General features: G+C 33.8%; 10 protein-coding genes, 3 long non-coding RNA genes and 1 pseudogene across 19 annotated transcripts; 8 read left to right on the top strand and 6 right to left on the bottom strand.

Moving 5' to 3' along the window:
* Window positions 1-18,382: 18,382 nt before the first annotated feature.
* LOC123910937 lies at window positions 18,383-22,699 on the top strand (annotated as a pseudogene).
* LOC123910938 lies at window positions 19,044-21,400 on the top strand. Of its 3 annotated transcripts, none has more exons than XR_006810345.1 (4): window positions 19,058-19,438; window positions 19,655-20,625; window positions 20,751-20,827; window positions 20,910-21,400. It is a non-coding gene; the product is annotated as an uncharacterized LOC123910938 (long non-coding RNA). The 3 variants fall into 3 exon arrangements; XR_006810346.1 differs by having other exon boundaries at window positions 19,059-19,438; window positions 19,738-20,625; XR_006810344.1 differs by having other exon boundaries at window positions 19,044-20,625.
* Window positions 22,700-28,247: 5,548 nt separating the features above from the next.
* Window positions 28,248-30,870, bottom strand: LOC123910940. Its single transcript, XR_006810350.1, has 3 exons — window positions 30,499-30,870; window positions 30,250-30,398; window positions 28,248-28,409 (listed from the first exon to the last, which is right to left on the bottom strand). It is a non-coding gene; the product is annotated as an uncharacterized LOC123910940 (long non-coding RNA).
* Window positions 30,871-38,233: 7,363 nt separating this feature from the next.
* On the top strand, window positions 38,234-42,696 carry LOC123910941. Its single transcript, XM_045962230.1, has 10 exons — window positions 38,234-38,565; window positions 39,128-39,238; window positions 39,771-39,878; window positions 40,017-40,316; window positions 40,757-40,899; window positions 41,015-41,212; window positions 41,370-41,460; window positions 41,572-41,893; window positions 42,088-42,198; window positions 42,292-42,696. Exons 1-10 carry the CDS (start codon window positions 38,494-38,496, stop codon window positions 42,414-42,416), a joined length of 1,581 nt encoding a protein of 526 aa, XP_045818186.1. The 5' UTR covers window positions 38,234-38,493; the 3' UTR covers window positions 42,417-42,696.
* A 2,349-nt stretch (window positions 42,697-45,045) lies between these two features.
* On the top strand, window positions 45,046-49,288 carry LOC123910942. The gene is made up of 11 exons (XM_045962231.1): window positions 45,046-45,358; window positions 45,709-45,806; window positions 45,903-45,989; window positions 46,068-46,224; window positions 46,362-46,841; window positions 47,545-47,687; window positions 47,808-48,005; window positions 48,127-48,217; window positions 48,315-48,480; window positions 48,696-48,806; window positions 48,898-49,288. The coding sequence occupies exons 1-11, from the start codon at window positions 45,215-45,217 to the stop codon at window positions 49,026-49,028; spliced, it is 1,806 nt and encodes a 601-aa protein (XP_045818187.1). The 5' UTR covers window positions 45,046-45,214; the 3' UTR covers window positions 49,029-49,288.
* Window positions 49,289-50,049: 761 nt separating this feature from the next.
* Window positions 50,050-68,065, top strand: LOC123910943 (thylakoid membrane protein slr0575). Its single transcript, XM_045962232.1, has 9 exons — window positions 50,050-50,477; window positions 51,308-51,354; window positions 51,449-51,551; window positions 64,088-64,174; window positions 64,975-65,058; window positions 66,131-66,184; window positions 66,725-66,805; window positions 67,666-67,711; window positions 67,830-68,065. The coding sequence occupies exons 1-9, from the start codon at window positions 50,193-50,195 to the stop codon at window positions 67,898-67,900; spliced, it is 858 nt and encodes a 285-aa protein (XP_045818188.1). The 5' UTR covers window positions 50,050-50,192; the 3' UTR covers window positions 67,901-68,065.
* A 2,435-nt stretch (window positions 68,066-70,500) lies between these two features.
* On the bottom strand, window positions 70,501-75,871 carry LOC123910944. Its single transcript, XM_045962233.1, has 5 exons — window positions 75,577-75,871; window positions 75,435-75,479; window positions 74,279-74,575; window positions 73,522-73,688; window positions 70,501-70,913 (listed from the first exon to the last, which is right to left on the bottom strand). Exons 1-5 carry the CDS (start codon window positions 75,812-75,814, stop codon window positions 70,725-70,727), a joined length of 936 nt encoding a protein of 311 aa, XP_045818189.1. The 5' UTR covers window positions 75,815-75,871; the 3' UTR covers window positions 70,501-70,724.
* Window positions 75,872-82,047: 6,176 nt separating this feature from the next.
* LOC123910945 lies at window positions 82,048-87,880 on the bottom strand. 3 transcript variants are annotated; one of them, XM_045962234.1, is made up of 8 exons: window positions 86,823-87,880; window positions 85,021-85,317; window positions 84,041-84,166; window positions 83,747-83,827; window positions 83,436-83,495; window positions 83,278-83,352; window positions 83,070-83,125; window positions 82,048-82,496 (listed from the first exon to the last, which is right to left on the bottom strand). In XM_045962234.1, the coding sequence occupies exons 1-5, from the start codon at window positions 87,709-87,711 to the stop codon at window positions 83,467-83,469; spliced, it is 1,422 nt and encodes a 473-aa protein (XP_045818190.1). In that variant the 5' UTR covers window positions 87,712-87,880; the 3' UTR covers window positions 82,048-82,496; window positions 83,070-83,125; window positions 83,278-83,352; window positions 83,436-83,466. The 3 variants fall into 3 exon arrangements, with proteins under 3 accessions (XP_045818190.1, XP_045818191.1, XP_045818192.1); XM_045962235.1 differs by having other exon boundaries at window positions 84,041-84,142; window positions 86,823-87,869; XM_045962236.1 differs by lacking the exons at window positions 82,048-82,496; window positions 83,070-83,125; window positions 83,278-83,352; window positions 83,436-83,495 and having other exon boundaries at window positions 83,752-83,883; window positions 83,923-84,166; window positions 86,823-87,869.
* A 3,003-nt stretch (window positions 87,881-90,883) lies between these two features.
* On the top strand, window positions 90,884-91,874 carry LOC123910948 (kunitz-type trypsin inhibitor-like 2 protein). Its single transcript, XM_045962238.1, has one exon. The coding sequence runs from the start codon at window positions 90,932-90,934 to the stop codon at window positions 91,589-91,591; it is 660 nt and encodes a 219-aa protein (XP_045818194.1). The 5' UTR covers window positions 90,884-90,931; the 3' UTR covers window positions 91,592-91,874.
* A 99-nt stretch (window positions 91,875-91,973) lies between these two features.
* Window positions 91,974-96,093, bottom strand: LOC123910947. The gene is made up of 2 exons (XM_045962237.1): window positions 95,482-96,093; window positions 91,974-92,741 (listed from the first exon to the last, which is right to left on the bottom strand). Exons 1-2 carry the CDS (start codon window positions 95,754-95,756, stop codon window positions 92,159-92,161), a joined length of 858 nt encoding a protein of 285 aa, XP_045818193.1. The 5' UTR covers window positions 95,757-96,093; the 3' UTR covers window positions 91,974-92,158.
* A 2,955-nt stretch (window positions 96,094-99,048) lies between these two features.
* LOC123910949 lies at window positions 99,049-105,891 on the bottom strand. Its single transcript, XM_045962240.1, has 3 exons — window positions 105,693-105,891; window positions 100,944-101,052; window positions 99,049-99,630 (listed from the first exon to the last, which is right to left on the bottom strand). Exons 2-3 carry the CDS (start codon window positions 101,035-101,037, stop codon window positions 99,410-99,412), a joined length of 315 nt encoding a protein of 104 aa, XP_045818196.1. The 5' UTR covers window positions 101,038-101,052; window positions 105,693-105,891; the 3' UTR covers window positions 99,049-99,409.
* Window positions 105,892-117,514: 11,623 nt separating this feature from the next.
* LOC123909603 (histone acetyltransferase HAC1-like) lies at window positions 117,515-122,820 on the bottom strand. Its single transcript, XM_045960469.1, has 14 exons — window positions 122,636-122,820; window positions 122,452-122,536; window positions 122,102-122,324; window positions 120,912-121,949; window positions 120,490-120,821; window positions 120,153-120,419; window positions 119,787-120,068; window positions 119,504-119,632; window positions 119,189-119,389; window positions 118,944-119,089; window positions 118,540-118,843; window positions 118,092-118,231; window positions 117,905-117,962; window positions 117,515-117,804 (listed from the first exon to the last, which is right to left on the bottom strand). The coding sequence occupies exons 1-14, from the start codon at window positions 122,818-122,820 to the stop codon at window positions 117,610-117,612; spliced, it is 3,585 nt and encodes a 1,194-aa protein (XP_045816425.1). The 3' UTR covers window positions 117,515-117,609.
* A 2,187-nt stretch (window positions 122,821-125,007) lies between these two features.
* LOC123910950 lies at window positions 125,008-127,998 on the top strand. 3 transcript variants are annotated; one of them, XR_006810353.1, is made up of 3 exons: window positions 125,008-125,986; window positions 126,783-127,051; window positions 127,214-127,998. It is a non-coding gene; the product is annotated as an uncharacterized LOC123910950 (long non-coding RNA). The 3 variants fall into 3 exon arrangements; XR_006810352.1 differs by having other exon boundaries at window positions 126,707-127,998; XR_006810351.1 differs by having other exon boundaries at window positions 126,783-127,998.
* A 4,700-nt stretch (window positions 127,999-132,698) lies between these two features.
* On the top strand, window positions 132,699-137,695 carry LOC123909604 (histone acetyltransferase HAC12-like). The gene is made up of 13 exons (XM_045960470.1): window positions 132,699-132,883; window positions 132,983-133,067; window positions 133,182-133,404; window positions 133,557-134,303; window positions 134,394-134,725; window positions 134,796-135,062; window positions 135,147-135,563; window positions 135,678-135,878; window positions 135,985-136,130; window positions 136,229-136,532; window positions 136,842-136,981; window positions 137,112-137,169; window positions 137,270-137,695. The coding sequence occupies exons 1-13, from the start codon at window positions 132,699-132,701 to the stop codon at window positions 137,462-137,464; spliced, it is 3,300 nt and encodes a 1,099-aa protein (XP_045816426.1). The 3' UTR covers window positions 137,465-137,695.
* Window positions 137,696-144,179: the final 6,484 nt, after the last annotated feature.

Here is a 144,179-nt window from a genome sequence, read left to right on the forward strand (position 1 = left end):
GGCCTTTTAGTTCCTCGACTAACTGTCGAGGAGGTGTTGCATTAATTGCGCGTTTGTTAATGCTGCCTGTTTTTGCGGGCACGTTTATTCATGAAGTTTGCTCCAATTGCCCGTGGTTTTCGCGTGATCGCGGTGTCGAGGAGATAATTACGTTGGTGATAACGATGAGCCCCTCGAGAGACGCGTGGTTTGTTCGATGGGATGTGAAAAGACAGACGTTTCGTCTGATCTTGACACGTGTGTGTGCTAGTGAAAAGGCGCAATAATGACATTGGGAACACGCGTCTATTGCTTCGGTTTACGAGGAGGAGTGTAAGCCGTTGGATCCATCGCGTCTTTTCATCTTTAATCAGATGGAATCTTAGTCGTTTGATGCTTTCTGATCATAACCGTTGAATTTGGATCAACGGCGGAGATTTGGGGAGGCGCCTTTGTTCGTGATGGAGGTGCGGGAGACTGCGAGATCTATAAATAGGAGAAAAGGGTATCATTTGCAAAGTTTCAGTCTTTGCATCCTCTCTTCTCTACTGCGCTTCTGGTGCTCTACTCCCTTTCACGAATCAAAGTTCGTCAAGCCAAGGTTTTTGCCCTTTTCTCTCCAACTCAAAGTTCCAGCTTTCATTTGAACTCAAGGTACTTTCCTCAAGCATTCTTCTTTGGTTAGTGTTTAAATCGCCTGTTATTGTAGCTTTCTTTTGTATTTGGGTTTTAGGCTTGTACCCATTTTGGTTTTGGTTTGAACTCCATTTGTGTTGTTAGTAAAAACCCTTTTTAGAAAGGTTTTGGGTACAAATGTTTGATAGTGAACGCCATTTCTGCTGTGATTTTGGGCGTTTATTTTGGTCATCTGGGTTCTGTGAAGAGCGCATTTTCTGGAAATGATGAGAACATCATTAATAACTTGATAAGTTTCTGGGAATCTGCGAAAAATGTTGATGGACATTCATACGTTCCTGGGCAAAACTGATGAACATGAAGAACAATGTTCAAAAATTCTGGGTTTTGATGAGTTTAGTGTCGGGGAGGAGATGTTGTTTCCTCTCCCCGTTTGTAGCAAAAAGCTAGGTTAGTTGAACTTGTGTCGGGGACTTCTCCCCGTTTTCGCCTACGCGAATCTTTTAAGTGTCTTTGTGACTTGTATGAGAATGTCGGGGACCTTCTCCCCGTTTTGTCTTGGAGAACTTAGTAAAGAAAAGAGTTTCTGGAAGACTCTTTGTCGGGGACCTTGTCCCCGTTTCACCCTTGGGGATTGAAGACTTTGTGTCGGGGAGATTCTCCCCGTTTTCGCTTTCGCGAATGTTTTAACTGTCGGGGACCTTCTCCCCGTTATTTCGCTGGGAAATTTGTGGATAAATGAGTTTGTAAAAACTCTGTGTCGGGGAGCTTCTCCCCGTTTTCGATTTTAGATTTTATGCAAAACTAAGTTTACTTCTGAGCGTCGAGCAATATTGTTAGCTTGTGTCGGGGAACTTCTCCCCGTTTTTGGGCTTTCTCCTCGTTTCCTCTGTTTTGTCTTTGTTTGCCATTTTGATAAGGGCTTTTGGTCGGGGACAGCGTCCTCGCCCTATTTCACGCCCTTTCACTTGAATTGTGGTGAAAGGGTGGATTTGATATGACTGTCGAATTCACTTTATTTTCGCTGCTTTTCAGGTTTTCAAAATGTCAGATACAGAGGAAGTGACGGGGAGCCAAGCAATGTCAAAACACAAGCTGGTCGATACCATAACGGATCCAGAGCTGGCCTGGGTTGCGCCCGAGCCTCGGGGCATTGCTTCGACGATCACTGCCCAGGATCCCCGGCTTTTTACTATCGTCGAGGAGGCTGGTGCGGTCAACTGGGAGGTTCACGCACCCGCGGAAGGGGAGCGGATTTGTTCGTCGTACACTGGATGTAGCTTCACTATGTACGAGATGGCGTTCAAGGAGCTAGGATTTCGGCTGCCCTTCAACGATCTTGAAGCCGAGATTTTTGGCCGGCTAAAAGTGGCTCCTTCTCAGCTGCACCCGAATTCATTGACATTCATCCGGGCATACCAGATCCTATGTCGGTATCTGGAGGTAGAGGCTACCGTTGCCTTATTTTTCTATATCTTCCAAATCCAACGTCAGAGAGTCGGGGATCGGCAGGGTTGGGTTTCCTTGAAGCATCAGTCGAGCAAGATATTTAGGATGTTTGTTGAGTCTGCTCGAGGCTTCAAGGAGAGATATTATGTAGTGAGGGCGGTGACGGAGTTTGCCCAAGATTCCCTGCACATGGAGAGGCCTGTGTTCCTCGAGGATGGGACTCCTCAGTTGGACGAGGAGGGGGAGCAGGTAACGGAGTGGGTTCTCCGGTTTCCGTTATCGTGGTCGTCGGAGCATTTTGCAATGCGAACCGATGAATATCTGACTGCTGCCGAGGACCTGACCCCGGCGGAAATGGCAGGCTTTGAGAAGCTGAAGGTTTACGTGGATGGCTTTAAGCCTTGTAGGGTTATAACCAGTTTAGGAGATGCTGCATTAGATAAGCATGGTAAACCGAGGATCGAGCCTCGTTTTGTTAATACCAAATTGTTGCTGTCGTGCAAAACTGTTTCTGCCGAGGACACTTTGTTGGGTATCTGTTTTAATTCCTGCCCGTTTTTTACTTGTTTTATATTCGGCATTTGATGTTTTGAGTTTCTCCCCGTGTTTCTGACCGCGTTTCTGACTTTGCAGGTAGAATGGCGGATCTTGCTTCCGAGCTGATGAGGATAGCTGCTGAGCAAAAGGGGGAGAAGTCAAAGAAGAAGGCGAGGAGATCCAAGCCCAATATTCTGATTACCGAGCAGACTGCTTCGGGGAGCATCACCCAATCTTCACCGGCGGGGAGCTCGGCTGGGACCCCGGGAGGTCGTGCAAAGAGGCACCGGGAGGAACAGATGACGCCTATCGTCGACCTGTCGGAGGGGGACGGTGGCTTTGTCCTCCCCGCGTGTTTGAGCAACCGGAAATTTTTTGATACGAATCCCCTCCAGGTGCCTGCGTCGGAGAAGAATTACATTCTGGGTGTTTCTTCAACCGCCCGACAGAACCAGTTGAACGAGGATATTGCTGCTGTCATCCGGCTGGCGGAGACAGCCTTGGTATTAAATGAAGGGGGGCCAACTCTCGAGGCTGAGAAGCTGGCCGCTAAAAACAGGAAGCTGGAGGCTGAAATTGCTTTGTTGGAAAATGATCTGCTCGACCTTAGGAGCAAGCAGGAAAATTATTTCAAGAATATGGAGGAGGCCCGACTTACCGCTGAGCAGCTGGAGAAGACGAATAAGGTGCTCGAGGACCTGAAAGTCAGCAGTGCCGAGCAGAGGGGTAAGCTGATGGAAGAAGTGGCTATGTTGCAAGCCAAGTGTGCCCCTCTTGAGGATGAGAAGGAGGAAACTCTCAAGTTTGCAACTCGAGGAGACCTGGTGAAGGAAATCAAAAGGCAAGGGGGCTTGATGTTGGCGAGTATGGTGCACGGGTGGAAGAATGCGATCGCCCAACTCAAGGTTGTGAATGCCGAGCATGGCTTGATTACTGATGGCATTCACAAGCTCAAGCGGGTTGAGAATGGGCAGATCATCATCCCTGAAGAGTACAAGGAGATGGAGCTCGAGGAGGAAAAGTTGGATGAGGAGGAAGGTGATGGTGAAGACGAGGAGGATGAGGTTGAGGATGATGTTGTCGAGGAGGATAAGAATCCCGAGGAGGATAAGGAAGGTCACGATGAAAGCCATTAGGTCTCCTCGACAAATTAATTTTTCGGCCTGCGCGCCATTGTCTTGTGCTTTATTTGCTTTTCTGACAATTTATTTTTGGGGGCCTGCGTGCCCGGTTTTTGTAACATTTGAACAAATGGGTTTTTATGCCCGGTATTTATAACAATGATCGTTTTATTCATCCTGCTCGTCTATTTTATCTCCTCGTATGTATGTTTAAGTTATTGTTTTCGTTTTGCTAAGTTATGCCTGCGTGGAATATGCATGTCTTTATGCTTGCTCGTTTTTAACTTAACAACTTTTTGGTTTTGATATTCGTATGCTTGCGCGACATTGTTGTATGCCTGCTCGACAAAACCGTTTTTATATTTGTAAGTTTTTTGTTGCGAGCGCGTTTCGTCGAGGAGGTCGTCCTCGGATTTAACTTAGAAAGTTTAGGGAACTAACTAAGCGCCTAGAGTTGTTTTCTGAGGCTAATACGGACGCCAACACGTTGTTGTGCCCGCCCCCGCGGCTTGAACTTCCCATCGCGAGCTGGGCGTTAAGCCTTGGCACGAAGACGAGGAGCTTGTCTCAAAGGTCATCCTCGTCGGGGAGACGTTCTGCCCTTCCTGAGCCAGAGTATCTCCTTTTCAGTTATTGGATCGAGCACGTGTGCCCGCGTGCTTTCCGTTGTCGGGGTGTCGGGCTCGTTGCTAGAGGATCCGAGCAGCCTTTTAGAATTGTTTTTAGTTTGGCAATAACTTAGCTATAATATTGTTTTAATTTTTGGGCGTTCCAAGGTCGAGGAAGTTTCTTTCCTCGAAGGTCCTCGAGATAATACGCGCCATTTTCTGTTTTGTCAATGACGCGATATGGTCCTTCCCAGTTGGCCGCCAATTTACCATCCTGGGAGTCCTTAGCATTTCGTCTTAAGACGAGGCTGCCCACTTCAAATTCTCTTTTGATGACTTTGACGTCATGTCGGGCAGCTATTTTTTGTTTAAGGGTGGCTTCCCGAAGGGATGCCCCCGTCCGGATCTCTTCGACGAGATCAAGCTCTTCCCGGAGAGCTTCGTCATTCATTTCTTCTTCGAGCGGTTGCTCGGTTCGGCGAGATGGCTCGCCCACCTCCACGGGGATTACTGCTTCTGTTCCATATACCATTCTGAATGGAGTCTCCCCGGTTGTGGAGTGTGGTGTTGTGCGATAGGCCCAAAGGACGCTTTCGAGTTCCTCGACCCATTTCTTTTTGTTCTGGTCCAATCTTCGACGCAGGCCGCGCAGGATTACTCTGTTGGCGGCCTCGGCTTGCCCGTTAGTTTGGGGATGTTCCACGGAAGTGAAATGTTGCTTTGTCCCCAGAGCAGCGAGGAAGTCTTGGAATCCTTTGTCCGTGAATTGTGTCCCGTTGTCTGTGACGACGGCTTGTGGTATTCCAAATCGGCAGAGTACGTCGCGTTTGAAGAAACGGAGTATCCTGAACGACGTTATGTCGGAGAGGGGTTCTGCCTCTACCCACTTGGTGAAGTAGTCCACGGCGACTATTAAAAATTTATTTTGGTGGAGTCCCTTTGTGAAGGGGCCAAGTATGTCCATGCCCCACCAAGCGAAGGGCCATGGTGACGACAAAGACTTGAGTTCGTGGGGAGGAGCTAGGTGCATGTCCCCGTGTCGTTGACATTTGTCGCATTTTTTCGCATGGTCCTTTGCGTCTTGCTGCATGGTGGGCCAGTAGTATCCTGCTCGAAGAGCTTTCCTGGCCAGCGATCTTCCTCCCAGGTGCTGGGCGTTGATCCCCTCGTGTACCTCGCGCAGGATGTAGTCGACTGTTTCCTCGTCGATACATTTTAAGAGTGGGATTGAGAACCCTCGCCTGTATAACTTTCCGTCGAGGATGACGTATGCGCATGCTCGACGTCTAATTATGGCTGCTTCTTTCTGATTGTCGGGGAGGGTTCCATTTGCGAGGAAGTTATACACGGGGGTCATCCAGCAATTTTTGTCGCCAATGACATTTATGTCGAGGACGTTGGTTGTCTTCTCGATGCTTGGTCGAGGGAGTACTTCTTGAATGACGGATTTGTTTCCGCCTTTCTTTTTTGTGCTCGCCAGTTTGGACAGGATGTCTGCCCGTTTGTTGTGCTCGCGTGGAACGTGTTGCACTTCCACGGATTCGAACTTGGTGATTTTTTCCTTCACTAATGCTAGATATTCAGAGAGATTGTCATTTTTGGCTTGATATTCTCCCAATACTTGTGAGGCGACAAGTTGTGAATCTGTGAAAATTTTTACTTCTTTTGCCTCCATGTCCTCGGCCAACCGTAGCCCTGCTAGGAAGGCTTCGTATTCTGCTTGGTTATTTGATGTCGGGAAGGATAGTGCTAGGGATACTTCAATGATGATCCCATTTTCGTTTTCCAGGATAATTCCTGCTCCTGCTCCCGTGGAGCTTGACGCTCCGTCGACGAATATTGTCCATTTGTCTGCCTCGCTTGTCGAGGAGGCTGGACTCGTCATTTCGGCCACAAAGTCTGCTAGGACTTGTGATTTTAGTGCTTTCCTGCTTTCGTAACGAATGTCGAATTCGGAAAGCTCGAGGGACCATTTGAGCATCCTGCCCGCCATGTCTGGTCGACCAAGCAATGATTTGATGGGTTGGTCGGTTCGTACTATGATTGTGTGTGCTAGGAAGTAGTGGCGTAGTCTTCTTGCTGCGTTGATCAAGGCAAGGGCCACCTTCTCGATTTGTGTATATCTGAGTTCGGGCCCCTGAAGAGCCTTGCTTGTAAAGTACACTGGTTTTTGTCCTTCCGTTGTTTCACGGACAAGGGCTGCGCTGACGGCCTCAGATGCGACGGAGAGGTAGATGTATAACACTTCCTCGACATCCGGGCGCGAGAGGACTGGGGGTTCGGACAGGGCCTTCTTAAGGTGTTGGAGGGCCTGCTCGCACTCATCCGTCCATTCGAACACAGCTTCTTTCCTTAGTAATTTGAAAAGCGGTAATGCGTGTTGAGCAGATTTTGCTACGAAGCGAGACAATGAGGTCAGCATTCCGTTCAGGGTTTGTATGGATTTTTTGTTGCTCGGAGTTGGGAGCTCCGTAAAGGCACGACATTTGTCGGGGTTGGCTTCGATTCCTCGTTCTGTTAGGTAGAATCCGAGGAACTTTCCCGCTCGTACCCCGAAGGTGCACTTTTCTGGGTTGAATCGCATGTTGTGTTTTCTGGCCTGCTCGAAGACCTTACGTAGGTGGGCGGTATGGTCGATTTCCTCGTGGGATTTTACGATCATGTCGTCCATGTAGACTTCGAGCATGTCGCCTATTTCTGCCCGGAATACTTTGTTCATCATCCGCTGGTATGTAGCACCAGCGTTTTTTAGACCGAAGGGCATTACGTTGTAGTAATAGTTGCCCGACTCGGTCATGAAAGCTGTTTTTCCCCTGTCGGCCACAGCCATTGGGATTTGGTTGTATCCTGAATATGCATCCATAAAAGACAATAATTTAAAGCCAGAAGAATTATCGACTAATTTATCAATGCAAGGTAAAGGATAGGAATCTTTAGGGCAAGCCCTATTGAGATCGGTATAGTCAACACACATGCGCCATTTTCCATTAGATTTTTTAACTAGTACAACGTTTGACAACCAGGTAGTGTATCTGGCTTCAGAAATAAAATTTGCCTCTAGGAGGTCTTTTACAGCTTTTTCAGCAGCCTCCGCTTTTTCGGGAGACTGCCTACGCCTACGTTGCACTACAGCACTAGCAAGTGGGTCGACAGTGAGTTGATGACAAGCGATGTTTGGATCCAGCCCGGGCATGTCGGCAGCATGCCATGCGAACAAGTCAGCATTTTCTCTAAGGCAGGCTTTCAGCTGCTTCCTCGCCAACTCGGGGAGCCCTGTCCCAATCTTGACTCCTTTTTCTGGATCCTCGCCAAACTGGACTATCTCGAAGTCTCCATCTGGAATGGGGCGATAATGTTCTTTGCTCGCCTCGTCGTCCTCCTTCTCCTCCTTCCTCACCTTTTTCTCCTCCTTATGCTCTTTCTTGGAGGTGCGGCTGTCAAGATCAACAGAGCTCACACTTGGACCGGGCAGACTTGGTGGTGCTTCCGGGGATGGCTTTGTTGGTGTTTCCGAGGAAGGCTTCGGCTTCTTTGCTTCAGGAGCCTTGCCAATGAAATTGTTGCCTTTGGACGCTGCGTCAAAGCATCTTCTTGCAGCTTCAATGTCCCCGTGTAGAGTAGCAACCTGCCCCTTATGAGTGTAGTACTTCATCTTCAGGTGGGCAGTAGAAGGGACAGCAACCAGGTCTGCTATGGCCGTCCTGCCGATGATGCACTGGTAGAGGCAAGGGCAGTCCACGACCAAGAATTTCACCCTGATCGACTTAGCAGTCTCTTCGGAGCCAAAGGTGACGATCAGGTCGACATAACCCCAAGGCTTAGTAGTTGCTCCATTGAATCCTGTGAGGTCTGAGCCCATGTATGGGGTGAGGTGTGTTTCGTCCAGCTGTAATGTTCTGAACAAACTGGCGTACATGATGTCGCAGGAGCTCCCCGGATCGATGAGGACCCGACGAACGTCCATGTTGGCCATGTCTGCCCGGACGAGGAGGGGAATTTGGAAATTGGCTGTCCCACCGGGCAGCTCTTCTCGATAGAAGGCTAAAGGCATTGATCGCCCCTTCGCCTTGTCCAGTGTTGCGTTCATATTCGAGGACGTGTTGATGAGATCCTCGAATTTTCTTTTTATTGATCCGACGGTGTGCTTGTCCATGTGACCGCCGGATATGACGAGTGAGTCTGTGAAGTAGTCCCCCGTGCTGAGCGTAGGACTAGTATGGGTGTCCCCAAAACCGCTGGGGATAGCAAAGTCTTCTGGCCGGGAGACGCTCATGGCGATCTGCTTGGTGCTACTCTGCCCGGCTGGTGGGGGAACTACCTCCTCGACGGCGCGAGTCTCCGCGGCCTCTGGTCGAGGGTCATTGTTTCTCTTCACGAATTCTCGTAACTGTCCGTTTCTTATTAATATTTCGATAGCATCCTTCAGCTGGATGCAATCGTCGGTCCTGTGACCGTAACTCTTGTGGTATCTGCAATACCTATTCTTGTCTTGGCCGGGCTTCAGGGGAGTCGGCTTAGGCTGTTTTACATTCGCTCTGTTAAACTCAGAGATGTGAACTTCAGCAAATATTTCTCCCCGTGACTTGACGAGGGGGGTGTATGTGGCGAATGTGCTTGGAGGGCCACGAGATTCACGCCTGTCGCCCCTCCTTCTGTCTCTGCCCCTCTCGCCGCCCCGATCGCCGCCTCTATCATGTCCCCGGTCGCTTCCCCTGTCATCGTTCCTGTGGGTGGACTCGCGGGCAGGGTGGCTGCTTCCAGGTCGGGCAAGGCGAGCGACATCAGCTGCCTGGACCTCCTCGTAGTCGATGTACTTTTGAGCTTTTAGGAGGAGGTCGTCCCAGGTGGGTGGCTTTTCTATGCCCACAGCTTTGGCAAAATCGCTGCCCGGGCGAAGGCCCCTCTGCAGCAAGTATTTTTTCATGTCGTCGGTCGTTTCGACCTGCACAGCCTCTTTGTTGAATCTCTCGACGAAGTTGCGGAGAGTTTCGTTTTCAGCTTGGTATATGGCCTCCAAGGCATGCACAGTCTTTGGGTGCTTGCGGGAAGCAGTGAAGTGTCTGCAAAACTGTTCAGTAAGATCCCTCCATGAATGGATGGATTGAGGGGGCAGGCTTTGGTACCATGCCATTGCTCCCTTCCTCAGCGTGGTTGGGAACAGTCTGCACCTAATAGCGCCACTTATGTTCCTGAAATCCAGGTTCGCGTTGACATTGGCTATGTGATCGTCGGGGTCGGTCAAACCATCGTACGCGGGGAGCGTAGGAGGTCTCTCGAAACCCTTTGGGACGCGCTTCCTCAGAATGTCTGCGGTCAGGGGGCATCGGGGATCACCCTCGTCGCTCCCGTTGGGAGAATGGTCCTCGGAAGACCGGGGAGAATAGTCGCCGGGCATGGGCGTTGGACTGCGAGATTTGCGAGGACGGTAGCTGCCCGACGCGCCATGCTTGGTCATGTTCGCCAACCCTTGAGGTGAATGGCGGCGAGGGACTTCGTGCTTCCCTTTCTTGCCCGGGGAGAGTCTACCCTCGCGATGTGGAGGAGTACGATCCCTCTTCCGAGGAGTAACTTCGACCCTCTCTAAGTCGGGGCGTCGATGTTTGACGGCCGCCGGTCGAGGAGGGGAGGGAGTAGCTTGGTGTCTCCGCGGGGGAGAGTTAGTCTTTCTGCGACGCCGGCTTTTCTCCAGCGCGGCGATTCTTTCGCTCTGCTCGTCCAGTCGACGATTTTGAGCCTGCATGGCCTCCGTTGTTTGTTTGAGGGCAGCGATCAAGGCTGCGACCTCAGAGTTGGCCAAGACGGCGGGCTGTTCGGCGTTGTTTGCCGGAGCTTCTTGCTTGAATTGCGGGCGTTTGCCCATACGACGATCGGTTAGGTTCTCAACGTCTTCTTCATCGGAAGAGAGTGAGGTTTCCCGTCCGTCGCGGGAGTCGGTTTCTGGACCGCGTGGTACGGTGGTATTGTCACGCACCGGTGATAGCACGGTGTTATTCTGCGGCGGCGGAGAGGATGGAACGTTGAGCACGTTGTCGTCGCCGGCGTCGGTGTTGAGTGGCTGCGAAGAACTGGCCATGATGAAGTTTCTTGAGAGGTTTGGTTTTTTATCTTTGTTTCTTTGAGGAAAGGTTAAAGAATGGGGAAGAACTCAGTTCCCACAGACGGCGCCACTGATCGTACCTGATGATCAGAATAGATTGATGGCCGGTCCGTTGAGCGAGCGTCCACACCGAAGGGGGGGTTTACTGATCGTACCTGATGATCAGAATAGATTGATGGCCGGTCCGTTGAGCGAGCGTCCACACCGAAGGGGGGGTTTGTACCTGCAGGTGCTCCGATGCCTAAGTCAGCAAAGTGAACAGAGAGATACAAAAGAAGAGAGAGAAAGAAAGTGTAGAATGGTTCTGAATACCTGGCTCTCCTGTATAGGAGAGCTTATATAGTGCCCCCAGCGCTGGGCCAAAGGTTGGTCTATTGGGCCTGGATAACCGGCCCAATAGGTCCAACTGCCAGGATAGCCCCTGTATCGTAGGGGAAGGCAGTTATTTGCCTCTATCCTGGTTTGGAGTCGTTCCGCTATTGGCGGATAATGGATGACTCCGTGACGGATATGGTTGGTCAATGGAGCACGTGTTAAACGTGCTGCTTAGCTGTTAAGCTAAGGCTGAATGAGTCGTCGTGCACGGATAGCCGAGCACGTGATTAGCGTGGAGCTAATCTGTTATGTCGAGCAGGACACGTCATTGGCTGACGTGTCGGGGAAGTATCCCCTTATTGGGCCATGCCCCAAATGTCGGTCATAAGTGATTGGGTCAGCTCTTGGCCCAGTCCAGAACAAATACCAATTTTGTTTAAAGTAACAAAATTTATATTGCAATTTTTTCTACTAAGTGAGAAAAATTTCTTTAAAATCATGTGGTTGTTTTTCTTTAAAATCTATTTATTTTTCAGTCAAATGCAATATTTATTGTTTTCAACAATACTCTTAAATTTGGTCAAAAAAAAAAAAGACTTGATTATCTATTGCCTTTGATGGATACGTTGTTATAGCCAAAATATATACTTCATAGTAAATGGGATTACATGCATTCATAGGTGTTTTCTCGGATTTTCTCACATTATTTTTCATGTTTAATCAAGCTCTCAATATCAAGAAAGGAGAAGCCAAAACAGTATTCTTATGGTCTGTTTGGTCTAGCTTTTTTTGAGTTTATGTCAATAGCTTATGCAATATAAATTAAGTTTTATGTTATTTTATAAGTTCACACTAGTGAAAATTGTAATTTTATAAGCTATTTTATCATAAACTACCTTGACAAACTTATAATAATATATAAAAATTGCATAAGTTGTTTGCATAAGCTCTAAATAAGAGGAAAAAAAGTCGGGCCAAATGGATCCTTAGAATGAAGAGTTAAGCCTAACTCAATCCTACAAAATGAGATTGTAAAGTGAGGATTGTCTCTTATTTATAAATCCATGTTCAGACCAACTCACATCTGATGTGGAACTTCTTAACACACTGTCTCACGTCTAGCACTATTGGGCATGGTGCGTGGATATAAATGGCGGGTGGTCCGATAACAGGTGGCCCAACGAATCAATCCGAGCTTGAGACCTCTCACCCATCTCAAGAAGTTTCAAATCCCCGGGAGTCCTAGAGTTGTGACCCTTTGAGCTTGATCCCTTAAACCGTTGTTTGAAACTTTTCTTCAGATCCCGAGGGGTAGATGAATAGATTGTCGTAGCAGTTAATCCATACCGTGCAAATTTCGATGGTTGACTCTGGTCAGTTGAGCCTCTGTAGGACATATTAAGTATGTGCTTCCTAATAAGTGACGTCTTGTCTAAGAACACAACAATCTCACTGATATCGTCATGAAAAGTCCTCTTGCTCAGATTTTCAAGGCCCAACTTCCAGGAAACTCTGAGCTGGAGGACTTTTCATGACGATATAAGTGTGATTGTTGTGTTCTTAGACAAGACGTCACTTCTCATGAAGCGTGTACTTAATCTATCCTATAAAGGCTCAACTGACTAGAGTTAACCATCAGAAGTTGCACGTTCTAAATATACTACTATGACATTCCTTTCATTTACCGCTCTGGGTCTGAAGAATAGTTTCGAACAAAGGTTTAAGGGATCAACCTCAAAGGGTCAGAGCTCTAGGACTCCTAGGGTATACATCTTAAGATGGGTGAGAGCTCTAAAGCTCAGATTGAGCTGTTGGGCCACATGTTATCGGGTTTCCGTTATATTCACAAACCAAGCCCGATAGTGCTAGACGTGAGGGGACGTGTTAAGAAATTTCACAACGAATGTGAGTTGGTCTTGTTTTTCCTTTTTGATTGGCTGCATTTGCTAAAACAACATGAGTGGTACAAGTTGTTTTGTTGTTCTGGTGCAACATGTGGGACAAGATGTTCCAATATGTGTGATGCATCTGGCCCCATCTTCAGGCTATGGTTTATGTGTGATCAGGCGTGATTATTATTATCCGAGCGAGGTTTTTGGTATCTATTTCTCTGAGCGAGATTATTGGTTATTTCTAAAAGATTGGTTAGCAAGTTATTAGCTAGATTTGTTTGGAGAATTAGATATGATCAAATCTAATTATATGAAGATTCAAAAAACTCTTATCCTTTAGTGATTCTATATGAAGATTTATCCTCATATTTTTGTCTATGTGAAGATTTGGTAGACAAAAAAGCGTTTCTATATGAATATTTTTTTAGTAGACAGAAGCACATAGTTTTGATGATAAAAAAATTACATGTTTCTCTTTGATTCAAACCATAAATCATATTACCTGTTGATTTTGAAAACAATGCATATTATGACATTCGTTAACAATATACTTGTGTATGGATGTAGTCAAACACATCAGAGGCATCTAACCCAGATCTAATCAACCCCAAAACCACTGGCGCGGTGTAAGCAAATCTAAAACCTTAAAACCTGCATATCACAACAAAGCTAGAATCAAATAGAGAAACAAAGGATAAAAATGCCAACTACACACCAGAGAAGGATAATCTAGAAATATGGTGGAACAAACCGATAATGATTACATTGAGATCTAAACATCGTTAAACAGATATACTGATTGGAGGACGACTATATGGATCCACATGAACCAAAAGAGGAGACAAGAACCAAAAACACCATATGGCTTCCATGCCGATGGAAACAAACCCTTTCAGCTTTAAACCACAGCAGTTAGACTGGATTAGTTGAACAATGGTGTCGCCAACCGTGAGGGCTTGACACAACACCACAACCTAAGCTACATCATAGAAGGATGGTTTGGATTTAGGGTTAAGGAGGTTGAGAGAAGGTGGACAATGGCCGAAGGATAAAGAGTGGTGAAGGCTAATGTTAATAGAAAAGAGTGAGGTTTGGTTGTTGATGATGAAAAAGAGAGTGAGGTTTAATACGAATTTATATGAATTTCACCTAATAAAAGAGTGGATGTTAATAGAAAAATCATGTACCTATTTTTCTTTAAAGTCTATTTTTCTTTCAAAGTCAAATCCAATATTTATTGTTTTCAACGATACTCTTAAAAGTCAAATCCAATATTTATTGTTTTCAACAATACTCATAAATTTGGTATAAAAAAAAAATCTTAATTATCTTTTACAAATTGGTGCAATATATGTACCAAAATAAAAAAAGAAATTGGTGCAATAAAATATAATAAATAGTTCAAAGCATTAAAAATGATAACAATTTTGGTTAAAGTAACAAAATTTATTTTTAAAAAGTTATGTGTAAATGATATTAAGGAGTAATTTAAATTTTTTGTTTTTTTATCAAGTAATTTAGTGGCAAAAAATTTACTCTTAAAAGTAAATTTGTAAAAAATTTCAAATTCAAACTCATGTCTATTTATATTGCAATTTTCCTACAAAGTGAGTTATATTCACGATAATAAGAGTAGATTAAATAATGGGCTATAAAAAATTGAAATTATAAAATTATTGAGGGGCTTGTTGAAATTAATGGATTGAGAGAGATAAAATTATTAGTGATCGTTAATCCTATTGTCATCTAGCCTCGGGTGCTTGAGTTACCTTTTCCATGACTGCTAAACTATGTATTCCAGTTTCAGAGTTAGGGCTCTATTATGATGACACCTATTTCCTAATAACAATTCAGAAATACGTCTACTTACGAATATAAAAGCAAATCATGATATAAAATTAGAAATAATAGAATTAACCGCAAGTAATATAATCTTTTTCAAACTAAATTACATAAATCGAGTTCATCTACTCGACCTAACCTTAGAAGTTTAGCTACTCATAGGCATAATTAACATAACAAAAGAGTTAGAAAATTACACATAAAAAGTCACCTTGATAAATCGTTGGAAAAGCGATTCTATATGGTGGGAAGTTACCTCCCTTGAGAGCTCCTTACTATCCCTTTGTTGCACCTTCACTTGCTTGTAGGTTTGTGAGTTGAGAGGTATGAAATAGTGGTGGTGAATGGCTCTATTTAGCTTTTTCTTGGGCTTGGACCTTCTGCATTGTGGGATGATGGCTTCTATCGTAGTACGATGGAGACAAATTTTCTTCACACATTTCACTTTTTTTTCTTCAAAATAATAGTCTTCCATCGTGGACGATGCTCCTCATCGTGGTACGATATTTGAGCTGATTTTTCTCAATTTTTGCTCATTTTTGTATAATTTCTTCTACTCTTTCTTTTTGGTCAAGTAACTTCATTTCTAAGGTGTTTGACATGCTTTTGGTCTTGAAAACTACTAAAACTATTAAACCTAAAACATAATATAAATTAATGTCATCAGGTGGCATTTTGATGTATTTTTTATCATAGTTTAGCTGGAAGTTGCATAGAATTGAACATTGCTTGCAATTGAAGAAAACAACAGATTTTTGGGTTTCATGTCATCACGATATGTTTTATTTGTAACTTCAAATATTAAAGACTAAATTCTTAAACTAAAGATTAAATATTTAAATAATCAAACTAATGATATGTTTAAAAAAAAACATTTAGAATATAATATGTGAACTTTTGAGAAAAAACAGAGACTAAAATTGAAAACTAGAAATTTAGAGGAATTAAAATTTGAAAGAAAATAATACGTTAACTTATTATGCAAGAGTAATGTATTCTTGGATTTTAATTGTATATTTGGTCCTTTATTTTATTTTAGGTTTTAAGTTACTCTCTTATATTTATTTTGTTTAAATTTGGTCCTATAATGATGATTAAATAGGGATTAATTAATTCAAATTTTAGAAATTTTAAAAATTTTAGAAACTTGAGGGAACAACTTCAGAGATTAGTCTCCGCACTTGCGCGCGGAGATACCTTTGATATAAAAAATAATAATATAAAACTTGGAATATGATTAAAGCTACTAAGGATAAATCAATAACTTTCGTAGTAATTAATTTTATTATGTTAAACGTGGATATAAAATATTGAGATACGAGGTGGAAATAATAATAATAATAATAATAAATTAATAGTAATATAATTTGGCAAAAAATTTATTGGATTAATTATGATGAGATTATTTGTTAGAGATTTGTTTGTTTGTTTGTTTGTTTGATGAGGATAAAGAAAAATATATTATTGTTTGGGAGATCATGAGAGAAAATATAGGGATACGAATTACGTACCTTCTTGGAGATTTAGTTGAGAAATATAACATAAATTTAGTTAAATTTGTTTTTTTTTTTATAAAAAAAATATACTATGAAATTTTTTATAAATTTAGTCAATATACACTATTTTCTAGTCCCACACTCCCACCAGTGAAAATTTTTGGATCTGCCAGTGCTAGTATGTGTGCAAGATCCAGCCCCGTCTATAGGCTATGGTTAGAGCGTGATCAATGCGTGTGATTGTTATGATCCGCGCAAGAATTTTGGTAGTTGTTTCTCTGAGCGAGATTACTTCTAAAAGATTGGTTAGCAAGTTATTAGTAGATTTGTTTGGAAAATTAGATAAGATAAAATCTTATCCTTTAGTGGATTGGTTAGCAAATCACAGTATTAGCGAGATTTGTTTGGATAATTATATATGATCAAATTTAATTATACGATGATTTAAAATAAATCTTATCCTATCGTAAAAAAAAATAAATATATACAGTAAATAAATTATATCCTTTAGTGTAGGTAGTTTTAAAACAAATCAAAACAGAATCCTCTATTTTTGGACGTGATCAAATCTTAAGCCCATTGGAGAAAAGCCTAGAATTTGCATTGCTATTTAAGGAGTGCAAGACAAGTATTAATGCCTATATATATAGACAACATGAGTTTTCAGTTTGTGGAAAACAAAGATAGCAATTTTAGAGAGATAAAAAGAGTGAACTTTTAGGGTTAAAAGTTGAGTGATTTTGGGTCATCATGAAAAGTGGCTTCTTTTCTAAGAACCAACGTGAAAATTCATTCTGCTCAGATCTTCATGAGTCCTAGAGATGTGACACTTTGAGTTTCATCCTTATAAAACTGTTGTTTGAAACTTTTCTTAAGATCCCCGAGGGGTAAATGAATTGAATGTCGTAGTAGTTAATCCAGACCGTGCAAAGGATTAACTGCTACGACATTCCATTCATTTACCCTCGGGGTCTGAAGAATAGTTTCGAATAAAGGTTTAAAGGATCAAGCTCAAAGAGTTAGAGCTCTAGGAATTTTGAGGGTATACTTCTTGAGATGGGTGTGAGCTCTCAGGCTCAGATTGATGTGTTGGGTCACCTATTATCGGATTTCCGTTATGGGGCCACCCACACCATAAATTCTTTCTAATAAACTTTATACTTAATTTAACATATTAGTTGTTTAGTATACTCCCTCCGGTCCTTTTTTATAAGAAACATTTTTTAGGTTAATTGCATATTTGATGTATCTGGTGTATATTATAGACCATATACTAAATTAGTTATTTAATGAATCTAAAAAATCAATTTTCTTATAAAAAAGATCGGAAGTAGTATTATATAGAGATATACTGTCGGTGTAAAACTTTGTGCACTTGTCAAACTATTCTGATATGAACTAGGAATCAAGGTTTTAAATTGCGGACCGCATCACCTGATGCGGCCGCAATATTGCGGATGCGGTAGGCACTGCAACCGCATCGGACCGCAATTGCGGTGTGAACTAAAATCACACGTGATGCCGCAACGCAACCGCAACGCAACAGCATTTCACCGCAACACAACGGAGTTTTGACTGCAACGGTCGCAACGGTTCAATTCAATATTCCTTTTCGTAAAAATTCAGAGAATCTCACCTTTACTTTTTCCTTTATGTCCTTTCATTTTAGAGTTTTTATCTTCTTATGTCTCGATGACTTAAAAATGAATTAAAATTTATATAGAATTATAAGTAAAAGATATATAAGGAATTACAATAATTATAGTATTTTTTCTGTGTTTGTGCGGATAAAAAATTATTTCACGTCGCAACGGCCGCAATTGCATCGCAGTGTCCGCATTAGCTGCAATCGCAATACCTGCAACCGCAACCGCATCCACGACCGCAACCGCAATTTAAAACCTTGCTAGGAATTATCAAGGAACATGAAATGCTCAATAAATGCGGCCAAAATTCATGGCAGTGTCCGATGGGTTGGGGATTTCCGCCACAGATTCTAGCCAAAAACCACTATTCATTGAGCATTTCTTCCATCAATCCATAATCACCGTAAGATCCATCATCTTCCTTGATAATTCTGAGTTCTGATCAGAACATAAATATTTTCAATGATTAGATGGTGTAATTATTTTTTTCATTGGCGATGTATACCAATTAAATCATTATAAATGACTATTTTTGAGCTTTCTATGTTGTTGTCTTTGGTGCAGTGTATATTGACATCGGAGTGTTTCTATTTGAAATTGCAAGTCTTATAAGGAATGATAACTTAGAGCTGTTTTCACTTACACAGCTATATGGCGCAAAGATAAATGATTTGATCATGATTTGATCATGGACTCATGGTTGGAGAATGGTGGAGGTTTAAAACATTGAGAATTGGGACTGTGTTTCCATTCCACATATATATAGTGCACTGTAAACATGACACTAGCCATCATCTCGGACAAAAATGAACATACTCGGTTACTGTCAATTAGTTTTACACTGATCTCCAATGAAAATCCATCATTTTGCAGTTATTTTTAACTTGCGGTTATATCATGATTCTCATCGGATGTCGGTGTAAAACTAGTTTACACCGACAATGCATCATGTGTATACTCTTAATGGGAAATCTAGAAACTCTTTTTGATACTAAAGTGATTAACTTTTTAGCAAATTTTTTATATGCAGCTTGCAGGAATATTTCACATTGCTCTAAGTTGTTGGGGGCCCTTGTATCATTTGGGCCTCAAGTTTGCAAAGGTTATGGTTCATTTACATTTTTCTTGATGACTTGATATACATATTGGGTGGAGTCACTAGTACAAATATGACATATTACACAAGTAGTTTACATCTGACAAGCATATGTCAGATGTAAAATATTATATGGAGTAGTCTTTTCATCTGGTTTCAATATCCACAGATGTGAAAAATATATAGACGAAACATTTTACATCTGGCCACAATATCCCCAGATGCAAAACTAAACGCGGTGGCAATCCTGTAATTATGGTAAAAATTGTCTAAAATAATTTCACATATGACCATAATATCCCCGGATGTAAAAAGACTTCAAGTGATTTTTTTTGTTTGAATGGAAATTATTAAGTGTGGAAGGAGTAAAAAAAAAAAAACATAATATCTTCTCTCTCTCAGATGCACGCACGCGAAACAACCTAACTTCGGATTCACTCGATCTATCGCTCCCTCTCTCAATCACGATCTCACTATACCTCTCACTCGATCAGTTTCGTTCTCTCTCACCCTAGATTCACGATCGAACTCGACATCTCTCTCTCACACTCGTTCTCTCTCGAACCCTAGCCTCCAATCCGTTTCACTGAATCACAAATTCCAATTCCTAATTGAAGAATCAAGGCTTACTGAACCCAAATCGAAGCTTAGTGGAACGAATCAAAGCTCTCTCAGCTCGTTACAGAGTCATAATTCCACCGCCTCTTCTCTCGATCTAAAACTGGTGAGTTTTAACGATGAAGGGTTTTTAGGTTTTAGCATATGTTTATCTTTCATTTTAATCTTTGATCTTTGATTTTGATGACTAAGGGTTTAATCCTGTGTAATTTTCTGTAATCTCTTCTACTTTTGCTTTTAGTGTTGTGAAATTCATTGTTTTTTGCTTCTGACCGCCTCTGGTTCCCTTTACATAGATGTTCAATATTTGTGTATCTTGTAGCCACTAACCATTACATAGATGTTTGGGTGGGGAACCAATCTCTGGCGGTACGCTTCCCTCGGTTGTTTTCTATTTCGATTCAGCAACAATGTAAAGTAAGTGATATGGGGATGATGGATGGTGACGGCTGGAAGTGGAATCTGTTATGGAGGAGGAATTTCTTCTGGGAGGAACCTTTTTATCAGTAGTTGTTAGCAGTAATTGATGGTTTTCAGCCTACAGCACAAGATGATGGTTGGAGTTGGAGGCCTGATCCTGCGTCGGGGTTTACGGCGAAGTCTGCGTATCAGAATCTTATCTTGCTGCATCGCTCTGAAACTGAGATGGATCATCTTCGGAACTTTGTCTTCAGTAATATATGGAAAAGCGACGCGCCGTCAAAAGTTGTAGCTTTTTCGTGGCAATTGATGCTTAATAGAATTCCAACAAAGGCGAATTTGACGTTGAGAGGGATTGGTAATGATATGGTCTGCTCCTTCTATAATGTGACTGCTGAAAATACACTTCATATGTTCCTTCACTGTGGAACTTCGGCGAAAATCTGGTATGAGCTTGTGCAATGGATTGGCCAGGAGTTGCTGCTTCCACCGAGTTTTAGCCTCTCCTTCTCTATGATGGTAGGGTGTGGGACTGGTAAGAAAGGTAAAAAGGGGCTTATGTTAATTTGGCACGCGTATATTTGGAGATGTTCCTTCTTTATATTTATTTACTATTGATTATACTTAATCTGTTAACATAAGATATATTGAAAGAAAGTGATCAGTTCAGGCACACTTTTTTCTCACTATTAAGCTATATATGCTTCTCTGTATGACTATCTTGTGTTTCAAAGGGACTTGTTGATATGCGGATCTCTGAATGTAACTTATATTGTTCAATTGTCATTTTCTGACTCAAGCAGTGCTACTCTTGAAGTTTGTAGATCATGGACAATGGCTGAATTATTTACTACGTTAACAACTATCACATGGGTAAAAAACTACATAACCTTAAAGTCTATATATTTACACATTGTTATTTCCTGATGTTTGTTTCCTGTTCTATTTTACTTGAAGATACTGCTTCTGATGTTTTTCTAATGTTATTATTGTTGCAGATTATTAGGCTAACATAGTCATCAAACTAAAATGTTCCTAGAAATCAAAGAAAAGTTTAAAGAAGCTGATAAAAATGGTATTGTTATAATAATATTAAAGTTTTGTTTAGTTTTTTTGTTCATTTTTTTCCCTAGTATAAACTATTTGTGTACTTGTAGATCTTGAAGGCATGTTAAATATGAAGATTCAAGATTTGGATACTGTAGAGGAACTTAGAATCAAAAGAGCGGACAAACATGGAATTGTTAATTATGAAGATTTAGAGATTGCTATTGCATCCGAAAACGTTGTTCAAGTCTGTGGCATGAAGATTTAGAGATTGCTATTGCATCCGAAAACGTTGTTCAAGTCTGTGGCTTTGTCAACATCACCTTGGTAATCATAGTTTTGATAGTTGATTTACACTTGATGTATGTGTTAACTGTACTCTAGGCTATGTTAATTACTTAAGTTGATTAGGATGTATTCTAGCTAGCTAAAACCATTTTAATTACTTAAGTTTTAGTCATGTTTTAGTCATTTTAATTACTTAGCATGATATCTCTCTTTTATTCACCAGGTTCTTTAGGAAGTGTATTGTGATTTTGTTAGTTTTATGTGTGTAATTACTTATTGATTAATCAAAAGCATGATATCTCTCTTTTATTCATCAGGTTTGTGATTTTGTAAAACTAAAAAGGATCATGTTCTTGATTTTTAATTTAGGTCAGTTCTTGATTATTGTATGTTGTGATTTGTGAAGTTATGTTTTGGATGCTGGTATGTGGGTTGGATTTAAAAAAAAAACGTAGGATTTTAAAAAACAAAAATGCAGGATTTTAAATTTTTTTTTTTTAAAAAAAAGTGACGATTTTACATCTGTGGAAAGCTTGGCCATACGAAACAGAGGTAAAAAGTGTTGATTTTACATCTGGCGTAAGTCAGATGTAAAACGCATAAACTTACTACTTCTTGTACGTCTACATCTGACAGGCTTCAGATGTAAAATGGGTTTTTGGCCAGATGTAAAAAGTGTTTTCTGTACTAGTGAGTTTCTGGCAACTTGGCAAGTTTTTTACATACACCAGATCCAACTGTTGGCGGGACCGTAAGTATCAATCGTCAACTCATACGTAAAATCACACTGTTACGCACATTAATTGATCTTCGCCACCGTTTTGAGATCGGCTGGCTCATAGTCAACATTCACCAAATCATCTCTAAATGATATTTACAATTAATTTGAGATCAGACGACCAAAATCAATAACCGTATTACGTAGACAGTTACTGCGTGGAATCCAAATTTTGCAATGTCTAACATGAACTTACCAAATTCAAAATAGAGATGTTATTGCAAATGATGATTTTGACAATCTATTCAAGAAGGCAATGATTATTACAGCTCTTGGTTTCATATTATGCAATCTTGGCCCAATTGATGAGTGGTATATGTATGGCATTTAGATTGTTGTTGTAAAAGTTATTAACATTTCAAAATGTTCATCAAGTTGTAATTAGAAATCTTTATATGGTGACCAACTCATTTGTAGGTCACCCTCGGGCACAGCTTTTACAGGAATGGCATACTGCTTTCTAATTAGTCCAACTCTTGAGTTGGATGATACATCACCGGGGACTCAAACTTGTTAGAAATTACGGTTCTTCTTTCAAATCACTAATTATATTCGCCATATTCATCGTTGTTTTAAGTTCATTACTTTTGTTTATGGATCTCCTCTCAATGCCTTAGCATCTTTTGATGAAGGAGCATGAGAGAATTTCATATTTATCACTAAGATTAGACTTTTATTTCTTCTATATATCTTTGTCAAGTTATTGTAGGGTTACAAAGATATATGATTGTATAAGCTTAATCCTTTGGCCATAAAGAACTATAATATTTGTAACAAATTATTATGAATTAGTAGTTTTCTACATATGATTCCTAAATACAATTCAACATGAAACTTTCTCTTATTTTATTTGAAGCATTGTATTGCAGAAACTTGTACTTTGGTATCCCTTGTCAAGTACAGTAGTAGAAACACTTCAACTCTTTTCCCTCCAACATTCAAATCATATGCACCAATAGAACTAATCTTCCACACCAATGTCGAAACGAGTACATTTGAAACAAAATTTGCAATTTATGTTTTATCAACAAACCTTTCGGACTTATTAGGAGAATCGGCTAAATTGAGATTAATTAATTCTTGCATTTATATTTATAGTATTATAGAAATCTCTTTAAAAGAAAAATGAATTTTTTTAACAAAAGATTGATAAAATATGAATTTTTATACACTAATCTATTTTAAATAAAAATTTGAGTATTTGATTACAAAATAAATTTCACATTTTAAAAACATCTATAAATTATCAAACAAATCCAAATAGAAGGGTGTTTATAACCCCCACAAACTGGAAAGCAGTTAAATAATTGTGTTGTCCAAAAATGGGGTTAGAAACCCCCGGAAAGCTGGTACAAAAAACGAAACTCCCGCAAAACTGGAAGAAGACAAAGGGTCTGTTTGGTAAAAATAAGCTATAAGCTAGCTGATAGCTGAAAAGCTAGCTTATAGCTGATCGCTGAAAAGCTAGCTTATTGAAATTAAAGTGTTTGGTAAATTAGCTTTTAAAGTGGTTATTAAATATAAAATTACATAATTGATAGTGGGTAGTTTATTTTTTAGAGTGGGTAGTTATTAAATTAAAGGGTAAAAATGGAATAAAGTGTAAAAAGCTATAAGCTATAAGCTCAAATGCTACTTGAAATAGCATCTGAAAAAAAGCTATAAGCTAGTACAAAAAGCTTGTTACCAAACACCTCTAATTTTTTGAAACAAGCTTATAAGCTCATATAATAAGCTATAAGCTAGCTTATTTGTGTTACCAAACAGAGCCAAACTACACATACTATTTAGCGAGGGTTTAAAACCGCCGCTAGTGTGTATGTATATGAGAAAGAAAAACAAAAAACATGAGAGTATTCTCTCTGTAAAAATATATTTTCTTCCCAATAACTCCATAAAAATATATTTCAAGAGGATCAAATTTGGATCTCAATTGCTACATCACACCACTAGGGTCATCATGAAAAGCCCTCAAACGTCCTAGAGTTGTCACCCTTTGAGCTTATCCCTTAAACCGTTGTTTGCAACTTTTCTTCAGATGCCGAGGGATAAATGAATAGAATGTTGTAGCAGTTAATCCAGACGACATTCCATTCATTTAGCCATCGGGTCTGAAGAAGAACAGTTTCAAACAACGGTTAAAAGGATCAAGCTCAAAGGGTCAGAGCTTTAGGACTCCTGAGGGTCACCTGTTATCGGGTTTTCGTTATTGGGTCATCCACCATTTATATCCACGCACCAAGCCAATACCGCTAGGCGTGAAGGGATGTGCTAAAAAATTCCCTACGCTTGTGTTATGTGTAGCCTAAATTTCTTTGTGTTGTAAGTTTGCCGAGATAATGAAACATTCTATCGATATGATTTATTCTTTAATGTTGAAGTACATTAATTGTATGCATGTTTGTCTAGTATTTGAAAGATGCTTAATCGTAATGTATTCTCTGGATGAGTATTTAATTTGTTATATTAAGTTTTGTGTCTTACATATATTTGAAAGATGCTTAATCGTAATGTATTCTCTAGATGAGTATTTAATTGTGGGATAGGCACCCCAATTCCTTATTTTGAGTTTAGAGTGAATCGTAGCAGCATTGAAGAGATTGAAGAACAAAATTACTTGGTTTGGCCATCAAATGTAGCGAGGTTTGTTATCTTTTTAGAGATTTTAGATTTAAATATATTTTAGTTTTTATATTTAAAATAAAATAATATTAAGATAAGATTTATTTTTCAGTTTAGAATATTTAGGATTTAGTTATAATTTATAGGATTAGTTTGTTATTTAAAATATATGATTTGTTTTATGTAGTTCTATATATAGAGTCATATAATTATGAATAATATATGAGAAAGAAAAACAAGATTCTCCATGTAAAAATATATTTTCTTCTCCATAACTCCATAAAAATATATTTCAAGAGGATCAAATTTGGATATTTGTTGTAAATTGCCTTGAAAACGTGAAGAAAAAATAACACTAGTCTGCTGTTTTTTTCGCCCCGGGCGAAAAACCTGTGCCCGGGCGAAATTTGAAGCAGGAAAAAGGGAGCTCTCTGTCGGGCGAAATCACACCAATATCAATCGCTACATCACACAACTAGGGTCATCATGAAAAGCTCTCAATAGTCCTAGAGTTGTGACCCTTTGAGTTTGATCCCTTAACCCGTTGTTTGCAACTTTTCTTCAGATCCCGAGCGGTAAATGAATAGAATGTCACAGCGGTTAATCGGACCGTGCAAATTCCGATGGTTGATTTTGGTCAGTTGAGCCTCTATAGGACGTGCTTCCGGAAAAGTGACGTCTTGTATAAGAACACAAAAATCACACTTATGTCGTCGTGAAAAGTCATCATGCTCAGATTTTCATGTCTCGAAGCCGCAATCTATATTAGGACTTTTCACGATAACATAAGTATGATTTTTGTGTTCTTAAACAAGACGCCACATCTCAAGAAGCACGGTTTGGATTAACTGCTACGACATTCCGTTTATTTAACTCTCGAGGTCTGAAGAACAGTTTCAAACAATAGTTAAAAGGATCAAGCTCAAAGGGTTAGAGCTTTAGGACTCCTGAGGGTTATCGGGTTTTCGTTATCGGGTCACCCACCATTTATATGCACGCATCAAGCCCAATACTGCTAGGTGTTAAGGTGTGTGTTATAAAATTCCACATCGGATATGAGTAACATATTACGCTTGTGTAGCCTAAATTTCTATGTGTTGTAAGTTTGCCGAGATAATGAACCTTTCTAACGATGTGATTATTCTTTAATGTTGAGTACGTACATTGTATGCATGCTTGTCTAGTATTTGAAAGATGTTTAATCGTAATGTATTTTCGAGATGAGTATTTAATTTGTTGTATTAAGTTTTACGGAGTAAATTGTCAAATACCTCCTGAAATTTTAAAATTCGTCAAATACCCTTGAAATTTGGAAATAGGTACCCCTGAAATTTTAAAAAATCAATTAAATTGCCTTCTGTCGTGGACTCTGGGCCTCTGACTAGTAGTGCTAGGGGGCAATTTAATTTACTTTTTAAAATTTCACAGAATTATTTACCTATTTCCAAATTTCAGGGAGGTATTTAAGGGTATTTGACATTTTACTCAAGTTTTGTTTTATGTCTATGTCTTACATATGAAGTGAAATACATGTGTGACATGATATTAAGATTCTTTTAAAGTTGTTGTTGTGTCATTTTAGATCGTGAGCCTCTACAGTAATTTGAATTGTTGGATAGGCACCCCAGTTCCTTATTTTGAGTTTAGAGTGAATCACAACTTAAATATTTGGTTTGGCCATCAAATGTAGTGAGACTTTGTTGAGAATAATGCATAAATATTTTTTTTTTTTGCTGATTTTAGATATAAATATATTTTAGTTTTTATATTTAAAATAAAATAATATTAGGATTTCAAGATATTTCAGTTTAGTATATTTAGGATTTGTTTAGAATTTATAGCAAGTTATTAACTATATTTGTTTGGAAATTAGATAAGGTCAAATCTAATTATATGAAAATTTTGTATATATATATATATATTGTTTTGTTTCTTTCTCTCCTTTCTTGTTTGTTTTGTATCATTTTGCAAATGGCAAAACCTGTCACTGTCACCATATATTGTATTTAAATTTTCTATCATTGTTGAGTTATTTTCTCTTTTTTGTTTCATCTTGTTTTTAATTTTTTTTTAATTTTTTGGATTTGTGTTTTGTGGAGAGTTATTAAACATATGATTAAATTTTTAAATCATAGTTGTAGCAAACGGTTGTGTCATTATTTTTTATGTTGCAAAACAATTGCTGTTTTTTTTTTTTTTTTTTGAAAAAACTAAAATGAAATATATTACCACAACAGCCTCCCCAGCACAAAATGTACCAAGAGAGACTACAAAAATGTACAAATAGTCATAGAAACAAAAACAAAAATCAAAACAATTGCTGTTTAATATGGCTTATATATAGTTTAAATTGTAATGGTTGAAAGGAATTCGGATCCTCGGTAGCAAATAACCTACTGCCATATCTGCTCCACAATTTAAGCCGTTGATCAAAGTTTATGGCATAAGTTGCAATTTTCAATAGCGCATATGATTATTTCTTCGAAACAATAATAGCACATATGATTTTTTATTTTTATTTTTACACAAGCGCATATGATTTTTTTTTTATTGTTCTCGGGTTATTTTATAAAAATAAATATACTATTCACTTTGGTTGTGGTTTGCATAATCACGTCACATGGAATTATATTGTATCTAATTACTTTTTCAATATATTGAATAATATTTTTTCTAAAACTCGATATCCGGTTCTAGGACTGACTAATTTGAGATGATCAATTTCACTGTCCACTTGCGGGGTTCCATTTAAAATCAGAGTTTTTTTTCCTCTATATGGACTAGCCTACCGAAATTGGAACCAGAGAGAATCAAACCTGAGACTTTGAGATGAGCGTACTCCAAGGACCCAAAATCATGTTTGTTCTCTTGAAAACAAATCATATTTTTTCTTATAAATAAATAAATTAATTTGTATGGATTATGATATGATTTTAGTTTATAAGTACATGTTATAGTAGCTAGAAAATCCACCATAAAGGTGAATATGTGAAGTGTCTGCAGTTTAAACTTCGACTCCTGCACATATAGTGTAACGTCTCTGTCAACTGAATTAAGCTCATGGGAACCAATACACATTAAAGTTCTCTTCGGCAATATCAAAATTTGAGTTTATGACTTATAGTTTATAAACTCATTTTAAAAAAAAATTATACTAGGTAACTTTTTTTTATCACGAGTATATAGCTTATTTTATTAGTTCATTTATAAACTTAAAAAAATTGCTAATATTAGAGGTTGGAGAAAATACTTTATAATCTAAGGGTCTGTTTGGTAAAAATAAGCTATAAGCTAGCTGATAGCTGAAAAGCTAGCTTATAGCTGATAGCTGAAAAGCTAGCTTATTGAAATTAAAGTGTTTGGTAAAATTAGCTTTTAAAGTGGTTATTAAATATAAAATTACATAATTGATAGTGGGTAGTTTATTTTTTAGAGTGGGTAGTTATTAAATTAAAGGGTAAAAATGGAATAAAGTGTAAAAAGCTATAAGCTATAAGCTCAAATGCTACTTGAAATAGCATCTGAAAAAAAGCTATAAGCTAGTACAAAAAGCTTGTTACCAAACACCTCTAATTTTTTGAAACAAGCTTATAAGCTCATATAATAAGCTATAAGCTAGCTTATTTGTGTTACCAAACAGAGCCTAAATTTATTTGTTATAAGTTAGCTTATTAGTTGTTCGTTATTTTTTTTTTCGTAAAATAAAATCTAAATATTGAGAAGTGTATGAGTTTAAATATGTACTATTTTACGGTAGAGTTTAAATATGTACTTAAACTTAAACATAACAAATGTTTGTAAAACCTTTTATCAATTTATTTTTTTAGTTTAAAAAAAAAAAGCAGAGATAGCAGCCCAATCCAACGGTTCTTCTCTTGCAGCAGCGTTAGCAGCAGAAAGAGTTGCAGCTGAGAATCCAATCCTGGTTGAAACATAAAAAATAAAATAAAAAAATAAAAGAACAAAACAAAAAACTTGATATCCAGATCATAGTTGTGTACCTATTTTTAAAATAATTTTTATTTTGGCTAAAGATCTTATGATTCCTGATATTCTCTTTTAAGAAAAAAAAAGTTGATGGGTTTTTTGTTTGTTACAAAATCAAATAAGTCTGTTTTTTGTTTTCACCATCTGCTTAATTTGAATCGGGGGTCAGTTCTAACATCAAGTGGTTTCAGCCCCCTTCCTAAATAAGCCTTTGATGGATACGTTATTATAGCCAAGATATATACTTCTGTTTGACAGTAAATGGGATTACATGCATTCATAGGTGTTTTCTCGGATTTTCTCACATTATTTTCCATGTTTAATCAGGCTCTCAATATCAAGAAAGGAGAAGCCAAAACAGTATTCTTAGAATGAAGAGTTAAGCCTAACTCAATCCTACAAAATGAAATTGTAAAGTGAGGATTGTCTCTTATTGATAAATTCATGTTCAGACCAACTCACATCTGATGTGAACTTCTTAACACACTGTCTCACGTCTAGCACTATTGGGCTTGGTGCGTGGATATAAATGATGGGTGGCCCGATAACAGGTGGCCCAACGGATCAATCCGAGCTTGAGACCTCTCACCCATCTCAAGAAGTCTCAAATCCTCGGGAGTCCTAGAGTTGTGACCCTTTGAGCTTGATCCCTTAAACCGTTGTTGGAAACTTTTCTTCAGAAACCCTACGGGTAGATGAATAGAATGTCGTAGCAGTTAATCCAGACCGTGCAAATTCTGATGGTTGACTTTGGTCAGTTGAGCCTCTGTAGGACATATTAAGTATGCGTTATCTGATAAGTGACGTCTTATCTAAGAACACAACAATCTCACTTATATCGTCATGGAAAGTCCTCTTGCTCAGATTTTCAAGGCCCAACTCCCAGGAAACTCTGAGCTGGAGGACTTTTCATGACAATATAAGTGTGAGTGTTGTGTTCTTAGACAAGACGTCGCTTCTCATGAAGCGCGTACTTAATCTATCCTATAAAGGCTCAACTGACCAGAGTTAACCATCGGAAGTTGCACGGTCTGAATTAACTGCTACGACATTCCTTTCATTTACCCCTCGGGGTCTGAAAAATAGTTTCGAACAAAGGTTTAAGGGATCAACCTCAAAGGGTCAGAGCTCTAGGACTCATAGGGTATACTTCTTAAGATGGGTGAGAGCTCTAAAGCCAGATTGAGCTGTTGGGCCACATGTTATCGAGTTTCCGTTATATTCACACACCAAGCCCGATAGTGCTAGACATGACGGGATGTGTTAAAAAATTTCACAACGAATGTGAGTTGGTCTTGTTTTTCCTTTTTGATTGGCTGAATTTGCTAAAACAACATGAGTGGTACAAGTTGTTTTGTTGTTCTGGTGCAACATGTGGGACAAGATTGATCTAATATGTGTGATGCATCTGGCCCCGTCTTTAGGCTATGGTTTATGCATGATCAGGCGTGATTATTATTATCCGAGCGAGATTTTTGGTATCTATTTCTCTTAGCGAGATTATTGGTTATTTCTAAAAAATTGGTTAGCAAGTTATTAGCTAGATTTGTTTGGAGAATTAGATATGATCAAATCTAATTATATGAAGATTCAAAAAAAATCTTATCCTTTAGTGATTCTATATGAAGATTTATCCTCATATTTTTGTCTATATGAAGATTTGGTAGACAAAAAAGCGCTTCTATATGAATATTTTTTTAGTAGACAGAAGCACGTAGTTATGATGATAAAAAAATTACATGTTTCTCTTTGATTCAAACCATAAATCATATTACCTGTTGATTTTGCAAACAATGCATATTATGACATTCGTTAACAATATACTTGTGTATGGATGTAGTCAAACACATCAGAGGCATCTAACCCAGATCTAACCAACCCCAAAACCACTGGCGCAGTGTAAGCAAATCTAAAACCTTAAAACCTGCATATCACAACAAATCTAGAATCAAATAGAGAAACAAAGGATAAAATTGCCAACCACACACCAGAGAAGGATAATCTAGAAATATGGTGGAACAAACCGATAATGATCACATTGAGATCTGAACATCGTTAAACAGATCAACTGATGGGAGGACGGCTATATGGATCCACATGAACCAAAAGAGGAGACACGAACCAAAAACACCATATGGCTTCCATGCCGATGGAAACAAACCCTTTCAGCTTTAAACCACAGCAGTTAGACTGGATTAGTTGAACAATGGTGTCGCCAACCGTGAGGGCTTGACACAACACCACAACCTAAGCTACATCATAGAAGGATGGTTTGGATTTAGGGTTAAGGAGGTTGAGAGAAGGTGGACAATGGCCGAAGGATAAAGAGTGGTGAAGGCTAATGTTAATAGAAAAGAGTGAGGTTTGGTTGTTGATGATGAAAAAGAGTGAGCTTTAATACGAATTTATATCAATTTCACCTAATAAAAGAGTGGATGTTAATAGAAAAATCATGTACCTGTTTTTCTTTAAAGTCTATTTTTCTTTCAAAGTCAAATCCAATATTTATTGTTTTCAACAATACTCTTAAAAGTCAAACCAATATTTATTGTTTTCAACAATACTCTTAAATTTGGTAAAAAAAAAAAAAAAAAAAACTCTTAATTATCTTTTACAAATTGGAATTTGGTGCAATATATGTACCAAAAAAAAAAAAGAAATTGGTGCAATAAAATATAATAAATAGTTCAAAGCATTAAAAATGATAACAATTTTGGTTAGAGTGTAACAAAATTTATTTTTAAAAAGTTATGTGTAAATGATATTAAGGAGTAATTTAAATTTTTTGTTTTTTTATCAAGTAATCTAGTGGCAAAAAATTTACTCTTAAAGTAAATTTGTAAAAAATTTCAAATTCAAACTCATGTCTATTTATATTGCAATTTTCCTACAAAGTGAGTTATATTCACAGAAATAAGAGTAGATTAAATAATGGGCTATAAAAATTGAAATTATAAAATTATTGAGGGGCTTGTTGAAATTAATGGATCGGGAGAGATAAAAGTAAATTTATCATATTTTTAATGCTTGGAGATAAAAATGTAGGGTCCGTTTGGATTTAACTTATTTTTTAGTTTATGAAAATAGCTTATACAAATAAATAGACTTTTGTGCTAATTCATAAGTTTTTATTGACAAAATGTGTAACTTTATAGGTTGTTTTATCATAAAATACTTGGAAAAGTTTATAATAATATATAAAAATTTATTTATTTGCATATGTTGTTTCACATAAGCTTAAAAATAAGTCAATTCAAACGGATACATATAGCATGTGTTGGTGATTACTCATAAATATTTTAGAAAAAAAAAGGACAATATATCTTTGCCAAAAAAATAAGACAATATATATTGTTTTTATATTAAGATATAATAAATAATTCTTTAGGTTTAATATAATATTATTTTAACGATGTTATTATTTTTTTTTTGAAGGATTTAACGATGTTATTATTATTACGAGCATTTAACAGTTTGCATTTATGTCTTATTTAATTATTTTTTTAAACTAATTTCTCTTGTCTTATACTCCCTCCGGTTATATATATATATATATAAAAGAAAAGTTTTGCTTTTTAGATTAATTGTAAAATGAATGTATCTAGACTATAATATAGTTTCAATACATTTATTTTACGATGAACCTAAAAAGTCAAACTTTTCTTATATATGAGACCGGAGAAAGTATATTATAAAAAAGTCAAATGTATTCGTTCGAAATCTGAACTAAATACATTTTACTGTTTCTTTACTTATATTTGAAGGAACTATATAAAAGAAACCATGGATTCGGATCGTTGTTTTAGAAATTCTATAAACTGGTTCAAGGATTCTTTATACAAAAATCGGACTTTCACATCTATTTTGCTACATTGAAAAAACAAATGGTTCAAGGATTCTTTATATAAAAATATGTTAAAATTTGTTTTTTTTTATTCGACATTTAAGTTTGTTATTATTATAATGATGAAATTTTATTTATATTGAAAAATATGTGAAACTATTATGTATTTTTTTTGTAAAACTTATTAAATGAATAAATTTGATTATAATTTTATAATTTTTAGAAATATATGTTATAATTTTTATGTAAAACTTATTAATTTGAATAAATTTGACACATATTTATCCAATTTTTATGTATAAGTTATTGACGATGGTTCTGCAAGTGTACAGAATCGCTACCAAGTAATAAAGTAGTAAGTTATCGTCTCCACATGGATTGTGCCAAGGTTATTAGTTCGATTTATGAATTAACGCTCTTAACAATAAATTGAAATAAAAGACTTTGCATTCACTTTGTTTGTTTGAGATGGTTTTGAACCGTTGAAAATAAATAGCAATTAAAGTGAAGAGTAATTGAGAGTAAAGGTTTGAGTTTCCTCCCCTAGTTCTGCTTGGTAACTGGCGCTATATCTGCTTACTATTGACATATTATCTGAAGATTAATTTCTATTAAAGTAAGCTTAGTTTAGCTATATTCTATTGTAATCTGTTTAGGGTGAATCAATCAAACTAGGCTTAGCCTTTGTTATTTCTTGTCCTTACCTTAACGAGTTCAGCCTTTTAATGTGCATCCTTACCTTTAGAGGTTCCTAATTTATCAAGTTCTCTAGTCTGACTGGTTCCCTAATATCAGTACAAAATTTAACTATGTGTGATTCTTAATCTCTAACCTCACCGCAGATACTGAATTTAATGGTCTCGTGTAAGTGAGTTATAGTATCCCTTTGTTTCCGAAGTCTTAGATGTGTCACGATATCCACTTCGACCCTAGTTACTAACAGACTATGCGTACGTTCATATATGCTAGTGTATAAAACGATAAATACAAATACTGACAAATAATAAATGAATAACAATTTGTATAAAGACTTGGAAATAACCATATTACATGTTCTTAAGCATTCCTAGGGGAGTTCATCTACTTGACATAACCCTGATGGGGTTTAGCTACTAAACACCATAACAAAACAATAAGGAAAAGAAAACATAAAGATTACCCTTATGCCCTTGGAGCACCTGAGCCTCCTCCTTGCTTCCTACTTAGAGTTCTCCTAACTCTCTTGTGAATATTGAATTGTTCTCAATATTTCTGAATGAATAATAGTGGAGGAGAAAGACTCTATTTATAGTTTTTCAGCTGGATTTTGGGCTTTTCTGCGCACCCATCGTGGCCACAATGGCGTGTATTGTCGCCTCATCGTTGCCACGATCGATCATATCGTGGTGCGATGGAAGATTTCTTGCGTGCTTTTCAAGTCTTCATCGTGCCACGATGGCAAGCCATCGTAGTACGATGGGAAAGATTTTCTTCAATTTTTCTTCCAATTAAACGCCTTTCATCGCCCCTCGCCGGATCTCATCGTGGGTACGATGGATTGCGCTGTTTATTACATTTTTGCCCTTTTTGATGTTTTTTCCACTTTTCTTGTTCCTGGGCCAAGTATCTTCTCTTTTTCAGGTATTTGCTTGCTTCTGGGCTTCAATTTCTATTAAAACTATATACTATTTTACTAATAAAATTACCATCTAATTGACTGTCATCAGTTACAAATAATAGTCCCTTATGTATTTTTTAATAAAAAAAAATCTAAATTTGATTAAGAACATTTAATAATAATTAACTTTATTATTATTATTATTATTATTATTATTATTATTATTATTATTATTATTATTCGTTAGTACTGTAGTAAACTTCATAGCTTATTTTATGAAAAATATTATTTATGATTCTATTTTTATATACCTATTTTTTATGCATATTTATCTTATTTTTTCTATAAATTTTTATATTGACTAAACTTTCTATAATTATTTTTTGTTCTAAGTTTTATGCATATATAGATTCACATATAATTTTTTTTATTGTATTCATCTTATTATTTCTATATTTTTTTATTAACTAAAATTTCTATAATTTTTTATTGTTTTTGTTTTGTTCCTATTTTTCTGTATAGATTCATATATGACATTTTTTGTATTCATCTTATTCTTTCCTTTATTTTCAAGTAGCGGCCATACAGGGCGCGTTTTGCACATGTCTGTGTCTATTATGTAAATTTATGTTAAAAAAAAAATGTCTTATGATATGGTTAGTTTGTTAATAAAAGATTTTTGCTACTTAAAAAATAAAATAAAAACATGTCTTATGTTATGGTAAGTTTGTTAATAAATTTTTTTACTACTAAACAAAGTTCGCATGCGCCTATTTTTTCACAGATATTCTCACTCTTCTAAAAATATCAGGAAGGACATCCCAAAACAAAGTTATGCCTGTATTTGAAGCTTGGAATCTACAATTCAAAGAAATACTTGTTATACCTAAGATATGTTAGGATGTTATGAGACACGAGCCTGAGTAGCTGATGGTGGCTCTGCAAGTGCACAAAATCACAACCAAGTAATAAAGTGATAAGTTATCGTTCTCCACAAGGATTGTGCCAAAATTACTAGTTTCGCTTAGGAACTTATAAAGTAAAGTTGTTTTGCATTCACTTTGTTTGTTTGAGAGAGTTTTGCATAAAAGTAAATAACAAGAAAGTAAAGAGCAATAATAAAAGGCGTGTGTCTGACCACACGGGGTGTGCGATTAAGTGTTTCGAATCCCTCTCATACTCCTTCTTGGTAAGTGGCATTATACTATACCTTATTATCAGCTATAAGCTACCAGATTAAGTTTCAGTAAAGTAAGCCTAGTATTACTAACTTACCTCTATTGCAAACTGTTTAGGTCGAACCAATTAAGCTAGTCTAGGTTTAGCCTTCATTATTTCATATCATTATCTTTAACGGGTTCAGCCTCGAAGGGGCGTCCCTACCTTTAGAAGTTCAGAATTTAACAAGTTCTCTAAGTCAGCTCGGTTTCCTAACATCAGTGCATAATTTAACTACTTGTTAATCTTAATCCTGCCCCCGTATACCGTTAGATACTGAATTTAATGGTCTCACATATCGGTAAGATGAAATGTCTCTTTAGTCTGGCTTATTAAGCTGTTGTCACGGGATCAGTTAATTTCACTCTAGGTTCATTCAATTAATGTAATCAATACTAAAGAATGAAGAATTCAAGCTAAGACAAATATAGAAAATAATGTAATAACAATTGAGCATAAACTTTATCGAACCAGGGTTACATATCTCAAGCATTAATAAGGGAGTTCATCTACTCGACCTAACCTAGGAAAAATAACTTACAAAAGACAATAAAGAAAAGAACTTTATTGGCATTGGAGTTCCTTGGCCCTCCTTGCCTCCTCCTTAGAGTTCTCATAACTCTCCTGAGTATCACTATTGTTGAGTGATTTATGAATGAATAATAGTGAATGAAGAGAGCTCTATTTATAGTTTTTTAGTTGGGTTTTGGGCTTTTCTGCCACCCATGTTACTCATCGTGGCCACGATGGCTTGTAATTTTGCCTCATCGTGGCCACGATGGAAGATTTACTTCAGATTTTCTGTTTTTCTTCAACCGTCTTTATCGTGCCACGATGATATGTCATCGTGGTACGATGGAAAAGATTTGTTGCAAATTTTCTTCGATTTAAACCGCATTCTCATCGCGCCACGCTGGATCTCATCGTAGGTACGATGTCTTGTGTTGTTTATTACGTTTTTTTCCCATTTTTTATGTTTTTTTCCATTTTTTTTGCTTCTGGGCCAAGTAACTTCACTTTTTTCAGGTATTTACTTTTTTTAGGCTTCAATTACTATTAAAACTACCCTAAATTACTACTAAAAACATCATATAATTGACAGTCATCAGTAGCATACGATAATACTAGGTTTAATGAGTTAAATGATCCCTTAAAAATATTTTAGGCTTCATTAGCATTAATATTGTGTGACACGGTCAAAAGTAACGTATTCGGTGTATTTTTCAGAACACTTGATTTGAATTCTCTTATGTTAAAATGCAGTATGAAGGAGTTATGTAAAAAACCCCACAGCAGGTTGAAAATTATTAGGTGTGCTACAACTTTTTTTATGACTAAAAATATACAAGTGAGTTTAATTATGATATAAAACCTCTGACATATCCACTCAAGGGGTGTTTGAAGTTCAGTTTGGATTGGTTTTAATTTTTAAAGAAAAAATTCTTCCGATTCAAAGATAGAATCACTAGCAGTTCCTTTCGGTTTTGAATGTTTACTTAAAAAAAAAAAATTCATCCGATCCAATTTTATGCTGTTTAATTTGGTTCGAATTTTGAATATCCAAAATAAAACTAATTCCAACTCCAATGAAACTTTTGATAAATGTGGACACTTTAATAACAACCTACTCTACACATCATTTTCGGATGCATCCAATCACCTTTACATTTTACAATGCAACATTTGATAAATACGCAAACCTTAATTACCAACTAGGTAAATTTTAATATGGACTACTTCATCAAGTGGTCCATGGTGGACCAGTCATGAATAACATTATAATGAATATGAATTTTATAAAATTCACCGTTTGATTGAAAGTTTAAATAATATAGATCATCCATAGAAAAATTTAGAAAAATTGAAAATCATTTGATATGTTATTGAGACACATCAAGATTAATAGTTTATTAAATAACAGAAATCTTGATGGGTCTCAATAACATATCAAATGATTTTCAAAAAATTTTAAAAAATTTCTGGATGATTTATACGATATAAAATTAATCCAACAGTGAATTTCGTAAAATTCATATTCGGTAGATCACTTGTCCACAGTGGACCACTTGTGAAGGTGATCTGTCATAGCATTAGCCAGACAAACTATTCACATCTTTAATACTTTCTCCGGTCACTATTATACTCCCTCCGTCCCAAAATATAAGAACTAGTTGACCATTGCACGCACACCGATGCATAACTTGGATTACGAATATCTTTAATTGTGCATTAGTAAAAATTATAGAAATTTGATATTTTGAAAATATTCGTCGAAACAAATCATACAAGATCTTATATGATCATATTTACATTTATATACTTTTAGAAAAATACGGTCAAAATAAGACATATGAATAGTGCATTTAGTCGAATGAGGTCTTATAAAATGGGAAGGTGGGAGTAAGAAAAAGAATAATTTTTTAGATTCATTAAAAAACTGATGTATCTGACCTATATTATGGACCAGATACATTAACTTTTCAATGAACCTAAAAAAGTGACTTTTTGCTTATAATAGTGATCGAACGGAGTACATTTCTAAACTTCTATATTTATTAATTGTCCATTTAATTTCCCAATAAAACTTTTAATATATTAAAGCAAAATTTGATAAACGCAAAGACTTTAATAGTACAACTATAAAAAATATGAAAATATTCATTTTATTTTTGAATATAAAAAATATCATTCTCTATCTCTCCGGTGCAGTTTTGTTTTGTTCTGTACTATTTTGTTCTGTCTTATACTATTCTATCAAGTATCTGCTGTTTTGCGAATCAAACGCACACTTAAGGTGAATAAATGAAGTGCCCGGATTTGAACCTCAACCGCTACATATATAAAGTGATGTCCCAACCAAATGAGTTAAACTCAAATGGACATATTGAGTAACTATATTATATGTATTTGACATATAATATAGTCTAGATACATTAGACACTCAATGTACCTAAAAAGTGAATTTTCTCAATAAAATAAAAATAATATTTATTATAACTAATATTAAGAAATTAATAATTATTAGATAATTATAAAATTAAATTTCCGATCTATAGTGGTAATATATTAAATTTTAAGCTCAGACTGAAAAACTATTCTTATAAAAAAAAAAAAAACTATTCTTACCGTTTCTTTGTTGGTCAAACAACTTTCCATTTCTAATTTCTAATTAACAACTTTCCATAAATAAATTACCAAATTAACGAATTTAAAAATTCAGCATAAAAGGAGGGAAAACAAAAACCCAAACCCATTTCGATTCATTCATCTTCACTCTTTCAGAGCAAATTCTGTAACTTTTCACTCAAACCAAACCAAAAACTGGATCTCAATTCATCTTCACTCAAACCAAACCCAACAATGGATCTTAATTCATCTCCATCACAGCTCAATCAGAGCAACGTTGATGCCAATGACAATTCTTGTCACCAGGTTCATTTCTTAGCTTCTATGCTTTTTCAATTTTAATTTTGAAATTTTCAATCTTAGGGTTTCTGATTATAACATATTATATATTCAATTAGCCAAATTTTTGTAATTCTTATTATTGATATTGACATGTTAGTTTCATGTCTGGTGTCTGTGTTTTTGTTGATGCTTTGTGGTTATAGATTGTGGAGTAATTTCTAAACCCTAAGTTAATGTAAAAAATTGAATTTGATGGGTTGTAGGGTGATGATGTATGAAAGGTTTACTTTTTGTATGTATTTGTTGTTTTCTGGTGTTTTTGAGATGTGATGATTTTTGGAGAGTACAATTTGAAAATGGATTATATGAACATGGATATGACTTGTTATGGGACATTGGGAATTATATGAAAATGAGAACTTTGTTGATTGGCGGTAGGATGATGATGATGATGTTTTGGGGTTTATTTTGACTAGCTAGATACCGTGTATGACTTTGATTTACAGTTTTAATAATGTACATTTTGATGCTAATGCGCTTTTTTTGCTTGATACCCATTTCGATTAATTCATCTTTACTCTCTCAGAACGAATCGGCTGAATTTTCACTCAAACCAAACCAAACAATGGATCTCAATTCATCTCCATCACAGCTCAATCTGAGCAGTTTTGATGCCAATGACAATTCTTGTCACCAGGTTCATTTCTTAGCTTCTATGCTTCTTCAATTTTGATTTTCTGTTGATTTGATTCAAATTTCAACCCTTAGGGTTTCTCATCATAACATATTATATATTCAATTATGCAAATTTTTCTTGTTCTAATTACTAATATTGACATGTTAGTTTCGTGTCTGGTGTCTGTGTTTGTGTTGATGCTTTGTAGATTTAGATTGAAAAATCCGTTCGTAGGGTGACGATGTATGAAGGTTTAGTCTTTGTATGTGTTTATTGTTTTCGGGTGTTTTTGCTATGTTTTATTTTTTATATTCTGAGATGCGATGATTTCTGGCGAGAGCACAATTTGAAAATGGATTATATGAGCATGGATATGACTTCTTATGGGACACTGGGAATTATATGAAAAATGTGAACTTTGTTGATGGGTTGTAGGATGATGATGTTTTGAGGTTTATTTACTAGCTAGAAATTGTGTATGACTTTGATTTAAGTTTTAATAATATTCATTTTAATGCTAACACATTTGTTTGCTTGATTTTCTACATTGAAGTTCCGGGAGAAGACAATGGATGGTCATGAACCTACTGATTTGCTGGTTCATACAGTCGAGGCCTCTGCTGTGCCAGAATTGCTCAGAAAGAAGACTACGTTGAAAAGGGTGTGTTGATTCAATCTCAATTTTTATGTATCTGAAACATAATTTATCTTTGTGTTTGATGGTTAACGCTTAACAAGGTTCCTCTTTATGGTTGGTTTTCTTTTTTTTTTTTTACAATGGTTTTTATATTTGTTACAGGCGGTTGTACTAGGTCTATTCAAAGAGTACCCTATGAAGGGAAAATCGTTAGGTCGACCTAAGGCTTTAAAGATTGGACATGAGAAAGCTAAAACAGAATTCCAAGGCACTGTTGTTATCGTTGGTGGTACTGGTGACAATGATGGTGACGAATCTCAAATTGTGCGTGCAGAAAAAATTGTCGAAGAAATTCCTTTGCCCACTGGCATCGAGATGAAAAAGATATTAGAATTTGAATTTCCACCAGAAGATATTGGAAATGTGTTGCAGTTTTTAGAGTTCTACAGAGTGTTCGGAAAGGTATGTTTTTATTATGAATTATGAATTTAATTTTTTGTTCTGAATTCTGATGTTTAATGTCCTCTTAAATCTTTGTTTGATTAATTGCAGTTTACTGCTGCAATCTAGTAGTCCGTAAACTGAATATTTCCATTGTTGCAAATTCTTTTAAAGCTATTTATGGTCAATTTCTTTCAATCAGCAAGTAATCTTTGTTTTCTTTTTGGTTTTATTGAGGTCTAACTTAACTTCTTGATATTGAAGTCTAAGATCAAATCAATTATAATCATGATATAAAATGAGACTACTTACCATTATATTAATATCATGCAATCTAAAATCAATTCATAGATTGACTTTGCAAATAGTCATTTAATTATTTTTTTCCTTTAAATTGAATTAAATTCTCTAGACAAAATGGTGCTATTATAGCTGAGATAATTTTGTTTTACACTTAACAGGCTCTTGACTTCAAGAAAGGAGAAGCAGGATTGATTTTGAGATCATTGACACGCATGCAAAATATGCGATACGTACATAATACTCTGGCGATTGAGTTCCAAGTTGGACTATTGTCTCTAATAGTATCTGACTCAGATATGCAGTGAGTTTATCCCATTTGTCTTTTCATTTATTTATTTCATTTTTTAAGGGTAGGAGGGATTTATTTTGCATAGTATATTGTGAATAAACTTTGTTATTTTTGGACTTTGGTATAGGCCTGCATCCATAACTGCCAGCAATGGCAAAAGCTCATGGTTGAATGTTATTAAGAATATAATTGCTGAGTCTGATTGTGCACTGAAGGATTTTCCGTTGGATTGGCTCAATAGAGGCATCAGCGGCTATTATGATTTGGACTTGTCTCAAAAACTCGTCCTTCTGAATTTCATATGTGATGAAGCTCTGGGAACAAAGTAAGTATTTCAAGGTTAAACAGAATATTGTTGTGAGAAACTTTCCTGTTACTTCATTGTTTGCTTATCTTTATTTCTTTTTTGTTCTTCCCTTGTCTTTTTAATAATAGTCTTTATCTTGTTTTAAGTAGCCGGGTACTTGCTTTTATATGTTCAGGACGCTAAGGACATACATTGATTCTCAAAATGCAACATTTACTGAAGAAAAGAAAGCAGCAAAATCGAAGGTTGCTGATGCTAAGGGAAAGGTAAGATGATACAAGTTGATTTGCTTTCTGTTTCTGGATGTGTTACAGGCAGCAAACAAACTGACACACATTCATATTCTTGTGTTTATTTATTTATTTATTTATTTATAGGAAAGAAATCTAAAGTTAAAGCTGCTAAATGAAACAGCGAAAGCTGTTATGTCAACTGAGTTGCAAGATGAGAAGGGAAAAGCTGTTATATCAACTGAGGTGCAAGATGAGATGGCCGAAGATATTATGTCAACTGAGGCGCAAGATGAGATGGCCGAAGCTGTTATGTCAACTGAGGTGCAAGATGAGATGGCAGACACTGTTATGACAACTGAGGCTAGCCTTCCAAATTCAGATCATGAAACTCTTCTTGCAAACTTAAAAAGTGATGCAGATAAAGCTCATACTGATTTGCTTGAGGCAAAGGGAGCAATTCGTAAATGTAAGTTGTACTGTTTGAGTTTTTCATATGCTCTAATTTTAAGTCAACTTCATGCATAGGTTTCTTCAATCTGATAGTAATATTTAGGTGGTTTGTGTAATTGAAAAGAGTACCTAAGTTGTAAACAAGTATAAAATAGTACTAGAAAATGAAAAAAAAGCTTTGATGTTGATTTTCTTCTTATAACATTGTAGGGAAGAAATGTTGTGATGCTGTGAGAGTCGAGCCTGAGTACATGGATACCAGTGGCAGGGCATTCTGGAAATTAGGATGCTGTAACGATGAATATTCCTTCTTGTTACAAGGTAATTTTCAAAACAAATTAGCTTAATTTTTTTAATGATACCATAAAAGGCTTCGGCTCTTGCAAGTTTACTAATATATATAGCAAAATACAGATGTCAAGAGAGAAGATGGAGATTCTGTTGAAGCTGATGAAAAATGGTTCTTTTTTGGAGCTGAACAGAAGGATGAGGTTAATAAGTATATTGCCTCGAAGAGAAAGTTTGGTTACCAAAGCTGACTTCAGTATAACTATTTCACAGCCTGGTTAGAAAATACATGGTATACTGTTTAACAGCTTGACTACAACATACATGCCAGTCTGCTAGGGGTCCTTCCAATTTTTTGGTGATAGTGACAAGGGTCCATAGGATTCAATGTAATTAGTTACAATTTGTAGCTAGTTTATTTTCTTGTACTGTAATTCTGGATGCATATTGACCAAATATTTTGAGGTATAGTGTTTTTCAATCAATATTTATTGCTACTAGATCTATTAAAGGATGATTCCATTTTGGCTATATCCAAAATATGATTTTTAGTCCTTGATCTTTTACATATTCATCTTTGATAAGCTTGTTGTTAGTGCTGTGTGTTGGAATTCTGCATATTTGATGAGAATGATGGTATCCCTAAGTTAGAGTATGTATGTTACTAGAATACCCTCTTATGGATGTTTTTGTTGAACAATGAACCTAAGTTAGGCCCCTTTTAAGTGCAGGAAAACAGAAAATGCACACTCCTAGGTTCGAAGCCAATGTGCCAATTGGTGCAGTAATGGGCAAAAACATTGCTGGCTTCGAAGCTCAAGACCCTGGCATCGATGTCAGTCTGTGCTACCAAATTTTTACTATTTTGATGAAAATAAAATGTTTTAGTGATTGATCATAGTCCCCATGGTTCCAAGTCACTTACTATGCAATATTTTCTAATGATGTTTAATAATCTTATCGTAGTTTTAAGATTGATGAATGGGCTATATGGGATTCATTAGTTTCCTAGTAGATCATGTATAGTTATAACTTATAATAGCTGGATTATTCAAGTATACCTGATAATCATAAGATATTCAGGATTACTAGAAGCCTGTGTTTGCATCTAGGACTAGGCTTTGTTTGGAGAGTGAAACCTTTGTTCATACTTTCCGTGACTGTAAACGTGCTATTGTTATTTGGATGGAAATTGCTACTTGCTAGAGTGAATATCCATAACTCTCTCTGGACCTTTGATGTTCATGCTTTGTTGATAAAAAAAATAACAAATAGGGGTTCTAGTGTTGGTTATAGTTGGACTGTGACTTTTATGGGCGTTCTCAATGAGCTATGGAGGACTAGGAATGAGTTGGTGTTCACATGTAAGTTAAATATGGTAGGAACTGTGATCCAAAGAGAAAAAAAATATTGCAGAGGCTTCTGTTGACATTATTAATAGCAATGCATTATACACCTTTTGATTGAAATCAAATGATGCAAAATTAACACTATAAAATGCATTGATGTAATTCAATGGTTGAGAGTGAATAATGACCGTAGGGAATCCATATCCGAGAAATAGGCTAAAACTAATTGTGACGGTTTGGTGCTGGAGCATGTATAAGGTCTGTGTCTGGTGCATGTTTGTTAGACTTGATTGAGAGAAGTCACTAACATTTGATAACTTTCAGTTTCATTTGATCACCGTACATGTTTGATAAAAAGTAGAAAGAAAAAATAATTAAATAATGTGTATTTTTTAAATAATTAAATGATATATTTATTAAATAAATTATATGTATTTTTATGTGAATGTGACGAAATAAAAAGTTTAAATGTTAGTGACCCTTAAGTATTTTTCTGATTGAGATGTAAGGCTATTGTGTTTGTTTGGTGTTTAGTTTTTTTTTTCCTGTGTTATACGGTCCGTTTGATCCGTAAAATATAAGTACTGGAGAGGACAGTATATGACAGAACAACACATGACAAAGTTTAAAGTATTGAACAAATAGTATATATCTTTATCTTTGCACCTAATTTAGAAATTCGAGAAAAATGAAGGTCCACACTTATCAAAATAAAATTCATCGTCAAAGTCGGATTAATTTCAAATAAGTTGAGATAGATACAAATTAAGTTAGTGATGTCAACGGGGCAGAGATTGAGCGTATGTTACTTTATCACTCCTTGCCTTACCATCTAAAATGTTCCCCATTCTCATTCCCCGTTTCGGGGAGTATTCTTCCTCCATCTTCATCCCCGCGGATCTCCATAGTTCCCGAAGAGATCCATCAACCTTAAAAAATAAATCAAATTTCTATTATTTTCAATCAAATTAGTTGTAAAAAAAAAAAAACTAGTAAAATGTAATTATAAAACAAATACAAATATTAAAATATTAACATCATATGTATACTCATATTGTGTAACAACATAATAGAAAATAATTTATAAAATACTTAAATGTACATTTATAAATGTTATTTTAATAAAATTTTTGAGGACGAAGGACAAAACATCTTCCCCATTCTCAAACCTCTTTCGGGGGGAACTTTCCTCCATCTCAATCCCCACAGAAAAAAAATTCTTCATTCTCCCAAATTAGACAATCCCCACAGAAATCCTCATTTACATATGAAATTGATATTCCTAAAGTTGTCACCCTCACCCCTATTAAAAATTAAAATTTCCAATTCATTTCACTTTAAAAAAAAAACAACTTTTCATTTTAAAATCATAAAATTGAAATCTCCAACTTTTCATTTTTGTTTCACATAGAAAACAAATCCCTTCTAAATTTAGCGCCACAAATCTCCAAATCAAAAATTTCAAATGAAATACTGTAGTTCCCTTCCCGCTATCCGACCATAGAAAGAGGGAAATCAAATTTAAGCACTTAACATTTCATTATTAATCTCTCTCTCTCTCTCTCTCTCTCTCTCTCTCTCTCTCTCTCTCTCTCTCTCTCTCTCTCTTCATTTTCAATCTAAGACCCATTTCGTCAATTTCCCAAAATCTCTTTCTCTTTCAATTTTCTTACCATCATTGTTCCTTTTTGGTACCAACAATGGAACTCGATTCATCTTCACTACAACTCAATCAGAGCAAGGTTGATTCCAATGGAAACCAAGTGAGTCGTAACAATGCACGCGGAATTCGTGTTATTGGAAACAGAATCTATGATTCTCAAAATGGCAAAACTTGTCACCAGGTTGATTTTGAACCTTCTATTTTAGTACTTCGTAATTTTTCCCTTTTGATTTTTCTTGTTTTCTGATTTTTTTTGTTATAATTTATTTTATATTCTGAGATGTGATGACTTCTGATAATTTGACATGGACATATGACTTATAATGGAACCTTAGGAATTATATGAAAAAAGAGAACTTTCTTGATGGTTTGTAGGATTATGAAGTTATAGGGTTTAATTTGACTGCCTAGAAAATGTGTATTTCTTTGATTTCCAGTTTTAATAAAGTTAATTTTGATGCTCTTAATTTATCAAAAAAAAAGTTAATTTTGATGCTAAGACATTTGTTTGCTTGCTTTTCAATATTGAAGTGCCGGCAAAAAACAAGGGATTTTTCTGCAGGATGTAAGAATCCAAGAGATGGGAAGCCTTGTCTCATTAGGTTCTGCCACAAATGCCTCTTGAATAGGTTTGGTTCACCTTTTTTAATTACAGAATTATTCTATTTTATTAAGAGTACAGAGGTAGATTAATTTATTGTGTGATTTTTGTGTGTTGAATTTAGATATGGGGAAAAGGCGGAGGAGGTAGATCTATTGAATGATTGGAATTGTCCAAAGTGCAAAGGCATTTGCAACTGTAGTATATGCATGTAAGTTGTGGTTTGAAAATGTGTTTTGATTTTTGTACCATTTTGTGTGTTAGTTCTGAAAGAAGAGTGACCTTGTAGGAAAAAAAGGGGTCAACAACCTACTGGTTTACTAGTTCGTTGTGCCAAGGCATCCGGTTATAACTCTGTGTCAGAAATGCTTAGCAAGAAGGCTTCTGAAGATTTGCAATCGAACAATGCTGCAGTTTTGCCTATTAAGGAAGCTACTTCGGAAATGGTGTGTTGATTGATTTTCTCCCTATTTTTCTGTAGTTGACACATAAGTTAACTTGTGTTGATGGTTAATAAGTTTCTTTCTCATTTTCATTGTAGTTTTTATGGTTGATGTTCATATTTGTTATATATATACTTCAGGAGCTTGTAGTGGATCTATCAGGGGAACCAGGGAAGGAAAACTCATTAGGTGGAAAAAAAGGTTTAAAAGTTGAAAATGAGAAAACCAAGAAAATGAAGCGGGAAAAGCTAAAGGACATGTCTAATTATAACAGTGTTGATGATGCTTGTCAAAACAAGAAATTGAAAATGTCTAAACTTTGTAATGGAGCTTCAGACGGTGAAGTGAAAAGAAATGCAAAGGCTGAAATGGAAACAAAAGTAGAGGAGAATCATGGCATGATTCGTGGTCAAATGGATGGTCCTGTTGCGATGGATGATGGTGACAATGCTACTGCCAAGTCTCAGACAAATGGTATAATTTTGCATGCTCAAAAAATTAAGGAAGAGACTCCTTTGCCTCCTGGCATTGAGATGACAAAAATATTAGATATTGAGTTTGCACCAGAAGATGTTGGGAATGCGTTGCAGTTTTTAGAATTCTGCAGAGTGTTTGGAAAGGTATGCCTTAGAATTGGTATTTTGTACAGATGTTTAATTTTCTTTTAAATCTTTGATTAATTATAATTTACTGTTGCATCTAGTACAAACTGAATATTTTGATTTTTGCAAATTCTTTTAATGATATTGATGGTCATAATAAACCATAGCTTGTTGGTTCAGTCAGCAAGTAAATTTTGGTTTATTTTAGGGTTCGTTTGGTTTAGTTTCTGTCCAACTTAACTTATCGATATTGGAGTCTAAGATCAAATTAATAATAATCATGATATTATATTGGACTTGATAGAACCAACTAGTATATTATTAATGAAAATGGAAAAGAATCCCCTTTCATTACAAACAATGGCAGGGTCTGCCTACCTCACAATACAAAAAGCCCCTATTCTTCTCAAATTATAAGATGACCACCTCTCTATTTGTAGGCAGCATGCCTTATTTGGCCTAACTATCTCTTAACACACCCACTAACTAACCCTAAACTAACAAGTAACAACTTAACTAACTACAATAACAGACCTATTGTCCCTTGCCATTTTATTAATTTCATGTAATCTAAAAATCAATTCTTCGATTAACTTTACAATGTCATTATTGATTTATTCCTTTAAATTGAATTGAATTCTCTAGAAATAACGTTGTTACATTTCTTCCTTTCAAAATTGCTTTATCAAGTTTTCTCACATTTGTTTCCATGTATAACCAGGCTCTTGATATCAAGAAAGGAGAAGCTGGAGCTATTTTAAGAGCATTGATACGTAAGCAAAATTTACGACGCGGACAAAATACTTTAGTGGTTGAGTTCCAAATCAAGTTGTTGACTTTGATACTATCTGAATCAGAAACTGAGTGAGTCTGTTTATCCCATTTGACTTTTTATTTATTATTTCATTTTTGAAGGGCGAGAGGGGTTTATTTTGTATAGTATGGCTAGAATGAATATTTTTATTTTGGATCACTTTGGTGTAGGTCTTCATCCTTAGCTGAGGGCAATGGAAAAAATTCATGGTTGAAAGTTTTGGAGGATTTAATTACTGAATCTGATCTTGAACTAAAAGAGTTTGCATTGGATTGGCTTAATAGAGGCATTAGTGGATATAATGAGTTGGACATATCTAAAAAGCTTATCCTTCTGAATTTTATCTGTGAGGAAGCTCTCTGCACAATGTAAGCTTTTCAAGTTTAAACAGGAAATTATTATTAGAACTCTCCTGTTACTCTGTGTTCTCAATAATAAATAGACTTCATCTTGTTTAAAGTTGTTGGGTACTTGCTTTTATATGCTCAGGAAGCTAAGGAGTTATATTGATGACCAAAATGCAAAAATTGCTGAAGAAATGAAAGCAGCAAAATCTAAGGTTGCTGAAGCTAAGGAAAAGGTGAGATGTTAGAATGTGCTTTCGTTTTTGTTTCTAAAATGGTGCAATTGCAAACTGTTGCATGTTGTTCATATTTTTGTGTACATGTTATCTACAGGAAAGAAGTCTTAAGCTACAGCTGCAAGATGAGATGGCAAAAGCTGTTATATCGAATGGGAATAATCTCTCAATCTCAGAATACGATGCTCTTGTTTCAAAAATTAAAAGTGAAGCAGCTAAAGCTCATACCGAGTTGCTTGAGGCAAAGGGCATAATTCCTAAAGGTATGTTGTGATGTTACGAGTTTTTCATATGCTCATACTTTAAATCAACTTCATGCATAAATGTCGTCAATCTGATTGTGATATTTAGGTGGCAGTGTGTAATTGAAAAAAGTACCTAATTAGAGAAATATGTGAATATGGTTACTCTTTGTTTTGTAAAAGTTCAATGTTCTGCAATTGCAATGGTTGACCTTGATTTTCTTTTAACATTGTAGGGAACCAATGTTGTGATGCAGTGAGAATTGAGCCTGAATACTTGGATAACAGTGGTAAGACGTTCTGGAAATTAAGATGCTGTAATGATGAATATGCTTTCTTGTTACAAGGTAATTTCCAAAATGAATTAGCTGAACTTTTATGAATAATACCATTGAAATTCAGGCTATAGCATGTTTACTAATACATATCACTATACAGATATGAAGATCCATGAAGATGCTGTTAAAGTCAATGAAAAATGGTTTGTTTATGCAGCTGAGCAGAAAGATGAGGTCAATAAGTACATTTCCTCTAGGAGAGATTGCTTACCAAAGCTTACTTCAGTGTAATTGTTTGAGAGTAGTTACCAAATTACATGCCAGCTTGCTTGGGATATTTGACTGTAAAATGTAATTTAGGATCCTTCTAGTTTTTTGGTAACAGAAACAAAAGTCCTTAGGTTTGAATGTAGCTAGTTACTTTAACATCCCAGATGATGTCTGTCTCTTGCATGATGATTCTATTTTGTTTAAAATATATTTTTAGTCCTTGGGTTTTTACAAATATATTTCAAATAATAATGATGCAGATTGACCAAATATTGGAGGTATAATGTTTTTCAATCAATATTTGTTGCTACTAATTGTTTATTATATAAAGTCATGTTTTCATTAGATGATGTATGTCTCTTGTACAATGATTCCATTTTGGCTAAAATATAATTTTAGCCCTTGATCTGTTATGAAACTTTATTAGATGATGTATGTCGCCCTACATTTCTGAAATTGGAAAGAAGAATGCATGATATTTTATCTCTCTTTGATGGCTTGAATTATATTTGGTTGGGTTTAAACATATATAATTTAGGCTTCTGCTGTTATAAGGATTTTTAAACCGTTGAATATGACTTATTAGGTGAAGATTGGGGGCTGCAAACTCAACGGAAACCTTTCATCACACGATTCTTTCGCACGATTCTTTCGTGAAGCGCTTTCTCATGTTCCCTCTCCTTTAAGTCGAGTGACTTTGTACCTCCCCTAACCAATAAAAAGCTACTGATGATAAGTAATTTGAGAAATAGTTCATTCTCGTAAAAAAACCAATTTTGATTCAAAGAAATAAATTGAAATAGACTTAATAGTTTATTTGAGAAATAGTTCATTCTCATAAAAAAAAAAATTCCCGCTATAGACTTATGATTAATCTCATAACATGCTCACATTAACCCAAAAAATAATTTATCTTTATTTTATCCAAAGAAATTAATAAAATAGAACTTAATTAGTTTAAAATGTATTTCTTGCTTTTCTTTTGACCAAAAATGTATTTATTGCTTTAAATAAAAAATAAAAAAAAACAGATAGATAATAATCTGAAAGATAAAGAATGATGACACGTAACAGAAAATTTGGCGGTTGAGAAGCAACGACCAAAATTTCACACAACTCACTCCTCTTCTATGTTTCTGTGACTCTCCTTTTCTTCTTGTCGGAAAAAACAAACAAACGGTTACGATGCCAGGTGTTGCCACCGTCTACTCCGGTCACCGGTTTCACTGTCTTCCTCTTCTATCTCATTCAACTCGTCCTCAACTCACTAATTCAACTCGTTCTTCACTCGTTTCTGTTCATCCTCATTCCATTTCTTGTTTTCACACAAAGCTTTTCTTCAAATCCAATAGGTTTAGTGTTACTCTAACAAAAGCTGCTGATTCTTCAACCACCACAACTTCACAATCTTCTGATGTTCCTAAAGATGGTCTTACACTTATTCCTGATGATGAAATCTCCATTACTAAGGTATGCTTCCTCAGTTCCTTTTTACTGTCATTTTTTTAAGAATTTTTTTCTTGTCTATTTAGGCTTTGTTTGGCAATATATAGCTGATTGTTGATAAGCTAGTTTATGACAGATGGGTTTATAGCGAATATCTAGCTTATAATTTATAGCAGATTGACTAGTTGATTGAATTTGTAATATTTGGTAAAATTTACGGTTGAACTAGCTTATAAATATGAAATGATATATAAAAGATATGTTTAATTTGAATGCAACACGCCAACAATTGATTGGTTCAAGTGTTAAGTGACTTGGACCATCTAAGCAAGTGGTCACGGGTGTGGTCACTGTTGGGCAGTGAGGGGGGAGCCTTACTGGGTTGGATCAACACATTAGGCATTGAGCAACACAAATAATCTTGACACCGCACTTTCACCCAAAATGTTAAGGCTCCCAACTCTTCCAACCAATGTGAAACTTAATTCACGCTTGATAGATCTCAACAATCACGGGTTTGATCTCTGACTCTTAGGATGGAAAAAACTCGGTTGAGAATGGAGAACTCGACTTGTATGTCATGTTGAAACTTCATATAAACAATTCCTTTTTTTTTTATGCAACATTAAGTTATTGTTTGTTTGGTCAATATTAGTCTTACATTTGTTGTAGATAGACAAATAAATCCAATAAGATACTCCTCCTTCCCAAAATGACTGATCCAGTTGACCAATTCACACAAATTAAGAAAAGTCTAGAAATGGAAGAGAAAGAAGAGCAATTTTACTGAACTCGGTCTATGATTTGGTCAAACTCTTACCACTAAACTAACACCTCATGGACAATTATTGCAGATTTCATTTGGTGTGATTGGACTAAGTCTTGGAGTCTCACTCTTGTCGTGAGTATTGTTTTCTTTTCCACATTCTTCATTGATATACAACTATGGGTTTTCACCGTTTTTTTTTCTTCCTTTATTTGTTTCAAATATGCAGCTATGGTTTTGGAGCATACTTCAATATTCTTCCTGGATCTGAATGGTCAGCTATAATGTTAACATATGGTTTCCCTCTTGCTATCATTGGCATGGCACTCAAGGTGAAGAATTTTATTTTATTGTGAATAAAATTATAAGATGGAGTTTGTGATAAAAACCAATTAAGCACCGACACAGACACTTATGATAATTTGTGAAAATAGAAGTGATTGAATGTAAATACACGTGTTAGTGTCATACGAGTGTTTGACACCGACATAAGTCGTACATTCGGACACACCTTCAATCTAAAGTGTTGGTGTTATGTAGGTAACAACATTGTGCAGTGTACAATATAATCATGCACTCTTTTTATGTAGCACCGATACTTCAGATTGAAGACGTGTCGGTGCCAGACACTAACACGACACTGGCACATGTAATTACATTTGATTACTTCCATTTTCTCAAATTAGTACAAGCGTCGATGTGTTAGTGCTGGATCCGGTGTGAATATCTGTGTAGTGCTTCATAGTGTCGCGGCGCGAAAAATATCCTCGAGCATGAACACTCGAGAAGAAACAGAGTCGCCACCGAATTTTATTTATCCCAAAGAGGGGAAAGGAAAATATCGAGAAAACCTTGAGGGGTGAGAAAAAGGGTTCGGGAGTTGGTTATGCGAGGGGAAGGTATTAGCACCCCTCACATCCGTTGTACTCAACGGGAACCTTTTAGAGGGAAATTGTTTGTTTGCTTTAATGTGTTTTTTAATGTTTGCTTGATTACTCGTTTCTTGCTTCATCAATAGAAAAAGTTTGTTTTTATTATTATTTATGTTATTATATATGCGGGGAAAAAGGTTTTGTTTTTTATTATTGTGCCCGACAAGATGTTGAATCCTGCTCCTACGTATTCCCAGCTGCAATGGAAAAATCAGGGTTTCGTAGTTCATGGTAAAAAATGTTTGTGGGTTGGTTGCTTTTAGACGTATGACGTCTAAGTCGCATTCTCGTAGTTAAACTCTGCTTGTATGCTCGCACAATGGAGGCTTAAGCGTTGTTTGTATTACGAAGAATGTCGCATTCTTATATTTAAACGCTGCTTGTATGCTCGCACGGTGGAGGCTTTAGCGTTGTTTGTGTTACGGAGAATGGACGAAAACGTCACCCGTTTTGTGAAAAGGGTTTTACTTTTACTGCGCGCGAGGGCAGTGAAAAAGGTTTGAGTGTGTTGAGTTGATTTTATGAGTTTTTGTGAAAATGTTTGAGAATGAGGATGGTCCGAGACGCGAGTCATACGTCAGGGCCTCGGAACCATCCGGGTAGAGAAAGTCATACGTCAGTCCCTTCCTTTTTCATCCTTTTAATCTTAAGTCGTTTTAGTTTGATTTAACGAAATCAAAAGAAAAGATTAAGAGATGTTTTTTACGTGCTTTAAGGTTGGAGAATGAGAATGGTCCGAGACACGAGTCATACGTCAGGGTCTCGGAACCATTCGGGTAGAGAAAGTCATACGTCAGTCCCTTCCTTTTTCATTCTATTTTATTGAGTGCTTTCAAATTCGAGCAAGATAAAAGAGAAACGAAACAAGCAAACAAAGTATAGACAATATATACAGTAACTGAAGCTTTTGCTAATCTTATCGACTTTGCTTAATCGTATTCATTTCAAAGGAGAAAGGTTGAATTTTGGGGTTTTTAAAGTAATGAAATGTTTTTGAAAAATAATCAAATAAAATTCTCATCAAAATAAAGCAACCAAAATAAACAAATAACCTAAGAAGGTCTCTTATGTTAGTGCAAAAATTTGACTCAAAAGCTTAAATAAACATCTGTTCAAATAAGCACTTTTTCTACAAAACAACTTAAATAATCACTTACTTAAAAAAAGTGTTCTCATTAATCAAATAATTATCTACTAACTCAAAAATATTTTCAAAAGAAAAAGTACTTATTTAAATAAGCCCTTATGTGAATAAGCACTTATTTAAATAAGCACTTAAGTGAATAAGCACTTAAAAATAAACAAATAAACTGGGGGCGCAAACTGGGTCTGGGGGTGAAGCAATAGCAATCTGCAACACCAAAGCCCAGCCCAGTTCGTCCAAAAAAATGGCAAACAGAACAAAAATGAACATGGTGCAGCGCGAGGAAATAGGTGCACGGTAGGCTTCCTGGATCTGGGCCCTTTGATTTGATCAAATGGCTTGGATTTTAAAAAAATCCTCTAACAGATCTCGGCCTTACAATAGATCCAACAGTTGTGTTTTAAAAACGGAGGGAGCCAATGACGCGTCGCCACGTCATCGTCTTCAACCTCCCCTCCTTCAACCTTATGAAGAACACGATGAAGGAAGCCATTGAAGCTTCGTCGAAGCTCTCGGCTCCAACAACAACATCATCAATTCTTCGTCAAAATTTACGAAATAAAATCCGGTTTCACTCGATTTTCCTCACTGATCATGAATATAAACTCAGAATTTACAAAAGATGCAAGGATTTTAAGAAAACAAATCAAACTTTAAATCCCCCAAAAAATGAAAACTCGTATTTGAACAAATTAAGCAAAACAAATGGTTGGAAAAGCTTCAGTAGGTGTTCATGAGTAAAAAAAACGTTTAGAAACTAACTTGTTTTGAAGCTTGCTTAGATGAGTTAGAACTCACTCTTTTCTTTGCAATTTTGGAGTTTGAGTAAGCTTCTCTCAACGGTTTTCCTTCGTTTTTTCGATGGTTATTATCTACTGAAAGTGTTTGGATGCTTTTGGGTGAAGAAAAGTGAAGGTTAGAGGGTGTTTGAGTCAATTTCGGATTTTGGAAAAGTGATGAAGAAAAATGAGATTTTGATTTTTTCTCTTCTCTCTGTTTCTCTGTGTCCTCTTTTGCTCTGAACTCTGCTCTCAATTTATAGACCAAAGTGATAATCTTTGTCCATTGGATTAATTGAGTTTGAATTGATTAAAGTGAGGTTTTGGAAGAAAATTTGGTTTTGCAAATTCAAAGATGGAATGAAATGATTTGCCCTTTTGTTTGGAGTATTAGATGGTGAAGACTTAAAGCTTGTTTTGGAAAAAGTTGAAAGTAGAAATCCAGAAAACCAGGGGAGGGAGGCGCAGCACTGTTGCTGTTGCTGCTTTTCTTTTTTTTCTTTTTTTTATATTTTATTAATTAACAAAATTAATAATAATACTAATATAATATAATAATAATAATAATAATAATAATAAAAGAAATTGTAAAAAGAGGGTAGGACAAAATTAGGGTATGACAGCTGCCCCTATTTAATTACCTTGGACCCATAAGTATGAATGATCTTTGTCTTCATAATCTTGAGGTGCAAGGTAATTAAATACAAATGCCCTAATTTTGCTCCACGGAGAAAAATGAATTTGATGATGATAAAGAATGAGATCCACTTCCCTGGAAAAGTCGGATACTCAAGGTAGAGATGATTCTGATTTTATTCAGCCGCCCACACTGAAGGTCAATCCCTTGATCCGTGATTCGATCTTATTCAGTCGCCCACACTGAAGGTCAATCCTTGGTTTGATCTCATTCAGCCGCCCACGCTGAAGGTCAATCTTTGAAAGTGATTTTATCCAGCCGCCCACACTGAAGGTTCATCTTCTTTTGATCTTATTCAGCCGCCCACACTGAAGGTCGATCCTCTTTTGATTTTATTCAGCCGCTCACACTGAAGGTCAATATTCTATTTTGATTTTATCCAGCCGCCCACACTGAAGGTCCATCCACTTTTGATCTTATTCAGCCGCCCACACTGAAGGTCAATCTCTTTTTGATTTTATTCAGCCGCCCACACTGAAGGTCAATCACCTTTTGATCTTATTCAGCCGCCCACACTGAAGGTCAATCCTCTTTTGATCTTATCCAGCCGCCCACACTGAAGGTCGATCCATTTTTGAATTTGTTCGCCACTTCACTTTGTAAGTTCCGAAACTTAACACTTGTTCTCCACTTTGCTTCGAAAGCTTTGAAATACTGGATACTCCGCTTCGAGAGCTTTGCAAATAAGGTGATCTTGAGATCCCACCGGGGATAAGATAATCTTGTTCAGCCACTTTTGCTGAAGGTTGATCCTTACTGATGAGGTGATGCTCTTCTAGGAGATTCTACTGGGGATGTCCTTTTAAGATATCTTGTCTGAGGATTCTTCGAAAGACTTGCTGGGGAGAAAGCTGGACATCTTTCAATTCAGATTTGCTGGGGAAAAGGTGACTCCACCTTGCTCGTGGTTGAAGACTGAAGGTTGTACTCTGCGGGGAGAAACCTTTGAATTTGTTGCATGCATATCTTGGATGATGCAATGATTGTTTATGCATGTTTTAATGCCTAAAGATGCAAAGCTATTGCAAATGAATTTGTTGATTCATAATATGCATGATATGTCTTTGTTTGTTGGGCACATTGTTGGTGCATGTAATGAAATGCATGAAGTGGAATGCATGACTAGTGCATGTGATGATCATTGGGACGAGTAGAAATTGGATTTTTTTACGAACGGGTGCTAATGACAATTGGGCTTAAATGTGGCCAATGGTGATTAGGCTGCAAAGTGGGTGCTAATGACAATTGGGCTTAAACAGGTGCCAATGGTGATTAGGCTGCGAAGTGGGTGCTAATGACAATTGGGCTTAAACAGGTGCCAATGGTGATTAAGCTGCGGAGTGGGTGCTAATGACAATTGGGCTTAAACTTTGCCAATGGTAATTAGGCTGTGAATTTGGTGCTAATGACAATTGGGCTTAAACATTGCCAATGGTGATTAGGCTGCGGAGTAGGTGCTAATGACAATTGGGCTTAAACATTGCCAACAGTGATTAGGCTGCGGGTGGTGCCAAACGAGGTTGGGCTTTTAAGGGTACCAATAATGATTGGATTTTGAGTTGGTGCCAATAACGATTGAACTTTTGATTGGGTACCAATAACAATTGGACTTTTGCTGGGTACCAATAACAATTGGATTTTGGGTGTGCCAATGACGATTGGACTTTTGAGTGGGTGCCAATAACAATTGGGCTTTTGCTGGGTACCAATAACAATTGGATTTTGGGTGTGCCAATGACGATTGGACTTTTGAGTGGGTGCCAATAACGATTGGGCTTTTGCTGGGTACCAATAACAATTGGATTTTTTGGGTGTGCCAATGACGATTGGACTTTTGAGTGGGTGCCAATAACAATTGGGCTTTTGCTGGGTACCAATAACAATTGGATTTTGGGTGTGCCAATGACGATTGGACTTTTGAGTGGGTGCCAATAACGATTGGGCTTTTGCTGGGTACCAATAACAATTGGATTTTTGGGGGTGCCAATGATGATTGGACTTTTGAGTGGGTGCCAATAACGATTGGGCTTTTGTGGGTACCAATAACAATTGGATTTTTAAGGTGCCAATAACGATTGGACTTTGCTTAAGGATATTTGATTTGCTGTCTAGTCTCGAGGTTATTGAGTTTGTGGTATGGGGCATACCAAATGAATGAAATGACATGATTAATGCGCGATGTTGATTTTTCTAGAATGAAATAACATGATCAATGCATGATGATGATTGATGTGATGATTTGCATGTTATGGGTGAGGATTGGCTTAGAACCGGTGAATGTTCAAGGCTTTTTGTGGAAAGGTGGCCTGATGTTGTGTTAACATAATCCCGACGCCCATTCTGGACTCAACAGTTGCGGATGTATGCTAGATTTTGCTTGGCCGCCTTGAAGGTATGAAGAGGAGTTGCCCCTGTGTAACTTGTCTTGCCCCAGTCAAATGGGTCTTGAAGTGATTAGCCAACTTATTGATATTGGTGCCCCTTTTCTAGGAGGTATGTTCTTTGATCAAACTGGCGTTTTGGAGGTGCAACCCTGATTGCCCCATTCTTGAAATGTTTTGGCCGGACCAACGAGATCTTCAGGTGCCCCTAGTCATAAGGGTTCGTTCTTGGTTGGCAGGATCCCAAGGTAATTTGCCCCTAATTAGGAACATCTTGAACCAGTTCGTTAGGTCTTGAACACCTGGGTTTTGATGCAGCTTCCATGATATGGTCTTGAGCATTTTTCCCGTACTGAATGACCCTTCTAGGGAATGTCCCTCTTGGTTAATTGAAGTTCCGATATAGTTGCCCCAGATTGGACCGAACTTCTTGCTGATCACTTGGTGACTGCTCATAGTTGAAACTTCCTTTTTGTTAAGTGCTGATTTGCAGATAAACCTGTTTATTCAAAATTGTAATTCTAATGCAATGTTCATGCTAGTTTTGAAATCAATATTGAGATGAAATTGATGTGTAGTGGATGAATATTGCGAAAGAGGGTGTGAAAATATGATATCAACACTGATGATTTACAAAAGATCTTGGGAGTCAGGTTAACGCAACCTTGCAACCGCATGCTTTCGAAATAAACCTTACTTCAATTAGGTCTTTTGAGGGTTGTAACATGGCCTGGTTCACGGTTTTTGAATAAAAGGATATAAGGCTCAAAATTTAATTTTAACCCAACCCATTCTCCATGATGTTCTTCGGTCCTACGTTCAATTAACTCAACTCATGCACTCAAGTTCCAAGAGATTTTGGAAACGCGATGGTGAGGATATGATGGCTCATAGGTCAATGATGCTTTTTGACTTGCAGTCACTTACTTTTTTTGGTCACATGATTTTGTTTTCATTGGTGATGCACTCTTTCAGTTCTCTTTTTTGTTCATAATCCCTAATTTTTGCCTGGACTATTCTCTGAGTTTTTAGTCCACCGGGATACCCTAACTTTTGCCTAAGTCATTTTGAGTTTTGACTTAGCGGGCTTTCTTTTCTTTTTCTTTTTATTTGGATACTGTGACTGCCTCGACAATGGTTGAGGAAAACAAATTCTCTTTTTGACTCTCTTTTATTTCCTTGACGTCATGTGATGTGTTCAAGGAAGAAAATGTGATTGATCCTCGAATGAGATGTTCTTCTCTTGAAACTCGAACGCATGGTCGAATCAACTGAACACTACCCTGCCCCGGGTTAAAAATGCGGGTTTTTTTTCGAATAGAAAGAAACACCAACTTCTAGGCTCAACAAGGGTGACTACGGATTATCTTCCTTATTTCTCCGGTGTTTGGGGATTTGAAACAATGCCTTACATCATCAGCAAAGTTTTATCCGAAAGCATACTATAGCAATTTTGGTTATTTCGTTTTTCGTCATCCTCCCTCCAATCTTTATTCAAACAGATTTGATAATGAAAGAAATGAAATGAGTGAAATATATAATTATTGCTTTTGTGGAGAAGAAGAGAAAAGTGAATGAACATGAAAAGATTAATTCAAAACATGCATTATTATTCCATTATGATTACTATTGCGAATAAACAAGTTTAAACACAAATCAAACTCTTGCAAATAGGAAAATTACAAAAATGAAAACAGCATAATGATAATCAATCCTTGAGGTTGATTCCTTTTTGACCGGTTGGCAACCTTTAAACCTTTAGACGGCCTCTAGCAGCAGACTATCTTTCACATTTGGCTTGCCATCCTTGAAAGTCAAGACCTTCCCGTCGATGAGCTCTTGTACTAGATGTTTGAATGCTATGCAGTTATCAATGGAATGACCTTCAGCACCCATATGAAACTCACATTTAGCTTTATCATCATACCAAGCCGGAAGCGGTGGTGTCATGGGTTTTAGAGCCCTGGGAATTACCATTCCATTGTGCACTAGATATGGAAGAAGTTGACCATATGACATAGGAATCAGATCAAAGACCTTTCTTTTGGGAGTGGCAGCATTGGTTTCCTCCTCCTTCATTTTGGTGAAACTGTTTGCAGGATCTTTTGAGGTATATTGATTGCCTACAGCGGCTTGAATCTTACCACTCTTGATTCCCATTTCAATCCTCTCACCTATCTTCACCATATCAGAAAAACCAGATGAAACACTGCCAACCATCTTTTCAAAATACGCCCCTTGTAGAGTGTTAGTGAATATGTCCACTAGTTCGGCTTCTAAGAGTGGGGGATGTACTTGTGCAGCCAACTCTCTCCAACGTTGAGCATAAACCCTGAATGACTCGCCCTCCTCTTGAGACATGTTTTGTAACTGAGTACGATCCGGAGCCATGTCAATGTTGTATTGGTACTGCTTAATGAAAGCATTTGCCAAATCACTCCATGACTGGATACGACTCCCCTCCAATTGCACGTACCAATTGAGTGATGCCCCAGTGAGGCTATCTTGGAAGCAATGCATCATGAGTTTGTCATCTTTAGCAAAGGAGGCCATCTTCCGACTATACATAATCAAATGATTCTTTGGACAGCTAAGACCTTTATACTTCTCAAAATCAGGGACCTTAAACTTTGGCGGAAGCACCAAGTCTGGAACTAGGCACATATTGGCAAGGTCTAAGGGATCAGCTCCTTCCATCATACTTAAACGGTCTTCAATAGCCTTGAATTTCTGACGAGCTTCCTCCAGCTGAGGAACATTAGAATTAACCTTGGGCACATCATCGAATAACCCTGGACTCTGATAAGCATTTCTGGGATCATCCAGATTCTCTTGTTGTGAAACAAAACCTTGTTGGACCAGAGGGACCCTAGTCCGGGTATTCTGAGGAGACTGTTGAACTTCAACCTGATTCTGTGGAGTATACCCAACGGGCAAACCAAAAGTTGGCCAAACTGTGTTTACTGCTGAAGTTCCTCCTTGGGGTGCGGGAACCGCGGTTTCAACCACAACTGGCTGCGCTGGTTTGTTCAGATTAATCAACAACTCAAGAGCCTTGTCCAATTTTTCAGTCAATTATGCTACCTCGCCCTTCAAAGCATCGTGCTGGTCTTGCCAATTCTCCATGACTAGTCTTGAGACGTTTCTTGTCAAATACCGGCGTCGGGAATATGACTGGTTATATGAACAAATGGAATGAGATGCAATTTATGAATGAAAATGCATGCGAAATTTTTAATTCCTTTTTTAGTCATTTTGGTTTAAGTGAACCGTAGACACATAGTTATCATAAATGTTTCGGGATATAAGAAAAATTCAAACTTTTACTTCCCATGATTTAAAAACCTTATGCTTATGTAACTAGTGTCTATTTAGTTCCTTGAAAGCCAAAATGTACATGCATGATTACTGTTATGGATGCAAGGATGCAAATAGTATGTCATGCAGCAGATCAAGCGAACCGTAACAGATTAGGTGTAAATTTTGAAGGCCAACGGTTCAGAGTTACCTGCAACCCATCCCAATCTCACATGTTTGTTCTAGGTTTGACACCGTTCCTAAATTCATAGGTAAATCTTTAGGAGATGATGTTCGTGTTGCAACGGCTCATAACAAACATCTACTAAAGATAAACCTCCTCTAGGTGAAGTTGGTACATCAACCGGGAAGGTCAACATAACGCAACCATCGACTCGGTTCTTAAACAGAGGTTCAAGGTCATAGGTTTTTAAAAAGGTCCCCAAGGTCACGGATCCATCCAGGGAACGTTTCGGTCCTCGAGTCATACGTCAGGCGAACCGATATCCCTAAGACGAATCTACCCCAAGTGGGAGTATCATGCCAACCCTCGAGTCATACGTCAGGCGAGCTAGCAATCAACCCCCGATGTGTCTTAAGTTTTCCTCAAGTCCGGGTATAGGACTTTTCACTCAGTAACCAAGTAACCGGCCCAAGTGGGCAAAAGGAAAAAGAAAGGAGATGAAGCAGAAGAGACAGATATAGCAGATAATATCCAAGCAAATATGCAATATAATATTAAAAGCAATAAAGCAAAAATGTAAATAACATACATTAAAGCAAACAAGCGAAAACCCCCTAAATTAGGCTTAACTCTCAAAAGGTTTTATTCCCCAGCAGAGTCGCCAGCTGTCGCGGCGCGAAAAATATCCTCGAGCATGAACACTCGAGAAGAAACAGAGTCGCCACCGAATTTTATTTATCCCAAAGAGGGGAAAGGAAAATATCGAGAAAACCTTGAGGGGTGAGAAAAAGGGTTCGGGAGTTGGTTATGCGAGGGGAAGGTATTAGCACCCCTCACATCCGTTGTACTCAACGGGAACCTTTTAGAGGGAAATTGTTTGTTTGCTTTAATGTGTTTTTTAATGTTTGCTTGATTACTCGTTTCTTGCTTCATCAATAGAAAAAGTTTGTTTTTATTATTATTTATGTTATTATATATGCGGGGAAAAAAGTTTTGTTTTTTATTATTGTGCCCGACAAGATGTTGAATCCTGCTCCTACGTATTCCCAGCTGCAATGGAAAAATCAGGGTTTCGTAGTTCATGGTAAAAAATGTTTGTGGGTTGGTTGCTTTTAGACGTATGACGTCTAAGTCGCATTCTCGTAGTTAAACTCTGCTTGTATGCTCGCACAATGGAGGCTTAAGCGTTGTTTGTATTACGAAGAATGTCGCATTCTTATATTTAAACGCTGCTTGTATGCTCGCACGGTGGAGGCTTTAGCGTTGTTTGTGTTACGGAGAATGGACGAAAACGTCACCCGTTTTGTGAAAAGGGTTTTACTTTTACTGCGCGCGAGGGCAGTGAAAAAGGTTTGAGTGTGTTGAGTTGATTTTATGAGTTTTTGTGAAAATGTTTGAGAATGAGGATGGTCCGAGACGCGAGTCATACGTCAGGGCCTCGGAACCATCCGGGTAGAGAAAGTCATACGTCAGTCCCTTCCTTTTTCATCCTTTTAATCTTAAGTCGTTTTAGTTTGATTTAACGAAATCAAAAGAAAAGATTAAGAGATGTTTTTTACGTGCTTTAAGGTTGGAGAATGAGAATGGTCCGAGACACGAGTCATACGTCAGGGTCTCGGAACCATTCGGGTAGAGAAAGTCATACGTCAGTCCCTTCCTTTTTCATTCTATTTTATTGAGTGCTTTCAAATTCGAGCAAGATAAAAGAGAAACGAAACAAGCAAACAAAGTATAGACAATATATACAGTAACTGAAGCTTTTGCTAATCTTATCGACTTTGCTTAATCGTATTCATTTCAAAGGAGAAAGGTTGAATTTTGGGGTTTTTAAAGTAATGAAATGTTTTTGAAAAATAATCAAATAAAATTCTCATCAAAATAAAGCAACCAAAATAAACAAATAACCTAAGAAGGTCTCTTATGTTAGTGCAAAAATTTGACTCAAAAGCTTAAATAAACATCTGTTCAAATAAGCACTTTTTCTACAAAACAACTTAAATAATCACTTACTTAAAAAAAGTGTTCTCATTAATCAAATAATTATCTACTAACTCAAAAATATTTTCAAAAGAAAAAGTACTTATTTAAATAAGCCCTTATGTGAATAAGCACTTATTTAAATAAGCACTTAAGTGAATAAGCACTTAAAAATAAACAAATAAACTGGGGGCGCAAACTGGGTCTGGGGGTGAAGCAATAGCAATCTGCAACACCAAAGCCCAGCCCAGTTCGTCCAAAAAAATGGCAAACAGAACAAAAATGAACATGGTGCAGCGCGAGGAAATAGGTGCACGGTAGGCTTCCTGGATCTGGGCCCTTTGATTTGATCAAATGGCTTGGATTTTAAAAAAATCCTCTAACAGATCTCGGCCTTACAATAGATCCAACAGTTGTGTTTTAAAAACGGAGGGAGCCAATGACGCGTCGCCACGTCATCGTCTTCAACCTCCCCTCCTTCAACCTTATGAAGAACACGATGAAGGAAGCCATTGAAGCTTCGTCGAAGCTCTCGGCTCCAACAACAACATCATCAATTCTTCGTCAAAATTTACGAAATAAAATCCGGTTTCACTCGATTTTCCTCACTGATCATGAATATAAACTCAGAATTTACAAAAGATGCAAGGATTTTAAGAAAACAAATCAAACTTTAAATCCCCCAAAAAATGAAAACTCGTATTTGAACAAATTAAGCAAAACAAATGGTTGGAAAAGCTTCAGTAGGTGTTCATGAGTAAAAAAAACGTTTAGAAACTAACTTGTTTTGAAGCTTGCTTAGATGAGTTAGAACTCACTCTTTTCTTTGCAATTTTGGAGTTTGAGTAAGCTTCTCTCAACGGTTTTCCTTCGTTTTTTCGATGGTTATTATCTACTGAAAGTGTTTGGATGCTTTTGGGTGAAGAAAAGTGAAGGTTAGAGGGTGTTTGAGTCAATTTCGGATTTTGGAAAAGTGATGAAGAAAAATGAGATTTTGATTTTTTCTCTTCTCTCTGTTTCTCTGTGTCCTCTTTTGCTCTGAACTCTGCTCTCAATTTATAGACCAAAGTGATAATCTTTGTCCATTGGATTAATTGAGTTTGAATTGATTAAAGTGAGGTTTTGGAAGAAAATTTGGTTTTGCAAATTCAAAGATGGAATGAAATGATTTGCCCTTTTGTTTGGAGTATTAGATGGTGAAGACTTAAAGCTTGTTTTGGAAAAAGTTGAAAGTAGAAATCCAGAAAACCAGGGGAGGGAGGCGCAGCACTGTTGCTGTTGCTGCTTTTCTTTTTTTTCTTTTTTTTATATTTTATTAATTAACAAAATTAATAATAATACTAATATAATATAATAATAATAATAATAATAATAATAATAAAAGAAATTGTAAAAAGAGGGTAGGACAAAATTAGGGTATGACACATAGCTCTTTAGTATTCTTGATATTGTTTTTATTGAATCGTCTTTTTTTCAGTATGCAGAACTCAAGCCCGTGCCATGCCTCACATATTCAGATGCTTACAAATTGCAGGAAAAATGTGCAACTGATATTCTTAAACAGGTAATATCATCATAGGCTCATTCTTCTTGCCACATAGTGTTATTTTAAATGTTTCTCGTGACGGAATTCTCTTCTTTTCCACTTCTAGTAATTGGAAATATTCTCTATTTTTATGTCTCTAATTAAATGTTGTTTCCATTATTTTCTTTGCCAGTAGTGACTTGTTAAAGGGTTAACCTTGATATTGTCCACCCAACCTATTATTAACCAAATAAGTCGAATATGCCTAACATTTCCCTTTTGATCCATTTATTGAAGAGCATTCAAGATTAGGTAATTGAAGAAAGTAAATATGTAATGTCTAGGTTTGTTTGTTTTTTCAGGTAACCTGGTCTTTTTCTTTCAATGTAAATTCTGTTCAATAGGTCTATTGAGTATTGGCAGACACATAATATCAGATGTACAAAATGTTGATTAGTTTTAGGTCAGGGGATTTACGCAGATCCAATTCGTTTATTAATTGTGGCTGTTAGGTAGTGCCTTTATATCAAAACCTTGTAAGTAGATTCAAATTTTAGTAGCATCATGAGTCATGTATAAGAGAAAGTAGCTCATTTGAGAAAATACTCACTTTTATGCATTAAAGATTAAATCCCTCCATGTTTCTCAAAAGCTATAAATTTATTTTTAATTATGTTGTCACACTCTTTTCTTGGTATGTTATATTAAATATTAAAGAGAAGATGTACCAAAAAAAAAAATATTAAAGAGAAGAATCGCATGATGATTTTTTATGTTTATTAACAATAGATTCAATCTTTTCTCTAATCACTTTAAGTTGCTCTTTTGTGCTTTTATAGGTGAAGAGTGATGTTACCAGATATCGCTACGGAGATGAACAACATCTAGAGGAGGCATTGAAACGGATTTTCCAGTATGGTCTAGTAAGTTATTTGAATTATTGAATTATCTTTTAGGAAACTTATTATTTTTTGTGAATTATCAATTTCTCCATTTTAATATTTTGCTGTCAAGGAAGCTCAAAAACTTGGAACTTAATATACAAGTAACAAGTAAAAATTGGTTCTCTTTTTCTTTCATGCGTTTCAAATGAACCTGAAGACGCCCTAGGTTCATTTTAAACCTATTTACAAGCCTCCACCGAATAGCTTATGGCCCTATTTGGATAAACAACTTACTTAAGCACTTATAGCATAAACACTTATAAGTGCTTATGTATAATCTATTTTTATAAGAAAAGATAAAACAAAATCATTGTTTTCATATAAGCTATAATTTGTTTTCATTAGCTATCCTGGATAGCTTATGTCATAAGTTGTTTACATAAGCTCTTTTAAAGGTCTCAAAAGCGTATATGTTAGTGGATAAACTCAAATAAGTCAATCCAAACAGACCGTTGTGATGAATTGGTTCTCAACAAGAGCACGCGTCTTGCTTAGTACTTCCTCTCCACTCAATTATAAGCAAAAGTACCTACTTTCGCACTATTAAGTATGATAGTTAAGTGCGTTTAATTTTGTTGACTTCATATAAAAAAAGATAATATGTTTAGTAGTATACCCCTAATTATTATAGTCATCTACTCACAGTACTAAGAAATTAATGTAAGGGTATTTTCGGAATAGTAACATTAAATATGCATAGAACAGCTAAATTTTGCATATATTTCCAACAAATTTAAGAACGTCTTTTTTTTGCTAATAATTGAGTCCAGAGTATAACTTTCTGATATCTTTATCCGGCTGCATTAGCTAGAAACGAAGTTGCACTAATCGTTAGTTGGTCCAGTGGTGATTGGCGCTGGACTTGGTAGGGAGGACCACAGTTCGATTCCCCGCAACTGCGATCATGCCATAACTGACCCCCCCAGACTAGATTCAGCGGTCCAGTGGGCCGGATACTGCTGGTGAAAAAAAAAGAAGAAGAAAGAAACGAAGTTGTTTCTATATGCCATTGTTGCAATTCTGAAACATCATTTTATCTATTATGTTTCAGGGAGCAGGGATCCCTAGAAGAAGTGCACCTATTCTACAAATGATTCGTGAAGAGGTATGCTTGTTAATTTGCATTATTTCATTAATCAGTAACATAGTCCCTTTTGAGTTTTTTCGCATGATTTGCTAGATTACTTGGAAATACCCACCTCAACCATCTGAGTTACATTTTTTTTCGAAAGAATCATTTGATTAAGCACAAGCACCGAAGTTGTCTTTCTACTTTTACAGTCACAAGACATTTGTACTCGAAAGTCACATCGGAACCTGACCAATCTGAATCAAGTTAGGTGTACCCTTTTAAGAAGGGAAAAATTATTACTGTGTCTAACTGCGTGACATTATTACTGCAACGAATCAAGATCATTTCTATTAATATTCATTATGCGACATTCTATCCATTTGAGATGCTACTTTGTATATTAGTATATGATAATTCTTGGGCGTTTGCCCTCTCATGTACTAAAAAAAAAGTATATGATAATTCTTAAATGTCATGGGTTCGATTCTTGTTGAGGTATTTTTTGCTTATTCAAAAAAAAAGTATATGGTAATTCTCTTGCCGATTTTGTCTCATAATATGCCTATGTCTTAGGTCACACAAGATGGGAAATACTCTTTGGTCTTGGTTTTTGAGGCTAAGGCTCTGAAGTTGTCTGATTTTGAACAAAGACAGGTATTCAACTTCGGTTCTTGAATATATTTTTTATCTCGTAGATCTTGTATTCATTTTTTCTGACATGTTAATGAGTATAATAAGATTCTAAATTTCATTTTATTATTCTTGTATTCATTTTATAGTCGAGGTATTTCAAAATGACTTGAACAGATCTACAAAACTAGGTCAAGGTGCAAAGTAATATGACTGATATTTTAACTGCAAAATTGCACAAAACAATTCTCCAGAGATCAAATATGTTCTTCTAATAGGATAAAGTCTGTTAGTTTTACGGTTAAGATTAAGAATGCTCCAAAATGTACTTTTGCCAAAAGAAATAACTTTTTTCTCTGAAAAAAGTGCATCGTGATATATTATTTTCAGTTTTTTTTTTTTCTTTCTTTAAAGTTAAACTTAAACTAAACAAACTTAGCATGCATTTCATTGAGCAGTGTGAAATTATTGCTGCCGTGAAATTTGGAGTTCTTCCATTGTGATATTTAGAAGCTACAATGTGAGGCTTGTAGTCATCGTGATTTTCCACCGTAATTTTGGTGTCTTACAAACACACTTAAGTGGTGGGAATCCTATTCTTTATAGACGGACAAAGTTTTATAGCATGTTTGGTTGTGCAGTTTAGTATTGTGTTCTCGAGTCCCGAGGCAAAGTGAACGCCGAAGCTTTCTTTTTATAGCTTTGAGGGCTACTTCTAGAATTTGATCCATTCAATTCTTTTTTTTTTGTTTACAATGAGCTGGGGATCGAACCCAGGACTTATAACGTATTACCCAAACCTCTCACCACTAGATCAAACCTAGTGGCTTTGATCAATTCAATTCTTATACCAACTATTTCTCAACTTTTATTTTGTATTACAGGCTAAATTTACATCATTCTTTGGGCCTGGAATTACCGCAGAAGTTGGTGAGTAAAAATTTTAAATAACTATGCTTATATAATGAGTTTCGTATTCTTGAGAATTAAAAGGAAAAAAATGTGTATGAAATGAATGAATGCATTATGACATAAGATTGTGCTGCAGGTAAGGGCGAAAAAGATTTATACGAGGTTCGACTTATCTCGAATACAGACCCGAATGCAACGTCTTCATGAAGTTATTGACCATTTTATCCTCCTATTCCATGTTGCTTGACTTAGTTACTCACAGGACTTAGGTCCTATGAAATATGTATAAAATTCAAAGGTATAGATTATTTCGTCATGTATTAAATTTTGACACAGATTTAAAGAAATAGAAAAAAACATTTGAATTGAAAAGGAAGAGCATGGCAAAGTTGGATCGCATTAATTAATTTGTTTTACATTATTTAAGTTGTTAAAATCCTATTTCATTACCGAGCAACGACTGGTCAATTCTCAATGTTATGCAGCTATCCGGAGTACGTAGAAATCCACAGTCATTCCGTAAGTACCTCCGCACGAGACTACCCATGAAACTATTACCCAAACTTCTTGAGCATCTGGATTTGTCAAAATATCCGCATAAACTTTATCTTCTTTGTAGATACTACACACCAGAGTTGTTAAAATCTCGTTTTAAATTGTAAAATATATGGATTTTACGTTTTTCGGTATGATTTTTGTGTTAAATCGGAACTAAAAGCATTTTGAGTAAAACCGAAAGTCAAAATGAGCTAGGAAAATCATTTAAACTCCCAATAAAATCATTTAAACTCATAAGGATTTTGACGATGCAACTCCCAATAAAATCAGTAAAATTATTTAAACTCGAATATGTTTACCTAACGATTCAAAAACTTAATTTTTTTTAGTCAATTTAAAAGTTCAATTTTTATCATATTTATAATAAATACAATATCATATTATATCTAAAGAGAGACTTAATTTTTTTATAATAGTATAGGTTAATAATTATAGAAGTAACAATTAGTTACACTTGTGATAATTGATTATCCGGTCTATATTATTATAGACCAAGTACATTAATTATTCAATGATCCTAAAAATATTTTTTTTTTTCTTATTATAAAATGGGATGGAGGAACGGGGGCGGTACATTAAGAGTTAGATAGATTTCCTCGTGTATTCTCAATAATGTCTCATATTTTTATGCATGTGTGTAAAAAAAACAATAAAAAACAATACAAAAAGAATAGATGAAAACAAGTGAGAAACAAAACAAGTTTTTGATAAAATAATATAGCAAAATTTTATGCGACTATCTAAATATAATAATTTTTTTTGGTAGTTACACAAAAAAGTGTCTGACCTAACAATTTGACATTTTTATGCTAGTTGAGCTAAGATTTATGGACATTTAAATATAATAAATTATTTGATAAATAATAGATACATAAATATTGTAAAAAAAAAATAATATAATAGGGGTTTCGTAAAAATAAAATAAAACATTAGAGGTTAAAATATATAATCACTTAGCATTTCAATCATATATACTATTGAATCTCACATGACATATTCATGATTCAAAGAGTCATATTTAATACGTAAAAAAATAAGAGATATTATTTCTTTACAAAATATATTAAGGGCATATAGTTGTTGAGTTATTTGTTTGTTATTGAAATGCATGCTTTTAGTCATATTTAACCAATGAGAATGAGAGAAGATCAATTAAGTGTGAATTATCTAATATTTAAATTTTATTTTTAATTTAAAATAATAATATATTAATGTTGTCATATTTTCTTATTAATATACATAACACTTAAAATTTTAAATTAAAAATTGATATATTTAAATTGAATAAGCTAAAATATATGTTTATTTTAATATGAGGTAAGCTCTACGAATTTACGAGTTAAAACATTTCTTTTCCACTTAACCAATTGACGTAAAAACTAGATTCTGATGAGTTTGCTGCACACTCGAACTTCCCAATTCCATTCCACCAGGCCTTTGATTTTTGTTGACCAGACTCAATCCCATAAAACTATCATGCTCGTACATTGTCACACTCGGGCCACTACTTGAGAATCAACCTGAAGATCCACTTTCAAATAATTTTGAAATTGAATTAAAAACAAATCTTCTAAACTCCTCATAATTCCACCACAAAAGCTTCACAGGATCCAAATTTATTTTGAAAAAACCACAAATCCAGTGCCGCTCACATCCTTGAGTAAGCCACCACACCCGGCCGCTCCACCATTATTCTTGGAAGTCCCATTCGTATGCGAATCCATCCATGGAGAGGACAGAGGAGGCCACCATCTAACATTGAGCCAATCCTTCTTGTTGGGGCTAAGAACATTAAGAATATAGGAGTTTATTTATAATGATTAAGATATGAAAAAATTACTCCAAGTGTATAAGCGAGGAATTCTGAATCCGACCTCTGCATATATAAGTAGGGAATTCATAGGTCGGGTAAAAGAAATCATGCAATTCCTTATTTCTCCAAAGAAGAGCGGTAAGAGTGGCGCAAAGGGGATCCCAATTTTTGTTATAATTTTGAAAAAGAAAAAAAATTGAAGGGAAAAATATTTATTAATCATTTTTTAGAGAATTTGAACCAAGTACCTTAAGTTACAAAACTAAACTTTTACCATATTGAATTAGCATCTCGAATATAATTTTTGTCGTGATTTAAAATCATGGCAAATTTAATCAAGTAGCATGGTATTCCTAATGTTAAATTAATCACCACATTATAATATTTTTTGTTAAATTGCTTATAAATATTTTCAATAGATAAAGAAAAGGGGAAATAGAACATATAACATCACTGATTATTGAATTGCATAGCAGGAACATAAAAATGTACTACAGATATATGTACAATTATACTCTACACACACTTGCAATCGTTCTAAACTTTTCTTTTTCAAATAATAAATAATTAATGCACTTCAAAATTTCTAAAGAGAGTATGAGAAGAAAGAGATTCCATTCTCTCTCAGCATCCTATATTATTTTTTTAGCCTCTTATTATTTAACAAACATTAAATTTAATAGGAAATATGCTATTATTCCTTCTTTGGATTTCTCTTTCTTTGCTCTTTTTCTTCCTTATCCATGAAAAGCAACCACTTTTCCTGCAAATTTGTTCATCTTTCTTCTTATATTCATGCATCACTGTTTCTTCTCTTGTCTCCCATGTGTCTTTGTCCTTCATTTCCACCTGCACATGTATTAATTTGTACCTTACATCAATGATTGTCAATTAGGGTTCCCATTATTTCGAAATGGGTCATCTTGACATCCACTCATATTGAGCTCATATCCAATTAATTAATTATAAATAGAAATCTAATAACCATTTTAACTTTATTTGATCAATTAATCAATTAATGCTACTAATTGATAAATAGCTAATATAAGGGGGAACTTCAAGTGAGAGGAGAGTTTTATGGTGAGAGATGAGAGGAATAAACAATGACCATCGGATCAAATTGTACGGTGGAGATTAAAAGTTCCACATAAAATTAACCGCACAAAAATAATACGCTAATATCTTGAAATATTATTGCAACGGGTATGGCTATCCCAATCCATGTCAATTTAAGACACAATTCAACTCCATATCTCTGATTAAAAATGACTCAAAAACTATAAAGCTATGGATTTTAATAAAGTAAAATCAATGATGATGGGTTTTCATTTTCAAAGCCAAAGAAAAAAGAAACAGTTTCCCGCAGTTCACACTGCAGAGGGAATATACAAGAGTACTTAAATCTTAGCCGTGTATTATCATCCAATGAATGTTAATCATCCCTCTCATCTCTCATTATAAGACATGCTCTCACTTGAAGTGACTCATTATTTTTATTTTTATTGAATGCGAATTTATATATGTTAAGTGACTCATTATCAAACAACCCAGTATAATCTTACCAAAAAAAAAAACTATCTAGTATAACCGATCATTGGTTAGTCTAATGTTGATTGACGTTGGAATTGATAGGAAGTGTTAGAAACAATTCAATTTTCTGCAGTTACTTGCTTTGCAAGTTAGTTGTTAGTTTGATAGTTAGAACAGTTTGTTGTAACTACATTTTGATTGTCTTGTTAGTTACTAACTACTGAGTTAGTTGGTAGTTAGTTTGTTAGATAGATTTACTTGTTAGTCAAGTAAATGGTCAATTTGTAAACTCTTTAAATTGTACCTTAAGCATCAATAAAAATCAATGAAACTATTCTCTCCCTCTCACACTTTCTTCCACTCTAACAGGGAGAATCACGGTTTGATCCCCGCAACTACGATCAGGAGAGGCTGAAACCATTTGATGTCAAAATAGACTGGATATTGGTGGTGAAAAAAAAACAACTACCTAGTATAATATATTGATTTAACATTATTATTAGGTTTCTCGTATTAATTCACACATTCATAATATTGATAATCGTTTGATTGTGATCTAATACTTTATATTCAAATTAGATATTTTTAAATTATAGAATTAAAATTCACATTTATCATACATTAAACAATATATAAGGGAATCCAAATTCGCGTTTAAATTCACTTATTTTTGAATTTATGTGAAACATTTTATGGAAATAAATAAGTTTTTATGTAATATATTATAAGTTTTTCGAGATAGTCTATGAGAAAATAGTTCATAAAAATACAATTTCTTTTTAGTGAAAACTTTTAAATCAAAATAAAACCATTTATTTACATAAACTATTTTCATAAGCTAAAAAATAAGTCAAATTCGACCGGACCAACTCATCTTTCATCACACAAGAGAAGAGAACACTTGTGAAAGAGATGTGTGGTGTGGGTAGGTGTACGTGTAGACAGAAAACAACTTGGGGAAAGTACGGATATGGAGGGACCAAAACTTGAGTGGCATATAGCTAGGCACATGAAATTAATGAAACAAGATATCATATCTAGTACTTCCTTTACCCCTCATTTTTTACAAATATATTATATATGGAGTTTATGTGGTTACTAATACTAGATTTGATTCTCTATTCTTGGCCTAGGATTTTGTTCCTCTTTTTGATTGTGTTTCTTTCCTTGATCCATTGGTCAAGTAATTAAAGGTTTGGTAATTCGGTTTAAATTAAGGTTAAAGAAATTGAAAGACCCAAGTTCAAACTACAGTTAAAAAAATAGTCAAACAATTTAAACGAATCAAGTCGAAGTTCAAATTACGGTGAGAAAAAAAAAGGTTCAAAACTGTTACAATTTAAAAAAATTGATTCGATGAAACAAAATAAGGTTAGACATATCCCTGAAAATCAGAGGGTTTATACCAAAATAAAATAAAATTAAGGTTAGACATGGGATAAATTTGCATTTCAAACTTTAAAAGTTTTCCCTATCTGTAGAAAGTTCAAACATTTGATTTAACAATAAAATCTAACTTTTCTTTTACTATCATCTAATTTAATCATTAGGGTAGGAGATATTAAGTATGATTAAGTACCACATTTCAATTGTGGCATTTTTTTATGTGTTAGCAAGTATTTTTCTCATGAATACCATTAATTCCTTTAAAACACAATATAAGTTTTTTTTTTTTTTCTGTAGACAAGTGGCAAACACCACTAAAACTCACACACACAATTGTAAGATTTAGGTTCGAACTCTGATGAAAATGTTCAACCTAACAAGTTGTGCTAGAATGTATGGACAATACAATATAAGTTGATTTCATAGATTTAAGTACCAAAGGAAAAATATATCTAAAGCTAGTTATTAAGGTTTTGGAATACATTAGATTCTTACCAACAATTATTTGAGAAATGAAGAGAAAGAAAATTCTACTACTTACCTCTTCTTCAGATTTAGTTTTATTGTCATATGAATTTGTTGAGTCTTCATTTGTTGACATCTCAATGATGGATGGAGTTAAGGTAGTGCTTGGATTGCTTGAACTAAGACAATGAAGCATACTACTTTGAGTATATGCATCTCTTGTCATTTCCTCATTTTCCTTTTCTACATAATGTCAAGAAAAATTATCATCAAATGACTACTTACACTTTATTTGGATAAACAATATAAATAAGTGCTTGTAGCATAAGCGCTTATCATATAAAGGCTTATGCAAGTTTAGTTATCATATAAACTATACTATACGTTTTTTTTTTTGAATGGCTATAAGTTACTTAAGTTGTTTTCATAAATTATCAATTGACATAAACATTTGCGAGATTGTTTGTAAGCGTTATGGCACAACTATGACATGTCCAAAAGTTATAACTTGTTTTCATAACTATTCTTCTGGCATAAACATATTTTTAATCAGTTGTGAGAGTTTATATATGCAAACGACTTATGACATGTCCATAAGCTATAAGTCTTTTCTCTTTTCCATAAATTATCTTAAAGAAGTTAAGAAAATAAGCTCGAAAAAAAAAACTTATGGACATGTCATAAGCTTTTTCTATTAGTACTTATAAGTAGTCTCGCAAATGCTTATGTCAATAAACAGGTTAAAAAGTTCAAATAAGCTAATTCAAGTATTTAAACAATGTCATGATACATAGAAGCTAGAAAGAACAAAAGCCAATTAAGTGATTATGAACCTGGACTAAGAAAGTGAAGAGCAACATCTTCTTTTGTGAAACTATAAGTTGAAGCCATTGCCTTTTTTTGAATTTGTCTTGATGAAAAAACTAGTGGAGCAGACATAGTGATTCTATTTGTTGTTGAGTTTTGAAATAATCTTCCACTAAGTGTTTTTGCAGATAAACATTCCATTGGTACTTCCCCTGAAAGAGGATTGCATATATATTTTTCTGCTTCATTCCATTTTGAATTCAAAGCAAATCCATCTGGTGATAAACACTCCCAACTTTTATACACTGATCTTGCTTGCAATGCTACATACAATACACCACCATTCAATTAATATAAAAAAAAATAAAATTTAGTTTATATTATTAAGGATTTAATTCATATACACTATCATCATAAAACAAATTATACTCTTAATCAATCATAGTGAGCATGTTCGAATTTGAAGTGAGCTCAACGGAATCCTAGTGAGCCACACATAAGTGTTGGGAAGTTTGAGGGAGCTCAGGAGAAACATCAGGCTAAATGGTTCAGGACCACAAGAGAAGGATACGCTGCATCTCGACCCAAAATATTAAGGCATTGGGTTAATGAGTCACTTCTCTTATAAATCCATCATTCTTTCATTCATAGTCAATGTGAGACTTAGCCACTCACACTTGAAACCCGACAATCTCATATCCTAAAGTTGATCTAATACTAGGATCCTCTCCCGCTCCCCCCACCAAGCCGAACCACAGCTCTGATGCCACTTGTTGGAGAGTTTGGGGAAACACGGGAGAAACATCGGGTCAAATGCTCTCTAGGACCACAAGAGATGGAGACGTCACATCTCCACCCAAAACCTTAAGACATTAGGTTAATGAGTCACCTCTCTTATAAACCAAGAGTAAGTCCACTTGCAAAAACTATGCTTTGGAGTTTCAACAAAATCACAGTGGCTCACTATGATGTTGCCATCATGGTTTATCAAGTTCATCGTAATTCCAATCATACACTAAAAAAATCACAGGGTCACAGTGATTCTGCCAAACTCACCACTCATCCAAACGTGCACAGTTTGGTTCTATATAAAGTTATGATATGATTTACGGTGTATCAAAATTAAACTTGGAGTTATAATAAAACCTTATGCTAATCATCAAGATGGTTCATTTTTAGTACCTTTAAGAGCAGTAGTGAAAGAATAAGTTGAAGGGTCAATTTCATCTGCAAAAAACATGACAGAGTTTTTGAGTAAAACTTGATATGTTGAGAAACAAAAATAAGAACTTGTTGAATTGAAATGAAAAGAAAATGAATGTACCTTTTAATGTGTAACCAGGAGAAGAAGCAGTGCTAGAAATGGTTATGTTTGATCTAAAAGATTTAGTGTCTTCTCTAAAGCTTCTTATAATTGATGCTGAATATCTTCTTGATTTTGTGTTCTCTCTACTTATGATTCTACTTTTCATTCCCCATTCTGTTAAGTTGAAATCTAAATCTTCTTGTTTCATTGAATTATAAGGAGGAGATGATGGTTGCATTTCCAATGTGGATGCCATGTGTTTCACAACTGTACCTAAAGCTCAAGGTTTATATACTTAATTTTTACAAGTGGCTCTATATATACACAACATGACCAAAACAGAGACTTGAATTGAGAGATTTTTTTTTTTGAAGTAAATTAATATCCAAGCTGTACTTGAAATTATAGGAAAATATAGTCCACTAAATTATCAATATTTTATTGTAATTTTTTTCCCCTTATATATATATATATATATATATATATATATATATATATATATATTATGAGCACTTGAGTTGCGAGAGGATTAGGTCTATAAAAGGTGTCAACTTAGTTGAGATGCTTTTTAGGCTCTTTAATATTATTATGCTCTTAGTTCACCTAAAAAAAATTATCAATATTTTAAAATGATTTATGCAATTGTGAAATATTAATCAAATCCGATCTTTTAATTTCAATTTTGTCCTTGATATTAACAACTTAATGGTGGATGGCCCGATCAAAAACCTGATAGAAGGTGACTCATCGAATCGCAGAGAAGACTCATACATCTTAGAGTTGAGAGTTTAACCTAATTCAACCTACAAAATCAGCTTATAAGGTCAAAATTGTCTCTATTTTATAAACATATATTTAGATCATCTCACAACTGATATGAGACTTCTTAAAAAAAAACGGGCATCTCTTCCCTAGATAATCCAAATTCCTATATTTCAAGTCTATCTTCAATTTTTGTCTTCTTTTGGTTTTCTCATTAAATAATTTATAGTACAGCACTAGTAACTTTTTTATTCTTTGACCTATTGGTTGAGGTGAGGTTCTAGTTTATTATTGGCACAAAATTTTGATTCTGTTCTTAGCTGAAGAAAAACAAAACATACATTTGTCTACATTTTCCATCAACTACAAATCTTCAATTACTTATGTAGTACATAAATTTTATTTCTGACATCATATTTTTACAATTCTTCATTTGGCACATTTTTTTTAGCACATGAATTTAAGTCATTGTCAATTTTTTTACTTTCTGGACCTCTTTGTTTGCTAATTATATTCCTACTGTTGTAGGATTTTGTTTGTGGTGAAAGCAATTGTGTTCATGCATGTGATTGAAGCTGACACTTACTATTTATGAATCATGATTGTGAAATGTAATATATGTTTGTTTTTTAATCATTATTTGTGTTATGAATAATTAATGTACTAAGCATATGAAATTTCTTACTAAATGAACAAAATGAAAATTTGTAGTTATGTTGATGGAGCCTTATTTTTAGAAAGTGGCACTCTTATAAATTAAAGAAAAAAGAAATAGGAAAGGATATAGTACCTAAATCAATCATTTCTTTTTGCCCAACAATGTTTCACTTTTATCCTAACAATAATTTGTACTACAATGATCACAACCACTTGAAGACTAAAATAAATAAATAAAGATTATATCTCTAGGACTGTTAAAAGATGAATTCTTCGATACACATATTATATGAATATGTACTGGTATATTTGCTGAAGTGAATTGTACATTTCCTACAACTAAATGGCAATAAAAGATTCATAATTTTTTTTCTTCAAATTATAAACAAAAAATAATCCACACATACTAAGGACAACAAAATATAATAATTTGAAATACGACTTTGTGTTTTCCTTGAAATAAGTTTTATAAAAGATATAAAAATAATTTTAATTGGTTATTAGTTATAAGAAAGAGAAGTGAAAGACAACGAATTAAATGTAATTTGCATTTAATTTTATAAGAAACATTAAAAATGTTAAAAGTTGGTATTTTTGGCTTTAATTTAGAACAACAAAAATTGGTTTATTTTTTATATTTGAAATCACGGGAAGGTTAATATAGTGCAATTTTTTTGTCAAGTAGTCTAGCTGAAATACAATATATAGTGTATAGTGTATATGCCCCCTTTTTTAATGATGATGTACGTAATATGACAAGAGAAAACACATAATTGTTGATGTACATCACGATAAATTATCAAATAATTAGTGGTCATGATTTTGTTATGGAATACAAAAAAAAAATGAAAATTTGAAAAGCATCATTCTTATATTCACCTTAAACCTTCTAATGTATTAAGTCGCCCCGGTTGCTCTCGAGGTGAGACACTCGACTATGGAGTCGATAAGAGTGTCATCAAAGTAAGCAAGTTACATAGATCGTGAACTTTAAAAAATAGGAGACGATTATTAGAAACAAAGGAGGTTTGTTGTGAATAGGTGGTGCAAGACATCTTAAAAATGATGGTAGTAGCGGCGTTGTTGGAAATGACATCATTACAACAATAATCGATCTTTTTTTCTTTGTTTCTAATATAAAAAAAATTATTGGCGATAATTTTATTCAAAGCGTATCAAATACAAATAGAAATACCTCATTTAACTTATGTTAGGTTTCAAGTGTGAGACCGAGTGGTTAAGTTTTATATCGATTATGAATAAGAAGAATGTTAGATTATAAGATAGGTGATTCATTAGCCCAATACCTTAAGATTTTGAATTAAAATATAATATCTTCCTTTCTTGTAATCCTGAAATATTTAACTCGATATTTCTCTCAAGCTCCTCCTAACTCCTCAACATGTTAAACTCAACCATTGATATAACTTCCAAGAAAACCACATCATAATATTGTAACATAGTAAAAGCTCAAAGTGGGGTGAACCCATGTAGCTTATTACTGTTATCCACGTTGGATTTGATAATGTGATAGCAAAGTAGTATGAGTAAACATTGTTGAGTTGCTTTCATTATGGGCTGTGAAGTCATTGAAAGTGTATATGTCACTTGTCACACACAAGAGCATATAGTGGTGGAGAATGATTGTCTCTGTAGTTGTGCATATGCATGTCACATGCTTGTAGCAATCAAAGAATTCAAATTTCCTACCATCACATAATCCTCATTCAGTATTCGAGACATCGATAATCGTTTGATTTTCATCAAACCGGCTAAAAATAATGATTAATTTTGACTTTGATTTAGAATCTAAAGTACATAATTTAAATCTAAAATATTCAATTTTAATCAAACGATCATTGATATATTTATTTTAATCGTGCGGATGCGGTAAATCTTGACTTTATGAGAGTTGGGATGTGGATTGTCTGTTGTAATATGACCACATAGTTTGCTACAGTTTTCAATATCAGTCATTAACTATAAATTAGTCAGTCCAAATTAAATATACAATTAAATGATCTTATTCATTAATTCAGATTGGACGATTTAGATATAACTGCGTGACAGCAAATCTATTTTTGGAGAGGGGGTCAGCAATTAAGCTAAAATTGATGGGATAAGGGGTCCTGACATTATGGAAGTGATGGGGTCCCAAACTATGGACCTCTTTCATAGTCTCAACTTTGTCTGATGTGTATGCTAAGTAGGTATCAAGGGAGGTTCTCTTAGTTGGCAGTTCATATTCCTGCATTTATAGGAGATATCTTTCATCCCCACTTATGGCTTCAAGTTAATTGTCTTTTCCTTTCACATGTCCAAACGCATGTTATGAATCTATAGGATAATATAATAGGAGTGCTTAGTAATTAATTAAACTAAAGATTAAATATATTTTTGTCCTTATAAATATTTCAAATTTTAGTTTTGGTCCCTATAAAATGTTTTAGCAAGTCTAGGTCCCAAAAATATTTCCTGTCACGGTTTATGGTCTTTATGTTTTAGTCAACTCATGTATAGCATTTGAATTTTTTTTCTATGCCATTTTTAGTACATTATTGAAATCTCTCGTACAAATGTTTAAATTTTTTCTATAACATTTTAAATTTTTTACGCTAAAAAATTTATATATAATTCATCTTATGTTAAAAAATTATAAATTTTTATGAGAGAGATTCTTATAATATTATAAACATTAATACAAAAAAACCATTAAAAATTTGAAAGTACACATTTGATTAAAAGTAGGGATAAAAAATTGCTAAAACTTTTTATAAGGAAAATACTAAATATTACGCATCCACGAATTGCAAGAAAAACACTTCAACAACCCCATGTTTTCCGTTAAAAGGAAAATTTATATTTTTTAAAATTGATAAATTTGTTCATCATGTGATTCTTTCTCGTACTAAATAGTATATCCTTTTTTATAATGACTAGAAATAAAATTCAAGATATTTATAGAGATAAAAAAAACTTATTTCACCCAAAGTTGTATAATTTGATCGAATCTACTTAATTACGGTATGACTTGGATGAATTAGTTTGTTGTTTCTTTTTGTTCTTTGAAGATGTGATAATTATAATTAGAATTTTACACATATAACTATAAGATTTGAAGTTTGAATTCAAATAAAATTGTCAAGCCTAACCATACCAACATTTGCCAGATGAATTAGCCTTGTTTTTTTTGGATATAATTAGCCTTGTTTTTATCAGAAAGTTGAGTTAGGCCCTTGTGACAATTGAATTGGTTTTTATATAAGCTCATAAATGTAAAAAATAAAAAATAATGCAAAAGAATAATTTATTTATTTATTTGAATTTGATTAAATTTGAACACTTACACAAATATTTTCATAACTTTTTATCCAAAAATATAAATAAAATCTTATTATAAAAATATATAAATAAAAGATTCTGTTAACCATCACCAATTATTGAGCAATCCTTTGAGAATAATATCTACAAGCACGTGATCAGTCATTATCATTGGTTTATCATTTCTCTTCCTTTTTTTTTTGTTGAAATATCATTCCTTTCTCTATCCTTCAAAACTATTATCCATATTATATAACTGGATAATTGTTTTTTTTTTTCCTCACTCACCAAATCTCAAGAGGAACAAGAAATCTTGGCCTAAATTATGTTATCAAGCTTAGAGAACAAACTAAGATGTAAATAAATTCTAAGTACACATTATTCAATAGTGATCAAATTTGAATATCAGTCGAATTTGTTCTTTCAAGTTTATTTACCATTTGAGAGATAGGTGTGTTTGAAACGAGCAAACAATAAAAATGGGAGTGAAATATTACAATAGATAGCAGAAATGTTTCATTTGTAAACCATAGAATTAGTCCTACGAAATACTCTCTTCGTAATAAAATATAGGTTAAATTGCACTTTTGGCCCCCTAAGTTTCAGAAACTTGCAATTTTGGCCCCTTATGTTTCAAAATAGCACTTCTAGCCCCTTAAGTTTCAGAAAGTTGCGATTTTGTCCCCCTATGTTTCAAAATAGCAATTTTGGCCCCCTAAGTTTCAGTAGTTGCGATTTTGGCCACCTATGTTTCAAAATAGCACTTTTGACCACTTATCTTTACCCCTTTTGCAAAAGGTCAATTTTGATCGAGTCAAAGTTGATGTGGCAAGTCACTTAAGTGACTCAGCTGCCACGTCAGCATTTTTTTGTCATCTTATAATTAAAAAAACTAAAAGAATAAAAAAATAAAAGGAAGAAGTCACGTGCTTTAAATTTATTTTTTCACTAACACACATATAATCTCAAATCCTAAAGAATTAACCTAATCCTTCGTGACGTTTATTCAAAAGGATTTCTCACTATACGTAAAAAAAAAAACCTAATCCCAAATCCAAAAAATAGGAAACAATGGAAATTGGAAACCCTTCGTGCTTTTTATTATGTCATTTTGATTATATTATTTTGATTATGTAATGACTTCTTATATGTAATGACTTGATTTGTTATGTCATTTTGATTTAGAAAAGTGTCTTGAACTTCTATTTTGAATGTAATTTCTTATATGTAATAAGTTTGACTTGTTATCTCATTTTAATTATGTTATTTTGCCTTGCAGTTTATGCTTAACAGGTTTATATATTATTATGCCACATCAATTTTGACTTGGTCAAAATTAACTTTTGCAAAAAGGGTAAAGATAGGGGTCAAAAGTGCTATTTTGAAACATAGGGGGTGTCAAAATTGCAACTTTCTGAAACTTAAGGGGCCAAAAATGCTATTTTAAAACATAAGGGGTCAAAATCACAACTTTTTGAAATTTAGGGGGCCAAAAGTGCTATTTTGAAACATAAGGGGCCAAAATTGCAAGTTTCTAAAACTTAGGGGGCCAAAAGTGCAATTTAGCCTAAAATATAAGCAAAATTCACTTTTTTAAGTTCATTGCATAATTAATATATCTAGTCACAGAGGAAGTAGTAATTGTCATTGTCACTAGGCTAGCCCTACAAGGGAAATGGAAAAATACTAGGGAATACTTAATCATCCTATGCAGCAAAACTAATAGAAATGGTCAAATGGGAAAATGCATTAGGCATTAAAATAACCATAATTTCATCATAATTGAATAAACAATAAAATTATCTTGGTTGTTAATTTGATTATTTATTACATCAACTATAAAATAAACCTTTTTATTAAAAAAAAAAAAAACTATAAATAAACCTCTAACACCACAAAACATCTTTCAAAATAGAACCAAACAAGCTAGAATGAATGAGAAAATTGCAATCAAATAAATATTATTCCAACAAGCAGAGCAGCAAAAATTGCCAAGATCATGCCTTCATATCATCAACCCTGCTCAGTTCTTTGGCAAGAAAAACAAGATTCTCGGCCAACCTCCAGAAGAGGATGAACAGCTTGATGGATTCATGTAATCTTACAGTTTGCTGTGACGGGTTTTGCAGGATAGGTGGCTTTGAGCTTTTGAACTCGACTGCACGGATAATTAACCAGTTCCATGAACCGATAGTAATCTAAAACAACAATAAGAAAAAGTATTAGTTAGATTCATTACATATAAGAAAAACTAAAACATTTCATGAACTAGAGTTGTAATATATGAAGATAACTGCGACATTTCATGAACTAGAGTTGTAACATATGAAGATAACTGCAACATTTCATGAACTAGAGTTGTAAAATTAGCTAATTTTATTTTCAAATAAAAGAAAAATCTGTCAAAATATCAGCATTGAACAATACCATCACAATAGGTGAGACAAATAATTAACTGGTTTACTTTTTGAGTGATGAATATGTGTTCTGTTGAGGTCACATTATCTTATGGCGATTGCGCATCTCCCCCCTTATACAAGTATGCATTAGAACCTATAAATATATCCTAGATCGCAAGTCCCAACAGTCACATAATGAAGCTTTTTTCGGTAAAATGCCACATTTTAGGGGGTTGAATGAGCAATCGCCTTAAATTATTGATGACTTAGTTCACAATCAAGAACTTATAAATATATCCTAGATCGCAAGTCGGAACAGTCACATAATACATGAAACAGGTGAAAATCATGCAATCGGAAAAATTTACATACCTTTCAAGATCTCCGGTATCTTGAGGAAGCACTGTATGGTAAGGCAACCAGAGGACCTAACTCAAGAAATAAGAATATACCAGCCATGTTATTCCCATAATTTATGACAGGGAACAAAATTATAGAAAAGTAATACTTAGATCATCTAATGCAACATTTCACTGTTTTGAAAAACAATCTATTTTAATATAATTACTTAAGTACTTACTATGAAAGATAGAATGTATCCTGGAACCACATAAGTATGGATTAGAACGTCAAGGGAGCCAAGATGATCGATATCCTACAAAGAGAGCTTCCATCAAAACTTTGTAGAGAAGTAAAAGATACAGATCAGCGAGGTCACAGAATGAGACAAATGCTTACCAGATGAAAAGGATGAGAAATTGAAGCAACTTCAGGAAATTGCATATGCATATAAGCTTCCTGTTGAGCAAGGAATATTTTATATGGTTGGTAAGCAAAAGATAAAAATATTTTAAATTGCTGATATTACATCAGATGCGTAATGAAAATTCTTTTAAGACTTTACTGTGACATGTCGGTTATTTTATTTTGTCCTTTTCTTTTTCTATTTTGACATGGTTGCCAGAGGAAGGTAGTGAAAGAAAATATGTAAGTTCCTTGCATTCAGAATTGAACATAAAGTCACACATGGAAAGAAGAGTGAATATTACCTTGTCCATGAATCAGAATGGAATTTGAAGATATAGGAATGATATCTTGGATCTTCTCACTCGAGAAAAGAACTTGAGTAACTGAAACAGTGAGGAATTACTTAGGTTATGAAGATAGTCGAGAAAAGAGACAAACTCTAAATTAGCATTTTGGCAACAATTTATTTCTTTGTAAATTGGGATGGATTAGACACAACATCATTCTACTCAGATGCCATGTGTGATACTTCTGGAATTAGCCGATCAGGGTTGAATGAATAATTTAACTAATAATGTAAACAGAAATTTGTAAACCTGGGAAACGCATAAGCTTTTCATCACCGTCATTTCCATCTGCTTCATTTAAACCGTTTTCCATGTCCGTTGTAGTCAACATGTGCACAGAATGGCATCCATCTGATAACCAGATAGTCTGAGATGCTGCAGGATAATAAGAAAATTTTACATACATTAACAAAACAAACCAAGTACTGTGGTCTTGTGCAAGGACATATACTAAATGGGGTTCTGTTAACCAGGACATTGGGCTCAAATGGTTAATGAGCTCCCCCTGGGACGAATTGTCGAGGAGAACCCGAGTTCGATTCCAGGTGGGAACGATTCTTGGCCAGGCTATACTTACCTCACGGCCGAACTCTGTATTACAGAGGCCCCTTCCCTTGGGAACCAGAGAGTTAATACCAAAAAAATCGGGGTTCTGTTCATTATTTTCTTTTACATACGTTATACTTGAATGACCATCATTATATTTGAACTGACATACTTGTGCTTCAATTAGTATCAACCGCAGCAAGTTAAATACAACTTCAAGTTTGCATTTGGTTCAGTAGTATGAAACTATTGCAAAATTCTTATTTCTTAGAGTAACTTTATTACAGCAGATTAGCATCAATCATGAACCCTTCTCCATTCCTGATCTATCTAATTCTTAAAATATCTTAATACAAGAACCGGGGATAAAAAACAAAGACTGAATTGAACTCTAGATCATTTAGTCATAGACGCTTCAATACCACATCATAAACCAACTTTCCCAAAAACTTAAGTTGCAAGATGAAAGCACACAAATGGTTATATATTTCTAACAAACACAAACATGAGGTAAATGACTATTGCCATACTATAACTGATGAAATTGTTTTAGCGGAATGTTTCAACCCCAACAAACATTGATGCATGTTTTGTCAGTTTTACCCCTTAATCTTTCACGAAGAAAGCATACACGATCTAAATTTCAAAAAAATATAAAATAAGACAAAGAAAGTGAGACTTACTTGTAGATATATCGGGATGAACAGCCAGACATTGAACATTCATAACACGAGGCAGTTGCCTCACATTGCCGGTGATATCTATTCCAAAGCCAGAATTGTGCAGGCATAGCAAATGTAAATCCCCATGGGAATCCAAGATCAGGAACATCTTCTGGGAAAGCGCCTGAATGGAAATAGCCTTTACAGACCTGGATACCTTTGACGTGGATTTTGTTTCAATCTCATTCCCTTTCAATGCCAAAAAACACGCACCTCCATCTTTGTTGTCATTTTTAGATTTAACATTTGTCTGCTTCGCTGAGAGTAAAATTACATAAATTAGTTCATATATTGAGCAATATAGGAAACAGCCAACGATTATGCATAGAATCAAACAAGAGATTCAAACAAAGGACGCCCCCTTTTAATGAACTCATATCCATAAAACAGTTAGCAGAAATCACATATAAATTTGTAACTGATCATTTTTGGCCAGTGTATGATCTTTGACTACAGCTACTGAGACCAAAGAGTAGGCCGGAACACACCATGCATTAATACATTCGGGCAAGCATCCCTGCATACAGATATGAAGTCACAACTTCATAGATCGACACTTCCTATCCCAAAGGCCATAATTCTCTCTCAAATGATAAAGATACTCTCCCTCTGGACCTCTTCTCTTACTTATAGACAAAAGATCTAACTATTTAGCCAACTAACTCTCTAAATAACAGTTACTAACAGAACTTAACAAATCAATGAATAAACCCAAGAAAATAAATTAGACTGATAAAATTCTAAATTCAAATGGAAAAATAGCCGAGGTCAAAATCCATACTTCAACAGAAGCAAGCAACGTGTAACCTATGTAACATGCTAATCATCAGACTCTAATAAGGTAAAATCCAAAATAAATAAACTACTGTATTATATCATATCGAGTCTTTGGTAAACAATCCTGATTGTTTTCTACCCATGAAGATTTGAATAAACATATTCCTAGCTCAAAGGATGCAACTCCACAAGTTGTCCTAGCTTTCCAATAATTTTAAAAGTTTCTACATTCTTCGGCATCCCTAACCCATCGAGGCATTATGAGACTTAAGTCTAATTACTATAGACACTAAGAACAGCACCGATTAAAAATATAATTAGAGGAAAATAAATTACAAACCCAGTAAATTGCAGTTTTGTTAAATAGCTGCTACAGTGACGCTATATCGCTATAGCGTATCGGAATTTAGACAAACCGTTATTGTTTCACGATATGCTATATAGTATAAAATGTTGTCAAATAGAGGCTATAGTGGCGCTATAGTACTATTGCATAGCGGAATTCTAACAATCCACTAATTTTCGCTATCTGCGATTGACAACATTGAAATTGCACTGGTAATGTCATCAATAATCACAACCATTATCAAAAGTTGATCAGCATCAAAACCAATAGCCAATGCAATAAAATCACCATTGACTTTTCTCCATTGTTATTGATCATAATTCAGCGAAGGACTTGTGCTACCAAAATGAAAAATTATACAGAGTGACAGACATCATTATATCAAAACCAACAAAAACATCATTTTCTTTTCAGTTTCACTATTGTTATTGAACAAAAACCCACCAAGGACTTTATCCCCTAAAATAAAATAAAAAACCCATTATCAATACCTATGACTATTATTCATATCAAAAGACGAACAGACCAGATTCAATACCGATGAAAGCAGCATTTACTTTTCTCACATTGTTCTACTAACATCAAGACTTGCTTACAAGTTACAACAAAACATGTACCAAAAAGTTAAATAAGTACCTACCAGCAACTCCATGTTTTTCAATCTTCCCCTCCAATCCACCATTGCAGGTTGCATCCAAAACACCATTACCACCGCGGCTTTTGCATCCACGATCACCTCCAGACCTCCCATGATGATCACCATTAGACAATTGCTTCAAACTCGATTTTGAATTCGAATGCCCAACTCTCCTAACAACCATTTTTCCTTTCACCAACCTCCTCAATCCAAAAACCCTAACCCCATTCTCCTCTCCAAGAATCAAAAACCCAAAAGAAATACTCAAAGACCAAACCGGTCTCGAACACCGAATAACAGCACACTTCATCAAACTCAAACCACCACCACTACCACCATCATCACCCTCTGTCATCTTAACAGCAAAAACCCAAACTTTCAAACTCGAAACCGAATAAACCGCGAAATAATTAACCGACCCAACAACCTTAACAGAAACCCCATGTTTCACATTCATCAAAACCCCTAATTCAGGTTCAAATCTCACAAACCCACTTCGTGAACCACATGAAATACGATTAACCCTAGAAAAAACATTGCTTTTTCCATTAAGATGATAAAATCGGAGAAGAATTTGAGAACCAGCTTTATGGGGTCCACAAACAATGAAAACAACAGAATTATCAGAATTAGGGTTTGTTGAAATTGGGGATTTTTGGAGAATAAGAAAAGTGGAAGAAGAAGTGGGTTTTGGAATTAGGGTTTGTGGAAATTGAAGATTTGAGGAAAGAGGTGAAAAAGAAGGGTAGAGAGAGATTGAAGAGTTGGAGTGAGTGATTGCAAGAGAGAGAGAAGAAGGTTCAAAGAGAATGGAAGATGATGTTGAAGAATGTGAAGAAGAAAGAGAAGATGGGTTTGGAAGGGTTAACTTAGAAGCTTCTAGAAGAACCATTAGAGAGGAAATTGCAGAGAAAGAGTTTGATTAGAAGAAGAAGAAGAAGAAGAATGTGGTGAAAAGAAAAAGAGTTGATTTTTATTTTGGTGGAACAAGGAACAAAGTCACCACATAGGTTCGTTTGTCTTAGGTTGGAACTTAGGTTGATTTTCGTTTTCATTAATGTAAACTGTTTTTATTTTTTTCTTTTCTTTTATACGTTTGGTTTCTTCTCTTTATCTAAGATAAATTTCGGATTTCTTTTTTTCTTGGGAATTTTGGATTATTTTTTGTACGATAAATTTTTAAACATTATGGATTTACGGACAAAAAAATTGAATTTTATGGATAAATCCTCTAATCTCCAAACTATTAATCTCTCTTTAATTTCTGTGTCAAAAAATCTCTCTTTAATTTTAGTTTTAAAATTATAAAAATATGTGTTGTATGTTATGTTGAGTTTGTTAATAAAAGATTTTTGTTACTACAAAAAAAGTAAGAGTATTGTTAGTATTTTGAAAAGTCTACACCAAAACTCGTGTATGCACTTTATATATAGTATAAATGAAAAAATCCTTAAAAAAAATAAAAGAAAAAGAGAGGTTGGTAGAGAAAGTTAAGGCCAATTATGGAATAATAAAAAGGGCAATTATGGAATAATAAAAAAGTCATAGACGAAGTTAAGGGAAATTAAGAAATAATGAAAAATTCTTCACAAACTCAAGTATCCTTTATATATAGAGTTTAATTGTTGTGCACCGTCTGTGTAAAGATTTTTTACACATATATCTAATTATGTTTTGCCACATCATTTAATGAATGTGACACATCATGTGTTTTTAAATATCATACATGATGTGTCAGTATATTATTAAACGCATGTGTAAAATAACTTTACACTGACGATGCATATTAATTAAATTCTTTAGATATTGTTATAGAATAGATATATTAAATAGTATATAAATTATTAATAATTCATCAATTTGATCATTGAACTATTATTATTCTTTTTTTTTTCTAACAAGCAAAAAAGAAATATATTACTATTTACAGGGAGTCATAACTAGCACAAGGTTTTTATGTTATTCTCTTATTTGTTAATTTTTCCTATATAGGGGAAATTTGATCTTAATACAATTTTTATTTATATTTTTTTTTTAAGAATTTATTTTTGGGTCATGCTAACCAGTGCCCCCGGGGCACTAGTTAAGGATACCAAAAGAAGTAATTTTTGCATTGAAAAGAACATTTTTTATACTCCTACTTATAAAAAGTAAATTACACAATTTCCAATACATTCATACCTTATTTAACTCCTTAACCAGTGCCCCAGGGGCACTAGTTAGCATTTTCCTTTATTTTTAATACAAAAGTTTGTGGTTAACATCTAAACCTTTCAATCTCAATCAGACGATCACAAATGATCACTTGTGTGATTGCATGATATGGGTTTGAGTTTTTTTTTATTGTTAAAAAAAAATTCAAAACAACGGTTCCATAGGCGTAGCTGAGTTGGTTGCTTGCTAGTTACTACTAAAAATATATTGTTGAAGGGGTTTGGGTTTAAACTTTAAACCATATTCTTCGTGGAATGTGAAACTATAGCCAATAAATTTTTTGTTTTACAAAACCATAAACTTTATTCATTCATATATTAAAATAACAACAATAAAAATATATAGAACGAATCATAACCGGGTAGACGAGTCATGAGTTTGAGAAAACAGTTATGAACGGATCCTAATGATCAGATTCCGTTTCGTAAAAAAAATCATCAACGATAGCTGAAACCGACCGATGTGTGTGTCCACCGTGTATTTTCATCCTGTGATTATGTGTTGCTGGTATGGAGTTTGTCAAGAGAAAAGAATTGATCTATTTTTATTTTTTTTTGGACAATGAAAACATGGCTTTTAGTATATTTTTTTTATATAAAACAATAATATTATTTTTCACTTGAATTAGTGACATGGACCATTGAACCATTATTGATCTAGAATCATATGAATGGTTGAGATTCGTGGCTTTTGTGTTTTTCTTTCAAGACTAGAAAATTTGTCTTTTCTATTAGTTTCTAAAATAATCATTTATTAAATTAAACAACTTATATCACTACATCACTACTTTTGTAAATGCTTTTTTTTTTTAATTTAATAAATGATTATTCTAAAAACTAATAGAAAATAAATACAAAAGCCATGAATCTCAGTCCTCCATATGATTCTAGATCCAACAATGGTTCATATATTTGTTTCGGTGATCCAAGTGAAAAGAAATACTAATATTTATTTTCATTTGGATTAGTGACGTGGACATTGAATCATCATTGGATCTAGAATCATATGAATTATTGAGATTTATGGATTTTGTGTTTTTCTTTCAAGACTAGAAAATTTGTCTTTTCTATTAGTAGTTTCTAAAATAATCATTTATTAAATTAAACAACTCATATCACTACGTCACTACTTTTGTATCTGCTTCTTTTTTTAATTTAATAAATGATTATTCTAGAAACTAATAGAAAAGAAATACAAAAGCCATGAATATCAGTCATCCATTTGATTCTAGATCCAACGATGGTTCATATGTCTGTGTCGATGATCCAAATGAACATGAATACTAATATTCTTTTTCACATGGATCAGTAACGTGGACATATGAACCATCATTGAATGGTTGAGATTCATTGCTTTTGTGTTTTTCTTTCAAGACTAAAAAGTTTATCTTTTCTATCAGTTTCGAAAATAATAATTTATTAAATTAAATAACTCATATCAATACATCACTACTTTTTGGTTTTCACCACTAGTTTAATCTGGTTTGGGGGTCAGTTCCGACATCAAGTAATTCCAGCCCTCTCACAATTACATCACTATTTTTGTATCTTCTTCTTTATTATTTTAATAAATGATTATTCTAGAAACTAATAAAAAAAAATACAATATGATGCATCATATGATTCTAGATCCAAATGTGGTTCATATGTCTGTGTCAATGATCCAAATGAACAGGAATACTAATGTTTTATAAAAAAAAAAAAAAAAAACCAAAAGTCATGTTTTTCAATTCATTGTTAAAAAATAAATTTAAACTATATAATATCCCCCCTAAAAAATTTATAAAATTAAACTCTTCACTTATTTCCTACTATATATATATTAAGCCACCACAACACATAAACAAACTCAAACAAACAACATCCTTACTCATCTATATACTCATTAAAAAAAAACATATGAAGACTGTTTTTTTATCACTCACCCTTACCTTCCTCCTATTTGGTTTCACCACCGGTTTTTCCTTAACTTTCTCAAATGATGAGCAAGTATTGGACACAAACGGTAACCCTATTATCTTAGGTGGCGAATATTACATTTTTCCGGCAACTGTAGACCACCACAAAGGTGGACTAAGACTCGCAAAAACCGGCGATTCAAAATGTCCCGATACTATCTTACAAAATGTTAATATCACAGGTTTACCGGTGAAATTCACCATACCAAACATAAGCAATGGTATAATCTTGATAGGTACCAAATTTGATATTGAGTTCACTAAGAAGCCTAATTGTGTTAAATCATCAAAATGGCTAATAGTATATGATTATGAAGATGATCAGCTTATTTTTTATTTTGGTATTGGTGATCCTGAAAGCAAACCTGAAACATCAATTCCTGGCATATTTTATATTGAGAAATATGAAAATGCTTATAAGATTGTATTTTGTAATGATGATTTAGGGGGACTTAATTGTAAAGATGTTACGAGGAAGGATTTTAAAGATGGTGAATCACGTTTGGTTGTGTCGCCTGAGCATCTACAGGACCCTTATCCAGTTGTGTTTGTCGATGCTCCTTCTTTTGAATCTGGTATTGCTATGGATGTGAAGTTTTGAGTGTTAGTTTACAACTTGGGGTAAATATTGTTCATTTAGTGTGTTCATTTCTTAACATCAATGTTAATAGGTTGGATACTTTCACCGAGTTTGAACCGAGGTCTAGCAGTTGTGCGTAAGTTTCAGCAATATTTGTTACTTTGTCTACAAATCAAAATAAATAAATAATTGCAACTGCTTTGTTGGTGTTGATCTTGTATTCCATTTTATTTGTTGGTGTTGATCTGTAACTATATTTTATCCTTTCTTACGATATAAATATAATTAAAGGGTAATGTAAAATATGAATTGAATTAATTATATACACAAGTGCAGAGAAACTATATAGTTTAGAGTTAGAAGGATCATATCAACAAAGTGCTCAAGCGATAGGCCCAAAAAATAATTTTAGCAAAACAAAATTCAGACTAGAAAAGAGAAAGCTTACATTTTGTAGCCAATATACTATCAAGGTTGAAATAAATTAGCTGTCAAAAAAAAAAAAGGTTGAATACATTATTATTTTTTCATAATAAGCATTAAACACAGCAAAAACAACAAAATTGTTTCAACGTGAAATCTTCCTGGTTATAAAAAAAATGGGATTGTCAAATTAGCAGCTCGTTCTTTGCTCTGAGCAATTTCTTTTAAACTGGTCCAAGATTTTTTTCTTCTTTTGCTCGATTTGCTCTGAGTATTTGCTACTTCTACTTTTGCAGACATGCTTGGAGTTTCAAATGCGTTCTTGGATGTAGAACTACTTCTACTTCTCTTCTTTCCTTCTAACAATGTTGGTGTGCTTGTACTTGGTGTAGTATCTGGACCAACCATACGGGTGACGTTCTTAACTACATCTTCTGGACCAACCGAATGAATTTCACCAGCTTCGTCTTTGCTTACAATGTGTTTTTCTAATTTTGAAGATTCGCATACAATTGGTTTTGTAGCAGGTGTTGATTCTAAGGAAGGCTTATCTTTTATCGGGCATATCTTTTTTAAATGTCCCTTAGGAGTACCTCTCTTGAGATTTTGATGTGAACAGAAATGGCATTTGTACACTACATTGTTTTGGGCGATGCTTCCATACTTCTTGTTCCTATGCTTGGCCTTTGATCTATTCTTCTCAATTCGTACAGTTGAATTAAAACCAGGATGAAGAATAGTTTCACACCTGCAGAAAGATCAAAGAACGATAAACATATTTCATGAATCTTACGAAATTTGCAAGTATGAAATAATTATAGAGAACCAAAAACTATCATATGATAAAAATATACAAACAAATCAACAAATGTTAGTAACAGAATTAAAAACATTTTTAAGCTATTAGAATTGTCAGTGTATTTCCGAATTGCGAATTGAATCTTACTACGAATCATAACATACATGATCCATAAAAACCTAATAAAGCTAATAAAGTCTACTGATAAATCAAGTCAACAACAATCTAAGCATTCTCCCACTAGGTTCCTACAGCCTACATGAACTACTGTGTCATAATGTCCTGTGTAATAAATCAAATCTACTGATAGACATTTTAATCAAAACCTTTGTGAAGGGTTTGATCTATAACGTTTTTGGTATTTATCTAACTCTTATCTATTGGACTATTTCCCATTCAGATGTACCCTCCTAACCAATGCTTCTACAACTGCAATGCACAAACCAACTAAAACCACTAACCATCTTTTCTAAAAGCAAAGGTACCCACTAATGATTTCATTTTTAATTCTTTCAAACAGAGTAATCCTTTCATGAGTATGAGTAGTACACTATGCAGCACGAACACAGGCATTGACACTGACGTCGACATCGATAATAATTTGAAAAAATTGACATAATTCAATGTAACCCTAAGGGTCGGTGTCGAGCCGGACACCGACGCGTGTCTGTCACCGGAACACGCCTAATCTGAGGAGTGTCCGTGCTTCATAGGTAGTACACAAGGTCAAACTGCTATTATTGTCATCACTTGTCCGCCACAGTAACAACAAAGCTTCACTAGTCCTAGTTCTACATTAGAACGAGTCACGGTGACCTAGTACACTTGATCCATAAAAATAAATATATATGATATTTTTGAGTAAAAATAAGTGATATACACAAAAACATAAGTTAATATATCATATACAAACGTGAAAATAAAAAATAACAAAAGAAAAGTGTATGACTACACAAAGTTCATAGGCAAATTCTGATACATCAGAATGAATTGTTATTCACGTCTAAAATAGTTACACAAAGAGAGAGAGCCATATTTTATTTTGTTTTGAAAACGGAAAAATTAACTAAAATCTTGAAACTGATCACAAGACGTTCCCGGATCAGCGAAAGAAATTACACTCCTGCATTAACAGGTATAAATAGGATACTGACAGTGACAACAGAACAGATCAACACCAAAAACAAACCCCTACCAACACAAACAATTACAAACCTCTCTAGAAAGCATGCCTCCTACTCGCTAAAACAACAATCATCACCACTCTATATTGGCCTTATCTAACCGCCAGAACAAAAAACTTCAGAGCCATGCAAGAAGTACCACACACAAGAATCAAGTCTTTCCCAAAAATACACAAAAGAACCTCATAACTAGATCCTGTCATAAATAGCAGTACCATGAAAAATAACCTGCCACTAGTCCTTCAACAACTCCATCATACTTGGAGCAAGAAGTGTAGGCCCCTCTAGTGCACACAACTTGAATGTATCATAAGATATGGATAACCATCGAGCTATCACAAACATACTCTTCGATTCTACCGAAACAAGTTAACAAATGATTCAACAATACATGTATCAAGATTCGTATCAACTGGTTCAATTTTGTTTCAAATCGACATAAAACTCGGCATGTATCTTAAGCTACCTATAACCATGGAGCTGTCTCACATACATGATGCATGCCATTTGATTGATTCCACCATATTAAATTGTTAAAAAAAGAATCAACAATATACCACATAAATGCTAATTCTAACACTTCAAAACATATGGCAAGTAAGCGAAACAAATATATAACACCAACACTTCGAGTAGAAAACGCGTGTTCAGTGCACCATACAACACGAACACATGTTACATTTCAATTACTTTTTTTTTTGGAATACAAGAGGGCCGAAGCCCAGGAAAGCAAGAACTACCGCACAACCAGACGCGGAGTTGAGTGACCAACAAGGTCTGCTAAGAAAACTGAACTAATCTGAGCAGGACAATGCTCGTATAAAATCAAAGTAATACCACCATCACATGCCATGCTAGCTAATGCATCAGCACAAGCATTAATTCTCTGTAAAAAACACCAACCTACTGCTCTTCCACCATGTTGAGCTTGTAAATTAGAGACGACCCCCAAGGAATCAACGTGAAGCTCAACCTGACGGAAACCACGAGCCCTTGCTATTTGTAACGCTTCCAACACTCCCCAAAGCTCCACTACATAAGCACTGCAAACTCCTACACCTTTGGTAAAACCACAAATCCAAGATCCATCCTCTCCTCTGATCATTCCTCCACACCCGGCCACTTCGTCACCTTTCGAAGCACCATCCGTATTAATTCTAACCCATCCCGGCTCCGGAGGCAACCAACGAACATTAGTCACAACTCTCTCTACCAAATTCACAGTTGATTGCACACTAGAATGCATTTGATAGAGTTGAGTTCTCCTATGAATTTCTATCCAAGGATGTAACGGCATGATAAAACTTTCATCATGAATTAATTTATTCCTCCAAGTCCACAGTGTTCTATCTAGTGTGTCTAAGTGTTCTATCTAGTATGTCTATGTCACTACTCACTACTACTAACTAATCAAACTTAATAATAAAATTGAAACACACACAAGTATAACTAAGCATAGAGAAACCAAAAAAAAAAAAAAAAAACTGAAACTTAAAAAGACAAACCTTTGGCAAGTGATTAAAGAAGGATCCGGCGGTACACCGGCGGCCTCCGAAACGGTGGCCAAATGCTGACCATAGAAAGCACTCAAAGACGGTATGTGAGGTTCAGTTGTGGCCCAAACCGCAAGCTTTTTCAAATGATCAATTCTCAAATGTGATTTTGTGTTAACAATTGGTTTGGTTTTCAATTTTCCGGTTGCTTCTTCTCTCAAAGTAATCGGATTTTGAAATTTTGATTCCGAGTTTGGATGTTTTTTCGCTCCTCCTTTCTTCCCCATGGATACAGAAATTAGTCGATCCTTTGAATTGGTTCGATTTTCAATTTGAGAGAATGTGGAGAAGTTGAAATATTGTTGGTAGAGATGAAAACTGCCGTGAGTATCGGCTGTTGGACGGTGTGAGGTCGAGATACGGCGATGGAGTGACCGGAGTTTTGGGATGTTGAAGAAGGCGACAACACGGCGAGATGTTGGAGATGGATGATAACGCAAAAACCCTTTGTTTTTGGTTAAAACCTTTCTTTCTTTTTTTTTTTTTTGTGAAAACTCTTACTGATGGGTGGCTATAGAGCCCATTTATATCATTGAGAATTACTTTTTCCCATCTACTGGTTTCAGAGGCACCCTACCAAATTACGTCCGCTACTTAAATAGCGGATTCTACGTAAGAGGGTGTTTATTTTCTCAAAAATCTCATTTTTATAACATCCGCTAATTAAGTAGAGATGTTATAAAAATGAAATTTTTTCATGTTAGGAGGTGTTTTGTTGCTCGAATGGGTAAATTTTTTTTTTTTTTTTGTGTCCGCTAGTTAAGTAGAGAAAGAGTAAAATGGAAAAATTAATTCTCTATATCATTAATATTTGGACAGTAAAAAAAAGGAGTTACTTTTGCCGCCCTACCATTTTTCTCAAATATTGTCCGCTACTTAGGTAGTGGACAACATTTTTTCCTAAAATTTTTCATTTTATAACATCCGTCTATTTAAGTAGCGGATGACTAAACATAGGGCGTGAGAAACACCGACAAAAGTAACTCCCGAAAAAAAATACTATTGAGAGCTATCTTTCGATAAAATTTAGGCTTAATTAGTCTATTGGTCCCTTAAAGACATTTTAGGTTTCACAATGGTCCCTTAAAGAAAAAAATATCCGGATTGGTCCCTTAAAGAAAAAAGGCCCGGATTGGTCCTTAAAGACATATATGTTTGCCATATTGGTCCCTTCCGTTAAATTTTAACTCAAAATATAACAAAAAAATTCCAATAGTTAAAATTTTAAAAATTAATAGACTAACTAAGCCTAAAATTTATAGTAACATAATTTTAAAAACTAGAACATCGACCCGTACTGCACGGGTCTGATTAGTCGTAAGATATATAATGATTAAATAAGATGCGATAATTTTGATAATGTAAGATATATGAAAAAAGTTGAGTAACATTAAACGATAGTTCAACAATAATTTTGGATAAATATTCATACAAAGAAAATTATGTTATATTACGGAAGACTTCCTTATAGACCACATTCGAATTCTTAGTCGTATCTTCACTGTTATCATCGATGATCAATATTTTTAATCCTTTTCAAGAAGTAACTCTTGAAATTGCAACATACAACTGACCATGTGAAAACACCGGCGACGAAAGATATATCCCAACATGCTTTAAAGATTGTCTCTGACTCTTATTAATAGTCATCGCAAAAGAAATCATTATAAGAAATTGTCTCTGTTGAAATTTAAAAGGAATTCTCACGTCAGATGATCAATATTAATTAGTGACATGACTATGGTTGTGTTTTGTTGTATTGCAAAAAAAAATTGATTTAGCAGAATTGAGTTTGATAATAACTTTCCAAATTTCACATGATAATATTATTCTCTAAATTTATGATCCGGTAGAAAAAAAATCATTGATCGGGAAAGACATAAAAATATTTCGTGGTGAATAATATAATCAACAATAATTTTGATATGATATACTTTTAAAATTGATGGTGCTTATCAATTATTGCAGATAATTTTAATCACAATTGGTATGCTTGCCATAGTGGTTGGAAATATTGCCTTGCATTGAAGGGTTGCGGGTTTGAATCCTAATCAAGACAAAATTGTATTATTTTTTAATAAAAATTGCAAGATAAAATGGAGGGAAAACAGGAAAAACAAATTAGGGTTTAGAGTTTGCTTGTGTATACAAGCTTATAATATAAAAGATTAATAGACTAACTAAGCCTAAAATTTATAGTACCATAGAACATTTCCAAGTAGATGGTGGGGATATGGAGAAAATTCTGATCAATTTGGAGGAGAGGTGGGAGGACGAAGAGCAACCTACTAATATTTGAAAGCTACTAGTTGTACCCTAGTTTTCTTAAAATTCACACCCACTTGAATTATAAATCCAACGTCTGAATCGGACTAAATTTATCCTTATCCTTATAGTAGTTCTGAATAGGGGTAGTTTTTAAGAATCCTAGAAGGTAGAAAAAGAAGCTTCCTATATCTAACCAGACCTAGAAGGCTAGAACCAATTATGGAGAAATAGTTGTATAAATAACTCAAGTAATAATCACAAATAACACTCTTTTTTTCATTTTTTTTTTGAAATTCACAATAACACTCTCTTTGTAACATTCTATTTTGTCGATTTCACTGTCCTTTTAAAAATGAATTCCACATAAAGAGGACCAACTAAATTTCACTCAATAAGGAAAATAGCCTTGGAAATAATTTTATTGTAAATGCCATTTTGACTCAAAAAACGTGAATGTTGTTAATACTTTTTATATTTGTATTGTGTTAGTTAATTGACTATGTAATCGTATTGCAACAATGAGAAATTGTGCTTCGAAACATTTTCTCCTGCCACTGGAGATCTAAATGTGCTCGCTTTCACGACAAACACTCGTACTGAGTAGTTAGAAAATTCTGAAATCAAACAAATCAAAAGGTTGGTGAAGTAGATGTATCGTGCGCACAGGAGAAAAATCAAAAATTTCATCCCGAATTCAAGCATTTCGTCCAACTTTTTTGAGCATGTAGAGTCTCCTCTTTCTAACTTATTTATTACAAGCTTATGTCACACATTAGTTAGCATCTAGGTCTTGTAAACTTTGATACCCCCAATTGCAATACTGTCAGTTTTGTGTTTTTAAACTTCTTATTGCTTGTTTGGATGTGTTTCCTTAATGTTTGTCACGTCTCAATGCTTTGTGGCCGTGGCTTTCTAAGCTACAAATGCAATAGTTTCTGCAATTTAGTGCCTTTCTTGCGCCGTTCAACAAAAATAAGAGAAACACAGTGTGATTGTGAAATGAATCAATGAAGAAACACATTAGCATACCTACACACTTCAATGAAGAAAACTAAACACATTGTCAAATGAATCTAGGGTTTTTTTTTTTTTTTGAAATTCCATTTTAGTTTCTCAATTAAAATAAAACCAATTCATTTTTCTAATTATACAAAGTTAACTAACAAAATTTTCCAATGTCACAACCTGTACTAAAAAATATAATCTTAACGCCCATATCAATTATCGAAGAGAGTAATATTTAGGCGATACTTATCGAAGAGAGAAACCATATGTTACTATGTTAGAGTCACTAATTGATGACATAAATCATACATACCTATTGTTCTTCGGTCTCCACTATTCTTTCGAAACCATTCATATATAATTTTTTCCAAGAAAAACTAAAGAAAAATATTCTGAACTAAAAGTAACTAGAATATATATAAATAAAATGATACAAAACTAACATATTGTTAACATAAGTCGTGCACAAAATGGATCATGTGCAAACTTCATAACAGAAGAATGATCAGCACACAATTCCGGACCTTTAACCTTCATCCCCGCTCTCCCCTCTCCTTCTGGAGATGAACAACTCACGAGCACCACAAAGAAATCTAAGAACACCAACCTACTGTTGTTTCTTGAGAGGCTGTGACGATTGTTGAGCATCTCCAGTAGACTGGTTTATACTAGCTTTGGCCTCAGCAAGAAATCTGGGATCAGGCTCGTGTTTATCTGCTGGTTCTCTCATTGCCAAATATATGTAAAATGCAATGACGATGTTAACAGATATGACAGCTAGAAAGCCGCTCACTAGGGTCATAGAGTAAGGGGACAAGTTGGATACTCCTGTAACAGAAAAGGAAAACGTTAAGGAAGTTTCAAAATGTCCATCCGTTTGTATTCTGAGAATGATGAATGAGATCCGTTATACCCAGGCAGACAAAAGAAGCCCGCAATAAACAAGACAAAGAGGAACTCAAAACTTGGAGATCATTTAGATGTCATTCCAGAAAGAAAAGAGAACATAGATTAAAAGGATCAATAATTTGCCTAAAGACTTGAGCATCATTTTGAACCACCGACTTAAAGCAGTGATTGCAAAAGCACAGATAAAGTGACAAACTACTATTTTAAAATGTGTGTAATGATTGTTTTATAAAAAAAATAATGTTTGTAATGACTGCAATAAATTTCTTTGGCGCCTTAATATTTGAGGTCAGACATTAATGGCATATCCAGGTTCATATTCATTGTCATCTGTCATGTGAAAATAACAGCAAACACGTGAAAAAATTAAAGAAACATCAATTATCTTATTTGGCATATGACAAAAACAACAAAAGTTTCGGGTTAAAATGGGGTGTGAATGGCATACTAGGTCAACTAAATACTACATGTAAGGATGCGTGAAAAGTGAAAACAAATCCATTGTTTCTTGAGTGATTCTATGTCAATAAATCAGAAAGGAAAATTACACAAAAAAGAGATCAGCACCAATCAAACGAGCATAGCAACAACCATTACCAAATAATTAATTGACACATAATGCTAAAAATCAACTCCAATGTGCAAAATCAACTACATATTAGAAATTTAGTCCAAAAAAAAAACCGTTAGAAATTACTTCTTGAGACCACGGGTAAGGGATTTGTGTGATTGGTGTAATTTCATTGTATATTGTAATGATCGAATGACAAACTATAGCATGATTAACTCCATCAGAAGTACTAGTAAATTACCTTCCTTTCTAATAGTTTATACAATATACATATCGGGGCCAAACATCCATTTCCTAGAGGCATGATACATATGTATTCAGGTCAATTTTTTACGATGGTTTGAAAAAACATTCTAAGTTAGTCAGCGTTAACGAAATAATAACTTTTTCACCAGTTGTCAATACCAATGTTCCCATTCGGTTTTGGTAATTTTAATAGTAAGATATCATCTCTTCAGCAAGGAAACAGAAAAACAATCAACGCTTGATACAGTATAAGACATTTTGACGCATATCTTTCCGCTTAAAGGAGCTTCACTAGGTCTTGTCTTCCGATCAAGTTAGCAGCGAGAAAATATCAAGCACACAAATAAGAGTACAAGTCAACACCCACTTCAGGAAACACAAACCCACAGAAAGCATAGGTATTTCAGCATCTTACCAGGAAGCAAATTATTGTTGAAAGCATATAATATTGCAATAGGAATTGCCCACATGAACAGTGACGCAACAAAAAACTTATGAACTACTCTCATCTTTACCTCCAAACCCTGAAAATAAATATAAAAAGATAAACGATTAAATAAATAATACAGAAACAGTAAAAATACACAAAAAGTAGTTTAAATTTACAATTATAACCAGATTAATTATGAGAGTAGCATTCTTAGCCTACATCAGTCCTATTATATAATGTTTTTACAAAGTTGTTATGTCACGACCCAATCTCAGATCATGACCGGCGCACAGGCTAACCCCAACTCATCATATAATCCAGCCCGTGCAAGCCTAATACACTAGCTGTAACCTATACACCTTTCTAAAATACTGAGCTATTGAAATTTAGAAGTGTCTCAAACTTTCATGACATCCCAAAATGAAAATTTAATTATCAAAAACTATATATAAACTATATTCTTCTTTGTACCACTCAAGAAATTAACAACTCTTATTCTTACCATTGCATCCTGCTAAAATCACAAACAATGACCACCATTCAAGATAGAGAGACCTACCACGGAATATAATATTAAGCCTTACTACTCTTAAAATTGCATTAAGGATCAAATAATATGTCTGTCTTCTAATAACAACCTGTTGAAAACTAATACCAAGGCTGTCTTCTAAATAATAACAACTTGCAAAAATCCAGCAACTTACTAATAACAAATAGTTCATTACTTCTAGCATTTTCCAGCCAATACATAACAGCCCCAATATTCATTCTAATATTTTCTAACTCAAGAAATTACAATTACAAGTTCTAGAGTTCTAATCCATAAATAGAGATGAATAAAATTCTAGGCTCTAACATCTTGTGATTAGAGTATTTATGTTACAAACTATGGTTCTAACAGAAAATGAGTATTCAAATCCCTAAATTCTTTACATGAATTTCAACACTCCCATCATTCAACATAAAGTTATTCTAGGGTTCTAACTCTACCAAAACAACCTAGTAAGAACTCACCTTTTTTTACATTTAATCCAACAAAAGCATCACTTCAAGCTATGAGGAAGGAAAACGAGATGAAATGGCAGTGGTAATAAATTTCGGTGCGGCAAAGGCGATTTCCGGTGCGGTGGTCGTCGGAGGAAGGTACTCCAATGATTAAATAAGTTTAGGGGTTTTGTTGAGGAGGAAGAGAAGAGTTTAATGGTGCTAATTTCATTGCTAAAGGATGCCAAAACTTTGTTTAGAGATGGCCGGAAGTTGGTTTGGCGGTGGGGTGCATTTGGGAAGATGAAAGAGGTTGGAACTTGGAAGCTATATCTTTCTTAGTTTTTAGAAAGTAGTCATGAAGTGAAAGTTGTGTGGGTGTGTGGTGGATTTAAATGGAACATCCACATGACCATAAAAACAATTCATATGATAAAAAAAAGTGTGGCCCACATGTTATATGTGTATGGAGTAACAAAATAAGGGTATAAATATCAGGGTGTTACATTACTACCCCTCTTATAAAACATTTGTCCTCGAAATTCTGCACTACTTTACAACCTGACCTTCCGCTGCGTACTCTAATCAACTAATACCTATAGTCATTTTAAGCTTTAACATCTTTCTCCCTAATCTCTACACAATATAGAGCACCCTTCCTCTGGAATCTCCATACACACTTTCATAGCTTAAACAACCAATTTCAATTTAAACAACTTCAATGACTAATTCACAATTTTACATAAATATCACTTAGTTAATAATCATATAACATCCTTTTTGTCAAGCAATTCTTGTAAACATTGATTCTTTATAAATGATTTCTCCTTCTAGTAGTTAACTCAATTTGTTTCCACAATCAAACTTGACTAAGTGATAACTTGTAACCTTAAAATAAACTTAAGTAATATCCTATAAAAAAAATATATATCAAATTTCCTTGTGCTCCTGTTGTATACAACACCATGTTTTCATAACCTAAACCCTTAATTAAAAACAATACCTCTACATAACCTACACAAACCAACCTCAAATGATCTAGTTATATAGTAGATGAGCCTCAGTAAATCCTAAAATTGTCAAAGAACCTCAAAACCATGAAAAGCAAATTACAAATTTAAATTCCTTGATTTCCACCTTATAGTTCCCAAATTCATGTTTCTAGATTCAATTTATGTATTCTCATTACTAGCACTAATATCAGATGAATCTCTCACTAAGACTTGTGCCAATACTAAAACATATACAATATTATCAACTCAGAGTCTTAAGAAAAAATGGATAAATCTCCTTCACAATTCTTTTCCTCATACTCTACTAAAGGAAAAATTATTTGACTAAAATGAACCAAGTACCTTGCTCACTTGCCACATAAATAAAATCATAAAAATCTCAAGACTATAGCTTTGCAGCCAATAATATATATTTCTTTTGCAAGTAAGTATTGCTTCTATGTTCGCCTAGACACACCCCAAAACTAGAAGGGATAATTGTAGCTAAACCATTTAAGATATACAATGCTGTCATTGCTAATTTGGTCTTTATTCAATGATATAAACATAAGCAGGCTCCAGGATCATAAATTTCTTAAGGTTAACTCCAACCAAATTATCCTATACACATCACACTTAACTCAATAGCTTACTTGCATACTTTCAAATGTATCCCAAGGTCTCTTATATCCTTAAATTATACTTGTACAACATTGCGTAACTTTAAAAACTCTCAAATCTCAATTAAACATATGGAATAACTAGAATCCACATAAAATCATAAGGAAGTACAACACAGTCAAGGAGCTCCTATAGTATTCTTCCTGTTAATACATTCCCTAATGCATGTTTCCTCTCCTAAATCTGATGATAATTATAGTCATCATCATACATGATTTATATATTCATCGTCTCCCAGTTCATATTTCAAACATAGATTCAATAACAGTTCTACATAACAAAGTCATCATAACAATACTCTATTAAATAACATAATCAAACTTTAGCTTTATAATCATTTTGATGCAACTATATTGCCCATAACCAACTAAGTCTAAATATACCCAACAGAAGCTTTAAGTTTCTAAGTTTTTTTTTCCACAACTCAATAAAATGCCTAATGGCACCTGTTCATAACCAGGCTCTTATACCAACTTTGTCACGACCCAATCTCAGATCCTGACCGGCGCACAGGCTAACCCTAACTCATCATATATCCAACCCGTGCAAGCCTAATACACTAGCTGTAACCTATACACCTTTCTAAAATACTGAGCTATTGAAATTTAGAAGTGTAGCAAAATCTCAGTGATGGAGCAATCTCCTTTCTTTGTATTACATAATTTATTTTCATAATTAAGTAGATGAACCTATAGCTCACTCTAAATCAATGGAAAAATTCAGAGTTCAAAAGTACTAAAGAGTGAAGGATGGAGGAACTGTGTTCCCCTCTTGGAACAAGGATTCAATTCAACAGGATAGAGTTAGGTTTGAGCTCATCAAAGTTGGATTCATTCACCTAGTTGGCCTATTCAGCTCTCAGCACACTTGCCTTCATGTTTTTCAGTTCACAGCACATATTCACCTAGTTTTATCTCAAATTTGCTAACTAGAGATCGACAACCATGCTTCCATTGGTTCATTTAATTTTGTCACCACCAAAACCAATTGTCACACGAAAATGTTCTAATAGTTCCATCGATCACTAATAATCTATTTCCTATCACAACTTTCCCGTGGAAATGAAGTTTATTTTGAGATTCCGCCTTGTCAAATCTCAGGGATCTAATGAGACCCTTCTCAAAGGCTCCATTGGTTCAAATAGTCTCCATCGTTTCAATCATTTCTAGTTTCTCAAAGAGCTTCCATCTAGTTTCCCCTTTGCGACAGTCCCCTCAATAACTTCAATGTTTCCTATTGTAAATATTTGTCACCAATCTCACCTCTACTAATAATTTCCATCCACTATAGTCCCCTCAAGACCATCTAATACGTTAATCCACCTATGTCTCCACCACGGCTATACCTTCTCCTAATCCTGCTGATTCTACCTCGTCTACATCAGAACTTTGTTTCTTCCATCCTTGTCCACCAACAACAAACTTATGTTGACTAGATTCAGAATCGGCAATCTTAAAACTAAAACTTTATACTCACTCAAATTGAGTCATCTAATGTAAAACAAAACAAGACTCGGCTCATCCTTAGTGGCTAGCTGAAATGCAAGAAGAATAACAAAATACTTCTTACAAGCAACACGAACCCAGTGAATTCCAGTACCATAGAGTTTTGTTGGATATATACCCAACATCAAATTATTTAATGCCGCCGCAATTTTTATACTTAGTTATTTTGAAGAGAATTCAATCAATTTATATGTTAAATTTATTTTTCCTTCAGGGTATGTACCGGTATACAGCGAAACTCAAATACCTAAGAATTCACTTGGAAGCAAATCAATAAGAAACCTAGAATAAGCTAAAAAAATCAGCAAACGTAAAAGAAAGATAAAACAGATCCTAACCTTTGTGATAATTGCGTATAATCGAAAAAAAAAACAAATATAGTCATATAGAAATAATCCCTAAAAGCTAATCTTACAGATCCTAATCATAAATCAAAAATTGATGAATATTGTTATTAGCACTATGATTCTAGTTCTAGTATAAGCTTTCAGCATCGTAACTCGACTAGAGATTATCAGTATAGAAGTTAAATCTTGATGTTAAACAAAATTAGAGAAGATTAACAAGCTTACCGGATCGGCGGTTGTGTGCGTCACTGCCGGGAAGTGCTTTAAGCAGCTACAGTTAAAAGGCTGCGGATGGCCGGGTTGAGCGGCGGTGGCGAGATTACGGCGACGGCGGCTTGGAAGAAGTGAGAGTCGAGAGAGAAAACGCTTTCAATTTTCAAGATGTCATTTTTCCCCCAAAATTTCTATCTCAATTCCAATTTTATTATGAAAATTAGATAGTATATATATATTTGGTATAAGATAGTATATATTTTAATTTAATTCATGTACAATCTTTTTTAACCATTTCTATTTTTTTTATTTCTATTTTATTTTTTGGAGGAATCATTTCTAATTTTTATTTTTTTTAATCAAATTGTAAGGGCCCGTTTGGTGCACAGGATAAGAGACAGGATAGGATAACTGTATCATATTCTGTTTCAGTCCAGTGTTTGGTGACACAACAGGATATGATAAGTTAATCCTGTAGCTTATCATATCCTGTCTCTCTAGTTAAAATTCTTATCCTGAATTTGAGCTGGGTTACCAGCAGGATAGGATAATTTTTTTTTTTTACTGATTTATTCTATAAAATATATTTTAAAATAAAAAAAATGAAAATTAATAAAATATAAATAATAAAATAATTTGATAGTAAATTAATAATAAAATAATTAATTTTTAAATATACATGTGATTTTCTCACAAGGGTAATTTTGTAATTTACATAATATAAAAAAATCAAAATTATACTAAAATTACAATATTTTAAAGTAAAATAATTATTAAAAAATCGTAAAATATGGATATTAATTTAAATTTTATAAGAAATTAAATATAATTATTTTGCAATGGTATTTTTATTATTTACGTATGAGATATATCATATATTTATTTAGCTTATCTAACATGTATATATCATTGGGTTATTTATTTGATCATGATTCATATAAAAAATTAAAATTTTTTATTTTCTCATATTTTTTTATTTAAAACTATATAAATTTATTTGATTACTTATTTATATTTTTTATTTAAAAAATTCAAAGTATTACAAAATAATTTTAAAAAAATAACAATTGATTTACAAGGGTAATTTTGTCATTTAAATATTTTATATATCTTATCATATTATTATGAGCAAGTATGTATTAAAAACATGATATAATAGTTATCATGTTTGTTATCCTGTGTGCGCCAAACACAAGATAGGATAACTGAGGATAACTGTTATCCTGCTGATATCATATCCTATCCTTATCCTGTTTTATATCATATCTTATCACTATCATATCATGCGCACCAAACGGGCCGTAAGTGTATAAAACTATCCTGAATTAACAAAGGAATTAAGTAACCTTATGCCAAGAGATTTCATTTATAGATAAGACCATCCATCATTGGCAAGGATATCAGGAATAATGAAATCCAATTGTTTGAGAAACATCATAACATTCTGCCATCTATATTAAAGTTAAAATAACATACTCCATCTGTTCTAATTTGATTGACACAGTTGTCTGTTTCACGTATACCGATGCATAATTTTGACGATTAATATTTTTAATTGTATGATAGTAAAAATTATAAAAATTTGATATTTTGAAAATATTCATCGAGACGAATCAAACAACATCTTATATGCTAATATTTATTTCTGTTTATTAGTAGAAAAATAAAGTTAAAGCAACATGTGTGAATAGTACATAACAGTCAACTGTGTCAATCAAATTGGGACAGAGGGAGTATTTATCAAGATTAGTAAAAACCAAAACCACTGCTGCGGAATCTGATTTTATCTACAAATTATGCCAATTCAAATCTTTTACTAGTAAAAGGAAGGTTGAATTGCTCATAGGCCTTCATTGTGATGATGTGGCACCTCTAAAAAAACTCCATATTTTTATTAAAAATTTACCAACTTCTCTTAATTATTAAAAATATCTAAAATAAAATTTATCCTCCACAAATTAAATTTCATGTCTAATGATTAATACATGAATAGAAAAAGAAACCCCCATAATTCCAAAAGACTATATTTTGGCATATATAAAATGATAAATATGGATTAATAGAAAACGTAAATGACTAAATAATTAAGAGTAACCTAAATATCCATATACTTGCCCAAATAAAAAACTTAATTTTACTAGTAAAAGGAAGGTTGAATTGCTCATAGGCCTTCATTGTGATGATGTGGCACCTCTAAAAAAACTCTATATTTTTATTGAAAATTTACCAACTTCTCTTAATTATTAAAAATATCTAAAATAAAATTTATCCTCCACAAATTAAATTTCATGTCTAATGATTAATACATGAATAGAAAAAGCAACCCCCATAATTCCAAAAGACTATATTTTGGCATATATAAAATGATAAATATGGATTAATAGAAAACGTAAATGACTAAATAATTAAGAGTAACCTAAATATCCATATACTTGCCCAAATAAAAAACTTAATTCGTATATATGGATCAATAAAACATTCATACGTAAAAACCAAAAAAATATATCCATATGTCACTAAAATATGTACATATAAATTATATGTATATATAAATTTTAGTATTGTTATTAAATATATATAATCTAATTTTCTAAAAAAACCAAGATAAATCATATTAATATATTATTACATATTGCAAGAGGTTAAATCAACAATCAAACGATTAGCTTATCAAAAAAAAAAAAAAACAATCAAACGATTAATTACAAGGAATAAAAACAATTATGATTGACCCTTAGGTATTCATATGATGCAACTATAACTGCAAAATTATTATTATTATATTATACAATTAACCCTCATGATTGTTGGAGTTTCTTTCAATAATTATATATAAAAAAAAAACTGTATGTTTTACCACAATGGTCTTTATAAATATTGATACTCACACATCACTACTTGCCCATGGTCTCATATTTTGTAATCTTATTTTTTTCTTTTTTGTGTTTTCTAACCTTCTTTGTAGTAATTTCATCAAGTCATGTCTACTCTTGAGTAAATCAACTACACTATTTTATTGTTTCAAGGAAAAATGTAATTCTATTTTCAAATGTATTTTCCTCATTGTTTTTGGGATAGGTTCTTTTTTTTCTTTTAAATATAGCAATGAAATGTATATTCAAGAATAACATTGCGACAATGAAAAATATATATAACTGCAATTTCTTAACTTTTTTTTAGTGGTACTTGGTTTTAATAGAGAAGATTTGGAAATGCAATACAAGTTGGTCGTATGAAGCAAATTTGGAAGAATTTAATCTCTACTTGGTTAGAGGTGTTTTCATATGCTTAATCATCTAGGTTATGATTCAAATTAGTGGATTGGGCTGGTACGAAGGTTTTCAAGTTTGCAATTGAGCTAAGTTGTATTTTAATTTCTTTATTACTTTTAGAATAAACTCATTTAAGTCACTAAGAAAAATCGTAAGATTCCATTTAGTTTCTAAGACAAATATTAAAAGTATCTCACTATCTACCTTAAATTTTGTTTGATTGATGAAGGAAAAGTGGCGTAGCAATTTAGTCACTACTTTACAATTTATACTTTTTTATTACACCAACATTTTAGCTACTAATTTTGATATTCCATTGCTTAAAAAGACACATAAAATTAAAGATGCAAACAAATTAAAGAGAGGATAGTGGCATAAACCTCACTAAGAAAAATAAAATTAAACCAAAATAGAAAAGAAAAAGAATTAAGCATATGGTGAAAATGATAAACGAAACCACTAGCTAAATAATTCTGACAAATAAAAGGCAAAGAAATCTTAATAAGTAATATAAAATGTTATATTATATTTATCTATTTTATTATTTAAATTACTCTCTAAGCATAATAGTATTTAGGAGATAAGATATTATAGTTATGAGTGAGTACATAGTGAGATAGTCTTAAGAATAAGATGACATGTTGAATGTTAAATTCTTATAATATCATGCAAACTAAAAAAAGAAGAATAGTATTTCTTAATCTTTGTACTATCGAACAGGTGGAGGGTGTTGAAAAAACTGTTATACTAAAAAAATGACCAACCAAAAAAAATGTAAAAAAACAATAGACTTAAAAAATTGGGAATAGTAAAGTCTGGATAAAATTTCACCAAGTCAATATGTGAGAAGAAACTTCAAAAGAACGAGAGGAAAGTTTGTAGAAAAGCTATTTGATACCTTGAATTGCATAGAAGGAAATAAACAGTTACGCTATTCGATATGTAATTTTCAAAAAACGAGATCACGCGGTAAATAAAAGTATTTATATATGCATGCCTCCAACTCTATTGAAATAAATAAGGGTTACATCAAAAATAAAAAGCAAGGCCACATTTTACTATACAATTGCAACTCATATAAAGAAAGCTACGATTACACTATTAAAATAAAATATAATGCATCTTTTCAAACTTATAAAATATTATAAGAGATCTATTACATTAAAATATATAAAAAAACTACGATATAAATCAATGAAAAATATCATTTCTAAACAACTTTTTTATTTATTTGTAGACACGGGCCGGCCCAAGGGTAAAGTGGTCCAAGCCCTAGATTTAGACCCCCAAAAATAATTTTTTTGGTAAAGGATTTAGGCCCCAAATTTTTTTTATCACCTTTATACTATAAGAAAAGTTTACAATCTCTATTAAAAAACTTTTTCATCATCTCCTTTAATTAAATTAAATCATTTTAATTTTAATTATCAATATATCAAATTATCACTATATAACTTCTTACACAAGGGACCAACTTACTAAAATGAAAAATTAAATTAAAAGGGACCAACTAATATATAAGATTTATATAACCACAAAATATTCATGACTGTTGAAATTCTTTCGATACTAATAAAAAAAACGTGTGTCTCTCTTCATTGCATAGTTAATTGGTTCCTAAATGAAAAATTTAATTAAAAGGACCAATATAACCACAAAATATATTCTTTCAATACTAAGAAAGAAAAAAAAAAGTGTCTAAGACTATTGGAATTCTCTTCATTTCATAGTTAATTGGTCCCTAAATGACAAATGAAAAATTTAATTAAAAGGGACCAACTATATCGATATCGATTTATACATATCCATTAGAATTAGAATTATCAAAAATTGGATGGTTTTTCAAAAGAAATTGGATGTGGCACTCTATAAAAAAGTTTACAATCTCTATTAAAACCTTTTCATATTTCATATAATAGAGTTACTCTAATAATAAATAATAAACAATAATAATATATTAAAAAAAAAACTAACCCAATTTATTGTTGTTTAATTGAGACAAAAATGAATTGCAAGCAATGAAAGGTGGAACGATGTATCATGTTATTGTTTTATTAATTGCATTGCAATATATTATTAAAATATATATTGTATGTTACAATTCCCTATTAATGCAATTGAAAACAAAGAATTCTTGGAGACACTAATATTGAATATGTAAATTTAGCTAATTATCAAACACAAGCCCTATATAAAGTTAACCCAAAAGCTAATTATCACCACCATATTGAATATGTAAATTTACATTGAAGTCTAGCTTCTATGTTTTAACAAAATTTTAATTTATCTATCTCATGGCAAAAACTTTATGGTTTCTTTGTCTAACATCTCCATGAGAAAAAGTTATGCATCTTCACCTTCCATATGTTAAAGTTACACATTATAGTGTCTTGAATTGATTTAAAAGCTATCATGTACATATATATAGTTACATCATAAGTATATTGGTTTTTGTCCTTGGTAGGTGATGGTGACTAACCTCTTAGAATATCAGGTATGTCTACATGTGATTGATTAAGAAATTGATATACATATATGTGATAGTTGCCTATTAATATGTTTGTAAATTGGAATTTTTCTACTACTCTGAGTTTAGAACATCTCTAATCATTTTTTATATTTCTTTTTTAGGTTGGAAATTCTTTTAAATATCAACCGGTGTTTTGTTCCATGATTAATTAAACTTTGAGTTGAATCGATTAATATGAATATGACTATTTTTTCATGTGAAGGAGGAGAACAGGATAAAACATACTTCTATTTTTGCTTACGTTGCATCCTTGCTCCTTATAAAGCCTATGAAATGACGTATCATGTAAGGATGTGTATTTAACTCTAATGGGAGTTTGTAAACCATCATTTTTTTTAATTGATATAATGTTTGTAATTAGACAACTTTTCTTTTTCATTTATTATTTTGTTAGTCTAATGTTTTAGCTTATTTGTTTCTTATTTTCTTTTTCATTTATTATGTTATATAAGGTAGAAGATTTGTATAAAAAATTGTTGATTAATAGGAATATAATTAATTTTTTTCATGTGAATAAGTTGAAGAGGATAAAAGAGACTTTTATTTATTGATTTTGAAGTGCCTTAAAATTTATATAGATCGAGGGTATATTGATGTTGGATGCATTCAATTAAAAGAGGACAATCCAAATAATTTAGAAATATAAATATGTCTCTCATTTTTAAATATTATATTGTCTACAATGTGTAGGTGATCTACTTGATCTCGATCAAGAGAAATATAGAAACAAAAACAAAGTAGAAATTAAAATAAGTTTTTTTTTTTGTAGTTGACACTCAAGTCATGCGGTTCTTATAATTGTAATACATGCAAGAAGTATATTGATTCAACTTGACTTAGAGGTTGTCCAAATATATAATCTTCATGCATTTATCGTATAACATTTGCCTAATTCTGGATGGTTCAATATGAATATATATGAATTTTAATAGACGGTCCTATTTTAATCTACGCATGTCATCTTATTCTTACAACCATGAAATGAATCGATGAAAAGAATTGTGCTAAATATTTTTTCCTCCCACTTAGAATTGTACTAAAAACTTTCTAAATTAAATTAAAAAAAGACAAAAATTATTAAATAAAAATTGTTGATGCTCATTTGTCAAAATAAATTTTAGAAATTATTAAAACCGTAGATGCTAAAATATATTTACATATATTTAGAAAATATAATCACACATATATTTAAACATATTTACACACAACTAAAATTCATCAATAATTCAAAAATTATTAATTTAATTTACATAATAATATAATTTTTTGGATAAATTAAGTACATATTCTAAAATATTATTTACGTTACGGCTGAAAATAAAATAGTGGAATATTTATAAGAATAAGATGACATTTCTTTAAGCAAATAAGAAGATGATACATGTTAAATCTTAAATTCATCTATAAGACTTTCTTTACCTTAACCAAATAACTAAACCTAAATTCAAATATATAAAATCTTCGTCCAAACTTATATATTAACAACAACAAATATTCGAGTTTATATAATATAATAAGAAAAAATAAAATAAATGTTCAAAAAAATATTAAATAAGAGGGACAAAAACTAACAATAATTTTGAAGAGACACAAACCTCGCCAAGAAAAAGAAAAACAAACCAAAAACAAAAGGACCAAGCAAAAATAAATGTGAACCAAACAATAGACTAAAAAATTGGGACTAATAAAGTTGGAATAAAATTTCACCAAGTGAATAAGTGAGAATAAACTCCAAGAGAACGAGAGATGAGTAAGTAGATAAGCTATTTGGAACCTTAAATTGCATAGAACGTAGTAAGCAAATACACTATTTGATACATAATTTTCAAAAAATGAGATCACGTGGAACAAATAGGCAAAGCCACCATATATGAATCATATTCTATAATCAAAACTTATTTTAACATTTCTGATGAGAAATATTGTCTACAAGTATAATTAGGTATGCCTCCAACTCTTATTGAAAATAATAAAATAAGGAATACATCAAAAATAAAAAACAAAGTGACATTTGACTATAAAATTGCAACTCATATAAAGAAAACTAAAATCTTATATGATTACACTAATAAAATAAAAAATGATACATCCTTTCAAACTTATGAAATATTATAAGAGATCTATTACATTAAAATATAAACAAACTACGACATAAATTAATAAAAAATCTAATATTTCTAAACAACTTTTTTTTTACTCATATACTAATATTAAACATAATCATATTTTAAAATAATATATATTATTTAACTATATATGATTATAGTTATCACAATCATTATTTTTTTATTTATAAAAATATTTTAATTATATATTTTAATCGAACCCGTGCAACGCACGGGTTTATTCCTAGTATTCATTAAAATGAGGTTAGATAGAAAAATTGTGAGAGTTTGTATTGCCAAAATGAGTGACCCGTTTTGATTATATACACTATTCACGTATCTTACTTTGACCCTATTTTTCTATTAATAAATAAAAATAAATATTAACATATAAGATGTTGTTGGATTCATCTCGATGAATATTTTCAAAATATCATATTTTTATAATTTTTACTATTCTACAATTTAAAATATTAATCGTCAAAGTTATGCATTGACATGCGTAACGCAGTCAACTGACTCACTCATTGTGGGACGAAGGGAGTACTATTTTACTAATTTATTTATAAAATATTAATTTTTTCTTATTTTTAAAATTATTTTTTACAAAATGTGGTAACTTTTTTGGTGACGTCTAAGGTGAGGGAGCTATTAAGTCCCTCACCGGTGAACCAGTAAACTTATACTGTTAGATGTAATCAATGGCTTAAATTTATTAATATTAAACAAAGAACATGTATAATTATTCACATACAATTAAACTCTCATTATTTTATTTAATCTGAAAACTAACAACCACAAACTAATCTTCAACAACAATTCCACGAACTCAGAAACTTCTTTTCTAATAAATCATCTCAACAAAACATTATGAAAGTGTGATGGTTTAAGCAAATCACTTTTTTAAAAATTTCCTCATTGTTTTCTCTCTCGCAGACATTGGCATCTCCCATAAATTAAGGAAAACAAAACAAAATTCATTTGTCCTTCTCTCACACCTCCCATAATCCTTCTATTTGAAAACCCTATATATTTTCTTTCTGTTAAATTCAAAAAATCACCATCTTTTTAGTTTTTACTAACATATATAATAACCCATTTTTGGGATTTCTGGGAATTTTCTAGTTCACTAGAAATTGAGTTTGTGGTTGAAGATGAATGTCTCGGTTTTGTTGGGTTCTCTAGAGATAGATTGAAGAATCAATGTTGGAAGATGATGATTTATGGTTATGGTTGGATTGTGTGTGAACAATAGTCCATGTTATCTTTTTTAATTTTAATAGATCTAAGCCATTGATTATATCTAATGGTAAAATATTAGTGGTCCACCGGTGAGGGACTTAACAGCTCCCTCACCTTAGACCAACTTTTGGTGTTTGTAGTTAATTGTAGTGTTTGTTTTTTGAAACTGAATTAACATTCACCTTGAAAATATTGGAGTTACAAAATATATCAACCAAGTCAAATATATATGTGTGTGTGACTCAATCGTGGCCAACAAAAGTGCAACAAAGTTCACTCGGCGTAAGTGGTCTGAAATCACAAGCTCATTACATCATGGACAACAACAAATTTTGTAAAGTAAAGGGGATTCATGGTATGTTTCGTCGTCATTTGGATGGTCCTGTTGTGATGGATGATGGGTATAATGCTAGAGCAGAGTCTCATACAGATGTTATAGTTTTGCATGCACAAAAAATTAGGGAATAGATTTCTTTGCCCCCTAGAATTGAGATGACAAAATTATTAAAAATTGACTTTGCACCAGAAGATGTTGGGAATGCATTGCAATTTCTAGAATAGTACTGATAACCTCATAAACAAGCATTAAAACATGTAAATGAACACATAAACAAGCACCTTATGCTCATATTCAATACAGTAACCAACAAGTTTAACCAAATGGGGATGCCAGAGATCGCCAAGATGGAATTAATTTAATCCTATCACATATGAAATGTTGAAGAGATTGAAACTCTCACTAATTCGTTTAAGGTTTAGTGGGAGTTTTTATCACTATGATTGCAAAAAGGTTAGAGTATTTATTAGTTAGTAAATAGCACATTGTGATGTTTGGGAAGAAAGCATTCTTCATGTGTTAAGAGATTGCCCCTTAGCAGCTTGCTCCGAACTGAAAAGTCCGTATAATTCATGTTTACAAAGAGGTTAATAGATGCGTTGACATCATGGAAGGACAAGGTTGCTCCTTACAAGAATACGAGATGAGAGTTATATGAATCCACTGACAGTGGTCCTTCAGTGTGTTTCTAATGATGCTAGGGGTGTTGTTTTCCCCCGATTAGTTTCTAGTTAGTCTTTCACTATATTTACATGTATCTCATGTGGTGGGACAAGCCTTGATGTTCAAGTTTACAATCGAAACAAAGGCAAGGACATCATTTACAATTCAACGGGGTATTGTTTATTACAAAGGACAAAATAAATTTGTGCAATTTTCTCGATATTGGTAGACGTTTTGATGGACATCGTATGAGTATGTGGTCAAATATAAGGGACATTGTTGCTCCCTTGCTGGTATCAATGGAGAAATCATGCTCTATGTTTACTAAAAAATGTAACCCAAAACAAAGTCTATATACTACTGGAAAAATCAAATTTAGAGAGGGATCAAATCCGTCGCTAAATCAACAAATTTCCTCACACTGATTTAGCGACGAATTTAGTGAGGCACCAAAATCCGTAAAGAAAATGAGCGTCACAAAATATTTGTGAGGGATTTTGACATCCGTTGCAGTTTGCGACGGATTTGTACTGTCTCAAAGATTAAATCCCTCACTATTTGTAAACCAAAATTCAACTTGAGAACACGTTTCCGTAACTAATAGTGAGGGATTTTATGAGGGACATATCTATGAGGGTCAGTCACTAATTTAAAAGAATGTATTTTTGTGAGGGTTTTTTTTTATTTAGTGAAATTCCGTCACAAAAAGTAAATCATTCATCTAGTTTTTGGTTTTCTAATGTGATTTTTTTTAAAAAAAGTAATATATATTTAATTGCATCCATAAGTATCACATATTATTCTATAAAATACATAAAATTGATCCATATAAATTTAATACCGAAACTATATTCTTTTTGACAAAATACAGTAACTATATTATTAAAAATATTAGTTACATCCAAATTCTCAAAACAAATTACTTACAAATATAGAGTAAAGATACACTTTAAGGAAAATAAATTACTCACAAAATACAGTAACTACATTTTTTTCTAATGTGTTAGATATATATTTGTTTAATTTGATCTCCTATCTAAGACAAGATAAAATAAAACAAACTATATCTTATAGTTTACAAACCATACATAATTCTTCGACTAACCCATCCTCCATATTCATCTTCAAGTGCTTGTGGCAGCTGACAACTTCAATTGAACTTTATAAAGTAAAATTAGTTTGCAAAAGAACCTTGGCTTGTTAGTTCATTGATGAGATTAATGCAAATTTGACATATAAACATAAATGATTTAAAATTTACGCATTATTAATATTTAACTTGTGAAAAGAAAAAGTAACATACATGCAACATGGTATGTGTGAAAACTGAATATTATTATATTTCAAGTTATGAATAATGTACAATCATTGATGTGTTTATATAGGTTATTCTAAACTAATAGGCTCATGGGTCGAATACATATACATGTTACTACTAAAAATAAAAGATTGTTTCTAGTAATAAAATATTTACGTATTTATTTACAACAGTATGTGATATTCGTATGTGCCATTCTTGGACTGAACTGAACAGTTATCCCCTAGAAACTCGAATAGTGGACCGGCTCGCAGGAAAGAACATCATTTCAAGATGAACAAAGTTTAGATAACAGCATATTTGAGTTTTAGTAGAGCAACATTGAGATTCATGCTGCAAAATCTCCAGAAGATCCTGCATCTGCGTATCAGCGCCGAAATCTGAAGGTTTACTCCTCTCCTGATTCAACTCGTGTTGATGGCAATCGGCAATCTGAAAACTTGATGACATTTTGAGCTCTGTTCAAACAGTCTGCAAAGTACTGTTGTTTAGATGATAGAGGATCATCATTGAGGAATACTTGGCGTGGCGGAGTGTGTTAAACTGAAACCAATTCTTCTGGCAGAAACTCAAAAAATTATTCCTATTTTCAAATACTTCATTCTCAATGATGATATCATTTTGTTCAGTCTTGAAGGGGATATCATCCACAAGGACCTAAATATGGCATAAAATTCAAAGATTATGTTAATTTGCATGGAATTACAAATGATGAGAAAATCATAAGAACTTAGTTTCAGGTTTAGACTATTATTACCTTAGAAAGTCTATGCACCTCGCCATTAATCGAAGTGTGTATATCAGAGTTGTGGCATCTGAAATATAGTGATATGAAAGTCAATGACAAAATCTCTTTTTGTTATCATCCTATAATTATAATCACTTTTAAAGGAAGAATATAAAAAAAATCAATAAGAAATTTAACGAGAGAAGAGAATTATCACCTTTCACACTCCTGAAATAGTTTGCATTTAGTGCAAAACCATCGCTTCCCAGACACTATAGGTTTACAGCAGTGCATGCATGAATACTGCAAGTGTGCTACAATGAAGTTTTTCTTCATAGGCAATATAGCTTGGTCCAGCTAATAGAAAAAAGAAAAAGGAGAAACGTCAGATACCGGTTTAATCAAAACTACATCTAATAAAAAATTCAAGCTCTCATTCAATGTCATCAATTGTGGATCCCGGAAAATACCAGTTTAATTAAATTCTGCTATGCAACTGTGCTATAGTGCCGCTCGCTATTCAACAATACTTTGTACTAAATAGCGTATTGTGGAACAATAGCCATTTGTTCAAATTTTTCAATGCTATAGCGCCACTATAGCCACTATTTAACAACATTACTCTCATTACAAGTGGATGAAGGTAAAAGAGAGGGTAGACATACTCTATGCATCACCAGAATATCTTTGGCATTGCCTTTGGAAGGATGGATGTGTCCCATGGCCTTTAAAGATCTAGTTTTCATTACTTTATTCAATGTCGATTCGTACTCTCCTCCACACTTTTCTTCAATGTCCTCGGCTTGAGTCATAGCAGTACCAGACCAGTAGTCTCCATCAAAGTACGGCAAACGAGCCGTTGTTATCTTGGAATGCCGATTTCCAGTAGAAACAAAGAAATGATCATATAAGTTGGTTAAACCAACAACGATATTTTCCTTAGAAGCTTTTGTTAGCATTGAAAGATACCTATACAAAAAGAAGAATATAAATACTCAATGGTTACATAAGCTTACGAAAACTCAACACACACACGTGCGCGCATGCATAAGGAGGGAAAAAAACTCACCACTCCCGTAGCTTAGCATCTGTTGGAATCTTTTGAGTTTTTGGATGGCAATATAGAATGTAATCACCCTGCCCTTTTTGAGGAGCACAGGACCATATGTAGCAAGTTGTGAAACCTCTTTTCTTACAAAAGTCAAGGTACCCAATCTGATGATAGAAAAAATAAAGCATGAATATAATGAAGGATTAAGGATCAAATGAAATGTAGTATAAGGCAATTAGCAACAAAGTTTAAAATGAAATTACCAATATCTCATGGTAAACAAAGGTACGGAGAGCTTCCTGATTTTTAGTCATTCTTCGAGGAGTAAAGTAATTGACAGAATCAAGATATGAAATATATACACAACGTTTATTTGGATTGCCACATTCCGAGCCAAACTCCTGGACATACATTGCAAATATGCATACATCTACTCCTTCAATCTGTTGAAATAGAAGAATAACCTGAAACCATAGAAAACTCCATCAACTCTTCTGAATAATGGAGTAGACATCTAAAGAAATATAATGTAATCCTGCAGAAGTAACAATATTCATCAACTAACACTTTAAACTTACTCTTGATCTGTAAGAGAATTCAGAAGGGTAATTCTCCTTTGGAATGATGTCCAGAAACTGCTTCTTCACTTTCAATTGTTTGTCGACAGATAACACTTCTCTAATGGAAAGACTTTCTTCGGCTAAAGCCTACAATTTTGCAGTAATTTATGGCAAATAAGAAAATAATCTAAAATTTCAAATCAATAATATTTATAACATGACAGAATACTATTTTACTACTATTTCCAATTTACTTGCTTCAATAAGAATATATGCATACATACTGATTATTCGGTATTACCTTATCAGGATTCTTCTTCCCTTTATCGTTATTCCAGTCTGCTCTCTCTTGCATGAGACGCTCAAAAAGTCTTTTCTCTAAGTGGTCACTAAGCATGGTTTTAGGCAAGGCCTTAGCACCAAAAACAGTGTTCTTTGGTAAGGGAACATGCATTCCATTTTCAATTTCTTTTAAACGGCAGAAAGGACATATATACTCAGCTTTGCAGTCCAAATCTCTTTTCTTGTTATAGAGTGCACATATTTGGTGCTGCCATCTTTTGCATTTATTGCATTCAACCCACTACAAGAAACAATGGTCATAAAGAGTTAGTTTAAAGTTCTCTATATCAAACTGAATTATATAGTAAAGGGTATTAAAACTTACCGGTTCAAAATATAATTCATCGTTTTTCTTTTTTTCGAGACTTTGCTTAGAAACATATGTCCCATTGAATTCGATGCAATCACCCTTAAATCTCGTATAGCAGTGGGAGCAAAAGCATTGATCTGCATCAAATTCTTCTCCTTTTCTACAGAAAAAGTGTGCTTTTTTCTTGATGGGGTTCTCACAACATAAGCAAAAAATTGTTACTGGTTCAAAGGAGAGAAGTTCCGTTGCACATAATTGGCATGTGTTGCTCGCAGTTGTAGTCTGTATTAAAATAAAAGTGAGTACCATTCACATAACAGTAATGCCTAAAGAGATCAATGAAATTGAAAACGCAGGATGTTGGTGTACGAACCTGATTAGATTGCTCTCCAAAACTACTAATATGGTTTGTTATTTGATCATGTGTGAACAAATCGATCAAAGAAACAGCATCATCTATTCTATTTGAGGATTTTGTTTGCTTCTCTTGATTATCGTTTGCCTCACCAACTTCCTTTTTAGCATCTGTCCCCTCCGAGTTGAAACCAGTTGTGTCTTGTTTGTCTTCTACAACAATAGGAATAGGAACCTTGCTTATGAGAGAATGCATATTGGAATTCGATCCATTTTCAATTTCCATTGATTTGCTGCTGTCTATCACACCATTGCTTTCGAGATCTTGTTCCTCGGATATCTGAGTAACTTCTGAGTAGCTATTGTCTACCACATTGTTGTTTATCTCATTAACTGTAATATTTGAGGACTCGGTTTGGTTCTCTTGATCATATTTTGGCTCACCGAATTCCTTTTTAGCATTTATCCCCTCCTGGTTGAATCCAGTTCTTCCTTGTATGTCCTCCTTATCATCATCATCATCAATAATAATAAGTCCATTCCTGCGAATAGGCATACTGTCGATTTCCGCTGAGTTTCTGCTGTCTATCATTATGCAGTCTGGCTCATCTGATATTTGAACAGCTTCTAAGCCTTTACAGGGGAATGTGCCATTCTCGAAAGTTTCAGGCCCAAATGTATCAACCACGACATTGTTGTATATCTCGTTATCTGCAGCATTTGCGGACTCACTGAAGTCCTCTTCAGTTTGTATCCACTCCTGGTTGAATCCTGGTGTGCCTTGTATGTCTTCATCATCATCATCATCAATAATAATAAGTTCATTCCTGCGAGTAGGCATACTGTCGATTTCCACTGAGTTTCTGCTGTCTATCATTATGCAGTCTGGCTCATCTGATATTTGACCAGCTTCTAAGCCGTTAGAAGGAAACGTGTCAGTCTCGTAAGTTTCTCCAAGTGTATTAACCATCACATTGTTGTTTACCCTACTAACGTCCATAGAATCAAGCACTTGATTTGCCAATTGTTCCATCCTGTATTTGTCAACTTCACCATCAATAGAAAAGAGGGGAAATTCTAACTGTTGCTTCACTTCCGAAGGTGTTTCAAAAGAAGAAGGTTGAACCATCTCGTGAGTTGACTGATCAATACTTGCATCGTTAAACGAAGAGACTCCAAAAGTATAATCCATCACTTTCTGTCTTTTGGTAGGTTGTAGCATGGATTCATTATTATCATTATGGCTTCTCTTTTGCATTGTATCTTTCAGTTCTAAGCTCGACCTCATTCTAGGAAAAAGATTGGAATGCTCCGAAGTATCCATCGAGACTAATTGAGGTAACATCAAATTTGAATCTTCAGATTGGAGGGATTTTCCCACAGCGGTAGGAATCTTCATACACTCATTATTCTGCATAGTCCCCAAACTATCTCTATGATTTGACAGATTCGTCTCCACTGCAAAAGTAGAAAATTAAATAGGTAAAGCAATACATTTTATTGAAAACAAAATAATTCCAGCAAGAAAAGAAGCACAAAGTCAGTAATATAGCTCCAATGATAAAATCAATATAGCACAAGTAAGGAGTGAAATCACAATTTACACATACCGTTATTTGCATGTTGCTGAGGCAAATAGCTTCCATGGCCAGAAACGTACAAGTCATAAAGCACATGCATATCAGCAAATTTGGTGATTGATTCAGGTAAACAAGGCAGCTCAGGAACAATAGAATGCTGAGATAGTCCCGCTTTTTGCACGCCATATATCTTTCTATATTCCAATTGAATATGCACGCGCTGATTCAATGTCTCCTGGTTCATATATGCTTCCTGCCAAATATAACAGTTATGCTTAATTAACATCATACATGTATAACTTGCATTTGATCCTCTTATTGACTAAAATGTTAATAGCTAATAAAATCTTGCATGCTCAGACAGAATTCAAGAAACAAACCTTTGAATCAGCACTCAAAAATAGAAACCATTCCACCTTAGCTGCAACTCCCTCATTCTCAATTCCAAAACTGATCAATTTTGAACTGAAGTAAAAATTCATTGTTAGTAAAGTCTAAACTCAATTGCAATATAAAAGTTGAATTAAATGCAACCACTGTTAATGTGAAACACAAATCACTTACATTTTGTTTCTCATCCATCGGCGGTTGTATGCGATATCAGGATGATCACGCCAGTTTGCGGACAACATTACTTGATTGCTTAATTCATCAAAGGCTCTCTTCCGTGGAACGTTTGAGACATATGATGAAGAACTTGTTGGCATTTGTATCCAAGTATTCTCAAGATGAGAACCCTTGGGCGGCATCTTCTTGCTTTATTATAAACTACTCGTTCTGAAGCCAAAAACATATAATCAATAAACATCAGTTCAGTTAGAGAAAATTTCAGCAAACATAAACACAAAAGACAAAAACAAAGATTATTTTAAGTTTAAACAAAATCATAATTATAATTAAGTGGATACATATAAACACCAATATGAATAGCAATCATAATTATAATTAATTCCTAAACTATCTCCTTCCTGTTTATTTATTTTTTTCACCATCAGTCTAATCTAGTTCGGGGTCAGTTTGATTTCAGCCCGTATCAATCGCAGTTGCAGGGATCGAACTGTGGGCCTGACTACTGAATCAACTAACGATTAGTATCTTCTTCATGTTTAGTTCCTAAACTATATTAAAGTTTCAGTAAACATTAATTCCCTACATTACAAATTTAAGTGAACTCTTAACTTAGTGAATAGAAAAGAGGGAACAGCGTTATTATTATTATTATTTGGAAATAGGAGTTTACCTTGGATTTTTGGATCAAAAGTATAAACTGAGAAGAACAAGGTCTTTTTTTTTTTTGTTATGTCTTAGCTATTATTACTATTATTCTATCTATCTATTATTATTTTTTTAAGAATATTAGTATATCTACTTTTTGGTTAGACTATTATATCTAGTTTGTTATAAATTCCATTTTTTTATGGAAATTTGTTATAACTGACTATTATTCTTTTCTTCTTTTTTTTTTTTTTTGATAACTTGCTATTATTCACTTTACATTTTAAATAAATCTCTAAACTAATGGAATTTTAAAGTAGAATTATATCAAATTAATTATAATTAAATTCAACATGATTCTTTTTATCTAATTAACTTATTGAATTTAATTTTGATTTTAAATTTGACCTAATTCTTTTTATCAAAGTCCTACAGCTACCGGCGGGTAGACTTGTAATTTATAGATGGAGAAATATAAAATCTCTTGTCAATGCATATCTCTTGTTAATGCATACCATCAAGACCACTAAATTATCATTCTTAAATATTAATATCAACAATGAATTAGTTTAACTAATAAAGGATTTAGACTTCTAAAAAATTCAATTTTTATCCGATGTATACTAAAAAATTCAGTTAAGAAGAAAAAACTCATGATAAAAACTTCATACATAAAATATGTTAAAAAACTGAAATCTTAATAAAATCTACAAAATATAATTGTTTTTTGAATTTTTCGTTATCAACAATATAGATCAACAATACATATATAGCATTTGTTTATGAGGATCATCTACGAAATAATGATGGAAGTGTTGAATAAAACTAACCTGTTGTGACCGATAATTGATCATGCCTCAGTATAGTATCTCACTAGGATTGTATTGCCTAAAAAATATATCTCACTAGGTTAAACGGGAGTATAACTTTATTTATATATATATATAGATAGATTCATATAGATAACACTTAACTTGAAAAGAAAGATACGGATAACATTTTTTGACAAAAATATATCGGCTTTTTTTTAAAAAAAAAATAGTAAGGCTTTATGCTTTTTAAAATATTTAAAAAAAATAAAAATAAACGTAAAAAGTAAAAATTATGCCTTGACCAAAGATCATTTTTAATAATATATATATAAATATAAATATTATCGTATAATGTCGTGTTATATTTATTTTGATGATTATTTTCAAAATATTGTTTGTGTTCCACCCATTAGGACTTAATTAAGCCATCACACCCTAAAAGCCACAATGTAGGGTTAAATGTGTTGTTAGTCTCTATATTTTGGCGAGCTTCTAAAAATAGTCCCTTAAATCGGGTTTCGCCCGTTGACTTGGGTTTGGGTTCGGGTGGGTCTCTCGGGTTTGAATTTTTTTGCCATCCCTACTCTTTTATAAGTAAATATGCTCATTTTGTATACTTATTAAGAAGTTACTTTTTTGTCTTAATTTTATGTAAAATTTCTATTATAATTTCTTAAATGACCTTAAATTTGCATTGAAACTCTACAATTATTTTAACAAGTAGAACAATTAATGAGAGTATAATTTTAGAAAAATAACATTAAATAAACTTGATTTTGGCAACTTTTTCTTATGAGTCCAAGAGAATTGTAAGTTTAATGACATGCATCTGTAAGTTTTTAATCTAAAATATTTTAGATTTCAATTTGGTCTCATATGTTTAAAAAGTTTTAAGTTGGTCCACTACAACATTTGTTGTCTTTAGCAACACTTTTTTATGCAACTCGTATAAACTGTTACCTAAAAGTGGCTTAGCTAACATGTTATGACTGTTGCCAGTTCTCTTTAGGCAGCGCTAGATAATTGTTCCCTGAAATCGAAGAGGGAACACTTTCAGACTGTTACTCTAATATTTCTTTTGCAATGGTTAATAACTGTGCCTATAGATATTTGTGGGGACAGTTTTAATTTGTTACATTATTTTTGACAAAAAGCAACATTTATCAACAATTGCTTTTAATATTCAGCATTTAACAATTATATTACTTTATTTTTTTTTCCTGTAAAAAAGACTAATCTCATCCCATCCATACACAAACAAGTTTGAGAGTTAAACCCCACCGTGTGGCTTCCTTCTCCTCCGTCTCCAAGTTTCAGAAAAGATATCTCTTCAAATACCACACAATCGAAAATCCACCTAAATCCTCCCCAATCTGTAGCTTTATAAATTCTCTCTCACCGCTCAATCCCTAGATTTTTAGGGTTTCCAATCTATTCTCTCACACCATTCAATCCCTATATTTATAGGGTTTCTGATACATTCCTCTTTATCGTATTTCTCGTATTTTTTATTTGACCAAAATTAATGGCTTCAATTTGGATACCCTATCTCAGTGGCGTCATAGTTTCAGAGATTAGCTAGCGGAGTTGGTGGCTACGATAAGGGTTTTGATCGGTATGCTTTAGCTTAAGCTTGAACACTGAGAAGGAATTAGTAGAATGCAGATATGGATTTGTCGAAGGAGTTTGGGTTTGTTTATTCTTATTTTCTTTGTTTTTTTTTCTGGGTTTGTTTGTTATTGTTGCTGTGGATGAATTTTTTGTGATGTTTAGTTATGAGATTGTGGTTGAACATCCCGCTATTATGCAGGAGGAAGCACTGTAATGTCTTAACTCACTATTATGCAGGTATTTTGCACAGTGTTGAACAACATCAACTTGTTATATCGTGAGTCTCTTTATCAACTTCAACTTAGATTGGGGTTTCCCTAAATTTTGCCAAAACCCTGACATTCTCTTTCATCCCAAATTAAATTTCTCTGTTCTTGGCTCAGTTAGAAGTTTGATGTTAATTTTTCTGATTATTATTTGCATGTTTTTCATATTCTGTTCAATTTCATGCCTAACAAGATTTGGTCATATTTGAATGGCACTTTGTTGGTTTTTGGTGTGTATAGGTTTTTGATAATTGTTTATACTTTCTTGATTTTGATTTTGGGTTTGCTGGTTTTTGTGAAATATAGTGATTACTAAATAGTAGATACTAATTACTAGTTAATACTTAGTATGTAGAGGATAATGGTTTTATGAATGAGATAAACAATTCACGTTGAGTGAAAACTCATGCTTGGAGTATGAATGAACCAATTCATCTTGACTAAAACCTCATGAAAAATGATGATGCAATGATGTTGGTAATGCACTAAGAAATATAAACCAATGATGGGGGGGACTTATTTTCATAAATGGAACTGAGAGGTGAAGTTTTTGATATGTACAATATAGGTAGTGGTTGCATTCTTCACAATAATGAGGATAATATTGAATGTGAAATTGATATTGAAATGCCAAATTACTTGTTATGCCCCTTTCATTGTTATTGAAATTGATATTGAATGTGAAATTGAAATTGATAATCAATTGTATGAAATCTTAACATTTGGTGTAGATGAATAATGCAGTACAACTAAGTGAGAAGAAGGAATTAACTGAAACATGCCTTAAAACAAACTACTTTGGTGTAGGTGAACATTAGAGAACTTGGCATTTACTTTTAGCAAGAAAGGGGCATAGTTGCCAAAATCAAGTTAACATTCATTAATTCTCAACTCCAAGTAGGTAAAGGTACACATGTTTAAGTGGCAAATAATTATAATTATGTGCTTATATTTAAATTCATTTTCTTAGAATATGCAGACAAATTCGATCCTTACTAAGCAATTGAAAATTGTGGTGCAGGAAGCAATTTACTCTTAACACAGTGATTTTGACTAGAAACTTAACTTGTCTGATTGTGAGTTATTTGCAATTCAATTTTCTACTACTAATTTCATATTGTCTACACTTTTTAAGTTATTTCTAACCTGTGTATCTGACCTTAAATTATGTAAGCCTATCTAATTGTTTGATTTTAGCTCTTCTTTTGTTTAATTTAATTATTCAATTAACTATGTAGACACCACTGTGTTTGGTTTTACAGCCCTCTACCATCTAGAGGAAGTCCAGGTATTGTTGTTTATATTTAAGAGTTGTTGTAGTCTTGTTGTTGAGCTGCATGGTTATTTATACTGAGACAAAACTTCTGAAGTGTATTGGATATCTTGTTAAGTTGTGAGAAATAAAGAAGCAAACGAGTTTGTAAAAGGAACCATCACTTATTCTCATATTCCTAAGAGATAGTTCAGATATGAAATTGAATTTTCAATGAAATGGCTAGATGTAATTTGGTACATTTACATTATAGAGGATAGTGATACTCTAATTTTGTAATGGCAATATGCATTCTAGTGTATATAGGGTCTGTTGTTAGCATAACTAGTGAGATTCTAGTTCAATTTTTGTTCAACTATTTGATTAATTTGGTGTAGCAGGTTCTGCATTGGAGCAATACGATCAAAAGGGATTACGATCAAAGAAATGTTGGAATTGATCAAGAACATTGAAAAGTAGCAAAAGGCATGTTATAGGTGGTTCTTCATATGATTATGCAACCAAGATAGTGGGGGCAATGAAAAGAAATTTACAATTTACACCAAAAGTGTCCAATTTTAGTTGTATTGGTTTTGAGATATTGTCTTAATTTGTATATAAGTAGTCATGGGAGAAGTAACCATGACTTTATGTGTTTTATAGTAATAGTTCATGTTGCTACTTTTTAGTACCCATAGAAAGGAGGTACTCTGTTATGCAATTTTGTAATACTACATATATTTGAATGAAGGAGTTCATATATTTGCCTCATTTTTATTTGAAATATATGATTTGGATATTAAATTTGGTTAAAATCTTTTCAAAATTATTGTCTAATATATTACAAATGTAAATTTAAAAATTGTTGCCTATAACTTATGGCTAAAAAATGTTGCCAATACATAATGGGGACGTTTGAAAATTGTTCCCTTTGATTAATCTTTAGGCAACAATTATAGACAGTAAATAAATTTGGCAACGCAGAATAACTGTTCCCTAAAGTTTTCTGAATAACTGTTCCCTTTTCTCGATAACATAGGCGACAGTTTTAAAAAGTGTGCCCAAAACGCGAAAAAACTGTAACCTTAGATAATAGGTAACGCTCGTTTATAAAACAGGTGAAAACTGTCCCCTATACTTTTAGACAACAATTTTCATGGTTTAGGCTACAATTTTGAATGGTTGTCTAAAAGCAAAAATGTTGTAGTGGTCCTTTTCGTCAGATTTTTGTTTAAATCGTCGACTTGTGTAATGAATTTGCATACATGGATTACTTAGGAGAGTACTATGTAAAAGTTTTAGAAGAAATTAAGGAGGGTGTATTGGATTGAGATTTCATGGGATTTTAAAAGACTTTTTTATGACAAAAAAATCTTGAGGTATTCAATCAAGACTTTTACAAAAGTTAAATAAATCTTGTGGTATTCAATTAAGACAAACATGATTTTTTTTTCAGGGCAATAAAATCCGTTGGTATTCAATTGAGATTTGATACTACTTTTAAAATGTCTACTGGTATTCAAAAGTCTACCGATTTTGATGGATTCTTCTATGGAATGGATTTTGAGAGACTTTTTAGTTAAAAATACACTTGATAGACTTTTTCAACAATCTCACCAAAAGCCTTGAGACTTTTTTGAAATCTCCAAGACTTTTTATTTTCATCATCACTGTATCAAATTTTTTTTCTTTATTTTTTCATAGTTCATCATCACTGCACTCCTTCTTCTTTTCTTTGTTCACTTGTTCAAGAATCTCACCAAAAGACTTGAGATTTTTTCAAACTCTCCAAGATTTTTTACTTTCATCATCATTATATCAGTTCTTCTTCTTCTTCTTCTTCTTCTTCTTCTTCTATCAAATATGTTTTTTTGCAAAAAAATATTTTAACAAATTCTACATCTTTTTTACAAACTTTTGATTCAATACAACTTTTTACGGCAAATTTTTTTCGTTACCTTCATCTGCTTCTTTTCCCATCAATGGTGATAATGGTTTTTATTTGTGATTAGAAACATATACGTGAAAAAAATGTAAGGCTTTTTTTTTGTTTAAAAATTTGGATTCCCAAAAAAATATAATTTCTTTTATTAAAATTTATTGATTCTTTTAAAATTTGCCTAATATACAAAAGTTTCTTAATATATAAAGTATTATGAAATCTTGATTGTAAAAAATTTTTTAAAAAAAATCTCTCAAAATCCATTCAAATCATGTGTTAAAAATCTTGATTGTAAAAAAGTCTTGTAAAAAAAGTCTTTAAAATCTCACAAAATCAATATAGTCCAACAAAATCTCATAAAATCATCAAAACTTTTTTTGCCAAAATTGTCTCATAAAATCCCAATCCAATACACCCCCATAACTCAAAATTTAATAAAAAGTTAGAAAAATTAACTCAAAATTTAACGAAAAGGACCAATTTATGTTGAGATCAATAACATATATAAGGGGCTAACTTGAAACTTTTTAAACATAAGGGACCAAATTGAAACCTAAAATAAACATAAGGGACTAAATATACAATATAATTAAGCATTTTTTCTTTATCTAAACGTTGATAAATATTATTCTCATGATTAAACATAAAAAATTCAAAGAAAAAACCAATATTATTTGCATTATTGTTTCTAAAAATGTCTGCACATGCTGCTTAACTAGGATTATCCAAAGATGTATATCTTACATTGAGGGCTCCAACGTTTATTGCAAATATCTAAAACAGCTTAGATGGAATTAAGGTAGAAGAAAACCAATTCTAAATAGCAAGAGAAAAAGGACATTGCAAAAATAAATATGAAGAGGACTCTGGTTGCTTGTTACATAACTTACACATCTAGGGTAAGTAGCAACATCAGGTGCTAAGTTCCCTATGATCTTAATTAGACCAATCTTTCTACTGACCAACATGGGCATAGAAGAAGTAACCATATTTGAGAAGTACAAGTCGTTTTGTCTCATATTTAAAAAATACTTTATAATTTTAGCCGCTAAACAACTTAAAAAAAATGTTGAATTATGTTTGAAAAATATGAAAGAGTAAAAAATTTAAAACTAATAAATTAATAATAGATTAATGCAATCTATCATACTAATATGAATTAGTTTCTAGTTCTAATTTTGGATTAGTACTAATATGATTTATTAATTTTTAACAAATTACAAATTAATTAAAAAAAGGGATTTACATTACCAACATCATGGGAAATCATTTTTTTTTATCATGATATTGGTATGAAGTTTCCTCCACCGTTAGCGATGACTATTTTTCATCGGAAAACTTATGGAGCAAACAAGGTGAGTTATATCCTACCAATCGAATTTTTTCCATATGCATGAGCTATAAATCAAACCCTTGATCACATGCTTAAAAGGACCAAAATCCTTACCACCTGAACAGTTGAACCGATTCATTATTAGTAATATTTAATTTCCTTCTTTATTAAAAAAAGAAAATAGTTTTTTCTTTGGTATTCCGCCACTTAAAAATGGTGGATTTCTAATAGTTTTTTTTTTTTGACTTAAGATTTCTAATTTTATTTATTTTTTGGATAAATTCTAATAGATTTCTAAAAGTAGAATATTTTGGTATTTAATTTTTAATGTAAGGTATAGTTTTTTTTACAATTAATGTAAGGTAGTTTGGTATATAATTTTAACTAAAGGTCATTTTTGGAAAAAAGAAAATCCTTATAGATATTGGACTTTATCTAACAAAAATTACATCATAGTAAATATATATAACATTAACATTGTAACGGTATCATCTACCAAAAAAAAAAAATGGTAACGGTATATATCAAGAGAATATCTATATAAATGCATCAAAAAGATCCATATCTATATAAATAATAATAGGTCATCGATTAGTCCCACTGACACACTTGACGAGAGACACAAGAATTGGAGAAATTAAAGCAAAATCGATCGCCATAGGTATTATTCAATTCTTTCTAATTTTATTTTATTATAATCCTACCCTAGCATATTATTTTTTATTATTATTCATCATCACGTTGGATCAGCATCATAGTAAACAAATATAGTACGGTACGTTATTAAGATGACTTCACTTTTATTTTTAACATGTTCATATGTAATGTACAATTTCTTTTTCCTTTTAAACCGGGTTGTCTCTTAGATTTGACAAGCTTTATTTTTTAGGGAATTTTGACAATTATTTTTAAACCGGGATTATATTATTTTATTTTTTAGGGAATTTTGACAATTATTTTTTATCAATAATTGTATTTATATTAGAATTATGTCAAATTTAAATTAATTAGATAAAAAGAATAATTTTAAATAGAGTTATAATTTTACTTTGATTAATAGTAATTTTGTAACCAAAAAGATATAATAGAAATTTAAAATCCCATTAAGCTGTGTCAAAAAAAAACACTCATTTATGTACCAAAAAAACATTTACCTACAAAAAATCCCATCAAGTTATCCTATCCTATTAATCCTAATTTAGAGATCCATAACAAATGTTTGCTCGATTTATGCTTAATTTTCTCGCTTAATCCAACATTTACCTAAAAAATACTATAAATATATCATCTTCTATTTACAAAATTATTATTATCTCCTGTACTCTAATTAAAAAACTTTACACCAAATTAGAAAAGGTAGTCTCTTCGTATAATAATAACATAAATATCTTTGCTTTGAGTCATAGTTGAATTATGATATTTCAATGATTTCTGATCGTGTTTATTATATATGCATTCTTAATTATGATAATCCCCAGTTTCATCTCTTGTGAGATTATGACACATTTATATTTGAATAAAATTCAATTTAGTTCCTAAACCTATGAAACATGAACATAGATACGAACACTTGACATGATAAATTTAAGAATATGACATAATTTAATGGAATAATATGTGTCGGTGTCGGATACCGACGCACGTCGGACATCGACATGTGTCAGACACAGAGACACACTTAATTTGAGGAGTGTCCGTGATTCATAGTCCTAAAGTATGACTTTCAATTCATACCCAAAACTATGTAAATATAATAAGGGTCATGCTAACCGGTGACCCGGGGCACTGGTTAAGGAAACCAAAAAAAAGAAAATTTTGAATAGAAAAAAATATTTTTTAAACTTTTGAGGAGTTGACTCTACAAACTCCAATATCAAATTACTAATAATCAGTCCCTAAAGTTTATAAAATTCACCAATTAAGTCTATGCTATTAAGATTAAATTGACTGATTTTATATACTTTAAGAACTATTTATATTGTTTAGGAATTAAACCGGAAGGAGAGTCATAGTTTAGGAGATGGTTTGTTCTATGTATTTTTTCTGAATGCTATTCATATTGGTGTTTATATGCATGCATTTAAAATAATCTTTGTTTCTGTCTTTCGAATTTACGTTTGTTGGAATTTTCTCTAACTGTTGCTTGTTGAATATGTTTTTGGCTTCAGAACAAATATTTTATAATAGAGCTAGACAATGCCGCCCAAGGGTTCTCATCTTGAGAATACTTGGATACAAATGCCAACAAGTTCTTCATCATATGTCTCAAACGTTCCACGGAAGAGAGCCTTTGATGAATTATGCAATCAAGTAGTGTTGTCCGCAAATTGGCGTGATCATCCTGATATGGCATACAACCGCCGATGGATGAGAAACAAAATGTAAGTGATTTGTGTTTCACATTAACAGTGTTTGCATTTAATTCAACTTTTATATTGCAATTGAGTTTAGACTTTACTAACAATGAATTTTTACTTCAGTTCAAAATTGATCAGTTTTGGAATTGAGAATGAGGGAGTTGCAGCTAAGGTGGAATGGTTTCTATTTTTGAGTGCTGATTCAAAGGTTTGTTTCTTGAATGCAAGATTTTATTAGCTATTAATATTTTAGTCAATAAGAGGATCAAATGCAAGTTATACATGTATGATGTTAATTAAGCATAACTGTTATATTTGGCAGGAAGCATATATGAACCGGGAGACATTGAATCAGCGCGTGAATATTCAATTGGAATATAGAAAGATATATGGCGTGCAAAAAGCGGAACTATGTCAGCATTCTATTGTTCCTGAGCTGCCTTGTTTACCTGAATCAATCACCACATTTGCTGATATGCATGTGCTTTATGACTTGTACGTTTCTGGCCGTGGAAGCTATTTGCCTCAGCAACATGCAAATAACGGTATGTGTAAATTGTGATTTCACTCCTTACTTGTGCCATATTGATTTTATCATTGGAGCTATATTACTGACTTTGTGCTTCTTTTCTTGCTGGAATTATTTTGTTTTCAATAAAATGTATTGCTTTACCTATTTAATTTTCTACTTTTGCAGTGGAGACGAATCTGTCAAATCATAGAGATAGTTTGGGGACTATGCAGAATAATGAGTGTATGAAGATTCCTACTGCTGTGGGAAAATCCCTCCAATCTGAAGATTCAAATTTGATGTTACCTCAATTAGTCTCGATGGATACTTCGGAGCATTCCAATCTTTTTCCTAGAATGAGGTCGAGCTTAGAACTGAAAGATACAATGCAAAAGAGAAGCCATAATGATAATAATGAAGCCATGCTACAACCTACCAAAAGACAGAAAATGATGGATTATACTTTTGGAGTCTCTTCGTTTAACGATGCAAGTATTGATCAGTCAACTCACGAGATGGTTCAACCTTCTTTTGAAACACCTTCGGAAGTGAAGCAACAGTTAGAATTTCCCCTCTTTTCAATTGATGGCGAAGTTGACAAATACAGGGTGGAACAATTGGCAAATCAAGTGTTTGATTCTATGGACATTAGTAGCGTAAACAACAATGTGATGGTTAATACACTTGGAGAAACTTACGAGACTGACACGTTTCCTTCTAACGGCTTAGAAGCTGGTCAAATATCAGATGAGCCAGACTGCATAATGATAGACAGCAGAAACTCAGCGGAAATCGACAGTATGCCTACTTGCAGGAATGAACTTATTATTATTGATGATGATGATGAGGAGGACATACAAGGAAGAACTGGATTCAACCAGGAGGGGATAAATGCTAAAAAGGAATTCGGTGAGCCAAAATATGATCAAGAGAACCAAACCGAGTCCTCAAATACTACAGCTAATGAGATAAACAACAATGTGGTAGACAATAGCTACTTGGAAGCTACTCAGATATCCGAGGAACAAGATATTGAAAGCAATGGTGTGATATACAGCAGCAAATCAACGGAAATTGAAAATGGATCGAATTCCAATATGCATTCTCTCATAAGCAAGGTTCCTATTCCTATTGTTGTAGAAGACAAACCAGACACAACTGGTTTCAACTCGGAGGGGACAGATGCTAAAAAGGAAGTCGGTGAGGCAATTGATAATCAAGAGAAGCAAACAAAATCCTCAAAAAGAATAGATGATGCTGTTTCTTTGATCGATTTGTTCACACATGATCAAATAACAAACCATATTAGTAGTTTTGGAGAGCAATCTAATCAGGTTTGTACACCAACTTCCTGCGTTTTCAATTTCATTGAACTCTTTAGGCATTACTGTTATGTGAATGGTACTCACTTTTCTTTTAATACAGACTACAACTGCGAGCAACACATGCCAATTATGTGCAACGGAACATCTCTCCTTTGAACCAGTAACAATTTTTTGCTTATGTTGTGAGAACCCCATCAAGAAAAAAGCACACTTTTTCTGTAGAAAAGGAGAAGAATTTGATGCAGATCAATGCTTTTGCTCCCACTGCTATACGAGATTTAAGGGTGATTGCATCGAATTCAATGGGACATATGTTTCTAAGCAAAGTCTCGAAAAAAAGAAAAACGATGAATTATATTTTGAACCGGTAAGTTTTAATACACTTTACTATATAATTCAGTTTGATATAGAGAACTTTAAACTAACTCTTTATGACCATTGTTTCTTGTAGTGGGTTGAATGCAATAAATGCAAAATATGGCAGCACCAAATATGTGCACTCTATAACAAGAAAAGAGATTTGGACTGCAAAGCTGAGTATATATGTCCTTTCTGCCGTTTAAAAGAAATTGAAAATGGAATGCATGTTCCCTTACCGAAGAACACTGTTTTTGGTGCTAAGGCCTTGCCTAAAACCATGCTTAGTGACCACTTAGAGAAAAGACTTTTTGAGCGTCTCATGCAAGAGAGAGCAGACTGGAATAACGATAAAGGGAAGAAGAATTCTGATAAGGTAATACCGAATACTGAAGAAAGTCTTTCTATTAGAGAAGTGTTATCTGTCGACAAACAATTGAAAGTGAAGAAGCAGTTTCTGGACATCATTCCAAAGGAGAATTACCCTTCTGAATTCTCTTACAGATCAAGAGTAAGTTTAAAGTGTTAGTTGATGAATATTGTTACTTCTGCAGGACTACATTAGATTTCTTTTGATGTCTACTCCATTATTCAGAAGAATTGACAGAGTTTTCTATGGTTTCAGGTTATTCTTCTATTTCAACAGATTGAAGGAGTAGATGTATGCATATTTGCAATGTATGTCCAGGAGTTTGGCTTGGAATGTGGCAATCCAAATAAACATTGTGTATATATTTCATATCTTGATTCTGTCAATTACTTTACTCCTCGAAGAATGACTAAAAATCAGGAAGCTCTCCGTACCTTTGTTTACCATGAGATATTGGTAATTTCATTTTAAACATTGTTGCTAATTTCCTTATACTACATTTCATTTGATCCTTAATCCTTAATCCTTCATTATATTCATGCTTTATTTTTTCTATCATCAGATTGGGTACCTTGACTTTTGTAAGAAAAGAGGTTTCACAACTTGCTACATATGGTCCTGTGCTCCTCAAAAAGGGCAGGGTGATTACATTCTATATTGCCATCCAAAAACTCAAAAGATTCCAACAGATGCTAAGCTACGGGAGTGGTAAGTTTTCTTCCCTCCTTATGCATGCGCGTGTGTGTGTGTTGAGTTTTCGTAAGCTTATGTAACCATTGAGTATTTATATTCTTCTTTTTGTATAGGTATCTTTCAATGCTAACAAAAGCTTCTAAGGAAAATATCGTTGTTGGTTTAACCAACATATATGATCATTTCTTTGTTTCTACTGGAAATCGGCACTCCAAGATAACAACGGCTCGTTTGCCGTACTTTGATGGAGACTACTGGTCTGGTACTGCTATGACTCAAGCCGAGGACATTGAAGAAAAGTGTGGAGGAGAGTACGAATCGACATTGAATAAAGTAATGAAAACTAGATCTTTAAAGGCCATGGGACACATCCATCCTTCCAAAGGCAATGCCAAAGATATTCTGGTGATGCATAGAGTATGTCTACCCTCTCTTTTACCTTCATCCACTTGTAATGAGAGTAATGTTGTTAAATAGTGGCTATAGTATAGTGTCGCTATAGCATTGAAAAATTTGAACAAATGGCTATTGTTCCACAATACGCTATTTAGTACAAAGTATTGTTGAATAGCGGCACTATAGCACATTTGCATAGCAGAATTTAATTAAACTGGTATTTTCCGGGATCCACAATTGATGACATTGAATGAGAGCTTGAATTTTTTATTAGATGTAGTTTTGATTAAACCGGTATCTGACATTTCTCCTTTTTCTTTTTTGTATTAGCTGGACCAAGCTATATTGCCTATGAAGAAAAACTTCATTGTAGCACACTTGCAGTATTCATGCATGCACTGCTGTAAACCAATAGTGTCTGGGAAGCGATGGTTTTGCACTAAATGCAAACTATTTCAAGAGTGTGAAAGGTGATAATTCTCTTCTCTCATTAAATTTCTTATTGATTTTTTTTTATATTCTTCCTTTAAAAGTGATTATAATTATAGGATGATAACAAAAAGAGATTTTGTCATTGACTTTCATATCACTATATTTCAGATGCCACAACTCTGATTTACACACTTCGATTAATGGCGAGGTGCATAGACTTTCTAAGGTAATAATAGTCTAAACCTGAAACTAAGTTTTTATGATTTTCTCATCAATTATAATTCCATGCAAATTAACATAATCTTTGAATTTTATGCCATATTTAGGTCCTTGTGGATGATATCCCCTTCAACACTAAACAAAATGATATCATCATTGAGAATGAAGTATTTGAAAATAGGAATAATTTTTTGAGCTTCTGCCAGAAGAATTGGTTTCAGTTTAACACACTCCGCCACGCCAAGTATTCCTCAATGATGATCCTCTATCATCTAAACAACAGTACTTTGCAGACTGTTTGAACAGAGCTCAAAATGTCATCAAGTTTTCAGATTGCCGATTGCCATCAACACGATTACTCAACAACACCATGCATGTCTATCTGAGAATCAGGAGAGGAGTAAACCTTCAGATTTCGGCGCTGATACGCAGATGCAGGAACTGCTGGAGATTTTGCAGCATGAATCTCAATGTTGATCTACTAAAACTCAAATATGCTGTTATCTAAACTTTGTTCATCTTAAAATGATGTTATTTCCTACGAGCCGGTCCACTATTCGAGTTTCTAGGGGATAACTGTTCAGTTCAGTCCAAGATATGGCACATACGAATATCACATACTGTTGTAAATAAAATAGTAAATATTTTATTACTAGAAGCAATCTTTTATTTTTAGTAGTAATATGTATATGTATTCGGCCATGAGCCCATTAGCTTAGAATAGCCTATATAAACACATCAGGGATTGTAAATTATTTATAACTTGAAATATAATAATATTCAGTTTTCTCACATACCTGTATGTTGCATGTATGTTACTTTTTCTTTTCACAACATATAGTAAATTTTTGGGTTAAATATTTTTCTTTTCCCTCTCAAACTCACTCAATTTCTCAGGAATTACCCCTTTTATGAGTCTAGCATTGGAAGTCCAGTAGAAGGGAAACAAGGGTTCCTCCAATTCGTCAAATATAAGATCTGGGAGATTCTCTCCACGGCGGAAACGAAGAAAAGTATTTTTGTAATTCTTCAAAATTGGAGGCAAATAAGCTGAAGAGACCACGATTAGGTTGACTAGAAATAGACACAAGGGTATTGGTAGCCAGACTTTTGATGTGATAAAATGAAAAGAAAACGCCAACGGATGCTTCTAACTCAAACCCTAAACACATGACCTCAAATCAAGGTTGTCAGAACCGGACCGGTCATCGAACCGGTGAACTTACCGGTTCAAGGTTCAATTAGTCGGACCTGGGTTCAAACGGGTCGGGCCGTTTTTAATTAAATATATATTTTAATTATTATAAAAATAAAAATATATAATAATTACTCAATATTCCCTAGTTTCACACATTGAAAATATAAAATGTCATAACGTCAATATAAAATAAAAACGTACATTAGACATAAAATTTCTAATTCAAACCAAATTAGAAATTACATAATAAACTAATATCTAAAAAATATTCATTGACTATTAAAATTAGAATCATACAAAACATATAATATAATATAATATTTATTGACTATTAAAATTAGATGCAAAATATCAAAACTATTAACAAAAAGAAAGAAGCAAAATATCAAAAGGGAAATAAAAATATAAAAAGTGAGGCTAAAAAAATATATTTTAACAAAAGTTTACTTCTTAATGTGACAAAGGTTTGTTTTTTCTAAAAAAAAAAAAGTATGAGGTTTGCATGTATGATGCTTGTCTAATATGGAGAGATTACATTTGCACTACACTGTTAGTCCCACATTGTTAGTTTCACAAATATTTGAGAGGTAGCTTCACTATAAATAAATTGTGTAAGGTGTTGTTGAAATGTACAAAGTGTTTGCAAATGCTTGTGGGGTCAAGTGTTCTCTCATTTAATAATGAGATGAATACTTCTCAATGCAAGTATAGTAGTAAAAAGATTATAAAGAGTAGTCCGGTTTTTACCGGTTTTGCAGTTCAATGTCCGGCATTGTCATTTTTTCTAAAAAAAAAAGACAAAACCGCTAAACCGCACTGATCAGTTCACCGGTTTGACTCGGTTCTTGATACGCCTAAAAATATGCTATTTATTTAGTTAATTTACTATTATATTTTAATTATTTTTATTTCGATTTCGAAGTTTTATATTATGAATCGTTACTTATTTCTCGTATTTTAAATAAACAGATAAAAAGTGTACGAGTTGAAGAAAGGAGCGAAAACGGACCGAAAAGGAGCAAAAATGGACAAAAAGGACCACACATGTGCAGCCAATTGGGCCACACATGTGCAGCCCACCAAACACACTTGACGGTCACCAAGAAGCCCAAAGTGGCGCCTGCCACAAGGAAACAAGTGCTGCTCGCCAGCCAACCAAAAGTGGCAACCGCCACATGCACCAAAGTGGCCCTCGCCACTCCCTTTCATCATGGACGTCCAGTTGATCCAACGGCAACGCGCTACTTTTCCTTAAGTCCCACATCGGACAGATTTGCTCTTTTGTCTCTTGTAATTTAGTATAAATAGGTCCCTTTTCTCCACTTTCTAAAAAACCAACGGATAACACTTGACTAGAGAATTGAAAACTAGGCTTAGTACCACAAGGTTTTCTTCTCTAAAGTCGAGAGTTTAGTATTATTTTATTCTCCGTTGAGAATAAAATAAGTTTTTTTTTTATTTTCCTACCGTTACGCTGTCGGAATCCGTACTCGAGATTTCTTTTTAATTCAGGTTCTTATTTTATTTTATGGTCTTATTTATTTCTTGTCTTTATTTTATTACTTTTATTTTATGCTTTTAATTTCTGCTTTTATTTTTATGTCTATTTATTTAATTGCTTATTTTATTTTTATGTATTTATTTTTAGTTATGTCTAGCTAAATTTAGCGTTGCTAGGATGTGTAGTTAGTAGCTAATAGGGGTTCGGTAGTTAATTCGCGCTTAATAGTTTTCAACCACCAGTTTTAAATAAATACGTTATCAAATAATTCGTCACGAGAGTGAGGATTATTTTAAAGGCAATAAACCAACATTGACGAGAGTTGAGGTTTAGGGTCGGATAGTTAAAACTGACCGTTAGTTCTAAAGTCCGCGAGAGCTATTTAGGATTAATGAGTTTTATATTGATTTTTCAAAGGTACTTATATAGGTAAGTGAGCGCGTGAGAGCTGAGCATTTATTTTATCTAAGTATAACGCTAGTCAAGATTTGCGAGAGCTGAGATTAGTGTTTTTAAATTAAATATAATTCTTGAAAACTGACAACGGTTTTATTTTCTTAAGCAGTTTTTAATTAAGCGTTGATTATAATTCATCACAAGAGTGAGAATTAATTAAAGTAAAAATCAATAGAGCGAGAGCGTGAGATTTCTACTAGATAGTAAAAACTGAACATTAAATCTAATTCGCAACGAGAGTTGGGATTAGAGTTAATTAAATTATATTGTTTTTCAAAGAGTATTTTATTAGCGGGTGTGAGGACGAGAGTTAAGCACCACCTTTATAATTTATAATACTATCTGAATTGTATTTTTAAAACAATATAGTTTCGAAAATTTAACTGTTTACACCACTAAAATCTAGAAGTAATGCAACTACTTTGTAAAGTATTTTATTAATTTCATGATGAGAGTTGTGAGAGCTGGAAGTGAGAACGGCTTTCGCCTGGAGCATCGATTTTATTAAAATACGACAATTAGATGTGGTAGTAATTTTGTCTAGCGCGAACTAAGTATTGAACCCTCTGAAGCAACTAATAGCACGTCCTAGCAATATTTTATTTACATATTAAAAATCTAAAAAATATTTATTTCTCTTATTTTAGTTATTCAATTAATCCAAGCCCTTTTAATCATTAGCCTTAGATTTACAAAGCAACACTAGAATACGGTAGGTCGATTATTGGTCCCTTGGGTTCGATATCTTTTAAAACTACACGACACGACTGTATACTTGCGGTCATTGTCGCGTCCCACGATCAGTTCTTCACTAGTTCGACCGGTTTTTTACTAGTTCGTTTGCTACCCATTTTTTAGGTAAAACCGAACTGCATATATGGCCGATTCACGGTCCGACCGACTGGTCTGATTTTGACAACCTTGCCTCAAATGCCTTGATGAAGGCCCAACTGTTAGGGTGGAGTTGACTGGGAGCCACATTCAAGGTTCTTAGCATTGACACCTCAAAAGGAGTAAAAGGAAGCCAAATGTTCAGTAGTTGAATTACACTGGTATACATGTAGAAATAATGAGGCGGGTTGGTATTCACAATAGTCACAAACTCACCCTCAGGTTCGGTTATGATGCCGCTCTCATCACCGGAGCCGGATAGCTTAACCATCTCCCCAAAACACTTTACGATCTCTATATTAGTATACTTGGAAGAAGTCTCCATTGTGATAGGGGCGAGACCCGCAACGACTAAGGCACGACAGGTGTTTTTCGGCTTTCCTGTGAAAGAGGAAGAGGATATTATGATACAATCACTGCTAGATCCACTATCACTATCGGAATCATCACTAGAACTAATGTCGCAATTCCTGATCTCAGAGAAATAACCACTACGGTTTAGGGTACCATCAGCCCTAGTGAATTGGGCACGGGCTTGAAGTGCCCAATCAGAACCAGGGAGGAGAGGATTCATTGAACTCCCCTCGCCATCGTCTAATTCCCTTAATATCACTATCTAACAAGGAAGAAGAGTACTACGAATAAATGAAAGATAAACAGTGAAAGGAAGCAAGCAACAATACCTCAATAAAACTCGCAGAAGAGAATTGGAAATTGAGGAAGAAAAGGCGAAGAGGGCGGAAGATATTGGTTCAAGAAAGAGAAATCGCTTCTGAATTCTGGAAAAGTGGTGAAGTTCTTTGGTTTGATCGAATTTATGAAATGTGAAGGAATGGAAACAGTTTATAAAGGTAAAGGCGAAGAAGGGGAAGAGTCAGTTCAAAAACCTTTGGATAAAAGGGAGTACGAAGGTTCAAGATCCCATCAGGTAAAACGCTGTTTCGGAACGCGTGTCAAAATTAAAGTAACATGTGTCCCAACGCGCGTTTTGAGAGAAAACATTAAAAGGGGAAACGTTATTGAAATTCCTGGCACACAGTAGACAAGTGTTGATCAAGGTGTGTCAACACTTGTCCGTCACGTAGTGGACAGATGTTGACCAACGTGCGCCAACACTTGTCTATACACAGAACACAAACCACAAATAATAAAGACAATAATGTAAATAACACACAAGAGTTGTTAACTCAGTTCAGCCTAACAGCCTACTCTGGGGGATACCAATCCAGGAATGAAGTCCACTATTAGCAGTATTACTTCGAAGCTAAACTCACCCGTTTACAACTTCTCACTTAATCACTACTCAATGACATTTCTACCTAGGAACTCCTAGATATGAGACCCCGTCCCAATTCCCACCTTAACAATACCCTCAGCGTTGTTATCAACTCAATTGAACACGAATGGTGGAGACACACTCCTATGAAACTAAGATTTACTCTTGCTTAAAAGCTTACGAGCAAATCACACATAACACTAGAACAATCTCCGTACTTCAAAGCTTAGGAGAAGTTCACAATTACAACTCAATAAAACACAGGTCCTAAGCTTGCATCAATGTGATACAAGAAAGACTCACAATTAACACTCTAAAACCCTAAGACTCACGCTTTGTAATAACTCGGTTTTAGATTGTTGAAACCATATGCTTGCCTTCGTATTTATAGTAGTAGAACGACTTCGGCTGCAAGACAAAATTAGGGCTTCTAGAATTGCGGCAACAGCAGATATAATTTCGAAAATAATAGTTATATTTTTGAATCACAAAAATATATTTTCTAAAAATATAATTCCTTTAGAAAATAAAACTAGGGTTCAGCTGCCTTCAGAAACACATTGATCACGTGCACCTTGTTCTGTAAGAAACCTTGAAACAATTCTTCAATCAAATCTTCGAAAGATTGAGTAGAAAATAAAAACGCTAGCTGGCGCGCACAGTCAGACATACAGGTGTTGTTCCAATGTGTACGCACATCTGTCTCAACACTTGATGTATGTACATATGTCTCAACACTTGGCTAAAAGATGTTTTTGCAAAATGTAGCCAACATACAAAAACCCAACAGTTAGGAATTCAAGCAGAAGAAGAAACGTTCGGTGATGTCGCCAAGGGCGTGATACCGTTTTCGCCCACTAAAATATTTCCAATAAACACCGCCCACGAGTGCGGTCTCGCTTGGAACGAGGTAAGCGTATAAAAGGCAAACAGTGCTATGTAAACATACAATATATACATCAAATACGAAAAGGGAAATAGTTACTCATTCATTGAAAGGGAAAGATTACAAAGGGAATTCAAAACTACAAAAAGGAAATGCTAGCAAATACAAAGAAATATAAAAAAAATAATAAATAAAACTAGGAAAACAAGATTAAGACTTCATTCAACAGTGGGACATCCCAACTTCTTGGCGGCTTCAATGGCGTCATAATGCTCTTCTAGGGCACGCTTGCATCTCTTAGCCGCCTCAGAATTAACATTGATTTGATGAAAATCCTCTCCTAATTGTTTTTGCTTATCTTGGAGACGAACTAGGGAATGGCGCCTAGCAACTAACTTGGTTACATCAATATGAATCTCATCTTGCAGAGCATGTTTCCTCTTCATCAAGGGTTTGAGCTCCCTCTGAAGGACTTTGACTCGTTCATTCACCCTCTCTTCTTCATTAAAGCACAGGGCAATAATCTCCTCTGCACCCGCATATTGTTTCCTTGACCAATTCTATCTAGCTAAGCATAGCATCATCCACCTCTTGGTGACCATCTTTAACATCCTCCACTGTACTAATGAAGGATGCATCAGCAACTAACCCTTTTTGGAAGCGAAGTTTTTCCTTTTTATCAAGCCTCCATGAATAATCATTGAGCTCCTTCACAAACTTTGAAAAAATCATCCACTCCATAAGCTCCTCAATTTCCATGCACAACATGCGAAGAATTTGCTTGATGGCAGGAAGAGTCGGGGATTGCA

This window comes from Trifolium pratense, linkage group LG2, assembly GCF_020283565.1.
Source record: "Trifolium pratense cultivar HEN17-A07 linkage group LG2, ARS_RC_1.1, whole genome shotgun sequence".
NCBI lineage: Eukaryota > Viridiplantae > Streptophyta > Magnoliopsida > Fabales > Fabaceae > Trifolium > Trifolium pratense.

Excerpts from the sequence above, each read along its gene's own strand:
- LOC123910948 (XM_045962238.1), top strand. The coding sequence starts at position 90,932 with ATGAAGACTGTTTTTTTATCACTCACCCTTACCTTCCTCCTATTTGGT.
- LOC123910942 (XM_045962231.1), top strand. The coding sequence starts at position 45,215 with ATGGAACTCGATTCATCTTCACTACAACTCAATCAGAGCAAGGTTGAT. Across the intron at positions 45,990-46,067 it reads TGCAACTGTAGTATATGCAT|GAAAAAAAGGGGTCAACAAC; the intron begins GTAAGTTGTGGT and ends GTGACCTTGTAG. Across the intron at positions 47,688-47,807 it reads CTATCTGAATCAGAAACTGA|GTCTTCATCCTTAGCTGAGG; the intron begins GTGAGTCTGTTT and ends ACTTTGGTGTAG.
- LOC123910943 (XM_045962232.1), top strand. The coding sequence starts at position 50,193 with ATGCCAGGTGTTGCCACCGTCTACTCCGGTCACCGGTTTCACTGTCTT. Across the intron at positions 50,478-51,307 it reads ATGAAATCTCCATTACTAAG|ATTTCATTTGGTGTGATTGG; the intron begins GTATGCTTCCTC and ends CAATTATTGCAG. Across the intron at positions 66,185-66,724 it reads TACAAATGATTCGTGAAGAG|GTCACACAAGATGGGAAATA; the intron begins GTATGCTTGTTA and ends CCTATGTCTTAG.
- LOC123909604 (XM_045960470.1), top strand. The coding sequence starts at position 132,699 with ATGCCGCCCAAGGGTTCTCATCTTGAGAATACTTGGATACAAATGCCA. Across the intron at positions 135,564-135,677 it reads AATTCTCTTACAGATCAAGA|GTTATTCTTCTATTTCAACA; the intron begins GTAAGTTTAAAG and ends CTATGGTTTCAG. Across the intron at positions 136,533-136,841 it reads ATATTCTGGTGATGCATAGA|CTGGACCAAGCTATATTGCC; the intron begins GTATGTCTACCC and ends TTTTTGTATTAG.
- LOC123910941 (XM_045962230.1), top strand. The coding sequence starts at position 38,494 with ATGGATCTTAATTCATCTCCATCACAGCTCAATCAGAGCAACGTTGAT. Across the intron at positions 40,900-41,014 it reads GTATCTGACTCAGATATGCA|GCCTGCATCCATAACTGCCA; the intron begins GTGAGTTTATCC and ends ACTTTGGTATAG. Across the intron at positions 42,199-42,291 it reads ATATTCCTTCTTGTTACAAG|ATGTCAAGAGAGAAGATGGA; the intron begins GTAATTTTCAAA and ends AGCAAAATACAG.
- LOC123910947 (XM_045962237.1), bottom strand. The coding sequence starts at position 95,756 with ATGGGGAAGAAAGGAGGAGCGAAAAAACATCCAAACTCGGAATCAAAA. Across the intron at positions 92,742-95,481 it reads TCTTTAATCACTTGCCAAAG|GTGTGAAACTATTCTTCATC; the intron begins GTTTGTCTTTTT and ends ATCTTTCTGCAG.
- LOC123909603 (XM_045960469.1), bottom strand. The coding sequence starts at position 122,820 with ATGCCGCCCAAGGGTTCTCATCTTGAGAATACTTGGATACAAATGCCA. Across the intron at positions 120,069-120,152 it reads ATGAATTATATTTTGAACCG|TGGGTTGAATGCAATAAATG; the intron begins GTAAGTTTTAAT and ends TGTTTCTTGTAG. Across the intron at positions 118,232-118,539 it reads ATATTCTGGTGATGCATAGA|CTGGACCAAGCTATATTGCC; the intron begins GTATGTCTACCC and ends TTTTTCTATTAG.
- LOC123910949 (XM_045962240.1), bottom strand. The coding sequence starts at position 101,037 with ATGAGAGTAGTTCATAAGTTTTTTGTTGCGTCACTGTTCATGTGGGCA. Across the intron at positions 99,631-100,943 it reads CAACAATAATTTGCTTCCTG|GAGTATCCAACTTGTCCCCT; the intron begins GTAAGATGCTGA and ends TTTCTGTTACAG.
- LOC123910944 (XM_045962233.1), bottom strand. The coding sequence starts at position 75,814 with ATGGCATCCACATTGGAAATGCAACCATCATCTCCTCCTTATAATTCA. Across the intron at positions 75,480-75,576 it reads TCCTGGTTACACATTAAAAG|ATGAAATTGACCCTTCAACT; the intron begins GTACATTCATTT and ends TGTTTTTTGCAG. Across the intron at positions 74,576-75,434 it reads TTTCACTACTGCTCTTAAAG|CATTGCAAGCAAGATCAGTG; the intron begins GTACTAAAAATG and ends TATTGTATGTAG.
- LOC123910945 (XM_045962234.1), bottom strand. The coding sequence starts at position 87,711 with ATGGTTCTTCTAGAAGCTTCTAAGTTAACCCTTCCAAACCCATCTTCT. Across the intron at positions 84,167-85,020 it reads TCATCCCGATATATCTACAA|CATCTCAGACTATCTGGTTA; the intron begins GTAAGTCTCACT and ends ATTATCCTGCAG. Across the intron at positions 83,828-84,040 it reads AAAGCTTATGCGTTTCCCAG|TTACTCAAGTTCTTTTCTCG; the intron begins GTTTACAAATTT and ends TCACTGTTTCAG.